General features: G+C 43.9%; 3 protein-coding genes across 7 annotated transcripts; 2 read left to right on the top strand and 1 right to left on the bottom strand.

Annotated features, from left to right (window-relative positions):
* The first annotated feature begins 30,284 nt into the window (after positions 1-30,284).
* Positions 30,285-79,650, top strand: LOC129823845 (small conductance calcium-activated potassium channel protein 2-like). 4 transcript variants are annotated; one of them, XM_055882879.1, is made up of 9 exons: positions 30,285-31,761; positions 52,373-52,822; positions 55,469-55,564; positions 56,102-56,520; positions 67,108-67,249; positions 67,513-67,623; positions 68,241-68,368; positions 71,759-71,828; positions 75,903-79,650. In XM_055882879.1, the coding sequence occupies exons 1-9, from the start codon at positions 30,496-30,498 to the stop codon at positions 76,215-76,217; spliced, it is 2,997 nt and encodes a 998-aa protein (XP_055738854.1). In that variant the 5' UTR covers positions 30,285-30,495; the 3' UTR covers positions 76,218-79,650. The 4 variants fall into 4 exon arrangements, with proteins under 4 accessions (XP_055738854.1, XP_055738855.1, XP_055738857.1 ...); XM_055882880.1 differs by lacking the exons at positions 30,285-31,761; positions 52,373-52,822; positions 55,469-55,564; positions 56,102-56,520 and adding an exon at positions 56,886-58,869; XM_055882882.1 differs by lacking the exons at positions 30,285-31,761; positions 52,373-52,822; positions 55,469-55,564; positions 56,102-56,520 and adding an exon at positions 56,893-58,051.
* Positions 79,651-82,896: 3,246 nt separating this feature from the next.
* LOC129824589 (uncharacterized) lies at positions 82,897-125,784 on the top strand. The gene is made up of 13 exons (XM_055884279.1): positions 82,897-83,287; positions 88,442-89,658; positions 92,428-92,636; positions 92,820-92,991; positions 93,289-93,339; positions 93,662-93,775; positions 96,864-97,616; positions 98,015-98,176; positions 113,157-113,311; positions 123,434-123,664; positions 123,932-124,103; positions 124,636-124,677; positions 124,946-125,784. The coding sequence occupies exons 2-13, from the start codon at positions 88,537-88,539 to the stop codon at positions 125,045-125,047; spliced, it is 3,285 nt and encodes a 1,094-aa protein (XP_055740254.1). The 5' UTR covers positions 82,897-83,287; positions 88,442-88,536; the 3' UTR covers positions 125,048-125,784.
* A 100-nt stretch (positions 125,785-125,884) lies between these two features.
* On the bottom strand, positions 125,885-143,817 carry LOC129823844 (nuclear receptor subfamily 2 group F member 6-like). 2 transcript variants are annotated; one of them, XM_055882877.1, is made up of 5 exons: positions 142,734-143,817; positions 141,642-142,421; positions 140,173-140,267; positions 135,495-136,073; positions 125,885-128,510 (listed from the first exon to the last, which is right to left on the bottom strand). In XM_055882877.1, the coding sequence occupies exons 2-5, from the start codon at positions 141,908-141,910 to the stop codon at positions 128,236-128,238; spliced, it is 1,218 nt and encodes a 405-aa protein (XP_055738852.1). In that variant the 5' UTR covers positions 141,911-142,421; positions 142,734-143,817; the 3' UTR covers positions 125,885-128,235. The 2 variants fall into 2 exon arrangements, with proteins under 2 accessions (XP_055738852.1, XP_055738853.1); XM_055882878.1 differs by having other exon boundaries at positions 135,495-136,070.
* Positions 143,818-144,179: the final 362 nt, after the last annotated feature.

Genomic DNA, 144,179 nt, shown 5'->3' with positions numbered 1-144,179 from the left:
TTATATATATTGTCAAAGAAGCTTGGATCATCATTATTCGGACCGTATAGGTTAATAAGCCATATATGTTTATTGTCCAATAACATATTTAAAATAATCCATCTACCTTGAGGATCTGTTTGGACAAGTTGCACATTTGGATCAAAGTTATTATTAATTAAAACCATCACCCCTTTTGAATTTCTTTGCCCATGGGAGAAATATATTTCGCCCCCCCAGTTCTTTTTCCACAAAACTTCATCTAAAACTGTCGAATGGGTTTCCTGTAAACAGTAGATATTATAATCCTTCTCTTTTAGCCAGGTAAATACTGATCGTCTTTTCTTATTATCTGCTAAGCCATTACAATTGTAACTGGCTATACTTATTTCACCACACCCCTTGAGACACACCTTTCAATTATTTTTATCAAAATATATGTTTGTAAACGTCCTATTAAAAAGTAACATAATGATTGAGTATCTATATAGTTGTACCATGACATTTGCATCTCCACTAAGCAAACCTCCAATTGGTCCCCACTATTCCACCCGCCAAAAGCCCCCATCTCGAGTTGGGTTGTCATCCCAATGCCCGGTAGACCACCCCCGACCCCCCGCATCACACAGCCCCGGACCGACTGGGATCCATCCTTTGAAAAGTCCACACAGCGCCATCCACCGACCCGAAGCAGATTCATTGCCAAATGCATTTCCATCACCCTCACCTCGATTTTTATTACATATTGCTGTGAATCATCCTCTATAGTCCCTAACATCTTTTACTTCTTCCTTCGCAACAGTTGTGGGATACACACATACACACATACACCCACACACATTCAGCCCTTACCCCCACACAACCATAAGCTCACCCTCTCAACAATTGCACCATCCCAGAGCCCAACTCAAGATGGGCCATGATTTACAAATGTACTTGCAGTTGCAGCTGCATGAGAAGGCCTGCAAGACCGCGCAAAAAATGAGCATAAATGTAGAGATTTATTTACCATTGTCACATCCTAGATGATGGAGGTCAAATGTACACCTTCTTCCTGAAACACCCACAATACGGTCATCCGTTTTGACCATGTTCCCAAGCATCTCCATGCAGTCCGACTTGATTTCGTGCCACCAGGGCCACAATAATATACCCCCTCTCTGAATGTCCGAGTGTGACCCCCTCCCCATGGGTTACTGCAGCTAGTGTTGCCAGCACTGCCACTGCCTGGGTGGGGGCACCCCACCGGAATCCCCACCGGCTAGGTACAAGGTCGTCAAGGTTCTCATTAGCAGCTTTGAGAATTTCCTTGTTTATTATGCTCTCCCTTTAGGGGGCTTTGGCTTTGCAGGACCAACCCTGCCAAGCAGGCTCAGAATCTTGAGGGGGCAGTGCTGCTCTTGGTCCCTGACCTCATTTTGGCTGCATACAGACCGCTTACAGCATGCACATAAAACAGTTAGGGACTTCTCCTTAGTATCTGGGCCATTCATGTGGGTGTCTAGGGTATAGGGCCATGGACCGTACCATTAAAATAGGATAATAAATAATTAGATATAATTTATTTTAAAAATGTAGTTCCCCATGATAGGACAATAAATAAATAAGACGTATAATTCATTATAAAAGTATATCCATCATCTGAACAACATTGAAAGCCCTCTCATACCCGGCTCACAGCAATACACTGGCTCTGGGATATGCAACTATTTCATTACTCACTCACTCAACTTTCCAAACATAACAAATAAAAATAAACACACACCACACCATCCACACATACTGTGCCTTCTGTTTACTTAGTTTCTATCTTCACTATGTAGAAATAGTGCTTGTGTTCAATTAGTTATATGTGAAGATTTATAGAAAAGCTATATTTTGTATTGTATTGTTACAATCAATAACCGGGCTTGAATTGTGTTTATTTTCCTCATCTATGAGAACTTTGTAATTTTTAAAATAACCATGGAGTAGTCTTTGTGTCTCTGAATAACTGGTTATCAATATATAGTTTATCAACGACGAGAGCTACTCGTTTCGCTTTTAATCTATTTTCTTTGAAAATTGGATACAGAACTTTGCGCCGTTCTGCAATTTATTTCGGAAACTGATCATTCATGCCAATTTTGGTCCCAGCAAGTCTATTACCCAGGCTTTTAACCATTATTTTATCTTTAAATGAAGCAAATTTGGCAACGATTGGGCGTTCGTACCTCTGCCCTCTCTGTCCGAGGCGGTGTACACGTTCAAGTTGGATCTTATCGATAACTTCGCGTGGAATCTGAAGCGCTGCAAAAAGGAACTCTCTAACTACAGATTCAGGAACCTCTCCTTCTTTCTCTTGGATATTTGTAAGTACCAAATTCTCTCTCATGGATCTAGTTTATATGTCCAGTAAGCATTCCTTCAGAACGGTGTTCTCCTTTTTAATTTCATTCATTTCGGTTTCAATCTTATTGACTGTCCCTTTTAGCGCGCGTGTTTCCTTCTCCAATGCCGCAGCTTTTTCATCACTCATCTCTAGGCTTGCCTTCAGCTCTTTTATATCTTTACTAACTAATTCAAGTATACCCAGTTTGTCATTTATTGATTTTAACAGATCGGTTTCGACCTTTACCATTGCCGGTGGTGAGAATATTAGATCGATCATCTGTGTCGGTTGAAGAGTCACGTTTTCGTTTTTGAATCGGTTCCCCTGTCTTACTCTCCGTCATGTTTGGGTGTTGCTTGTTTTCGTAATATTTGTCGATAAATGTCTCTAGTCTTAGGATTTGTTTTGTGTTATTATCCAGATTGAAGGTTATCACCCACCAGATTATTTAGTGCTAATATTTTAGTCTAATTTAGCAGATATTTCGAATATTATGTTTTATCTTGAGGTGCTCTACATAACTTTGTTCAGTCCGCCATTACCTTTACGTTACCTTTACGTATGCCGTTTACGTCCGCCGTCAGGGGTTTCCAGTACCTGGTTGACTGAGAGGGTTACGGCCCAGAGGAGAGGTGCTGGGTTCCCGTTAGAGACATCCTGGATCCAGCCCTCATCGCTGACTTCCACACCCCGGTCAACCAGGTATGCGCCCAGGTAGGACACCAGGTGGCGCCCCTAGAGGGGGGGGGGGGGTACTGTCACGCCCTGATCTGTTTCACCTGTCCTTGTGCTTGTCTCCACCCCCTCCAGGTCTCGCTCATCATCCCCGGTGTATATTCCCTGTGTTTTCTGTCTCTCTGAGCCAGTTCGTCTTGTTTGCCAAGTCAACCAGCGTTTAGCTCCTATTTTTCCCAGTCTGTTTTTCCTAGTCCTCCTGGTTTTGACCCTTGCCTGTCCTGACACCGAACCCGCCTGCCTGACCATTTTTCCTGCCCTGACCTCGAGCCTGCCTAACGCCTTGTCCTGTTTGGACTCTGACCTGGTTTATGAACTCTTGCCTGTACCCAACCTGCCTTTTGCCTATCGCTTGTGTTATAATAAATATCGGAGCTCAACCATCTGCCTCCTGCGTCTGCATATGGGTCTTGCCTTGTGCCCTTATACACATCCAGTATATTCTCTATGTATGGCCACATCCAGTATAATGTCCATGGGCTCTGGTCTGAGAGCTTTATCATTCAGCAGCCCCTTTGATATCCTTGTCAGTCTTATCGTCTCCTTCCACCTCAGCAGGAGCCTTTAAAACATGAGCAGTCCATTCAATACCTGCCATTTAACCAGCACCTCCTTGTGTAACTTTACCAGTTCAATGGCACAACAGCGCTGTGGGAGAGTTCAGAGACAGAATGCAGCTCCTTAAAAAATAAATAAGGATCGCCCCTTTAAGTGCTGCGTTAAATAATTTACAAGTTTAAGGTCTAAAGTTGCCCCCCCATCGTTAATGTACCGCCCCCTCATCCTCCTGCATGGGTGGGTGCTCTTTCTCTCTCGCTTGCTCGCTCCGGCTACTATGAATAATTAAGACTCCATTGGTGGTTCTCTCTCGCTCTCTCAATTCAGTTCAATTTAAGGGCTTTATTGGCATGGGAAACGTATGTTTACATTGCCAAAGCAAGTGAAATAGATAATATACAAAAGTGAAATAAACAATAGAAGGAAAAGAATATAGTAAACATTACACTCCCAAAAGAATAAAGACATTTTAAATGTCATATTATGTGTAAATAGTTAAAGTACAAAAGGGAAAATAAATAAACATGGATTGTATTTACAATGGTGTTTGTTCTTCACTGTTTGCCCTTTTCTTGTGGCAATAGGTCACACATCTTACTGCTGTGATGGCACACCGTGGTATTTCACCCAATAGATATGAGTTTATCAGAATTGGGTTTGTTTTCAAATTCTTTGTGTATCTGTGTAATCTGTAGGAAATATGTCTCTAATACATTTGGCAGCAGGTTATGAAGTGCAGCTCAGTTTCCACCTCATTTAGTGGGCAGTGTGCACATGGCCTGTCTACTTTTGAGATCCAGGTCTGCCTACGGTGGCCTTTCTCAATAGCAAGGCTATGTTCACTGAGTCTGTACATAGTCAAAGCTTTCCTTAAGTTTGGGTCAGTCACAGGGGTCAGGTATTGTGCCACTGTGTACTCTCTGTTAAGGACCAAATAGCATTCTAGTTTGCTCTGTAATTCTCTTTTTGTTTTCTCATGATTTGGTTGGGTCTAATTGTGTTGCTGTCCTTTATTTTATATTTTATTTAACCTTTATTTAAGTAGGCAAGTCAGTTAAGAACAAATTCTTATTTACAATGGCGCCTACCAAAAGGCAAAAGGCCCCCTGCGGGGATGGAGCTGGGATTAAAAATAAAAAAAATCTATAAAATATAGATATAGGACAAAACACACATCACGACAAGAGACAACACAACACTACATAAAGAGAGACCTAAGACAACAACATATCATGGTAGCAACACAACATGACAACATGGTAGCAACACAGCATGGTAGAAACACAACATGGAAGCAGCATAAAACATGGTACAAACATTATTGGTCACAGACAACAGCACAAAGGACAAGAAGATAGAGACAACAATGCATCACACAAAGCAGCAACAACTGTCAGTAAGTGTCCATGATTGAGTGTTTGAATGAAGAGATTGAGATACAATTTTCCAGTTTGAGTGTTTGTTGCAGCTCGTTTCAGTCGCTAGTGTGTGCTTTGTGGACCTTTAACAGAATGTGACTGGCAGAACAGAACGGGTGTTGTATGTGGAGGATGAGGGCAGCAGTAGATATCTCAGATAGGGGGAGTGAGGCCAAAGAGGGTTTTATAAATAAGCATCAACCAAGTGGGTCTTGCGACGGGTATACAGAGATGACCACTTTACAGAGGAGTATAGAGTGCAGTGATGTGTCCTATAAGGAGCATTGGTGGCAAATCTGATTGCCGAATGGTAAAGAACATCTAGCCGCTCGAGAGTACCCTTACCTGCCGATCTATAAATGATGTCTCCGTAATCTAGCATGGGTAAGATGGTCATCTGAATCAGGGTTAGTTTGGCAGCTGGGGTGAAAGAGGAGCAATTACGATAGAGGAAACCAAGTCTAGATTTAACTTTAGCCTGCAGCTTTGATATGTGCTGAGAGAATTACAGTGTACCGTCTAGCCATACTCCCAAGTACGTGTATGAGGTGACTACCTCAAGCTGTAAACCCTCAGAGGTAGTAATCACACCAGTGTGGAGAGGGGCATTAAGAACAAGGTTAAGGGTAGAGAAAGCTTGTTGGACACTAAGAAAGCTTTGTTGTAGAGCATTTAACACAAAATCCAGGGAGGGACCAGCTGAGTATAAGACTGTATCATCTGCATATAAATGGATGAGAGAGCTTCCCACTGCCTGAGCTATGTCCTGGGGCTCTGTGTGGGTCTGTTTGTGTTTGTGAACAGAGCCCCAGGACCAGCTTGCTTAGGGGACTCTTCTCCAGGTTCATCTCTCTGTAGGTGATGGCTTTGTAGTGGAATGTTTGGGAATCGCTTATTTTTAGGTGGTTGTAGAGTTTATCGGCTCTTTTCTGGATTTTGATAATTAGCGGGTATCGGCCTAATTCTGCTCTGCATGCATCATTTGGTGTTTTACGTTGTACACAGAGGATATTTTTTTACAGAATTCTGCGTACAGAGTCTCAATTTGTTTGTCCCATTTTTGAATTCTTGGTTGGTGAGCAGACAACAGACCTCACAACCATAAAGGGCAATGGGTTCTATAACTGATTCAAGTATTTTTAACCAGATCCTAATTGGTATGTCGAATTTTATGTTCCTTTTGATGGCATAGAAGGCCCTTTCTTTCTTTGTCTCTCAGCTTGTTCACAGCTTTGTGGAAGTTACCTGTGGCAAGCCGAGGTATGTATAGTTTTTTTGTGTGCTCTAGGGCAACGGTGTCTAGATGGAATTTGTATTTGTGGTTCTGGCAACTGGAACTTTTTTGGAACACCATTATTTTTGTCTTACTGAGATTTACTGTCAGGGCCCAGGTCTAACAGAATCTGTGTGGAAGATCTAGATGCTGCTGTAGGCCCTTCTTGGTTGGGGACAGACAACAGTAGACATTTAACTTCAGATTCTAGTAGGGTGAGGCTGGGTGCTGCAGACTCTTCTAGTGGCCTCGCCAATTCGTTGATATACAGTTGAAGTCGGAAGTATACATACACTTAGGTTGGAGTCATTAATTCAACCACTCCACACATTTCTTGTTAACAAACTATAGTTTTGGCAAGTCGGTTAGGACATCTACTTTGTGCATGACACAAGTAATTTTTCCAACAATTGTTTAAAGACAGATTATTTCACTTATAATTCCCTGTTCCAGTGGGTCAGAAGTTTACATACACTAAGTTGACTGTGCCTTTAAACAGCTTGGAAAATTCCAGAAAATGATGTCATGGCTTTAGAAGCTTCTGATAGGCTAATTGACATCATTTGAGTCAATTGGAGGTGTACCTGTGGATGCATTTCAAGGCCTACCTTCAAACTCAGTGCCTCTTTGCTTGACATCATGGCAAAATCAAAAGAAATCAGCCAAGTAAAAATTGTGGACCTCCACAAGTCTGGTTCATCCTTGGGAGCAATTTCCAAACGCCTGAAGGTACCACGTTCATCTGTACAGACAATAGTACGCAAGTATAAACACCATGGGACCACGCAGTCGTCATACCGCTCAGGAAGGAGATTCATTCTGTCTCCTAGAGATGAACGTACTTTGGTGCGAAAAGTGCACATCAATCCAAGAACAACAGTAAAGGACCTTGTGAAGATGCTGGAGGAAACCGGTACAAAAGTATCTATATCCACAGTAAAACGAGTCCTATAACGACATAACCTGAAAGGCCGCTCAGCAAAGAAGAAGCCACTGCTCCAAAACCGCCATAAAAAAATTGGGTCATTGTCCCGTCTGTGATTTATTTAGAATTCAAGGCACACTTAACCAGCATGGCTACCACAGCATTCTGCAGTGATACGCTATCCCATCAGCTTTGCGCTTAGTGGGACTATCATTTGTTTTTCAACAGGACAATGAACCAATACACCTCCTGGCTGTGTAATGGCTATTTGACCAAGAAGGAGAGTGATGGAGTGCTGCATCAGATGTCCTGGCCTTCACCATCCTCTGACCTCAACCAAATTGAGATGGTTTGGGATGAGTCGGACCGCAGAGTGAAGGAAAAGCAGCCAACAAGTGCTCAGCATATGTGGGAACTCCTTCAAGACTGTTGGAAAAGCATTCCAGGTGAAGCTGGTTGAGAGAATGCCAAGAGTGTGCAACGCTGTCATCAAGGCAAAGGGTGCCTACTTTGAAGAACCTCAAATCTAAAATATATTTTGATTTGTTTAACACTTTTTTTGGTTACTACATGATTCCATATGTGTTATTTCATAGTTTTGATGTCTTCACTATTATTCTACAATGTAGAAAATAGTAAAAATAAAGAAAACCCCTTAAATGAGTAGGTGTTCTAAAACTTTTGACTGGTAGTGTATGTTTTTTCCTAGCAAGCTTGGTAGCCTTAACCTAGCATTCAGTCCTCATAAAGTAAAATATAGCATTGTCATGTATTTTTCTTCTTGGCTTTAAAAGTATTTTCAGACTAAACATGACTCACTCGGTTCCAGGTTGGATGGTGTTTTCAGGTTACTGTTGTTTGTCTGCCAGATCGTTTGCTCTATAGCTTGGAAATAAGAATCTTTGGTAGTAGGAATCCTTCCAGGTCATTTTGTCCAACATCAGGTTGTAGGTTTGGAGTTTGGATTTGGAGGGAAGGTTATGTTGTGGAGAGTAGTATCCTGTATATGTCCTTGCCGAAAAATACAAGTTTATCTATCTTTTTGCAAAAACATGCTGAAAAATGCGGGAGCTCATTTGCTCATCTGCTCTCTCTCTCTCTTGCTCGCTCTGGCTGCTAGGAATAATTAAGACTCCAATGAGGGTACCCTCTCTACCTCTCTCTCTCTCAATTCAATTTAAATTCAATTCATTTTAAGGGCTTTATTGGCATGGGAAACACATGTCTACATTGCCAAAGCAAGTTAAATCGATAATAAACAAAAGTGAAATAAACAATAACAACATTAACAGTAAACATTACACTCACGAAAGTTCCAAAAGAATAAAGACATTTCAAATGTCATATTATGTGCAAATAGTTAAAGTTCAAAAGAGAAAATAAATAAACATAAATATAGGTTGTATTTACAATGGTGTTTGTTCTTCACTCGTTTCTTGTGGCAACAGGTCACAAATCTTGTTGCTGTTCTCTCTCTCTTTCTGCAGTGGTGGTGGATGCTGACGAGCGAGTGAGAAGCTGTAGGGTCTCTCCTCTCCCAGGCTTTGGTAGTAGAGACAGGCCTGCCTTGTTAAGGGAGCCCGTTAATATGTTAAATCACACACCCTGATACCACGGGGGCCTCTGGTTTCACTTAACACTGTCACCTTATCCAGCCGCACTCATCAATACACAATGCAGGAGGAGCTGCTGCTGTGGTGTCATAGTAGGAGCCAGGGTCTGGGTCTCTGTCTGGGGCCTGACACTATGCTAATGCATGCCTGCAGATAATGGGTGGCACGTATACTAAACGCAGGCTAGTGCAGCAAGGCCCAGCTTATCAGTTAATGCATTTCCCGCCTCTCTCAGCTAGCTCATTACCAGAAGCAGGTAATCTAATTAGCCAGCTGTCAGATCAAGGTAGTTAGTTTCAAGTTCCATTGATTTACTTGCTACTCCCTTTAGCTTTGTGGGAATACCATATATGTATATATATATATATTTTTTTTTACAATACAGTTTGACTGTAAGTATGATATAAAAAAAACGTATCTCTATTCACTGAGAAACTGTTAACATTAGTTCTGGTCATGCCTTGTCTATGTCCTACTACGTGAACCTATCATATGAATATCAATGGTCTATTAAAGGGATAGTTTGGTGCATTAAAGGGATAGTTCACCCCCAAATCAGAGTTTGGCAGAGGCTTTCATACCTTCACTGTGGTCTATGGGCAAGCTGAGTCCATACTCTGTGCCATCTGTTGTGTAGATTCTGCTAGCCTACATTATGCTAATTAGAAGGTGCCAATCTTTCCCATTATTTGGAAATGAGGACTGCAAATTTCTCCCTGTGCATTTAACGGAATCTACACAACAGATGGCGTGGAATATGGACTCAGTTGGACTTTTGAGGTACTGAAACGCCTGAAAAACTCTGTAACCCTGTAATGATAATGCAGTACAATGGATTGACATAGTGGAGATGAATACATTTCCCTACGACAAAGGGTCGCGCTCTTCTCATGGGGCAGAATGCTAACTTCAGTTAAACATGTATAACTCAAATTTCCCACAAACTTCCCACTGACATCATTGCAGGATTTATGGCTAAATCGGATTTACGCATGATGTGCTGAAAATAGGATTCTGCCCATGAAGACAAAACTTAAGGAATGGGAACACCCCACACAAGGCTTTTGCTCACTTTTCTACGTTTCTATTAAAGGTCTGGAGAGATGCTATTTGAGTACTTGCATGTCAAATGTATGCTCAGCATTTCTTTCCCGTCCTCTTTTAGACACACCCAAACACACACACACTCCGAATCTTTGATGCACAGCTTCCTTCTCTCGTCTCACAGAAGTACAATTGTAAGCCCTGAAATCCCTCTTTGCGGTCGAGACTTTGCAATACAATCCTGTGCAGTTCATGATGAGAAGGCAATTGCTGTTAAATCCAATGGGAGGTTTCATGGAGATACAGATGAATACATCTCTCTTTCAGCCACATGACAGCCACCCATCATGCAACACACGGTGAGGGAATACTTAACTGGCGGGGAATCTCTCTGTGGGCAGCACTTCACTGCTGAGTGTGCAACACCACCTGCCTTACTGCTTACTGCGGAGCCTCCCTCGGTTGAGGCTTTATCCGCTTCCTATGTAATATTTATTAGCTGCTGGGATATTCCTGACAACAAATCAATTTGATAGGCTAACAATACTCTGGGGATGGTTTGTGTGTATCTGACTGTGTGTGTGCATGCTTGGGTCTGAGCATGTGGCAGTTTTGATTTAAATGTATTTTTATTTGCATAAATTGCATGTAATAAATATCCCTCATCTTTAGGATTTACACTCAATGGGCATAATGTTGCTGATACCTTGAGCAGAACACTGAATACCAATAATGCTGTAAGTAACATACAGGCATACCATGAACCGTCGGTGTGGTGCCATACCATGAACCGTCGGTGTGGTGCCATACCATGAACCGTCGGTGTGGTGCCATACCATGAACCGTCGGTGTGGTGCCATACCATGAACCGTCGGTGTGGTGCCATACCATGAACCGTCGGTGTGGTGCCATACCATGAACCGTCGGTGTGGTGCCATACCATGAACCGTCGGTGTGGTGCCATACCATGAACCGTCGGTGTGGTGCCATACCATGAACCGTCGGTGTGGTGCCATACCATGAACCGTCGGTGTGGTGCCATACAATGAACCGTCGGTGTGGTGCCATACCATGAACCGTCGGTGTGGTGCCATACCATGAACCGTCGGTGTGGTGCCATACCATGAACCATCGGTGTGGTGCCATACCATGAACCATCGGTGTGGTGCCATACCATGAACCATCGGTGTGGTGCCATACCATGAACCGTCGGTGTCATTGCATGAACAGTATTGGAGCTTCTTTCCTAGAGACACAGTGATAGAGCACATGTCGTGACTGTGAGCAGGCATTTCATAACACCTCTTAGTGTGTGTATGTGAAAGATAGAGTCTGTGTGAGAGAGAGAGAGAGAGAGTGTGTGAGAGAGAGAGTATTATAGAGTGAGTGAGAGCGAGAGAGACAGAGAAGATAATGAGAGCGTATGAGAGAGAGAGAGAAAGTGTGAAAGAGAGTGTGAGAGAGAGAGTAATATAGAGTGGAGAGAGCGAGAGAGACAGAGAGAGAGAGAGTGAGAGTATGAGAGAGAGAAAGATAGTATGAGAAAGAGAGTGTGAGAGAGAGAGAGAGAGGTGACAGAGATGCTGGCAACCAGCGTAAATCGACAGGGGACTCCTTTCTCACTCACATTCCCACAGTCTGTCATCCACACACAATGAGAAAACTCCCTTCCTCTCTCCATCGCCCTCTCCCCCTCTCGCATCCATCACTGTCCATGCGGAATGGATAGTGAAACAAATTTCTTTCACATACATCACGATTAAGAAAAGACTGAGGAATGTCTTTTATACCGGGTTCGATTTTTATGTGGTGTTTCATAGTCACCCGTCATCGCGCGGAGCATCACCTTGTGCACTGTGACCCCTGACGAGAGGTTGTCATGGTGCGCCATCAATCAACCATCAGTTCGGCAACACCGGCAAACTCTCATGCCCTGCCCAATATGCCATGGTGGGCATGGGCTGGATTCCCCTCGTACCTCCCCTTTACCTCCACAGAGGTGATGCAGATGTAAACTGCCATCCGTCATTTGAATGGTGTTGTTTAAGTGTTGTTTACTCAGTCATTTGAATGGTGTTGTATACGTGTTGTTTACTCAGTCATTTGAATGGTGTTGTATAAGTGTTGTTTACTCAGTCATTTGAATGGTGTTGTTTAAGTGTTGTTTACTCAGTCATGTGAATGGTGTTGTATAAGTGTTGTTTACTCAGTCATGTGAATGGTGTTGTATAAGTGTTGTTTACTCAAAATGATCTCAATAAAAGATCATTAGAAAGAACCAAACTTCCCATCACTATTTGTGTACAGCTGGCTGGCTCGTCTTCACTCACCTTGGGTCAGAGCCATTAAGAAAACATAGGGTCACCTCCTATGATATGGTATGTGTAAACCCCTATTGTATTGATATGGTATGTGTAACCCCCTACTGTATTGATATGGTATGTGTAAAGCCCTACTGTATTGATATGGTATGTGTAAAGCCCTACTGTATTGATATGGTATGTGTAAACCCCTATTGTATTGATATGGTATGTGTAAAGCCCTACTGTATTGCTATGGTATGTGTAAAGCCCTACTGTATTGATATGGTATGTGTAAACTCCTACTGTATTGATATGGTATGTGTAAACCCCTACTGTATTGATATGGTATGTGTAAACCCCTACTGTATTGATATGGTATGTGTAAACCCCTACTGTATTGATATGGTATGTGTAAACCCCTACTGTATTGATATGGTATGTGTAAACCCCTACTGTATTGCTATGGTATGTGTAAACCCCTACTGTATACAACAGGGGGCACAATGCCATTTGGTCCCATACAAAGGAGATGATACTAAATTGCATTATAGAATATTAAAGGTGAAATAAAGGTGAAATAAAAAAAGTTTAAAAAAAAGGATGGTACAGTACAGGCTCTTTGCCGTATGGATATGTATTTTCGGCCACAAAGACAGAGGATATCGAAAGCTTATTTTACGAAACACTCTTGATGCTTGAATATTTTTAAAATGTAACTAGGCAAGTCAGTTAAGAACAAATTCTTATTTACAACAACGGCCTACCCCAGCCAAACCCAGACGACGCTGAGTCAACTGTGCGCCACCCTATGGGACTCCCAATCATGGCTGGATGTGATACAGTCTGGAATGGAACCAGGGACTGTAGTGATAGACACCTCTTGCACTGAGATGCAATGCTTTAGACCGCTGCACCACTCGGGAGCCCATTGACTCTTTCAGAGTCTAAATCTGAGTAGAAATAGGGTTAAAGGGATACTTCTGGACGTTGGTAGTTTTGCGAGCCAATGCTAACTAGCGTTAGCACAATGACTGGAAGTCTATGGATATCTGCTAGCATGCTAGCAGATACCCATAGACTTCTAGTCATTGCTCTAAAGCTAGTTAACAATTGCACTAGCACTAGTTAGCAACTTCCTTAAAAATGCTCGTGGAGACATCCGACTCTGGGGAAATAGATAAAGGGCCTCAATGCCAAAATCCAGAAGTATCCCTTTAAATGGACGCAAGAGGCAGTGGGAGCCTGTGCATGGTCGCTCAGGGTAGCGCTCGGTTAATCCTTTTTCTGCAAAAGTCAGGGGGATTATGATTTGAGAAACACTCCCTTTGCCCTTCACACTCGCAGGGAAAGTCACCAACGTCTACAATTAGGCCAGATCAACGCCCCTCCCACAGATCCCATCCACTTAATATCCTGTGAAATCATATGACTCCTCAGAGGAAAGGAGAGAAGAAAAAAACTGAAAATAAAATGACGCCTTCTAAAGAGAAACAGGGTTGTGAAGGGATAGAGGGTAAATAGAGGTGCTGTGGGTTGAGAGACAGCTGGACAGGTACATTTCTGTTGGCCCTCTTGGTTTTTTCCAATCCCATACAGTTATAAGTGTGATGTGACCATTAGAATAATCTTGAATAATGTAATTTTCATAATTTACAATTCCATTATATGTTATAGACAAATGTAACTGCTATAGTCAAACCTGTAGTGTGTTTTACAGTACTGTATACGTGATTGATCACCCATAATGACTTCTCCAACAAGAAGGCAAATGATGCCTCAGATGCTGTCAATCACTAGCCTGGCGTGACAAAGACCATAGGAGTTGACAAGACAACACAAATGGATTGTCCAGGCTAGTCAATCACCAATTTTGGGAACAAATGACTCCTTTGGTGTGACAAGACACATTTTCCACCAAAAAGTGCCTGCTTATTAGTTCAGAAAGCTCTGTAATCAGATTTCCCCAAACCCCCAATCGCTAATTACCACACCACCCCTTCTTCTTTAAAAGCAGAACATATAACTATAAACCTGTGGACAGAACAGCAAGCACCTCTGATTGCAGTGCTGTGGGGTAAGGACTGAAGCGCAGAGGAGCCCAGTCAGTTTCTTAGGCGAACAGGAGACTAAGAAGACTAAGGAGAAGAGTTAGCTAATCCTCCACTGTGATTACTCAGCCAACCCCGTCAGGAGGAGCACACAGCAGCCCTACAATCTCTGCTACCACAGGGAGAGGATAAAACCATCCAGGGGGCAGATAGGATCTGGGGTTTTTCATTAGGATGTAAGGCAGCATTATCGGCCACAACATCTGAATTTACCCCCCTCCTTTTCCACTTTCTATCGCTCTGCTCCCTCGTTTCTGATACAATCTGTTTTTCCCCCTCCCTCCTCAATATCAGGCTAACTCCTGTTTTTTATCTCTTACCTCATTGGACCTGTTCTTTCCCTCCCTCCATTTTCTTCTGTCCAAAAGTGTTTTCCAACTGCAGGATTGGACCTTCATTTGGGGCTTGTGGGGAGAAAAACACAAGGTTTATTTTGAATTTTGAGTCTCAACTCTGCTTACAGACACAGTGATCCTGAAACTTGACTAAATAAACTAAGGTCTCCTATCGAGTGAGGTTGTTAAAAAATGACATCTGTTTAATTTTAATTAAGGTGTCCCTTTCACATTCAAGATACGTTATCATTACTGATCAATTGAAATCTATAAAAATGTGTAAACAATTAATTATAATAGTTTTGCACTGCGAATAGCCAAGCATGAATTATCTAGCTTCAAACAGGATAAATTAAAATCTAGGTACAACCATTCATGAGTTAGGCTATAATTTGGAAGGAATAAGTCAATTCAGTGTAGGTGAAAGTGTTTGAATTTTAGAAGGAAGTGAAAATGGCTACTTCCATGCAATTTAAAGATGTTGTAGTCATCTCGTAGCCTACACATGCATATGTAATTCAATCATGATGTATTTCATCTAAGATGAGTCACACAAACAATAACAACAACATGTGGTTGAATATAAGGCGTCGAAACCACAGTGCAATAAAGATATAAACTGTATGGTGTGATGACAAATTGTCCTTGTTTGATTTTCTTGTTTTCTCTCACTTTATGGATGCCATCATTTTGGTTTCTTCATACCGCTGTTGTCTTGTCACGCACAATAAGGTCCCTAAAGCTGTCATTTGATTGAGTTACTTCCTGGGAGTTTGGCACACTTACGATTATGTGCCTGATTGAATAATGAAGTTGGGTACTTATCTCCCGCCTTTTATGATATGCTGAGGAGTCCCCTAGGGTCCTAACCCTGCATATAACAGGGAAATCTGCGATGAGTCTGGCCTGAAAGCCTCGCCGCCAACACAGCAGCTGAGCTAAAAATAATCTGCTGGTGAGATCACCTCTCTATAAACCCTTCTCGTTGTCTCTCTCACACAGACAGAAGCGCAGTTTTTATTTTTGCAATTGGCAAAGCGAGAGTAAATCCTAGCTAGTGTAGTTTAGTTGGTGAGGATTTTGAATATGTATTTGTGCACTGGTCTGGTGTAGTTTAGTTGGTGAGGATTTTGAATATGTATTTGTGCACTGGTCTGGTGTAGTTTAGTTGGTGAGGATTTTGAATATGTATTTCTGCACTGGTCTGGTGTACTTTGTTTTTGTCTGTCTTTTATTCCCCATGGCCATGTTGTCAAGACAGACCTGAGATGTGTCTTGTTTACCAGTGCACACAACCTTGAGAAGGAAGTGTGAGAAGTGATGCACTACCATGATGCTGGGTGGAATATTCAGATTTACAGTGGCCTAAATCAAATACAATTCATCTCGAGTAAGGACACACACACACACACAAACATTTAATACTGTTTATTCAATTGAAATTCTATTTTAGGCAACCCTCACTGCTAGTTTAGGTTAAGGTTATATCAATCTTCCTTCTACAATTTTACCTTCTTGCGAAAAAGAGGCATAGGCTATGCAAAGAAAACAAAACAATGGACAGCTATTATCAAAATACTGTCTAGGCTTAAATTGCATGCATTCCGACATTTCAATGACGACCAGATTTCAGAATTGTATCAAATGAATACCAGCAAAATGGCAACAACGTCAGCAGCCGAAAGAGGCAAAAGCTCTCTGTGGAGAAAATGACACTGCGCCCTTATCTGTTTTTCCATTCTGATCCAGTTGCCTGGTCACGACGATTCAAAGCCTCACGGTGGAGAGCTTTGTGTTCGAACAGCAGTTGGAGTCTGCCTGCATGGGAACCCCCGCGCCCCCTCCACTGCCAAGATCTAAAAATAGAACCAGGAATCCCCACATCAATTTAGAAGAGAAACGTCACAAGATCATAAAACCCTCGCCTCTCCAAATTGGGCAAAAACTGGTCGAATCAACGTTGTATATCAGCATGGATTGCTAAAATCAAAATTATACCGACCATGTAAATCACACTGAACGCCCCATATCATTCATTTCATGTCAGGATGGTGTAAATAAGCTTTTATAACGGACACACGCAAGCCCCACAATTAGGCAAATAAAAAAACATGTTTATGCTCTGGAAGCCTGTCCTTATCAAAGCACACACATCCCTGTGGACGTAGACATCATTTCAACTGCTAGTTGAGATTTTTGCTCGAGTTATCAAATAACGTGAATTCACCATAAAAATAAATAAAACTATTTCACATGTCATTGGATTTAGGTTCGAAGTTGGGTGATAAAAAAAAAAAAAAAGGAGGTTTAGCAAATCCAATTAATTTCCCACGTTGATTCAATATGAAATGAAGTGGAAACAACGTTGATTCAACCAGTTATTTGCCCAGTGTGATGCACGTGGCGCAACAATATGAGAGAAAAATGAACACCCATGGTCGGAATAATTAGACATAATAACGCTGCATTTCCAATGTTACAGTGAAACATACTTGGCAGCACTATTTAACCGGCTTCTTCCCCCAGAACTCATTAGCACAGGCGACAAGAGACCGTCAGTGGGAGAGCCTATTCACCCAAAGTGTCTAGCTGGGTAAGAGTATTGATTTTCTTCCTGTCGTTTATAAGCTCCGTTGATGTGTCTTCCTCCAGGAAAAGCCTGCACAACCCACAGACGAATCAGGTAGGATTTTTCTCTCACATTCTATTGAGAGAAATTATATTATTTTATATTATTTTAAGTAACAGTAAAGTGATTTGAAGAAAATGCATGATAAACTGATTCTGAATAGAGGAGAACATATGTGCGCAGTTACAAAGTACATTTATAGCCCTCAAGGCTTGGCATGTGATTTTGCATTAAGGGCTAAATTTGTAGCACTTAAGGCAGGAAGGCTGTTGTTTACTTTCAATGGCCAAGCTGATTATATGGGTCCATGGTTCTAAGTGCTTGCTTGCTGTGGTCAGTTCCCTCCTTTGTGTGTTGCTGTTGCTGCTGTGGCTCAGAAGGGATGAGAGGCTCGGGGTAAGTCTTTGAACCTCACATGAATGATGAGTTTCTCTTCTACCTCATCTCCATATTCCGCCCAGATAGTGTCTATCGCACACAGACCTCTCCACCAACACACACTTTGAAAGCAGTGTTGTGTACAGAGCTTGGTCATGGCCATCTCTGACATCACAAGCCTTAGACCCCCTTTAGAGTAAACTTCTCTTGCATTGTCCTTGTCCCATTTAACGTCTCCACTCTCCTGTCTTTGACTGTTCCTCCAATCTGCTTCCTCTGGGACCACAATTGGCTCAGTGGAGGGAATCTGATGATTCAGCCCAGTGGGGGAAAATCAAATCATAAGCAATGAGCATCAGGGAGCTTCTTCCTTTGTCGTTCACTGTACAGTTAGAGTACTGTACATTCTGGTTTGTTGACAGGAATCCCACTGCATTGCTTTATAACTATAATCCGCCCCTCATCCTCCCTTCATCCATTCATTCAAAACTTCATACCTCATATCAGCACAGGGGACACTGACCTCGCACCCCGTCCCTAACAAGAAGACATGATCACGATCAGGCAGCGTATTGGCAAGGATGCGATCCCTCGGCCATGGTGACTAATTGGTTATTGGTTCCTTATGCCGCATTCAAGACAACTCGGAACTCGGAAAACTCAGACATATTTTACTTGGAAACTTGTTGTAAAAAGATGAGTTTCCCACTTGGTATTAGAATCAACCAAAAGGAAGATCTAGGCAAAAACAAACGTTAATTTTAACTCGGAGGTTCCGAGTTTCCGAGTTGTCTTGAACACACCATTATCTTTGCACTGGCGTGTGACATCATCCTCGTCACTTACAGAGTAGGCTTCCTCTCTCACGACGCTGTCACATGTACCTGCCTCGCCCTGAATGATGGCGAGATGCTTAGTTATTTGAGTAGCCTTAGCAAATCTAACTGATGATCTAGCTGTCGGAGATCAATTATTTCCAACCATTGGGTGGTCGGCTGCCAGTGCTGCTGCCTGATGATATCTGCCTGGCCGACGATGCCTATGCCTGTCTCTCGCTCGCTCTCTCTCTCTCTTTCTCTCTGTCTCTTTCTTTGTCACTCTCACTCTTTCTCTCCTTCTCTCTTTTTCTCCTTCTCTCTTTTTCTCTTTCTCTCCTTCTCTCTTTTTCTCCTTCTCTCTTTTTCTCCTTCTCTCTTTCTCTCTGTCTCTCGCTCTCTCCACCGCTCTCTCTCTGTCTGTCTCTCTCTGTCTGTCTCTCTGTGTCTGTCTGTCTGTCTGTCTGTCTGTCTGTCTGTCTGTCTGTCTGTCTGTCTGTCTGTCTCTCTCTCTTTCTCTCTGTCCCTCTCTCTCACTAGAGGTGTGGTGTGTGACGGGCAGGCCTGTTTGAGTCACTGTCTCTTATCTCAGAGTCCAGGGGTCATTTATCATACTAATGACACCAATGCTCTACAAATGCATTACTTACATTGGATGTCACCTCGTCTGTGTGTCATAAAATTGTACCAAGGACCCTCACCCCCTCACTGCTCGTAACAATTACAGTTGTTAGTCATCGCACTCGAGTGAAGTCGTACAAATGGACCGAAGTCTATTTTAATCGGCAGAGAGCAATCCAAGATGGCCATCGCTCCTGTCCATAACATGATCGTTAGTTCTACAGCCCCGTCGATGTGAATGGGGGCGTTCTGTAGTCCACGATCATCTCCTTTGTCTTGCTGGCGTTAAGGGAGATGTTGTTTTCCTTGCACCACACTGCCAGGTCTCTGACCTTCTCCCTACAGGCTGTCTCATTGTAGTCGGTTATCAGGCCTATCACCAATGTGTTGTTGCCTACGCTCAACACCTGGGGGCAGCCCATCAGGAAGTCCAGGATCCAGTTGCAGAGGGAGGTGTTCAGTCCCAGGGTCCTCAGCTTAGTGATGAGCTTGGAAGGTATAGTGTTGAATGCTGAGCTGCAGTCAGTTAACAGCATTGTCACGTAGGTGTTCCTCTTGTCTAGGTGGAAGAGGGCAGTGTGGAGTGCAATAGAGATTGCGTCATCTGTGGATCTATTGGGGCAGTATGCGAATTGGAGTGGGTACAGGGTGCCTGGGATGATGGTGTTGATGTGAGCCATGACTAGCCTTTCAAAGCATTTCATGGCTACAAATGTGAGTGCTACTGGGCGATAGTCATTTCGACAGGTTACTTTGGTGTTTTTAGTCACAGGGACTATGGTGGTCTGCTTGAAACATGCAGGTATTACAAACTGGTTCAGGGAGAGTTTGAAAATGTCAGTGAAGTCACTTGCCAGCTGGTCAGCTCATGCTCTGAGTACGTGTCCTGGTAATCCGTCTGGCCCTGCAGCCTTGTGAATCTTAACCTGTTTAACCTCTCTTGGGTAGGGGGCAGTATTTTCACGTCCAGATGAAAAGCGTGCCTAAAGTAAACTGCCTGTTACTCCGGCTCAGAAGCTAGGGTATGCATATAATTCGTATATTTGTATAGAAAACACTCTAAAGTTTCTATTGTCTGTGATTATAACAGAACTGATATGGAAACCACGAGGACAAACCATCCCAAAGTTTTCTATTTCAGCCTACCACTATTTTCAATGGCTGTCACTTTTATTATAAGGCAAAATCCTCCCAGATTGCAGTTCCTAGGGCTTCCACTAGATGTCAAAAGTCTTTAGAAAGAGTTTCAGGCTGGTTTTTGGAATAATTTGCCAGAAATTGTAGTTTTTCTAAGTGGCTCCCATTTTGGCTGTAGTGTTTCCAAGCGCGTTAATGAGAGCGCGTTCTTTGGTATTTTCCTCCGATAAAGACAATAACGATTCTTCGTCTTAAATAGTATTGTTTATTTACGTATTAGGGTACCTAAGGTTTGATTATAAACGTTGTTTGACTTGTTTGGAAAAGTTTATTAGTAATGTTTGGGATTAATTTTGTACGCATTTTGATGAAGGGAAACTGGGTGGATTATTGACTGAAGCGCGCTAGCTAAACTGAGTTTTTATGGATATAAAGAAGGACATTATCGAACAAAAGGACCATTTGTGATGTAACTGGGACCTTTTGGAGTGCCAACAGAAGAAGATCATCAAAGGTAAGGTATTTATTATATCGCTATTTCTGACTTTCGTGTTGCACGTGTCTGGTTGAAATATATTTTTCATGGTTTTGTATGCGGGGCGCTGTCCTCAGATAATCGCATGGTGTGCTTTCGCCGTAAAGCCTTTTTGACACAGCGGCTGGATTAACAAGAAGTTAAGTTTTATTTTGATGTATTACACTTGTGGTTTTATGAAAGTTAAATATGTATAATTCTGTAGTTTGAATTTCGCGCTCTGCAATTTCACCGGATGTTGGCCAGGTGGGACGCTACCATCCCACCTGCCCATAAGAAGTTAAAGATCTTACTCATATCGGCTAGAGAGTGTGATCACAAAGTCGTCTGGAACAGCTGATGCTCTCATGCATGGTTCAGTGTTGCTTGCATAGAAGTTATTTAGCTCATATGGTAGGCTCACATCACTGGGCAGCTCAAGGCTGGGTTTCCCTTTGTAATCCATGATAGTTTGCAAGCCATGCCACATCCGATGAGCGCCGGTGTAGTTGGATTCGTTCTTAGTCCTGTATTGACATTTTGCCTGTTTGATGGCTCAGTGCGGATGTTGCCTGTAATCCATGGTATCTAGTTGGGATATGTGTGTACGGTCACTGCGGGGACGACATTGTCAATGCTCTTATGAAATGAAGTTGGAGACTGATGTGGTAAATTCCTCAATGTCATCGGATGAATCCCGGAACATATTCCAGTCTGTGTTAGCCAAACAGTCCTGTAGTTTAGCATCTGCTTCATCGGAGCACTTCCTTATTGAGCGCACCACTGGTACTTCCTGTTTGAGTTTTTGCTTGTAAGCAGGAATCAGGAGGATAGAGTTATGGTCAGATTTGCCAAATGGAGGGCGGGGGAGAGCTTTGTATGAGTCTGTGTGTGGAGTAAAGGGGATCTAGAGTTTTGTCACCTCTACTTGCACAGGTGACATGCTGGTAGAAATGAAGTAAAACGAATTTCAGTTTCCCTGCATTAAAGTCCCCGGCCACTAGGAGCACTGCCTCTGGATGAGCATTTTCTTGTTTGCTTATGGCTCTATACAGCTTGTTGAGTGCGGTGTTAGTGCCAGCATTAGTTTGTGGTGGTAAATAGACAGCTATGTCGGCTTCTCTTATATCGCCTCTTCCTTTTCCGAGTCTTGGGGATTAGGGCCTTGTCCGGGGTGAGCAGTATGTCCTGTGCCGCTGACTTGTTCATCCAAATCGAGGCTAGTGATCGCTGTTCTTAATGTCTTTTCGGTCATAGGAAAGGATGGCAGAAACATTATGCACAAAAAAAGTTACAACAATGGGCTGTAGTGGAGCGGGTCGAGAACTTCAGGTTCTTCGGAGTCCACACCACTAAGGATATATCATGGTCCACACACACCAACACAGTCGTGAAGAGGGCACGACAATGCCTCTTCCCCTTCAGGAAGCTGAAAAGATTTGTCATGGGCCATCAGATCCTCAAAAGTTCTACAGCTGCACCATTGAGAGCATCTTGACTGGCTGCATCACCGCTTGGTATGGCAACTGCTTGGCATTCAGCCACAAGGCTACAGAGGGTAGTGTGTATGGGCCAGAACATCACTGGCTCCAAGCTCCTTGATATCCAGGACCTCGATACGAGACTGTGAGAGGAAGGCCCTAAAAATTGTCAAAGACTCCAGCAACCCAAGTCATAGACTGTTCTCTCTGCAACTGCACGGCAAGCAGTACCGATGCACCAAGTCTGGAATCAACTGGACCATGAACAGCTTCTACCCCCAAGCCATAAGACTGCTAAATAGATAGTCCGGGTAGCTATTTGGTTAACTATTTAACTATCTACATTGACCCTTTTTGCACAATTTTTTTTGACTCATCACGTATGCTGCTGTTACTGTTTATTATCTATCCTGTTGCCTAGTCACGTTGCCTACCTCAATTATCTCTTACCCCTGCACATCGACTCGGTACTGGTACCCTGTGTATATAGCCAAGTTATCGTTAATCATGTATTTATTATTACTTTTATTATTACCTGTTTTACTTTACTATTATTTCTCTATTTTCTTTCTCTCTGCATTGTTGGGAAGAGTCCGTAAGTAAGCATTTCACTGTTAGTCTACACCTGTTGTTTACGAAGCATGTGACGAATAAAATTGTATTTGATGAATTTATCTGGGATCCTTTGGATGTCCCTACCCTAAACCCTAACCCTCAACCCTAACCCTCACCCCTACCCTAACCTTAACCTTAACCTTAACCCTTACCTAACCCTAAACCTTACCCTTACCTTAACCATTTGAAATTTCAACTTCAATGGGGTAGGGACGTCCCAAGGATTCTGGACAGCAAGAACTAAAAGTCTTCGAAAGCCAAGTTAATAAACAGATCACTGACCATTTCGAATCCTACCGTACCTTCTCCGCTGTGCAGCCGTTTTCCGAGCTGGTCACGGGTGCACCTCAGCCACACTCAAGGTATTAAACGATATCATAGCCGCCATCGATAAAAGACAGTACTGTGCAGCCGTCTTCATCGACCTGGCCAAGGCTTTCGGCTCTGTCAATCACCGTATTCTTATCGACAGACTCAATAGCCTTGGTTTCTCAAATGACTGCCTCGTCTGGTTCACCAACTACTTCTCAGATAGTGTTCAGTGTGCCAAATCGGAGTGCCTGTTGTCCAGACCTCTGGCAGTCTCTATGGGGGTACCACAGGGTTCAATTCTCGGGCCGACTCTTTTCTCTGTATATATCAACAATGTCGCTCTTGATTCCCTGATCCACCTCTACGCAGACGACACCATTCTGTATACATCTGGCCCTTCTTTGGACACTGTGTTAACAAACCTCCAAATGAGCTTCAATGCCATACAACACTCCTTCAGTGGCCTCCAACTGCTCTTAAACGCTAGTAAAACAAAATGCATGGTTTTCAACTGATCGCTGCCCGCACCCGCCCGCCTAGCATCACTACTCTGGACGGTTCTAACTTAGAATATGTGCACAACTACAAATACCTAGATGTCTGGCTAGACTGTAAACTCTCCTTCCAGACTCATATTAGACATCTCCAATCCAAAATTAAATCTAGAATCGGCTTCCTATTTCGCAACAAAACCTTCTTCACTCATGCCGCCAAACATACCCTTGTAAAACTGACTGTCCTACCGATCCTCGACTTCGGCGATGTCATTTACAAAATAGCCTCCAACACTCTACTCTAGCAAATTGGATGCAGTCTATCACAGTGCCATCCGTTTTGTGCCCAAAGCCCCATATACCACCCATCACTGCGACCTGTATGCTCTCGTCGGCTGGCCCTCGCTACGTATTCGTCGCCAGACCCACTGGCTCCAGGTCATCTATAAGTCTTTGCTAGGTAAAGCTCCGCCTTATCTCAGCTCACTGGTCACGATAACAACACCCACCCGTAGCACACGCTCCAGCAGGTATATCTCACTGGCCATCCCCAAAGCCAACACCTGCTTTGGCCGCCTTTCCTTCCAGTTCTCTGGTGCCAATGACTGGAACAAATTGCAAATATCTCTGAAGTTGGAGACTTATATATCCCTCACTAACTTTAAACATCAACTATCTGAGCAGCTTACCGATCGCTGCAGCTGTACACAACCCATCTGCAAACAGCCCATCCAATTTACCTACCTCATCCCCATATTGTTTTTATTTACTTTTTTTGCTCTTTTGCACACCAGTATTTCTACTTGCACATCATCATCAGCACATCTATCACTCCAGTGTTAATTTGCTAAATTGTAAGTACTTCGCTACAATGGCCTATTTATTACCTTACCTCCTCACGCCATTTTCACACACTGTATATAGACTTTTTTTTATACTGTGTTATTGACTGTATGTTTGTTTATTCCATGTGTAACTCTGTGTTGTTGTATGTGTCGAACTGCTGTGCTTTATCTTGGCCAGGTCGCAATTGTAAATGAGAACTTGTTCTCAACTGGCCTACCTGGTTAAATAAAGGTGAAATAAAGAAGAAAAAAACATGATAGCAAAACCTTGAAAGAAAACTCCCTTCCATTTAAGGTGATGAGCAGCGATATCTTTGAAACCTGGCGTCTCTTTAAAACCTCTAAAAGTCTAAGCCATTATTTGATATGGAATTTTAGGGCCCCGTTAGGTATAGCCCAGAGAAACACATTGAAATAAATGGCAAAACAGACAGTCAAAAATTCATCATAAGGAATAAGGTTTTAGGACTTTAACCCCTTGTTTTGTTGGCACAAAATTACCTCCCATACCTCCATTAATTTGTATTGGTTGCCTTCAGACGAGTTCCATGACTCGTAGAGAAACAACGGAAAACACCATCATGTTCATGAGAGTCTCCCCTTTCCACAGTGGGGTGATATTAGTTTGTAGCCCAAACGGTTCGGATACTTCAGACAGATGCTGTCACATCAGCGTTACCGACTTCAGATGAGTCCCGTGGGGTTTGTGGGGGTCATAGAGCAAAACGGAGAACCATTCGGGCGCTACAGACGTTTTCGTGAGAGACTGATTTTCGAGGTGTCTCATGGTTTGACAAACACTGCTGTAGCTCAACCACCTTCCACCGCAGATGCAGAAGGCTGACATAGGAGGATGCGGTGAATTGAGACGCAGCCCATGCAAAAAAAATATCTATACCTTAAACTGACGGATTTTAATGGGAATTGTTTTATAATGTTACGCACGGGTGCATCAATAGACTCTTAAGGATTATTTAAATGTAAAAAGCACAGCCTCTCAGCACAGCCCCTAATCTCTCTCCTCTTTGCTGTTTCCACAACAGCTCTCGGCTCCACCGTCTCACACAGTGAGTATAAAGAGAATACGAGGGAGAGGGCAACTCTCATTACACATGGATAGATTTACACAGAGTTTGTTGGACTCAGAGAACAGACAGGCACTGTTTAACAGAATCAAGTCATGATGCTACGCTGTTAGAAAAGAAGGTTCCAAAAGGATTCTGCGGCTGTCCCCATAAGAGAACCCTTTTTGGTTCCAGGTAGAACCGTTTTTGGTTCCCGGTAGAACTCTTGGGTTCCATGTAGAACCCTGTGTGGAAGGGTTCTACATGGAACCCCAAATGGTTCTACCTGGAACCAAAAGGAGTTATTCAAAGGCTTCTCATATGGGGACAGCAAAATAACCCTTTTTGTTTCTAGATAGAGAAAAAGGTGCTAAGATTGTACACATGCATAGGTATTGAGTCTGACGAGACATGGTGGGTTGTGGTTGGGGCGGGGGGTATACCTTTCACCTTCTTAAGCCCAGGTGATTCCTCCGCAACTCATATTGATTGTGAGATCCAGGCAGTGGATTTACATACTAAGTCAAAACTGTTTAGCTTTACCACAGGATTTGTTATTACACCCTTGTTCATGTGTAATTACATGTAGTAGAGATTCTACTGCTCTCCTCTCCTGATTCTACTACTCTCCTCTACAGATTCGAATACTCTCCTCTCCTGATTCTACTACTCTCCTGTAGTAGAGATTCTACTACTCTCCTCTCCTGATTCTACTACTCTCCTGTAGTAGAGATTCTACTACTCTCCTCTCCTGATTCTACTACTCTCCTGTAGTAGAGATTCTACTACTCTCCTCTCCTGATTCTACTACTCTCCTGTAGTAGAGATTCTGCTACTCTCCTCTCCTGATTCTACTACTCTCCTGTAGTAGAGATTCTACTACTCTCCTCTCCTGATTCTACTACTCTCCTGTAGTAGAGATTCTACTACTCTCCTCTCCTGATTCTACTACTCTCCTGTAGTAGAGATTCTACTACTCTCCTCTCCTGATTATACTACTCTCCTGTAGTAGATATTCTGCTACTCTCCTCTCCTGATTCTACTACTTTCCTGTAGTAGAGATTCTACTACTCTCCTCTCCTGATTCTACTACTCTCCTGTAGTAGAGATTCTACTACTCTCCTCTCCTGATTCTACTGCTCTCCTGTAGTAGAGATTCTACTACTCTCCTCTCCTGATTATACTACTCTCCTGTAGTAGAGATTCTACTACTCTCCTCTCCTGATTCTACTACTCTCCTGGTGCTCGTTGTTCTTTTAATAGTGCGATCTTACACAGGCAGGAGACCAAGTCTTAAGAGCACTCTGATCTCAAATGCAATCTTTATTACAGAATGCAATAGCATACCTACAGTACAGGTTATACACATATATGATGTTCTACCAGGAGTGTAGTGTAGTCTGGCCCAGGAGTGTGAAGGTGAACGGAAAGGCTCTGGAGCAACGAACCGCCCTTGCTGTCTCTGCCTGGCCGGTGCCCCTCTCTCCACTGGGATTCTCTGCCTCTAACCCTATTACAGGGGCTGAGTCACTGGCTTACTGGTGCTCTTTCATGCCGTCCCTGGGAGGGGTGCGTCACTTGAGTGGGTTGAGTTACTGACGTGATCTTCCTGTCTGGGTTGGCGCCCCCCCCTTGGTTTGTGCTGTGGTGGAGATCTTTGTTGGCTATACTCGGCCTTGTCTCAGGATTATAAGTTGGTGGTTGAAGATATCCCTCCAGTGGTGCGGGGGCTGTGCTTTGGCAAAGTGGGTGGGGTTATATCCTTCCTATTTGGCCCTGTCCGGGGGTATCTTCGGATGGGGCCACAGTGTCTCCTGACCGCTCCTGTCTCAGCCTCCAGTATTTATGCTGCAGTAGTTTGTGTCGGGGGGCTAGGGTCAGTTGGTTATACCTGGAGTACTTCTCCTGTCTTATCCAGTGTCCTGTGTGAATTTAAGTATGCTTTCTCTAATTCTCTCGTTCTCTCTTTCTTTCTCTCTCTCTGAGAACCTGAGCCCTAGGACCATACGTCAGGACTACCGGGCATGACGACTCCCTGCTGTCCCCAGTCCACCTGGCCTTGCTGCTATTCCAGTTTCAACTGTTCTGCCTGCGGTTACGGAACCCCTACCTGTCCCAGACCTGCTGTTTTCAACTCTTAATGATCGGCTATGAAAAGCCAACAGATTTATTCCTGATTATTATTTGACCATGCTTGTCATTTATGAACATTTTGAAAATCTTGGCTCTCTCTAATTTTCTCCTTCTCTCTTTCTTTCTCTTGGAGGACCTGAGCCCTGGGACCATACGTCGGGACTGCCGGGCGTGGTGGCTCCTTGCTGTCCCCAGTCCGCCTGGCCTTGCTGCTGTTCCGGTTTCAGCTGTTCTGCCTGCGGTTATGGAACCGCCACCTGTCCCAGACCTGTTGTTTTTCAACTCTTAATGATCGGCTATGAAAAGCCAACTGAAAATTATCCATGATTATTATTTGACCATGCTTGTCACTTATGAACATTTTTGAACATCTTGTCATAGTTCTGTTATAATCACCACCCGGCACAGCCAGAAGAGGACTGGCCACCCCTCATAGCCTGGTTCCTCTCTAGGTTTCTTCCTAGGTTTTGGCCTTTCTAGGGAGTTTTTCCTAGCCACCGTGCTTCTTCACCTGCATTCTAGCTGTTTGGGGTTTTAGGCTGGGTCTCTGTACAGCACTTCGAGATATTAGCTGATGTAGGAAGGGCTATATAAAATAAACTTGATTGATTGATTGATTGATGTGAATTGATAGATCAATACAACGTTAGTATTTCCTCTGTGTCCTTGTAGTCTTATCCTGTATCTTACATCATGAGGTGCTTCATTTTGTTGTCTTTGACCACATCACAAGATATTTTCTATCTCGCTACTGTTCAAAAGAATCTTTTATTTTTTGTTGTTGTATCTTACCCCCCTTTTTCTCCCCAATTTCATAATATTTTCTCTAACCTGCACCTGCTCTTATTACGTACAACGTCATCGCTCTCTCACGGAGAAATCTTTGTCGCTGCATTGCTCTGGCTTCGTCTTTCTTCTTCTTTCACTGTAATTACAGTCTTCTTATCTGCTTCCTGTGTTACATGTAATCCCTTCACTTCCCCTCATCCATGTTCTCTACACTACCATTTATGTGTTATTGGGCTTCTGCAGTATTTCTTACGGGATGTCACACAATATACTTCCTAACGCAAATGGCCAAGCTAAAAGGGATGGGTATCGGTATGTGGGCTCAATCCAAGAGGAATTAAATAGGCATGGCAATCTTTTGCTTTTGCTAGAGAGAGAGAGAGGGTGGGAGGAGTGGAGTGTGTGAGGGAGTGTGTGTGTGTGTGTGCGTGTTTGGGTATGCGCACGCTTCTGCTTGTGCTTGTGTGTGTGTGTGTGCTCATGTTCGTGGACGTTTGAGTTTGTGTAAGAGTTGTAAAGTTTGATTTCATTATTTATGTGGCACCAGTGACATTGCTTCCTAAACCAGCAAATGAAACTCCATCTTGCCAACGAACCCACACAGGTCACAACGACCAATTACTTAATGAGAATGGTCAGGTTTCTAATGTTCCTCCTGCCGGGACTACTCCGAATTCTTGCAGACTTTCACAGGAGCTATAAAACAGTGTACGCAAGCCTTCCCTCAACTATTGAAGGAAAGAGTCCACATCTGCAGTCTGAGCCCCATCAAAACTCAAAATGGTTGACACAGCTTGGGAAAGTTTAGCTTATTAAGTACTCCTAATGTATGATGGAAAAAGTTTTCTCCTTCTCTCTTGCCCACCCACTCAGCCTCTACATAAACTGTCAAAATGTCATTTTTCAGTATTATGAAAAGTTAGGCCTATAGGCTATGGTCAGTTTCTATTTTGAAATGTGTTTTTCCACTTCAAAATAGATAGTGAACAACAACCCCATCCTTTTCTATCGTATCACTGGTCATTCACAGACCATTTGGGGGTTCAGCCTCCCCCTTTCCACTCTCCTTGAGTGCTGTCCTTCAGCTAGTTGACACTGTCTATTTTTGTCGCTCGCTCATAGCTAACTCTCAGAACCCTGGACAGCGCTCCCCCTGTCTCTGCCCCGCCTCGCTCTCGCTCTTTCCCTCCCTCGGATCTATCAGCAGGTTGTCTCATAATGGTATACACAACACATCCTACCATGCTACCAGACAACAAAATGCTTTTATATCATTATGCTTTGTGTGTAACGCAATACGAAGGTGTTTTATAAAGCCGTTGTGACCACCTCTGGTTACAAATGTTGTTGTGTTCGACTATGCAGGCTGTGCGTGATAGATCATGACGAATCTTTCTGCCTGGTAATCCAAAACCATGTCTAGTCTTGATTAAATATTGAACACTGAACTGCAATTCTCAAGTATTATAACAAAGGAGGATTTTTGACGATTATTTAAAACAATTTCTCGAATGGACTACGTGGACCATGTGTAAACAAAGAGAATGGTGCGTAAAGTCGGTTAGGTGTCATGGGTTTTATTAGCGGCTATTATTAGGCCTTTCATTTCATGCTTATGTTGAATGATTGAATGTAGGGATTTATAGAAAACTCGTATTATAGACCTATAAACTATCGTAGTGATACAACCGAGTAAGTAGTAGTGGTACGATATTTAAGGGGCACATTTGGTAGAGACTGTTAAAGAAGATTCAATTGGAGAGAAAGTGATTGTCTGCATGGTTGTTGTGGCAACAGTGGAAAGTCAATAGTCAAGATCCAATGCGTTTATAAACGATTGGCCTTATACTGTGTAGATCACTTTCATCACTATTTCGCAATCGCATCAAATATGATAAATCTATTGCGCGTATAGGTTTTCGTTAAGAATATCCTCTAACCTGTGTGCATATTTGGTTACCAATATTCTAAAGAAGGCGGTGTTTTGTCCGTAAGGTGGCGTTTTAATGCAGGTCCTGGTCAAACCTACCAATGAGACGAGTCGGCTCTATTCTGCTGGGACTGATCGCAATGAACGGGTGTCGGAGCTATACAAGGCAAACGAGCAACCACAGCAAGACTCGGCTTTTAAGGGGATGCGGCATCGATACGCGGGAGCTGTCCATCAGCACCAAATCCCCGACGAAGAGCAAGGCAGCGCGCAGAGCCGAGACCCAAACCCAGTCTCTCCAGTTTTCAGTCTGCCGCCCCCTCCTCCGTCTTTCAGAGAGCGTTCAACTACCACCTCGCACTACCAGAACAACGAACTGCCTTGTCTGAGCCAACCCCCTCGGAGAGGTATCCATGCCTGTCAGTCGCAGCACGGCGAACCCCCACCTCTGACAAACTACGACATCGCCCAGCGACCGTCACACCGGGTCTGTGAACCCGACGGGCAGCCAGCGCACCTGAAGCAGAACCTTTGGGCCGCAGTCGGCTCGCAGCCGCAGTCGGAACAGCCTGTTAGTCAGAGCTGCCACTGCAGTTTTTCCGAGAAGGCGAACCTTTCTCACCCGCCGCAGCCCTCCCTATCTTTGCCGCTGCCGCCAACGTCTTCCTCTTTGCTGTTTTTGCAGGAATCTAATCGCGGGGAACATTTCCAAAGCAGTGCCAATTACCAACAGGCGAGCATCGTGGAACACTGCAGGGGAGGAGGAGGAGGCTACCGAGACCAGAAGCAGTTGTTGCAGCAACACAGTCAAAGACTCCGACACAGGGACCCCTCCCCTGAAGCAATCCGAGCAAACTCGCAGAAAGGGCGCACTGTAAATGTATGTGAGTCAATCGAGGCTAATCGGCGAGCATTCGAGTCCCAGGCTCAGGACCTGCAGCAGCTACAGCAACAGCCACTATTGCGAGCTCAACAACAGCTACTGGTGGGGAGCAGCTTGCCTATCAACTACTGCGCCAACGGCTCAGGAGAGGTATGTAGGAATAACCAGGCATCACTGCTGCAACAGCATCAGCAGCAGCAAGTCGCACTGGGGCTATGTCCCCAGCGTCCGCAGCACTGTGACCAAGACTGCAATAAGCCGGGGCGAACGAACCAAGCCAATCAGTCGCAACAACATTGCCGCGACTCCCGTGTAAACCCACCAACGCAGCCGTACGGGGGGAACTCGTCTGCGACTGGCAGTAGCAGCAAGAGCAGCCCTAACTACGGCTCCAGCTATCACCTGTGGCCGGAGAGCCCGCATAAGGGAGAAGAGCGGATACTAATCGATCATTATCAGGTACATTTCTAATTTGCTCATGCACCGTTGAGATTTAACAATTAGGGTCTGAGAAAGCTGTAACCTGTAAATTTACTTTAACCTATAACATTTCTAGTCCATGGCCACGCCTGCCACAGAGTTTATTATTTATATAACAGCGCTGTATGTGGGTTATTTGTATGGATGGAGCCAGTAGTTCTATGTTTCACAGGTAACGTTACTAAGGATCTATGTAACTGTGCTACTGCTTCTTCACAAATCACTCATATAACCTATGACACCCTCCGCACGAACAACGCGCGCACACAGACACACACACACCTGTTCCATGTTGCAGGAACAGCGAGTCTTTTTTTTTGCGTGTTGAAAAAATGTCATCTGTTCTCTCGCAGCCGGAGATAACTGTCTGTTGCATCTTCACAGTAGGCTTCTCTCTCCTGTTACACGGTTTGGCATTGTGCCACAGTTATGGCAACACGTATTGTGTTTAAGCACCTTACCATAGTCCCGTTTTTCATTGGATGCTTTGTACTGCAATGTACAAACTAATGAAACGTTTGGATACACATACAGTGAAAAAGCTAACCCATGACATAACATACATGTAGCCTAACAGTAAATTCAGGGTGGGAAATAAATGCCAAAATATCTTTGCATCAGAGATTGTGCTATTGTAAGTAATATAATTATTTTATTTAAATCTGGCTTTAAATCATTAAAGAAATGTCCCTCTTGTGAATTTATATAGCTTTTACATTCAACTATGGATTTTCATATTGTGCATGCATTCTCACTCATCATAAAATGACCAGAACCAAAATGATTACAACTATTTTTGAATGACTTACATTATACAATCGCATTAAAAGCTTTTCTAGTCTATCAGACATGTTAACAACTACTGCAACTATTCTGATAGACTCACATACTTATCTATTCATGTTTCCCTCGAGCTTCCTGCTTCAATCTTATTGACTTGCCCTTAATGAGGTTGGCTCCCCCGTTTTGAAATCCCTTAAACAAAACAATTGTGACAGCGTGAGACAGATAAAGTGTATACAATTACAGTATCCTGCAACTCACCCCGAAACTCAATAGCTGCTCCATATTGATGGCAGTCTGATATTGTGTCCAGCCTCAATAACATTGTTTTTTTGAAAGGTACCTTGCTGGTCCCATTGTGAGCCTTGTGTAAGTACTCTTTAAATCTTTCTACTTACTGGTACAGAGGTGTCCCCTTGGACAGGACAGTGGCTCCGGCTGCTGACTGGCTCCTGTTGCCAGCCTGTATACCTCTAAAGGGAAGATGGGGTCATCTGTGTCATCAGCAGGATGGGTGGAGAGATGAAGGAGAAAGCTATTACACTATTACAGTAAAGCCTTTGTACTTCTCCTGACAAACTGGTTATAATCACCCTATATGAGCTACAGGAGGTCAATACTGTATATATCACCGTGCCACTGCCAACAACTTGATACCGTGTGACATATTGCTTGTATTTATATCGAGGCTGTGCTGCTGTGTTTGCTCCCTTGTTGGCTTTCGCTTTTTGCTCAGTTTTTTTATGTGTTCTTTTCTAAAAAAAAAACAGAAGCTTATCAAGACTAGTTGTTTTCCAAGAGTTGTCTAATCAAGTCTATCACTATTAGTGCAGTATTTATGTTGGGTATGTGATTAAACTTAGTTAATACTATTGTGTGATTCAAGAGCCTGTCATGTCGACAGATCCCCTATTTTATTATGATTAGCGGTGCTGTTAAGGCTCCAACCTTTGCCAGAAGAAACGGATTTGTTGATTCCTCTATCGGTCATCACCAGGCCTCTTGTATCGGTCATCACCAGGCCTCTTGTATCGGTCATCACCAGGCCTCTTGTATCGGTCATCACCAGGCCTCTTGTATCGGTCATCACCAGGCCTCTTGTATCGGTCATCACCAGGCCTCTTGTATCGGTCATCACCAGGCCTCTTGTATCGGTCATCACCAGGCCTCTTGTATCGGTCATCACCAGGCCTCTTGTATCGGTCATCACCAGGCCTCTTGTATCGGTCATCACCAGGCCTCTTGTATCGGTCATCACCAGGCCTCTTGTATCGGTCATCACCAGGCCTCTTGTATCGGTCATCACCAGGCCTCTTGTACAAGGCCCTTTGTTTTAGCTCCATTAGGCGTGCAGTGTCGTGCATGTTTCCATTGGTTACCTTCCCGTCCTCAAGCTCAGCGCAGCCAACACCTTGTAAGTAAACACACACCAATGAACAAGCATCACCCTCCTTCATTAACAGGGGTGGAACCCAGGCCACATCCTGTATGCTGGGAGTGAATGGCACAATCTCTGATAACACATTCACATTGTATTGGGGAGGTGGATGGGAAACACCATTTTCCTGTGCGTCCGGCATGAAGGAGGGAGTGAGTACTAACCTAAAGGCCTTCGCTAATTTATTGTGGTTTTTCCCATTTTTTTGTTCTGCATTTAAGTGCTGCTACTCTACGCTCGCTCACTGAAATAGATTTGTGTTTCCATATTTGTTGCTATGGTGAGGAAAACCTGGCATTGTATATCTAGGCCTCTCTATGGCATTGCCTGCGTACAGAGAATGAAGGGAAAAATGCCCTCCAAGGTTTGACATACATTGTACACACATATTGCTCATACACACATTGCACACACGCGCACACACACACACACACACACACACACACACACACACACACACACACACACACACACACACACACACACACACACACTGGGCGACTGCTAGGGTCCTAATAGGAGGTGGCTTCTTATCCGCTCAACAGTTCACATGGCTCTGTTGCGTTTCATCTGAGTGATTTTGCACAAGAAGAGGTGTATTGAATTACGTGCAGAGTCCAGTTAGATACAAAGAGTGGGGGGTTTCCTCAATAGCCCAGAGCAGTACAGCCGTAGCCCACCATCACTCTATATGTAAGATAGTTTTGCTCTGGTTACCCAAGTGCAATTTGATCCGTGTATGTTTGACCTCTGCTGCTTGTTCCATGTATATTTGACCTCTGCTGCTTGTCTCGTGTATATTTGACCTCTGCTGCTTGTCTCATGCATATTTGACCTCTGATTCTTGTTTCCTGTTTTTAATACATGTTGTAACCTGACATTATTCTTTAGTTTCTATTTTGTATTTACATGTTTTACTGTGTCCACACAATCGCCATAGCACATTGCGTAACAAATGACCCAGGTTCATTTATGGTAATTTTTGTGAAATCGTAGCCAAGTTAAGTCAACCACATAATGTATCACAGCCATGCATATGCTTGGTGGCTAATTATGTAATTGATCTTGCCTACGTCCTGTGTTAGGGCCATGATCAGTGGTCAGGAACCGGGAGAGTATGAATAATGGCACTGCAATTTGATATTGATCATTCATCATGAGATAGAGACTGGAAAAACTTATCGCTGGGATGTGTTTCATTACATCTGCCATAGTGAAACCGTACCAGTTGGCAGGTGTTTCTGAAAAATTATTGTAACACTAGTTCATATTACAGCAAATTGCAATTCACTGTAATACACCGTAAGATTGAATGAGATAGCCCTTACAGCAGAGATAGGATACTGTATGTCTCATTTCATACTACTGTGCCTCTTACACTAAATCAACTCACGGTTCCTTGACTGCACTAAAATATGCGTGTCTGAAAGCATCTCTCACCGTTGTGAATTACATTTAGCCCAGTTAGTGCATGTGTACTGTAGCGTGTTGCCTTTGTGCGGCTACCCAGGCACCGTATTCCACCCCTTCGGTTTGAAGTCTTAACCCCGGCTAAGGTCCTGGGGCCCTAAGCTTTTGATTTGACTGGAGACGACTTCATTTTCTTCTGTATCAAACAGAAAGGTGCTGTTGTAAACCTCACCAAAAACCCTTGGGCAGATCAATACATATTTTGTGTAAAACAAAAGGTGCAGTCGAGTTTTCATGCTCAAACTGCCTTGAACCACTGTTTACAAAGGATAGGAATATGAGTTTGTAACATTTCCACAGAGACCTGTGGTAGTAGGAGGATATTTAAACCCCTTTCACACTGAAATATGCATATTAGCTGTTTCTGCCATGGACTTATTATACAGACTGGACATGGTGTGGTATTTATTAGAATTTATAGAAAGCAAGGAGAACTATTCAGAATGCAAAAATAGTTACATATGTGTACCCATCATAGAACAAATGTACAATACATGCCATTGTAATGAGTATCACAATGGTGAATCATTGTTTGCATAGTGTTAAAACCGTTGTTCTTACTTGCACATAATTCGAATGGGACTCTGTCGATCCACAGTCTCCGTTGATCTAATCACTGCAGTACAGTATGATTTCATTAGTGCCAGTATCTGTTTAGGAGATTGAATTGGATGGAGCATGGTGCTTGCAACGCCAGGATAGTGGGTTTGATTCCCGGGACCACCCGTATGTAAATAAAAAGTATGCACGCATGACTGTAAGTCGCTTTTGATAAAAGCGTCTGCTAAATGGAACATGTTATGTTACGTATATAAATGTGTTTGCATGCGCCTGTGTGTGCATGTGTGCATGCGAGATGGAGAAATGCAGAGAGAGAGAGACTGTGTAGGCTACTTATGTGTGCATGCGAGATGGAGAAATGCAGAGAGAGAGAGACTGTGTAGGCTACTTATGTGTGCATGCGAGATGGAGAAATGCAGAGAGAGAGAGAGAGACTGTGTAGGCTACTTATGTGTGCATGCGAGATGGAGAAATGCAGAGAGAGAGAGAGAGACTGTGTAGGCTACTTATGTGTGTGGGAGGGTGTTAGCAGAGGTGCAAGTGCCCCCTCAGATTTGTCCAGTCTTTTTATTTTTCAGATGTTGAATTAATTACTAAACTTCTTTTTTAGGCCCAGTTTTTATCATAATTATTTATGAAAAATATCTGTCAGTGATATTTTTTGGAGGGGGCACACTGACTGGACAAGTAAGTGCTTCCTTCCAAGGTGCACCACAGAGAAAAGATATGCTAGATAGGACACTAGATACTCTAGTGTGCGCAGACTGTATCGTCACAGATAGTACAATGGGACAGATAGTTTGGCCGACATTCTGAACATTATCTCATCAATGGAACATTTGTTCTTAATACAGTTTTCTGTTCCCACAACTAGAATTTGTTATGAGTGGACAGAGTTTTGTAGGCTTTACCCTTTGCTAAAAAAATAAAATTGCATTGCTTAGAAGGATTGCAAAGGCAAAATGAGTTATTGCACATGCTTACTTCACAGAGTAGGCGTTCTCAAACAGAAATATGTATGCTAGAACGTGCCAATAGGATCTCGCTAGCTCGTGCTTGGCTCTGCCCACCTCCTTGCTTGTTCTGGCCACTATTTGCTCCCATTGGAAACGACAGGCTGTGGTCAATCTTTGTTCTAAAAATCTTTGGTATCGTCAGTGGAGGAGGAGAGAAAGTGTCGAGCTACACACAGCGTTTGATTTGATTTTAGCTGCCAGTGATGGGCAGGCCTCACAGAAGGTATGTTTGTAAATTAAGCTATGTACCCTATGATTCCTTGTTGATGAATAAATAAAACACTCATAACTAGCTACTGAGCATTTTCAGGTTTCAATCAAGTTATAGTAGCTTGTCTAACTATCTTAGCTGGCATGCCTACTGGCAAGGTTGCTAGACTTTAGAAAATACAAATTGTCTTTCATTCTTGGGTTATGATAAAGTATAAACTGGGTGGTTCGAGCCCTGAATGCTGATTGTCTGACAGCCGTGGTATATCAGACCGTATACCACAGGTATGACAAAACATTTATATTTACAGCTCTAATTAAGTTGGTAACCAGTTTATAATAGCAATAAGGCACCTCAGGGGTTTGTGATATATGGCCAATATACCACAACTAAGAGCTGTATACAGGCATTCTGCATTGCGTCGCACTTAAGAACAGCCCTTAGCCGTGGTATATTGGCCATATCCCACATCCCCTCGGGCCTTATTGCTTAGCTATACCAGTGTGTCAGTTGTACTGAGACAAAAACATTTTCGACATAGAATTAGGCATAAAGATTATGGCTCTAGGTTGCAGGAAATAGCTGTTTCCAACCTCACGTACTTCATACGTGTTCTCAACTAGCCTACCTGGTAAAATAAAGGTGAAATAAATAAATAAATAAAATACATGGGTGCATGATGCCCCTGGGTGTTAGCATACCATTGTCATCTCCATGCCACGATCTTCCCTGAAAAGCGTTAAGGGCATATTGCTCCCTACCGTCTGTTGAAATGCCCGTTTCCTCCACAAAGATACTGGGATGCATTTCATTTGTCTTTGGGAAGATTCTCCCTCCGAGTTCTAACAACAATCTCCACATGCATCTCTGGCCATATTGTCACAAAGAAGAGGGATTTCCAACACGATTCCTCGTGGTGATGTTAATAGCTACAGTGGCTTGTGAAAGTATTCACCCCCTTGGCATTTTTCCTATTTTGTTGCCTTACAACCTGGAATTAAAATAGTTTTTTGGGGGGTTTGTATTATTTGACTTACACAACATGCCTACCACTTTGAAGATGCAACATTTTTTATTGTGAAACAAACAAGAAATAAGACAAAAAAACAGAACTTGAGCGCACATAACTATTCACCGCCCCAAAGTCAGTACTTTGTAGAGACACCTTTTGCAGCAATTACAGCTGCAAGTCTCTTGGGGTATGTCTCTATAAGTTTGGCACATCTAGCCACTGGGATTTTTGCCCATTCTTCAAGGAAAAACTGCTCCAGCTCCTTCAAGTTGGATGGGTTCCGCTGATGTACAGCAATATTTAAGTCATACCACAGATTCTCAATTGGATTGAGGTCTGGGCTTTGACAAGGCCATTCCAAGACATTTAAGCGCCGTCCATCATTCCTTCAATTCTGACCAGTTTCCCAGTCCCTGCCAATGAAACACATCCCCACAGCATGATGCTGCCACCACCATGCTTCACTGTGGGGATGGTGTTCTTGGGGTGATGTGAGGTGTTGTGTTTGCGCCAGATATAGCGTTTTCCTTGATGGCCAAAAAGCATAATTTTAGTCTTATCTGACCAGAGTAGCTTCTTCCATATGTTTGGGGAGTCTCCCACATGCCTTTTGGTGAACACCAAACGTGTTTACTTATTTTTTTTTTAAGCAATGGCTTTTTTCTGGCCACTCTTCCGTAAAGCCCAGCTCTGTGGAGTGTACGGTTTAAAGTCGTCCTATGGACAGATACTCCAGTCTCCGCTGTATTCTTAACCCCTTTAATAGACTCCCTCACGAGTCCTTTTGTCACTGTGCCAGCTTATTTTTTAACCCTTTCATGGCCAGTTCCGGGGGTGTCTATTTTCTAACCGCCTCCATCCTATTTCTCTCTTTTCTCTTCTCAAGTGAAAAACCTTTTAAAATAATAAATGTACACTAAAGGATCCCGAGGGCATTAAAAACAGCAGCAATTAATTGTATTACAATTAAAAACACATCATAGAAGCAAACTGTATCTGGGCACTGTGAGCACAATTCCCAGAACTTTGGAGAATGTCGGACGTAATAGCCGGGCATTGGGAGGATCCTATGGAGAATATAGGGATTCTATAATATTTGGGCCTCCCAAAATCAAAACAACACACGTTGTGTGAGTAGTATAGTGTGTTAGTGTACTGACTGTAATTGTCCGGGCAGGGGGGGGGGGGGGGGGGGGTTCTGCTGGGTGCTGCCGGAGTCACGTTTTATAACAAAGCCACGTTATGTCACATGCCGTCAGGGCTTTCTCTTAGAATAGACCTGAAGGACAGATATCTTGTTTTGTCTTGTGTGTTTCTGTCATTTTCCATCTGGATTCTGAGGTATAGCGGACATTGCCTGGGTAGGGTCTCGATGTACTGTGAAGGTGGTTACAGTTGCACCAGGAACAAGGTTCGCAGCTGTCTTTTCCCCAAGAGAATTTAACATAAAGGTGAAAAGGGTAGAACTAATGTTACAAGAAGGAATACAGCATTAGGGTAAAGCCTACCACAAAAACAGGTGTGAAGCACTTAGTACAACCTGGGTCTAATCTCCACGTTAATCCATTGCTCTTTGCATTGCTGTCTTTCTCTCTTTTTCTCGCTCTCTCTCTCTCTTTCCTTCTCCAAACTAAAACTATTTTTTTCTCATCCTTTTCATATCATATATCTAAGGCTGGACGTATCCACAGAGTTCTCCAGTCAATCTTTTCTGAGTTTGTTATGGTATTGATCCATCCTATGCTATAGGTTATGCTGGGCACTCCCTGCTATGGATGTTTCGGCCACTGTCGGAATTTAGTGGAGGCTCAAAATGGCCACTGAAGTTGGGTTCTGAGACAGTAAGTTCAGCACTGTGAGACAAAGTCGTGTGTAGGTTCCGGGTACTGTTTTATATACTGTTGAGCTAATATTCTGTTGAGCTAATATTCTGTTATATACTGTTGAGCTAATACTGTTGAGCTAATGTTGAGCTAATATTCTATAGGAGGAATAGGAGCTTAAGCAGTAGAACATTTGAGGTGCCGGTACTCAGCTCCGGTGAACTCCTGCCCAAGTCAAGCACTGACTGCACCAATGAAAGGGTATTTATTGCCTGTTTTAATAACCTCAGAGTAGAATTTATGACTGTTTGTCCCTGTGATGTCATGAATAGTCAAAGGCTGCATAATAGGATGATGTAGTCTAATGAGTTGGCAAATGTTGTACATTCGAAAACAGAGGGGCCTTTACTGGTTTAAAGTGTGTGTGTGTGTGTGTGTGTGTGTGTGTGTGTGTGTGTGTGTGTGTGTGTGTGTGTGTGTGTGTGTGTGTGTGTGTGTGTGTGTGTGTGTGTGTGTGTGTGTGTGTGTGTGTGTGTGTGTGTGTGTGTGTGTGTGTGTGTGTGTGGAGGGGGGCCGACTCCTACTGCGAAAACAGAGGGACACGCTGGGAGAGACTGTTAGTGTTCATGTGTGTGTATTAGTAGGGTATTCCACCTAATCTAGAATATATACAACAATCTAGCATCAATCAAGCAATCAAGCGTTAATTGGATTCAATGGAGGGGAATGGGCCAATAGCAAAGATTAGCAAAGAGGAACGTGCTAGAGAGGATAAGCAGAACATTAGAATGCTGGCCTCGTCGCATTTGCATATTCAACAGCAAGACTAAATTATACTAGGATTGGAGTCACACATCAATGTTTAGTTTGGTGAGAAAAGTCAGGATTTTTTTTTTTTTTTGTCACATTCTGTCACATTAAAATTCCACATTTGGTGAGGACCATTGCAAATCTGCCAGCCAGTCTAGAGCTGTGAAGCATTATGTACTAATACCCGGGTAGCACCCACAACTAATACCCGGGTAGCTCACACAACTAATACCTGGGTAGCACACACAACTAATACCCGGGTAGTACGCAAAACTAATACCCGGGTAGCACGCACAACTAATACCGTGTTAGCACGCACAACTAATACCGTGTTAGCACGCACAACTAATACCGTGTTAGCACGCACAACTAATACCGTGTTAGCATGCACAACTATTACCGTGTTAGCACGCACAACTAATACCGTGTTAGCACGCACAACTAATACCGTGTTAGCATGCACAACTATTACCGTGTTAGCACGCACAACTAATACCGTGTTAGCACCCACAACTAATACCATGTTAGCACGCACAACTAATACCGTGTTAGCACGCACAACACGCACAACTAATACCGTGTTAGCACGCACAACTAATACCGTGTTAGCAGCACAACTAATACCGTGTTAGCACGCACAACTAATACCCTGGTAGAACACACAACTAATATCCGGGTAGCACACACAACTAATACCCGGGTAGCACGCATGACTAATATCGGGTAGAACGCACAACTAATACCCGGGTAGCATGCACGACTAATACCCAGGTAGCACGCACGACTAATACCCGGGTAGCTCGCACGACTAATACCCAGGTAGCACGCACAACTAATACCATGTTAGCACGCACAACTAATATCCGGGTAGCACGCACAACTAATACCCGGGTAGCACACACAACTAATACCCAGGTAGAACACACAACTAATACCCGGGTAGCACCCACAACTAATACCCGGGTAGCACACACAACCAATACCTGGGTAGCACACACAACTAATACCCGGGTAGCACGCAAAACTAATACCCAGGTAGCACGCAAAACTAATTCCCGGGTAGCGCACAAGACTAATACCCGGGTAGCGCACACAGCTAATACCGTGTTAGCACGCACAACTAATACCGTGTTAGCACACACAACTAATATCCAGGTAGGACACACAACTAATACCCGGGTAGCACGCATGACTAATATCCGGGTAGACGCACAACTAATACCCGGGTAGCACGCATGACTAATACCCGGGTAGCTCGCACGACTAATACCCGGGTAGCTCGCACAACTAATACCGTGTTAGCATGCACAACTAATACCCGGGTAGCACACACAACTAATACCCGGGTAGCACGCACAACTAATACCCGGGTAGCACGCACAACTAATACCCGGGTGGCACCCACAACTAATACCAGGGTAGCACGCACGACTAATACCCGGGTAGCACGCACGACTAATGCCCGGGTAGCTCGCACGACTAATATCCGGGTAGCTCGCACGACTAATACCCGGGTAGCTCGCACAACTAATACCGTGTTAGCATGCACAACTAATACCCGGGTAGCACACACAACTAATACCCGGGTAGCACGCACAACTAATACCCGGGTAGCACGCACAACTAATACCCGGGTAGCACGCACAACTAATACCCGGGTGGCACCCACAACTAATACCCGGGTAGCACGCACGACTAATACCCGGGTAGCACGCACGACTAATGCCCGGGTAGCTCGCACGACTAATACCATGTTAGCACGCACAACTAATATCCGGGTAGCACCCACAACTAATACCCGGGTGGCACCCACAACTAATACCCGGGTGGCACCCACAACTAATACCCGGGTAGCACCCACAACTAATATCCGGGTAGAACGCACAACTAATACCCGGGTAGCATGCACGACTAATACCCGGGTAGCTCGCACGACTAATACCCGGGTAGCTCGCACAACTAATACCGTGTTAGCACGCACAACTAATACCCGGGTAGCACACACAACTAATACCCAGGTAGCTCGCACGACTAATACCCGGGTAGCTCGCACAACTAATATCGTGTTAGCATGCACAACTAATACCCGGGTAGCACACACAACTAATACCCAGGTAGAACGCACAACTAATACCCGGGTAGCACGCACAACTAATACCCAGGTAGCACGCACGACTAATACCCGGGTAGCACGCACGACTAATGCCCGGGTAGCTAGCACAACTAATATCCGGGTAGCTCGCACGACTAATACCCGGGTAGCTATCACGACTAATACCCGGGTAGCTTGCACGACTAATACCTGGTTAGCTCGCAAGTCCAATACCCAGGTAGCACCCACAACTAATACCGTGTTAGCACGCACAACTAATACCGAGTTAGCACGCACAACTAATACCCGGGTAGCACACACAACTAATACCCGGGTAGCACACACAACTAATACCGTGTTAGCACGCACAACTAATACCCGGGTAGCACACACAACTAATACCCGGGTGGCACGCACAACTAATACCCGGGTGGCACGCACAACTAATACCCGGGTGGCACGCACAACTAATACTGGGGTGGCACGCACAACTAATACCGTGTTAGCACGCACAACTAATACCGTGTTAGCACACACAACTAATATCCAGGTAGGACACACAACTAATACCCGGGTAGCACGCATGACTAATACCCGGGTAGCTCGCACGACTAATACCCGGGTAGCTCGCACAACTAATACCGTGTTAGCATGCACAACTAATACCCGGGTAGCACACACAACTAATACCCGGGTAGCACGCACAACTAATACCCGGGTAGCACGCACAACTAATACCCGGGTGGCACCCACAACTAATACCCGGGTAGCACGCACGACTAATACCCGGGTAGCACGCACGACTAATGCCCGGGTAGCTCGCACGACTAATATCCGGGTAGCTCGCACGACTAATACCCGGGTAGCTCGCACAACTAATACCGTGTTAGCATGCACAACTATACCCGGGTAGCACACACAACTAATACCCGGGTAGCACGCACAACTAATACCCGGGTAGCACGCACAACTAATACCCGGGTAGCACGCACAACTAATACCCGGGTGGCACCCACGACTAATACCCGGGTAGCACGCACGACTAATACCCGGGTAGCACGCACGACTAATGCCCGGGTAGCTCGCACGACTAATACCATGTTAGCACGCACAACTAATATCCGGGTAGCACCCACAACTAATACCCGGGTGGCACCCACAACTAATACCCGGGTGGCACCCACAACTAATACCCGGGTAGCACCCACAACTAATATCCGGGTAGAACGCACAACTAATACCCGGGTAGCATGCACGACTAATACCCGGGTAGCTCGCACGACTAATACCCGGGTAGCTCGCACAACTAATACCGTGTTAGCACGCACAACTAATACCCGGGTAGCACACACAACTAATACCCAGGTAGCTCGCACGGCTAATACCCGGGTAGCTCGCACAACTAATACCGTGTTAGCATGCACAACTAATACCCGGGTAGCACACACAACTAATACCCAGGTAGAACGCACAACTAATACCCAGGTAGCACGCACGACTAATACCCGGGTAGCACGCACGACTAATGCCCGGGTAGCTAGCACAACTAATATCCGGGTAGCTCGCACGACTAATACCCGGGTAGCTCTCACGACTAATACCCGGGTAGCTTGCACGACTAATACCTGGTTAGCTCGCAAGTCCAATACCCAGGTAGCACCCACAACTAATACCGTGTTAGCACGCACAACTAATACCGTGTTAGCACGCACAACTAATACCCGGGTAGCACACACAACTAATACCCGGGTAGCACACACAACTAATACCGTGTTAGCACGCACAACTAATACCCGGGTAGCACACACAACTAATACCCGGGTGGCACGCACAACTAATACCCGGGTGGCACGCACAACTAATACCCGGGTGGCACGCACAACTAATACTGGGGTGGCACGCACAACTAATACCGTGTTAGCACGCACAACTAATACCGTGTTAGCACACACAACTAATATCCAGGTAGGACACACAACTAATACCCGGGTAGCACGCATGACTAATACCCGGGTAGCTCGCACGACTAATACCCGGGTAGCTCGCACAACTAATACCGTGTTAGCATGCACAACTAATACCCGGGTAGCACACACAACTAATACCCGGGTAGCACGCACAACTAATACCCGGGTAGCACGCACAACTAATACCCGGGTGGCACCCACAACTAATACCCGGGTAGCACGCACGACTAATACCCGGGTAGCACGCACGACTAATGCCCGGGTAGCTCGCACGACTAATATCCGGGTAGCTCGCACGACTAATACCCGGGTAGCTCGCACAACTAATACCGTGTTAGCATGCACAACTATACCCGGGTAGCACACACAACTAATACCCGGGTAGCACGCACAACTAATACCCGGGTAGCACGCACAACTAATACCCGGGTAGCACGCACAACTAATACCCGGGTGGCACCCACGACTAATACCCGGGTAGCACGCACGACTAATACCCGGGTAGCACGCACGACTAATGCCCGGGTAGCTCGCACGACTAATACCATGTTAGCACGCACAACTAATATCCGGGTAGCACCCACAACTAATACCCGGGTGGCACCCACAACTAATACCCGGGTGGCACCCACAACTAATACCCGGGTAGCACCCACAACTAATATCCGGGTAGAACGCACAACTAATACCCGGGTAGCATGCACGACTAATACCCGGGTAGCTCGCACGACTAATACCCGGGTAGCTCGCACAACTAATACCGTGTTAGCACGCACAACTAATACCCGGGTAGCACACACAACTAATACCCAGGTAGCTCGCACGACTAATACCCGGGTAGCTCGCACAACTAATACCGTGTTAGCATGCACAACTAATACCCGGGTAGCACACACAACTAATACCCAGGTAGAACGCACAACTAATACCCAGGTAGCACGCACGACTAATACCCGGGTAGCACGCACGACTAATGCCCGGGTAGCTAGCACAACTAATATCCGGGTAGCTCGCACGACTAATACCCGGGTAGCTCTCACGACTAATACCCGGGTAGCTTGCACGACTAATACCTGGTTAGCTCGCAAGTCCAATACCCAGGTAGCACCCACAACTAATACCGTGTTAGCACGCACAACTAATACCGTGTTAGCACGCACAACTAATACCGTGTTAGCACGCACAACTAATACCCGGGTAGCACACACAACTAATACCCGGGTGGCACGCACAACTAATACCCGGGTGGCACGCACAACTAATACCCGGGTGGCACGCACAACTAATACTGGGGTGGCACGCACAACTAATACCGGAGTAGAATATTATCTCCATGCCACGATCTTCCCTGAAAAGCTTTAAGGGCATATTGCTCCCTACCGTCTGTTGAAATGCCCGTTTCCTCCACAAAGATACTGGGATGCATTTCATTTGTCTTTGGGAAGATTCTCCCTCCGAGTTCTAACAACAATCTCCATATGCATCTCTGGCCATATTGTCACAAAGAAGAGGGATTTCCAACACGATTCCTCGTGGTGATGTTAATAGCTACAGTGGCTTGTGAAAGTATTCACCCCCTTGGCATTTTTCCTATTTTGTTGCCTTACAACCTGGAATTAAAATAGATTTTTTCAGGGTTTGTATCATTTGATTTACACAACATGAAAACAACTTTGAAGATGCACGACTACTACCCGGGTATTGCTACGCACAACTAATACACGGGTAGTATACATGACTTCTAATACCCGGGCAGTATGCACAATACTACCTGGGTATTAGTATGCACAACTACTACCCTGATATTAGTACGCACAGCTACTACCCGGGTAGTGCATACGACTTCTAAAACCCGGGTATTACACACGACTTCTAATACCTGGGTAGTACGCATGATTTCTAATACCTGGGTACTATGCATTACTAATACCCGGGTAGAACACACGGCTAATACCGGGGCAGTATGCACGACTAATACCTGTGTATTAGTACGCACGACTAATACCCTGGTAGTACACATGACTAATTCCCAGGTAGTATGCACAACTACTAATATCCGGGTGTTGGTACCCACGACTAATACCCAGGTATTAGTACGCACGACTAGTACCCGGGTAGTACACATTACTAATTCCCGGGTAGTACGCACAACTACTAATACCCGGGTATTAGCACGCACAACTAATATCCGGGTATTAGTCTGCACGAGTAATACCCAGGTAGTACGCATGATTAATTCCCAGGTAGTACATACAACTACTAATACCCGGGTATTGGTAGTGCATACTAGCAATACCCGGGTACTAAACACTACTAATACCTGGGTAGTATGCACCAGCATTATCTATGTTTACATTTATCGTTGACTTGACTCCCTGAATGTGTTCAGCACATATGTCGTGATCAACGTATCAACAAATTCAGGGAGTCAAGTCAATGAAAACTTCCAGGAAATTCCGTAAAATTTCAATTCATGACTTCATGTGAACACCTCATAGATCTATGAACAATTTTAGAAAACGAGAACTGAATTCCAAATCATTCTCTGAATTGTCTGGAATTGATAAAGTAAGACATGCAACTAACGAGTTTCTACTGTATATTTCTCCCAAGAGTCCCACAGCCTTTAGTTTGAACACTCTGATCACTCTTCGAAGAAAGGGTTCTACCTGGAACCAAAAAGGTTCTTCAAAGGGTTCTCTTATGGGGACAACCGAAGAACCCTTTTAGGTTCTAGATACTGTAACACCTTTTTTTTCTAAGAGTGTGTGTCTCCTTTTGAGGGGACAGCTTTGTGTGTCCTAATTAGTGCACTATTGTGATGCTGCTGAACGCCCAGTGCATTATTAGCCCGAACAATGACCCTTCAACACGGGCAATATACCTGTCTTGTCGTCTCTGTTGTTTTTTTCCCTTTTTGTTTTGGACATAATTAATTTTTCTTTTCATCTGAGGAGACAAGGGGGATGATAATGCCGCTTCGGGAAGCCTGTAATTGTGCCTGTTATCAAACTGCAGTGATTTTAACCACAGGATTGGCTGAAAGGACGACCCATACTGAACTCCTACTGGGTTGTCTATTCTCCGGTGAAACGCTGACTGTTGTACATGGGGTTGTACCTTCTTAGAAAGACTACAAATATACTGACCTAAAATATAAACGCGGCATGCAACAATTTCAACTGTTTATCTGAGTTACAGTTCATACAAGGAAGACAGTCAATTGATTTCACATGACTGGGCTGGGGATTTCACATGACTGGGCTGGGGCGCAGCTATGGTGGGCCTGGGAGGCAATAGGCCCAACCGCTTGGGGAGCCAGGCCGACCCACTGGGGAGCCAGGCCCAGCCAATCAGAATGAGTTTTTCCCCACAAAAGGGCATCATTACAGACAAAAATACTCCTTGTAAGTATGGAACATTTCTGGGATCTTTTGTTTCAGCTCATGAAACATGGGACCAACACTGAACATGTTGTGTTTATATTTTTGTTCAGTATATATATATTAGTAAACCTTGAGGCTATGCTGTTTACCGTGTACACTGTACATACAGAGGATTCTATAAGCAATTGGTCGCACCGTTTACATTGAAACGTCATTGTTATACTATCTATCAAAGTACGTTTACACCTTTCCTTAGACCATTTTCAAGGCCACATAGACAGGCATAGTATGAATGGGTGGTGGTGTTTTACATGTTTACTAGTAAGACATACAGAGACCCTGGCTGGCCCTGTTGGTTGGGTAGGAAAGCCCAGCCCTGGTGCCTACTAGCCTGTCACAGAAATATGACAACATGACAAACCGTCAGCTATAGCCTATAGCTCTCCGTCTCAACAGGGGCAGGCTGAGGAGGTCCCCAGGGGTCTGTCCTCTCTTTATTTCCTTCGCTCTCTCCAACCCCCCCCGTGTCCCTCCATTTTCTCTGTATGAGTTGGCCCCCTCCACACATGTGCCACATGTCCGAATACACATATTATGCAGCCACACGCAGCAGGCAGGCACACACACACACGCACACACACTCCTGCCTCTTTCCCTCCCCACCATTGTCCAGTTGAGCTTTTCAGTTATCCCTGGCTACAGACAGTCTATCTCCAGGCCTTGTCCGATACTTGGCCAAGACACGCACATACACACACACACACACACACACACACACACACACACACACACACACACACACACACACACACACACACACACACACACACACACACACACACACACACACACACACACACACACACACACACACACATGCACGCACGCTTATGCACACACACACACACATACAAACCCACACACACACAGGTTGGCTGTACAGTGCACTTTTTCAATTTCACGGGTTTGTGTGTGCATTAAAAACGGTGGTGCAGTAGCTCCTTCACGTCCAAAAGGAGGAGGGTCTTCTATTAGATTGGAGCCGGTTAAAGGGACGAGTAAAGGAGGAAGGTCTTCTATTAGATTGGAGCCGGTTAAAAGGATGAGTAAAGGAGGGAGGTCTTCTATTAGATTGGAGCCGGTTAAAGGGACGAGTAAAGGAGGAAAGTCTTCTATTAGATTGGAGCCGGTTAAAGGGACGAGTAAAGGAGGAGGGTATTCTATTAGATTGGAGCCGGTTGAAGGGACGAGTAAAGGAGGAGGGTATTCTATTAGATTGGAGCCGGTTAAAGGGACGGGTAAAGGAGGAGGGTATTCTATTAGATTGGAGCCGGTTAAAGGAACGAGTAAAGGAGGAGGGTATTCTATTAGATTGGAGCCGGTTAAAGGGATGAGTAAAGGAGGAAGGTATTCTATTAGATTGGAGCCGGTTAAAGGGACGAGTAAAGGAGGAAGGTATTCTATTAGATTGAGCCGGTTAAAGGGACGAGTAAAGGAGGAGGGTATTCTATTAGATTGGAGCCGGTTAAAGGGACGGGTAAAGGAGGGAGGGAGGAAGGGAGAGAGAGGGAGTTAGAGGAGGAGAGAGTGGGGAAAGAGAAGACAGAGAGAGGGAGTTAGAGGAGGAGATAGGCAGAGAGTTGCAGTGCTTCATTTAAACTGTTCTGCACTGTGGCTTTTCAATTTGATTAGGAGGCTCCATTTCATATGGGATGGATGCTGTGTGCCATTCAGAATGAAATTGAAGCGTTCGCCGGGGCAGACAGCCATCCTGTGTCTCCTTCTGAAGGAGGATCAGCGGACAAGGTCAACCGCGTCCTGTTGTGCCCCTCATGGAACACTTTGTGTCCCAATGGCACCCTATTCCTCATTCAGTCCACTATACAGGGTATAGGGTGCCATTGGGACGCAGCATTATTGTCGGGGGTGAGAAACAGGAAAGAGCACACTCAGCAAGGCAAAGAGTGTGGTTTTACGTGGATATTATTAAATACATCATATGCTTTGTTTATTCTGTTTGGAAGTCAAATAGGATGAACTGAAATACATGACAATAGAGAATCAGTAGATAAGATGTAAACTGTATATTATGTGTTGTGAGTTGAGAGGAAGGTACAGTATGAGCTCTTTTGGGATATCCATGTGAGATTTGCCTGCAGAAAAAGGTTATGTATTACTGTACCTCCATCTTACCTTCTTGTATTTCTCTTGTGCTGTCTCCTAGACGATATGGACACCCCCATCTAGCAGTCAGTCAGTTAGTCAGTCAGTCAGTCAGTCAGTCAGTCAGTCAGTCAGCAGTCAGTGGTATATTTTCAACCACCAAGAGAGTCTGCAGCATAATGGTCAGGAATGGAGACCGAAGCCAAGGGCAGAAGCGCATTCTTCCATCTCTCATCTCTCTCTATCAATCCTGTTCATTATGTTATTGGAATAACCTGCCATGGCTGCTTTTAGTTGACTTCCCTTGGTCTGATACGGCAGTCAAGTCATGTCTATTTGCTTTGATCGATTAAATGACAATCTTTGTCATTGTGTTTTATTTTCATGAAATAAAACACATGAATGGTTATTTTATTGGGGGAAATAATGATGACAAATAGCCATCACCAGGGAACTGTAATTGTCCCATCTTTGTAAGCGAAAGGAGAGGTGCTATAATATCAAATGAAATTTAAGGTCTTTCAAGCGACCTTTATTGGTGCTGCGTTTATAGTAGGAATGCGCCCCTATCTGAGATATGTTTCATAGAGAGGGTCTTAATGGCTCCGATGATGAAGCTATTTAAAAGAGTAAAGGGGATTAGAACACTATGGTTCCCTCTAATCCTTAACCTTTAGTCTGGTCTGGTCTGCGTTAGCAGATAGCGTCAGTGGGCCGGACTTACTGTAGTACATTTCCATTATGGGGAATCAGAGTTTATTTCCGAACACATTTAGAGGCATTAGGGAGCTCACTCAAGCCAAATGAAAGGCAGTGTTGTCAAACACCCCCCGTTATTTCAGAAAATGCACTGTTCCATGTGAAGTTTAACAAGCCATTATGATAATCTAAGTGAAGTCCCAGAAGAGCTGTGTAGATGCCACTGGAATGCACACTCAACTACCATTGTACATTCCTCCACTTCCAAGGTCCGTGAAACTCCTCAGTTTCTCTGTTTTCCCACCAAATTTAATTTTCACCTCTCCTTGAGCCTGCGCTGCAATACAATCACACTCTGGATCAAGGATTTACATTTGAGTCATTTAGCAGATGCTCTAATCCAGAGTGATTTACAGTAGTGTGAGTGCATATATTTTCATACTTTCTCTTATAGGTCTCCCGTGGGAATCAAACCCACAATTCTGGAGTGGCAAATGTCATGCTTTACCAACTGAGCCACACAGGACGGCACAGTAAGGGCTGAGCAGGATCCCTCTTCAATTTAGATTCAGTTTTTGATATACAGAGAGGAGACGAAGACACATCTTTGAGTAAAGAATGTTCTTGTTTTCCTCTTGCAGAAACTCTTGATTCAGTTTTTCCAGCTTCTCTGATTATAGAAGCACCACTCACTCAGTCACTCAGTCTTTTTGGACACCCCATCTCTGGGCTCTGCAGGAAATAGTGTTTCTTTAACAGGAAACAAGGTCACGCAGCACATTAATCTTTCATGACTAAATTTGTGCTGCGCAAAGAGGACATTTTCTGCACTTTGTAGGGTCCACTATTAGTTATATGGCTTTATTTATACATTCATCTCCATTCATTATTCATGTGCTTTTGCCCTGCAGATGTGGATGCGCTTCTCTTGAGGGACAGCTGATATGAGTGCAATGTACAACAGAACACACAACACAGAGACTGCACTGATTTAGTGCAGGGCAGTGTTTCTGGTTCGTGCTTCTGGTTTGTGGACCGATCCGGTCCATGGGACATTAGTCAAATTGAAGTTATAAAGGAAAGGTGCTCTTCCCATTCTCTGACACCAGACTGATTGGTGGTTTGTTTCTCTAACAACCTCTTGTGTTTTTGTTGCCAGGCAACCACTGAGCAGGAGAAGCTGAGCCATGCTGGATCCAAGCCCTGCCTCTCCGAGAGCAGCGGCCGACTCCCTCAGATAGCCATGAACACCTGCAAGTACAATGGCGGCGTAGTGAGACCACTGGGCAGCCTGGCGTCGTCGCGGCGCAACCTAGCAGAGCTCGACTCTGAGACGCAGCCCCTCCAGACGTTGCACAGCTCCGGCCTGGAGGTGGTGGTATCCAAGGGCAACGGCGAGGACCCCAGCAAGGCGTCCAACGAGAGCCTGGTCAGGGACGGAAACGGTGCTCCTGTGAAGAAGAACAAGGACATTGGCTATAGGCTCGGCCACCGGAGGGCGCTCTTTGAGAAGCGGAAGAGACTCAGTGACTACGCCCTCATCTTTGGAATGTTCGGGATCGTCGTCATGGTGACTGAGACTGAACTGTCCTGGGGAGTTTACGGCAAGGTAATTAGTGTGGGTGGTCTTTTTGTTTGTTGAATACCTCCAATGCTGCAATTCTCTGAGTCGCTATACACAATTTCCCCACTGTGGGGGAAAATACGAGGGAGTTCTCATAGACCGGCAGCAAAAAATGCCTCATGTTGCTTATGAATGCATTTCACACTACTTTTGAATTATAATTGGATTGTAAGGCTCGTATGAATGTCCTGCTTAATATATTGTTTGTGTCATCCTCACAAATCAACTGCATTACACTTAAACACTTCAAATTCAACCAGTAAAATGTCAATGAGCATTAGCATTCTAGCTAACTGCTGCATCCAAAAATAGGATTTTTGCAACTATCACAGCCAAATGTAATCTTAGCAACTGTTCAAGCAATAATCAAAACAACATTGTAATCCTATGAGGGCTCCCCCTAAAATGATTTAGTCTTGAAGTTATAACTACGTAAATCTAGGCTATGTTTAATGGCTGCAGATGGCAAACGGCAATTGTTTTCCCCCATACTTGTTTATGACGTGAATAACGACTCGGAGTATGCTATGTTTAGATAGGAAGTCATGTTAAACATGGTGAACACATAGTGATCTTCAGAGATATTTGTGTAAGTAGAATGACAATGCTTGCGATTCAAAAAAAGGTCAGAGCTTGGCCAAAGGACTGTTTTCACTCGGCTGCTGCTGGTATTCTGAGAGTCACTTTGAAGCCTGCCCTGCAGGCAAACACAACGCTGCCCAATCAGAATAGAGAGAGCTGCTTCAAAGTGTCTGACATTATCTCTGACCAGCAAGTGGGAGTGTCAGGACAACCCAACATGGCGGCAGGCTGTTGTCATTTCAGGGTCGCCATGACCTGGTCACAACTCCCTGACCTGTCGTTAGCTCCATCAACCAATCAATTTGGATTTGAGCAGTGCTTTCTGTACCAAACATTTGTCACAGTGCACTTAGGGAAAGGTTTGGCCCCGATGTTTACAAGACTGCACTGTTGGCTAGCGTCACCACATAGTCAATGCAACGAGCCAGCACTGATTGGCCTAAGTAATAGCTGGAACGGCTACTGAATTTCTTTACAACTGCATGAGGTAAAGTAAGATTGAGCAGCAATGTTTTGGTTAAGTCCAGCCAATTCTACACATTTATTTGGATTGTTAAATTCAATATTGCATATAGGTGTCTGTAAGGTTTCTATTAACCAATTTTTGTAGTAAATTTAGATGAATTGTCGAGTTGGTCTGAGTTTAAGTTGAACTGATCCTATCCCTGAGTGACACAGCACTCCTACCATATAGAATGCGCTACAATAAGGAAGAGTCATTTTTCATCTTGCATGTCACATCACATGGACATGTGAGTCAGTCAAGATTTTTCCCAACCCTTAAAGAGGTGTGGTGGGGGGTTGATATGTTAAAGGGACTGAAACCCCTTCATACTTCTGTCAGGTGGATGAATTGGTTTTACTCAATGTTATTTCACTGGAGACTTCTCAAAACAATTTCAGACATTATAGGGTCTTGAGAGGTGCCAGAGACCTGAGAGGCAAAGCAATCTAGTTGATTGCTAAAAATACATTTGCTAATTTTCTCCCCGCCTGTTATTATATCTTGGGGCTGCATGATCAGTGTAATGGCTCATATTCTAATGCATGCTTACTTGACCCCACCCCAAGAGAGCATATCAATATCCATTTATAACGACTTGGTCGTCCGCGGGCCTTGACAACATAGCAATGGGCAGCTTTTACAATCGCCCCTGACGATTATTTACAATGATTCCTATTGTTGTTTTTGTCGCTGTTGTCAGGATTGTGATTACAACCCCCCCCCCCCCCCCATCATTATATAACATGTTTTATTCCCCACCATTATTACAGCTGATTCATCAAATCACTTTTTACCCACAGAGGGAAGTCTAGTAGTGCAGGTCCTTATTCCAAAGATCTATGACCCCTTTATAGGCGTTGCAGCTCTAGCATCCAAACTATCAATTCATCACATGCACCGCTCACGGTGGGTCGCTTCCTGCTAACGCTACTGTAGAAGATGCACAACATAACTGCTCTGTTTCTGCATCTAGGCTACTATTAGATTGAAAATATCCAGTGGTGGGTTTGATGAATAAATCGTTTGTGTACTGTTTAGAGCCAATGTTTGACCTTTACTTCCTGCTGCTGTCATGTTTTGAGACAACACTTTGTGGTGCTGTTGTTTTTAGTTCAAACCCCTTTCCTCAGCTCTCTTGTTTTAAGCTAATAATATGTGGTGTTTTCAGTGTCAGTGTTCCTCTCCCTACTACTAGCTACGTTCACTCCAGAGGGAAACCTTTTTGGAAGATAGAAGATAGATGGATTTATTTTGCTCTTGTTCGCTCCATCCAACAATATTTCTAAAATCAACATGTTTTGGCCCACCATGGAGACTGCCTAAATTATTTCACACAACAAAAACATCTAAGTTGAAGATTTCTTTTTACATTTACAGTTCTGAGGTGAAGCCCAGGTATGACTACTCCTCTGAAAGTCAACATAGGTTGCACATGCTATGTAATCGTCAATAAATATTCATAATTTATTTCATATATTTATATTTCTCCTCAATATCACTGTATCTCTAAACTATATGTATTGTGTGTCTGTCTCTCACTACAGGAATCTTCGTACTCATTTGCACTGAAATGCCTTATCAGCCTTTCCACTGTTATATTGCTTGGTCTTATAATAATGTACCATGCCCGGGAAATCCAGGTGAGTCGAAATAATGCAACAATTTGGCAGGAAATACCATTTCATTGTTAGAATTTATGGTCTGGTGTGGTGATTGCCTGAATTGCTTGAAAATTGAGTTTGATTATTGAGTGTGATGATGCCTAATATTGAGGATTTTTTAAAAAGTATTCAACATTTAAACAGGTCGACTTAATTGGGTATGTTAGATACTTTACAGTCCTAATTCAGCTGATTTATAATATGATATTTACAGAAAATGACTGAAATAACTGGTACTTTTTTTAAGGCTCTTTAAAATGTAAAGAGTGGCATCTATTAAAGCTGTAATCCACAGCGGTGAAACTGCCACGTCTGTTTGCAAAATTACAACAACAAAGAGGTCTCTCTGACATCTTGAACATCATTACACACGAGATAGAACAGCAGAGTATGTACTACGGACTGTAAAATAAAGTATTTAACTACTGTAAAATAAAGTATTTAAAGACTGAAAAATAAAGTAGGTGAAGTCTGTAAAATAACGCATAACTAAACTACTTTTTGCTTTTCCCGCAGCTGTTTATGGTGGACAATGGGGCGGACGACTGGAGGATAGCCATGACGTACGAGCGCATCTTCTTCATCGTTCTGGAGCTGCTGGTGTGCGCCATCCACCCCATCCCGGGCCATTACCGCTTCACTTGGACGGCGCGGATCGCCTTCACCTACACTCCGTCGACGGCCAACGCCGACGTGGACATCATCCTCTCCATACCCATGTTCCTCAGGCTCTACCTGATCGGCCGTGTCATGCTGCTGCACAGCAAGCTTTTCACAGACGCCTCGTCGCGCAGCATCGGCGCCCTCAACAAGATCAACTTCAACACACGCTTCGTCATGAAGACCCTCATGACCATCTGCCCCGGCACCGTGCTGCTGGTCTTCAGCATCTCCTCCTGGATCATCGCCGCCTGGACGGTGCGAGTCTGCGAGAGGTAAACGGCTAGGGAGTTCCCTAAAGAGGGAAAAACCCAGCCAATCGCCACAGAAACGCACGCCCCCATCGTTGTGCACTGTGTGTGTCGGCACTCCCCCTTCTCTCTCTCTCTCCCTCCTTCCCCCCTTCTCTCTCTCTCCCTCCTTCCCCCCTTCTCTCTCTCTCCCTCCTTCCCCCCTTCTCTCTCTCTCTCCCTCCTTCCCCCCTTCTCTCTCTCTCTCCCTCCTTCCCCCCTTCTCTCTCTCTCCCTCCTTCCCCCCTTCTCTCTCTCTCCCTCCTTCCCCCCTTCTCTCTCTCTCTCCCTCCTTCCCCCCTTCTCTCTCTCTCCCTCCTTCCCCCCTTCTCTCTCTCTTCCTCCTTCCCCCCTTCTCTCTCTCTCCCTCCTTCCCCCTTCTCTCTCTCTCCCTCCTTCCCCCTTCTCTTTCTCTCCTTCCTTCCCCCTTCTCGCTCTCCCTCCTTCCCCCTTCTCTCTCTCCCTGCTTCTCTCTCTCTCCATCCTTCCCCCTTCTCTCTCTCTCCCTCCTTCTCTCTCTCTCCCTCATTCTCTCTCTCCCTCCTTCTCTCTCTCTCCCTCCCCCACTTTTCTCTCTCTCTCTCCCTCCTTCCCCCTTTTCTCTCTCTCCCTCCTTCCCCCTTCTCTCTCTCTCCCTCCTTCCCCCCTTCTCTCTCTCTCCCTCCTTCCCCCCTTCTCTCTCTCTCACCTCTCTCTCTCCCACTTCTCTCACACCTCTCTCCCCCACTTCTCTCTCTTTCCCCCTCCGTACCCCCCTTTCTCTCTCTCTCTCTCTCTCCCTCCTTTCTCTCTCCCTCCCCCACTTCTCTCTTTCCCCCTCCGTACCCCCTTTCTCTCTCTCTCTCTCCCTCCCCCACTTCTCTCTCTCTCCCTCACTACTCTCTCTCTCCCCCTCCGTACCCCCCTTTCTCTTTCTCCCTCCCTCCCCCACTTCTGTCTCTCTCCTGCCCTCTTCTCTCCCTCTCACTCCTTCCCGCTTTCTGTTCTCTGTGTCCAGTTGTGTTGTCGTGTTCTGTTCATGCTCACTAGCCCAAAGTAATGTATTGATGTGTCGTACCCCCACACACACCAATGCCTGGGTAACAAAAAAAAAGAGGGTTTCATTAGCTCAGCGATCACTCCACGAGTCCCTACTCCTTGTTTTAACGCTATTTTAGCAACTTTTCCATAATTCATGAGTGTCTAATTGTTTGTTTGCTGAATGGTTTGTTTTGGTAATGCTGAGCAGCCCCAAGGATCCCCGTTCACATCAGGCTTTTTCTCAAGGGGGCGGTGGGGATTCTCACAGATCTCAGAGTAAAGGGAGGAGGCAGGGAACAGCACGCTTTTTCAGACCAATTAGAAGTTTATCATTACTTTGATGTTAAGTTGTCTTCTTTGGTGTGTAGGGGCTGAGGGAGGTGGGATGGGTTGACGTCAGCTCCTGTAATACTTCGTTATGACAAAAGGGCTGTAAGTCAAACAGTCAAATCAGTCAACAGGAACGCTCGCTGCCAATCTTTCAGTCAGTCAGACGGTGAGTTGCTCTCCTACGTTTTGCTTGCTTTTTATTTCCTCCCTTTCCATCCCATACTTCCTTGCTCTCTTAACCGCTCACTAACCACTTCCCCCTGCACCCTGGAGCCACGTAAGGACCAGCAGAGAAAACAGTGTTTGACCTTTGGCTCCACCTCCACATGAAATGGAAAAGATGTAGCGTGAGGTGCAACTCGAATCCAACTTCACCAAATAGTTTGTTGGCACACATTCAAAAGAACACTCTGTTCATCAAGTCTACAGGAATGAATAGTGTATTGCTGAAGGTACTTGCATAAAGCCTTAAAGAGATACCGTCACAAGGATGGACACACTGTTTTTTTCCTGTCTTAGATTTAACCATGAAAGATACAGGTGTTGCCAAATACTGTGAAAAGCATGAATAGAACGTATGGATGACATTGTTGATGGTGTTGTATCTGTCTGGTAATCTTTCAACATTACAAAGGAAAACCATAGAACCACAGGGAAATGTAACCAAGCTCTACAGTCGGATGTCTATGGTACTTGGACGCAACATGCGGCTGGAGTCAACACCATGAAATATCTCGAGTGGCTAATGGGGTCAGGATAGATGATATGCCCACCACACGCTCCGTGCCAAACTAGTCCGCAGCAGTGCATGCAATATAAGGCAGTCCAGTTATGGTTTCAATTTGAAAATAACATGTTTCCGTGTGTTTGGGTAAGTGTTTGTGTGTCTTGTGTGTGAGTGAGTGTGAGTGTGTGTGTGTGAGTGTCTATAATGTTATGTTGTACTTTCTATTTCCCCACTATGCTGCTCCATAGGGATACCATGTGAGTCCTCGCTCTCTAGCCGTGGAAAACCTATCATTTTGCACCGAGCTGGCGCCACTGCTGCCCTGAGTGGGTGAGGGATGGGGGTGGGATTGGGCGAGGGGCAGCCCCCCCCAAAAAACTGCTATCCTTTCCAAACAGAGTAAGGCAAAGGGGGACTAGGTATTCCCCCCTTAGTTGGCATTAATGTGGCACCCATACTCAAAACCCCAAAAATATGTCAACAAAGAAAAATACATTCAGTGGCTATGAGCATAGGCGAAACCTATGATTTGAGCAGCACTTTGAACCAAGCGTCTCTTTCTAAACTGTTTTGTGGTAGCAAAAAGGAGGAGGAGGAGGAGGAGGAGGAGGAGGAGGAGGGAGATTGTGCTAAAATGGAGCAGCTCCTTCAAGTCACCTTCACCAGCAAGCCTGAGGGCAATTGTCTTTTTTCATTCCTCTTCCTTATGTAATTGTTATAGATCCATATGGTGCCCACTCTTTTCAGCATCTACTTCCAAGATTTGCTGAGGAACAAAAGCTTTTTAGTCCTTTGTGTTCTCGCACATTACCATTCCATTATGTGTCTCCCCTCGAATAATTGATTGAATGATGTCGTAATCGTTAGGTATTCTACAGGCTTTTGTCACTTCTGCCAGCTGATTCAGTTTGCTCAAGACGTGGCAAAGGAATTTAATCTGAGATACATATTCATACAAAACATCCGTGCTTATTTGAGGAGAAAACAAATATCAAGCCATTTGTCTGGTACAAAGTCGTTAATGTGGACTTAAGCTCGATTTAGATTTTTTTTAAACCAAATTTCTAACATTTAACCATATTATAATAACCCCATTAACCCGGAAGTGTTTCACGAAAAGCTCTTCAGCTAGGATGATGAATAGTGAGGGTGTTGCTATCTGTTCTAGCACAGTTTCCAAAATTGAGTCATGAGGAGTTTGTTTCTTCAAGGCAAATGCAGTGGCTCCAGTTTGAAGTTTCATAACATGGATTGAGTTCTCACCCGTGGTAAACAATGAAACAGCATGGGAGTCTTCATGTTTACTGCTCTCGATCCCATCACTCCAACCCACTCAAAAAAAGAGGCGCTTGTTTTCCAAAGTGCTGTGCGTGAGTTTGGAAATGAATCTGCTGATGCACTGTTACATTGACCACGCTCCTGAGCCAAAGGGCAGAACGGTGTGAGATTGGACGAGCACGGAGTCTGTCTGGAATAGTCTGCCGAATGAAAGACACATGGTGGGTGGAGGGGACAGGAGGGGTGGTTGGCTGAGTGGCGGAGTTGGCAGAAACCGTGATGGTACAGTAGAGGGAAGCAATGCGGGTCTCTGCCCCCCTTGATACAGCTCCAGAGCTCCCCTACTTTATTTAAGACCCTCAGTCTCTTGGCGTTCTTATCAAACTCTTCCTCTTTGGCATCATGATCCTTTGCAGATTTCCTACTACTGTACCCATCTAACGTGGCATGCTTGCAGTTTTTCCTCATCCCCTCCCCCACGTATTTATCTTTCCTTATTCATAAACCAGCAGCCCTAAACCAGTCAGAACTCAGATACACTTGCATGCCTTGCCTGTCCCCCCTCCGGTCCTATCTCCTCTCTCTAACTCTCTCTCTCGCTCTGAAACTAAACACTTTTTTTCTCCGAGGTTACATGAGACAGTCGTTTCTCACCCCGGTCTTCCTGGGGACCTCTGGCCATTTAACAAGCTTTGGAAAGTTAAGAGACTTTCCCTCACCACAGATTAACAGGGCTAAGTTACTGGCCGGTTACAGACCGATATCATGTGTGTGTTGTCACTTGCCCGGAAGACACAGTACACAGCTCCATGTAGAGCGGAATCCTAACCAGAGATACTTGTGCACTTCAACTTTCACCACAAATCAAAGTTTTGTGTAAATCCCACATTAGTGTCCGTGTGAAAGGTCATGTTCTGTGGGCTTTTCTCAGGTTGGGATTTGGCTGTTAATGAACTGCAGGCCATATCGTGACTTGAGAGTTGTGTGTAAAACCTTGAAATTCCTCAGAAGGATTATATGAAGGAATGAATTGCCTAGACATTCATAAACTTGCAAAATAATCTTTCTCATTATGTTGTGATATAGAATGATCTGTACACACACTAACTGTACACACGGAATGTTGTGTGACAGATAGTCCAGGTAGACCTTCAAGCAGAGTTTGAGTTGTATTTTGTGTACCATTGGAGTATACCTCCACACTCTGTTCTTCATGCCTGTTGATATTCCATGCAGGAGTTATTATTGACAATGGACAAGCATGACCTAACAAAGTTCCGGAACACGATGATGTTGACGTTCATCAAAGAAAGCTTTTGAGGCTGGCTATAAGGCTATACGAAAGAGTTTTAGCTTTGGTCTTAAGTCCACAATGGCTGTTTGAAGGAGATATCCTGTAGGGAAGTTCTGTGTTGTTATGTCTTCTGCCATCTGATCATTTTACTTTTGCTATTTTTTGTTGCGTTGGCTGTGCTACGGCATGTATCGCTTGCGTCATATTGTGAGACTTAGTTTCAAATACATTTTATTACCATTTTGTTCAGTAAATGATAATGAAAAGATAGACTTTCATCTTGACTCGACATGTTTGCTAGAATCCATTTGGAGTGCTTGCTTTGCATTTTGGCTGGATGATGCGAGCACAATTAGGCCTGCAGTTTTTTTAATTAGGTCATCCCCAGTTGAGTTTAATCCTATTTGTATGTTTACCGCCTCTGACACCCTCCCCTCTTACATTTCAACAAATTTGTCCCAAAATAATCTCTGCCACTGCTCAAATTCTCATTTAAATCAAGGAGACTACTTAAAATTATTTTAATGTGCTACGATGAGTTTGCTTGATATGATGAATTCCTGTAGAGAAGACTGTTGTTAGTACACGGACAAGCTAAGGCATATAAAAGTCCCCTTTTAATGTTCTTTCCACTGCAGTGGCTTATGTTAGGAGCAAATTAGCCTGTCCAACAATTTGCCTGCTCAGGGTAATACTAATGAAAATACTGCTTGCTGCTCAATATACAGTATTGCGTTCTCAATAACTGGTTAAACCAGTTTTTCTCAATTTCAGGTTTAATCAGACTTGCATGCAGCATGCCATAGAAGGAACAAAGAATAATTGATTTGGCAGTATTGTCTACTCCTGTATAATGTTGTCTTTATAGCTAACAGTTATTGAGATCTCTAACAATTCTTTCCAACCAATGTTTTTGGCAAATGTTTCTATGTTACTTTTTAGTACCACAACTGACAACAGGGTTTGGAAGATTCAGAATACTCATGTCATTTTGATTTCATTCCTCAAATAGCTTAGATCAGGGTTTCCCAAGCTCGGTCCTTCCCAAAATCTAAAGCTCTAGCTTCAACCTATAATATACAGCATAGACCAGGGTATTCAAATCTGTGTAGTGCTAGGGCAAAAAAACAAAACATGTACCCAGGGGGGCCCCATGACCGAGTTTGGGAAACCCTGGCTTAGAAGACACATAGTCAGGCATTGCCGCTGTATGTCCTTGGGACAAACCATCTGTTTCTTGCATGAGCTCATCCACATACGGTGAGAGACGGAGATAAAGAATTCTGGGTAAGATGGCCAGGGTTAAAACACCAGTTAACATGAAGAGATGGCCAGGGTTAAAAGACCAGATGACATGAAGGGATGGCCAGGGTTAAAATACCAGATGACATGAAGAGATGGCTAGGGTTAAAAAAACAGATGACATGAAGAGATGGCCAGGGTTAAAAGACCAGATGACATGAAGAGATGGCCAGGGTTAAAATATCAGATGACATGAAGAGATGGCCAGGGTTAAAATACCAAATGACATGAACAGATGGCCAGGGTTAAAATACCAGATGACATGAAGGGATGGCCAGGGTTAAAATACCAGATGACATGAAGAGATGGCCAGAGTTAAAATACCAGATGACATGAAGAGATGGCCAGGGTTAAAATACCAAATGACATGAACAGATGGCCAGGGTTAAAATACCAGATGACATGAAGGGATGGCCAGGGTTAAAATACCAGATGACATGAAGGGATGGCCAGGGTTAAAATACCAGATAACATGAAGGGATGGCCAGGGTTAAAATACCAAATGACATGAAGGGATGGCCAGGGTTAAAATAGCAGAGGACATGAAGGGATGGCCAGGGTTAAAATACCAGATGACATGAAGGGATGGCCACGGTTAAAATACCAGATGACATGAAGGGATGGCCAGGGTTTAATGAAGAGGAAAAAGCATCACTGCATCCATTTGAACCAATTCCCGTGAATTTTAGTCATTTAGCAGATGCTTTTATCCAGAGTGACTTACAGTAGTGCGTGCATATATTTTCATACTTTTTTCTTGTGCTGGTCCTCCATGGGAATCAAACCCACAACCTTGGCTTTGCAAGCAACATGCTCTATCAACTGAGCCACACGGGACATACAGGGGTGAGTTGTGTACTTCAATACCACCCAGAACAGTGACTTGTTTATGATGTTGACATTCTTCAATGGTCTCTCTTGTGTTGGCTGACGCAGTAGATATATTGCAATGTGTCACCGGTTAGGTTGTTTTCAACACTGTGAATCAAGTGGTATTCCTGTAGTCTAACACACATTAAAGCCCTTTCTGGAAGGAGTCATTCAGGTCTAGTGCTTTCATCTGTGCGTACTTGCAAATAGAGTTGCTGACAAAGTAAGGGAACACAGAGTTTTTTGAGGGAGCGATCTTACAAACAATGACATGTCTACAACACAAAGCCTACTTCTATGGGATGTTTTGCAAGGGTGGGAGACAATTTATTTCAGACCTCTGGTCTCACACTAGGTCGAAAGTGGTGCCAGCTCTTGTCCATGCTATGCCAACACTCTACACAGTATATTGAGAGCTTCAAAATGCCATCGACTGGCTCCGCATCCGTAGCTTCTAGTGCCCATATCACTGTAGTCTATGGACATTTGTCTGAGTCCTCTTCAAGATTCAATGATTTGGGGGAAAACCTATCTACAGTTTTGTACCCATCTAAAAACAAAAATGTTACACCATTGCGGAAATGGAAAACAAACCTCTAGCATTGTCGTGCTCTAATCGCTTGCACCAGCCTAGAATAATTTGGACACTACGGCACTTAAAGTACTCCTCCTACAAAGGCGTAATTGGTGCCGTCAAGAGCATCCATGCAATTTGAGACAGTCCCAGTGTGTAAACCAGATATTTACCCAACCCTGATGAAGCCAGTGATTGAGTGGAACTCATCACGATACAATAAGCAATTAACACCACTGTAGAAGCAAATAACTTTCAGGACATATTTCACCTCTTTCTTTACAACTTAAGTTCACATGAATCACATGAATCACATGAATCAGGGGATAAAATAAGAAGCAGTGTAATATGTTGACAGACACGACTTCCACCAGGTTCTGTCACAGAGTTAGTGATCTGGAATGACTCATGTATTTGCCTGTTTTAGTCACAGATTGTCTAAAATTAGCGAATTAGTCACTATAGTGTTGTCCCCCTTGCTCTAAGCCTTGTCAGAGAGAATGCTATTGAAGGCTAACGGTGCTGGATTCAATGCGTATCGCAGAAGTGTCACATTATAGCTCGATTGAAATGTAAAGGCAATGTTCCCTCCCTCGTGGAGACTGCATTCATGGTAAACACATTTACATTTTAACACTAATTTTCCGCCATACTTCCACGATACGGATTGAATCCAGCCCTAACAATCCAGGTGAAAGAGACAGGGAAGTCAAAAACATTGAGCTTCTTAATGCGTTTTTACTGGTTTCCAGCGTACAGATAAGAGACTGGCTATATAAATATTCAACCCCCATGCACTTGACAATATTGTGATATTTGTCATGATGGTTTTCACTTTGTCGTTCCTCTCTTTGCTCTCAATATACTGGCTTTTCAGCATGCAGGATGCAAACATCTTTTTAATGCCTGCATGGTATTGTATCGACGTGCTTTTCTGCATGCCATACAGTCGCTTGAACCCACACTATTGACTCTGAGGAAAAAAGGATCATGTGGTTTTTCCTGACATTGAGCATGAAAGCAGAGTTGACGTAAAGGAAAAATCCACTCAAAAACCATCTTTCTGTATTTCTATCATTAGTCCACTGTTGATACAGTCCCAAAATGTTCTGCATGTCAACAGTCATGTTTTCAAGATGCTGGAATTTCAGGAAGCAAAGTGTCACCGGTCACATCATCATATAATGCATTTTGGATCGTCGTGATTGGGGCGGCAGGGAGCCTAATGGTTAGAGCGTTGGACTTGTAACTGAAAGGTTGCAAGATCGAAGCCCTGAGCTGACAAGGTAAAAATGTGTTGTTCTGAACAAGGCAGTTAACCCACTGTTCCTAGACTGTCATTGAAAATAAGAATTTGTTCTTAACTGACTTGCCTAGTTAAATAAAGGTACAAACTAATGATATGTCTGGTGACACACTGTATGTTGAGCTTCTTGAAAGTCCAGCACCTTGAAAACTTGACTGTTGACATGCAAAACATTTTGCGACTGTATCATCAGTGGACTAATGATAGAAATACCAAAAGATAGTTTTTGAATGGAGTTTTCTTTTAAGGAGATCAGAGTTCAGCAACAACTGCTGAATGCATGGTTAGTTCCTTAATGAAAGTGAACTGTCTAGGAGGAGATTTTCAAGAATTTTCAAGAGTTCCAAACTTGGTTTATCTGCCCCAGGTGTTACAAACTGTATTTCTGCATTGATTAGATTAAATTGTTCCGGCCATTTTAATTCCACATGCTGGGTCACTGCTGGATAATCAAGTTATTAGGAGATCCCTTTGGAAGACAATCTCTGGGAGCAGAAATGTCATCCTCTTTATCCTTAACAGTCATCCTGTGTACTTTTGAGAGCTGTTAGTAACCAGGTGAACAATGAGCCTCAGTATTATGACTCCTCCTAGACAGCACCTTAGCCAATCAGGGATGTAGTATGTAAAGAAAGGTAGGGTTGGGCTGGATGGGTTAATTTTGGGACTTTATCCCACAATGCAAAGGGGATGGTAATGTCATCATCAATGTTGACATTTGAGGTGGTGTTTTTTATCTATCTGCTGTGGTTTTAGGGTTAGTGCTATCATGGATCCTTGGGATGTCCCTACCCTAAACCCTAACCTTAACCATAACCCTTACCTAACCCTAACCTTAACCCTTACGTTAACCGTTTTAAATGTCAACTTCAGTTGGGACGTCCCAAGGGTCCCGTTTAGACGGTGTGTTTTAAGGGGCATTAGCTATCGCATGGTTTTCTGCCATTTTCAGCAAACAGAATGATGAAATGAAGTGACACATTTTGAAGGGATGATGTTCATAACCAAACCTTTGTTGGGGCAGTTCAAACTTACAGATCCAAAGTAGTTTTTCCCCCATTGTGTTGTAAGAAATGAGAATTGACACTCTCCTTTCTTTAAACAAAATGATGTCGATGGTCAAATATATTTTCCTCTCTTGTAGAGCAAATGATTTGGGTGATTTAGAATTTGTTGGGGATGAGTGCTGATGAAAGTGGTTAGTTTGGATTCAAATCCTGTAAGACTCAAACTTAAAAGATCAATTGCCTGCGGTTCTCATAACGCTTAAATGCATAGCTGCATAACTTAATGTATGTCACTTTCTTTATTCCAATCATCTTCCATAATATTTTAATTTCTATGCTAATGAGTAGCAGATGTATGCCTGGATTCATGTCTATTTTTAAATGCTTCTCAATTGATATCATCCATCGTCTCAAGTTGTTTTATAGACACTGATACATACAGTAAATGTTCAGTGTTTTGCTGTGGAGAATTCTCAAACCGCCATCAGCATTTAATTAGATTCTTTAAAAGGATTATTGAAATCAATTTTGTTTTCCCTTCCATATCATTTTAATTTGGCTACTCATTGAATGATTGAATGTGTATCTTAATTTACCACAGAGCATTGACTGAACAGCTACAGTATATTGGAATGTGACGGCACAACTTCATAACGTTTCACCATTTTGTTTCCAACATGGATTGGGTGCTTTTTAGATGTGTAGTGCAGGCATGACGAAAGGTGAAACACTATGCACATGTCATTTCTTGCTTCTTCAACCACCTCTGTTAGTTCACGACCTCTCCAGCATGCTCAGGTTTCCTTTACAGTATTGGGTGTCACTGATGGGTATCTTCCTCTGTTTCTCTCTTCCTTACTTTAGGTATCATGACACACAGGAAGTGACCAGTAACTTCCTGGGAGCCATGTGGCTGATCTCTATTACCTTCCTCTCGATTGGCTACGGAGACATGGTACCTAACACGTACTGTGGGAAAGGCGTATGTCTGCTTACAGGGATCATGGTATGTTACTTGTCATTGGAAATTCATATTTTTTGTGTGTGTTTCATGCAGTATTGCATGACTAACAGACATATTATTCCCACGAAACAGCCATGTTTTTAATCTGACATTATGTATTTCTTCAACTTGTTACTTTATTCTAGAGCAGTTCAACATCTTGAAATGTTTCCCTCCAAGCAGTCACCTCACTATTAATACAATAACTCAACAGTCACCCTTCACATTATTTCATTTCTGGGCCTGACTATGTTTCTGACCAATAGGGAGCTGGCTGCACTGCGCTGGTGGTCGCCGTGGTAGCCAGGAAGTTGGAGTTGACCAAGGCTGAGAAGCATGTCCACAACTTCATGATGGACACACAACTCTGCAAACGAGTGAGTCACTCACGCTCTCATTCTAGTGGCATCTTTGATCTTCCACCACTGAGCACTACTGTAAATGTCACATCCCTTACTATACGGGAGGTTATATTACAATAATACAATAACTGTCGTTTATAGTTTCTAATGGAACAGGGTAAAACAAATTTATGTCCCTGGTAAGAAGTTTTTTTTCATTGGTTTACCATTCTCAATTCCCTACAAGTTTACCTTTCTCAATTCAGTTTACCTTTCCCAATTAAGTTTACCTTTCCCAATTCAGTTTACCTTTCTCAATTCAGTTTACCTTTCTCAATTAAGTTTACCTTTCCCAATTCAGTTTACCTTTCTCAATTCAGTTTACCTTTCTCAATTCAGTTTACCTTTCCCAATTAAGTTTACCTTTCCCAATTCAGTTTACCTTTCTCAATTCAGTTTACCTTTCTCAATTAAGTTTACCTTTCCCAATTCAGTTTACCTTTCTCAATTCAGTTTACCTTTCTCAATTCAGTTTACCTTTCTCAATTCCCTAAAAGTAAATCCACATAGACTATTATGTTATGAACAGGCAGTTGTTCGGGACACCCTGCTTTTGCCCGAGGGTTCACATGCGTTTCCTCATTGGTCGGCAGGTAAAGAACACAGCTGCCAATGTACTCAGGGAAACATGGCTCATCTACAAACACACTAAATTGGTCAAGAAGATCGATCATGCCAAGGTGCGGAAACACCAGCGCAAGTTTCTACAGGCTATCCATCAGTAAGTGTTGTTTCCCAAAGATCATGACTCCATCGTAAGCATGTCTGAAGCCTACGTGGACACATACAGTTGTTTTTACCACCTGTTGTTAAGTTGTTAAATACATGTTATTGTCTTTATTGCTCTTTGTTGTAGAGCTAGTAACAGTAGTAGTGGTTTTAGTTGCACTGCTAACTGTATTTTTGTGTAGATGTGCATCAGTGGAGGCTGCTGAGGGGAGGACAGCTCATAATAACGGCTGGAATGGAGTCAATGGAATGGTATCAACCGCATGGAAACCATGTGATTGATGTGTTTGATACCATTCCATTGACTCTATTCCAGACATTATTATGAGCCGTACTCCCCTCAGCAGCCTCCACTCTTGTGTTTTCTTAATTAACAGCACTCTTAGTCAGCGGCGTCACTGGTGGTCTTTGTTATAATGTCCTTCCTTTCCTACTCTCAACCATTTCCTGTGACAATATTCTGTGTGTTCGGTTAGCTAGATGTGTTATTTAGTTGTGTACTAAAACACGAACACACACACACACTGGATACCGCACCTAACAAATGCTATGTACACACACACACACCCTGTAATGTAATGGTCCTCCTCCCCCTGCCCTTCCCCTCCTCAACCCTTACCCTGTGCTTACAGTGAGAAGTGTAATGGTTCACTTGTTTCGTGGATGTTGTGGGGTTTAAAACTTTGTACTGTGTTCTGTCTTTGTTTTGCTCTATCACTGCAGAGCTCAGAAGTAAGTCTTCTATGTTCCTCCTGTTTCCTCTACATTCTCTCTCTCCATGTCTGCGTTTTGACATGCATGAACCTTCAAAATGCTGGATGCCGGTTGTTTTGGTTTTATTTTAATGTTCCATTTACCCCCATCCTTTGAATGGAATGACAAAAAGCATCAACATTACCACTGATGATGACATGGTAGTGGGGTGTCTGAAGAAAGTCAGAGGCATCTGGCAGTATGAGCTTGTTGGGGCTTGTTGGCTTGGCCGGAGTCCATTCATCAATGAAGTCGCCATCTATGATGTTACCATGATTAATATAGATACAATATGTAGGCTATATTAACCTGCATTGGCAGACCCATCCTTGCTCCTGACTTTGTGGTTAACACTTATCTCAAGGGTTTGAAAAGTCTGTTTTTGTTTTGAGGATTTTTTTTTTATTGCCATAAACACTCAAGACATATCAGACACTCACAATAAAGAACACAACTGCAGTGGCCTAGTATCTTAACTCACCCTAGCAGAAAGTACCCTGGAAACCAGCTTTAGAGTCATTTTTGTACCCAACTCAGATGCCTTTCCTTCACAGACGCTAGATAGGAAAGAACGGGCCTTGCTGGTAGCCTCTTTAGTTAGATGAAGCTGAAAACAGAGCCTTTGCTGTGATCTCCTCATTTGCACATCGATGAATGCCCTTGCCTCAGAATTAGCACTTTGGGGAACTTTCTGCCTGCCTCAAGTCACCAGGATGTCGATCCATTTTTATTTCACCTTTATTTAACCAGGTAGGCTAGTTGAGAACAAGTTCTCATTTACAAGATAAAGCAAAGCAGTTCGACACATACAACAACACAGAGTTAGACATGGAATAAACAAACATACAGTCAATAATACAGTAGAGAAAAAAAGTAAATATACAGTGTGTGCAAATGAGGTAAGATAAGGGAGATAAAATAGGCCATAGTGGCGAGGTAATTACGATATAGCAATTAAACACTGGAGTGATAGATGTGCAGAAGATGAATGTGCAAGTAGAGATACTGGGGTGCAAAGGAGCAAAATAAATAAATAAATACAGTATGGGGATGAGGTAGTTGGATGGGCTATTTACAGATGGGCTATGTACAGGTGCAATGATCTGTGAGCTGCTCTGACCCATTTGATTGACTGGTGTGATGTCATCACTGACGTCATTACTTTAAACCAATGCACAAATATCCTCCCAAGGTATTTAAATATTCATTGAAAGTGATAAAAAAAATCTTGAACCTTTATTTACCTAATCCGATATAAGTAATCACTTTTCCAAAGGCGACCAGATCAAGAATGCAGATGCGGTGTTTAGGAAGTGTAGTACAGTACATAAATATCATAAATCAGTCATTTAAAGTAATCACTTTTTTTCAGTGTTTTATCAGCCATTGTCATAGAAAAGTGCCACTGGTATAGATACTGTAAGACACATTCACAGGGTATGGCACTTCCCTCACATACACCCTCCACACCATAAGTGCACGTCACTCTCAAGTCACTGCAAGCTCACCCAATGACTGACGTTTCCCTGACAGCCTGCCACTGAGCTAGCTGTAAGGGTGTGACAGCTGGGAGCACACATAAAGGCATGTCACCTTTATGAAAGGCTCTATTTTTGATAATATTTACATTTATTGTATTTTTTATTGGGGGGGGGGTGTATTTTGTTTGGACTTTTATTTGACTCATAGATTTTTTTTGCGTTTTTGCATGTATTGGTTTGGCGATGATCAGGATTGGGAATGCTTGTATATGCATGCAGGCTGCTCTCTCTCCTCAATATCCTACCAGAGAGAGTTCTTCTGAAAAACATGTGTTGCTCTTCCCCCCCTCCACCCACCTACCACCCCCCTGCCTCTGCCCCCTATCCGCACTCGCTACCTCCTCTGCCCCCTATCCCAACCCTCTATCCTCTCCACCCCCCCGCCTCTGCCCCCTATCCCCACTCTCTACCCTCTCCACCTCCTATCCCCACTCTCTACCTTCTTCACCCCCCCTGCCTCTGCCCCCTATCCTCACTCTCTACACTCTCTCCCCTCTCCACCCCCCCTGCCTCTGCTCCCTATCCCCACTCTCTCCCCTCTCCACCCCCCCTGCCTCTGCCCCCTATCCCCACTCTCTACACTCTCTCCCCTCTCTACCTCCCCTGCCTCTATCCCCACTCTCTACCCTCTTCACCCCCCCTGCCTCTGCTCCCTCTCCCCACTCTCTCCCCTCTCCACCCCCTGCCTCTGCCTCCTATCCCCACTCTCTACACTCTCTCCCCTCTCCACCCCCCCCTGCCTCTGCCCCCTATCCCCACTCTCTACCCTCTTCACCCCCCCTGCCTCTGCTCCCTATCCCCACTCTCTCCCCTCCCCACCTCCCCTGCCTCTGCCTCCTATCCCCACTCTCTCCCCTCTCCACCCCCTGCCTCTGCCTCCTATCCCAACTCTCTCCCCTCTCTACCTCCCCTGCCTCTGCCCCCTATCCCCACTCTCTCCCCTCTCTACCTCCCCTGCCTCTGCCCCTATCCCCACTCTCTACCCTCTCCACCCCCCCTGCCTCTGCTCCCTATCACAACTCTACCTCCCCTGCCTCTGCCCCCTATCCCCACTCTCTACCCTCTTCACCCCCCCTGCCTCTGCCCAGACTGCGCAGTGTGAAGATGGAGCAGAGGAAACTCAATGATCAGGCCAACACGCTAGTGGACCTGGCTAAGGTAAGAAGACCCAGATCCAGGCCACTGCCCTGGCTTATAAAGGCCATGCGGCAGGGTTTTTCAAAGGTTCGCAGCTGGACGTCGGCCGCAGCATTGATGTGTGTGGCATTTGCACTCCAGGTTTCTATTTTAAAATGTTCAGAAGCTGGTGCTTTAATGTGTGTTTGCACTGCCAGACCCCCACCGGTCTCTCTTCACCTGCAGTCAAAGCAGCCTGTCTTGGCTTAGGGAATAGAGCATTGGATAGCCATGTAAATAACACCTAAACTCTTTTATGTTCGTTAGTAGATTATCCCCTCAGTTTATGACTCAGCTAATGACAGCTAATGACAGATGATGAAAAATGACCAATTAGCTCAGAGAAATGCATTCTCTTAACTTAATTGAGGGGCTAGAGTCCTGTGGTATTAGTCAACATCCTGACAAGACATCCTTGATCCTGAATTGTCCTGCTATTATGACCGGTGGAATATAAGGAGGTAGAACACTGCCAAAACACAAACTGTATTATTGTGGTGGCGACAGCTCCTAACAGTATATGCATTGGTTGAAGCCCAATGTTAAATTCAAATCTCCCTACCATAATATCTATGCCAATATGACATCGAAGTCGATGAACATTCACATATCAATTTGACTGGAGGGACACAACACAACTCTTGTCATGAGCCGCACGAGAACCACATACCATATTTTTAAAAGACAATTTCTTGCCCCGAACGACAGCGTCCATAAAGTGACCATTAGACTTTCCAGCATTTGGACAAAACAAGTTTGTAGGGTAAACAGTTTATATTAAATGTATAATTTATCACTCTCACATTCTCATTTATGTCCATTAACAACCAACGATGTTTCTACTCTTTTCTAGCATTTCTGACTATGCTAACATCTTTTCAGCCAAATGTCAGTTCTAAAATAGGGCCAAAGCACTTAGGTTGCGCAGCAACAGCGCTAGCAGCTAGCTAACACCATTCGGATGAGGCAAGCTACAAGGAAAGGAAGCTAGCTAGCTATATTTTTCTATCGAAAGTTTTTCACATGGCTTAAGCCATCTGTGCAAACTGTTGGCCTTGGCACTTGCATGCAATCACAGCACAAACAAATAAGCACAATTTAGATAGCTGCCATTGCCAGTTAGCTAGCCAACTACCAATAGCCAGTAACGTTAGTTAGCTAGCTACAAGCCAACAAGGCTGTAACTTTAGCTGTTTGGACAGTTAGCGAAGCACCGGCACAACAATATCTCCCACATTCTTCCACAAAGCACAGCTAGCTAGCTTAGTAAAGTTCATAGTCAACACTAAACTTTGGGAAACTGCCATGCTGCTAATGTATAATACATGCAATGAATAACGTAAACTCGTACATCGCCTTGGTCCGTACAATTGCCCTTATTTTAGCGCCCCAAAAACGTAATACTTCCAGATCAACTGTAATGTCAATACCATTGTAAAGCACAATTTCTCCCCTTTCCAACAAAATGAGTTACATGACCTAAACACTGCCCGTTTCTGCATAATTCAAGGAGGCAATGAGCCCCGTCTGGTCTTTTTAAAAATGGCAGGTGGGGAAGCTAAACTAATGCGTGATAGTGAGGACAGATGTCGTGTGTGGAAATTGCTTTTTTCACTCGATCTGTCCAACTGGCTTATCACCTTATCGCCTCTAAAATGTAAATAAAACACTATAAAGAGTTTATATAATGTGTCACCATATACCTATTTGAAGGTTTGTGTCGAACTTGAATCGGGTTTTTAGGGCGGTGCGAAAGTGATCTTAGAAGTAAACAGCGGCTTTGAGAATGATGATCGCATTCAATGATGATGAAAAAAATTACTAGGTATCCCCCATACCCCTGTCACTGTTCATTTCTTGTTTTTAAACGATGAGAGAAGTGCTACACCTGGTGGAGAGAGATTGTAAGACAGAAATAGTTGCTTTATGCCTGCTGTACGTTACGACAAGTCAATGACATGTCAAGATGTAATGGAGGGTCAGTTTTTTCAACTTTTCTCCAATACTATAGAGCCATTACCATGTCGATCAACGCTTGAATAGAAACCTAGTTCACACCCCCGATTTTGAAGTCAACACAGTCGCTACAGTCCCATTAGTTTTCTTTGTAGCCGCGTTTGAATGTCACAGTCACGCACATTTGTACGGAATGGGGTGAGTTTACGTTATTGCTCATCTAATGTTAACGTTAGCTAACGTTACTCCATACACCAGTCAACCTGGCTTGCTCAGCTAGCTAACGTTACAGCCCTTACTTTATGCCTTTATTCAGTACACTCCCTCCTCTGTCAATGCAATTTTCTTATTGTCATTATAATCCAAATTTGCGCAGACTGACTAACACAGTGTCAAGTTACTTTTCAATGTATTCCCAAAAACCTGAAGTCGCCATCCATATAAAAAGTAGCCATGGGGGTGCGGTGCAGCCAAGTTAAACAACACTAACATACTGTAATTGCTTGCTTGCATGACCTTTGGGCAGTCCAAAGAAAATGCCATGCTTGTTAACTTGGTTAGCTATGTGACTGTTTTCAACACATCAACTGTTTTAGATTATTTTTTTAACCAAGCAAGACAAATAAATGTTCAATCAGTACTGACTGAATGAACAACAACAAAAGCTTCCTGTCATCCCCAGACTGTCCATTTAAATAGTGTTAAGATAATGTGTTCATGACAGGGTTCGTAGAATAAGCGTTAACGTCACCGCCATGGGATCTGAAGGTCCCGGGCCACGCACGCACAGTGTTAGGTGGCTCTTAAAAGAGCATCGTTGAGTGGCAATGGCCAGGGACAGTGGTGTGTGTATTACTGCGCACGTCTTGACAATAGTGTGTTAATACGGCTCGCAATTCAGGGCGTTGTGAGCATGTGAGCATCTGCAGGAACATCTCCCCCGTGTGTGACACTTTTGATATTCTGGATTTCCCTTGATTGTCTATCCGATTTAAAATGTGGGTCAAAAGAAAAGGGAAACAAAACTATTATCTGAGTTTTTCGGGGGCGAAGCACACTGTCTACCGGTGTCCTAACTAGCTAGCTACCGGTGTTGCCCCCACCCCCCACCTGCTGTGTAACAGAGTCCCCCTAGCTAGCTAACTAGCTAGCACACAGTGGGGCAACAGGCGGGGGCGAAGTACACGGTCTACCGGTGTGTTAGCTAGCTACCCATCCCGCCTGCTGACTACCGGAGTCCTAATTGGCTAGCTAACTAGCTAGCTAGCACCCAGTGTCCTTCTCTAACGCTTGCCAGAACACCTGCCTTCACTGTCATTAACAGAACTGCGGAAACAGTGCCGACAGTCGGGGGTGGGGGGGGTGAAAGACACTGTCTACCGTTGTCCCTAGGTAGCTACCGGCATTGTCACCCCAGCCTCTTCTTCTGTGGAGTTTATCGGCGGTTAGCATCCAACATAATTTTTATCATATCCATATTGGCTTAAATGGGTTTATGGTTTTTCGCTTCCCTCTGGAAAATCTGCTGCTAATATTAAATAAATAATCATAACTACATTATTTATGTTGCCATTTGTCATTTTTGTGTATTACTGTGTATTACTTTACTTGTATTGCTGTGTTATGCTGTATAATAATGTTGCATAATCACCTCCCAGTATAAAAAACAAAAAATACAGTTTAATTTATTGACTGTTCAAAAGCTGTGGTGATATTGATAAGAAAAGATCCCTACCAAATAGTTTTTTCCCTAGTTGCTACCCATTCTAACCCAGATAGTTCTCTTTCCTGTCAACTCTCATATTGACATCCATAGATTCTGATTCCAGTTAGTTGTTTACTCTAGCATGATTTATTTATTTATTACCTTGTTCATTATTATTACCTCTTAAGGGGTCATTTGCAACTGATGTGAGTTCAAAGCTACCAGTCTAATATGCACCATATAGTGATAATGATACCATACAGAATTGACATGCATATGCTTTGAGAGCAATTTATGGCAAGTGTCAAACGACTACATTTCATATACACAATAAATACATTTAGCATATACCATAATAGATCCATCACCTCGTCTCTCTCCTCCTCCTCCTGCAGACCCAGAACGTGATGTATGACCTGGTGTCGGAACTGCAGGAGCGTAGCGAGGAACTGGACAAGCGGATCGGCATGCTGGAGGAAAAGCTGGACTCGGTGACGGGCAGCCTACAGGCTCTGCCCTGCCTCATCTCCCAAGCCATAAACCAGCAGCAGCAGGAATTCCTGGACGGCTTCCTGCACCGCTTCCGGCCCACCTCACTGGGCTCAGAGCGCTCGGAACGTTCCGAACGTTCCGAGCGTTCCTGGACCTCCACAGCCCGCCGGCGTCGCTCGCCCTCAACGGCACCGCACACCTCCTCTGACAGCGGCTAGCCCCCGCCCTCGGAATCGCCCAAAACGACCCTAAACCGCACTACCCCCGATGACGACCCATAACATTCCCCTAACCCCCCTAAGCCCCCCTCTACGTCACATCCAAAAACCAACACCATTATGACTGAACTTCCAGCGTGGGACTGAAATAGAAACTGCTCCAATGCAAACCATTAAAAACTTTGACACATCCACTAAACAACAACCTAAACGACTTAAACCGAGACAAGTAGAGATATGGTTTATGTTTTAGCCATTGTATGGCTGTTCAAGTTAGCTTTTTTTGTAAAAGCCCTTGTATAGTTAAACTGACTGAGTTCAGGGTTGCTGGGGTGAGAGCTGGCTATCACACCGGAGCGTCCTTAACCCAGTGAGGAGTGGGGGTGGGGGGGTATAGGGGTTGTCCGTCCGTGTAGGGTCTGCCTGGACTTGCCTGGCCTGGTCAGATCAGTCTACGGGGTCTGAGGAGGTTAGATGACACCTTTGTCCACACGGAGAGACACTTCAAACTGGTGGACTTCCCTTTTACAAGACAGGTGTCATGGTTTTTCCCTGTAAGCCAAGGTGATGGTGTAAGAGGGCCTCTGAAAGCTCTGACGTCAGTTCATTGTTGAATCGCACTTAAGGTGGGGGGGGGGTCACACAAAAGGAGAGCAAGGGGAATGCACATGACATTACTACTGAGTAGGAAAATGTACACGAATGCCAATTTCGAAGTTTCCGTTTCCTTGTTCTTACCAAGGGAAAGCTGAGAGCGACTATCTTTTTTAGTTACATATTGACATGTGATTTTTCAGTGCCTGAATGTACAAATAGTAGAGGGTTATTTAATTACTAATTTCAGAGCAAGTTTTTTACGATGTTAACACTGAATACAAGCATTGCATTCCTTTTTCAGATACATTCCTCTTCAAAAACTCATAGAAATTGTCTTAATGTAATGCATAACATTGCCTCCATTACACAATATCTCTTAATGTTTGGAAAATGTTTTTTTAAAAACTTATGCTAACGGAATAGGTCAGAAAGAGAGAGAGTGAGAGAGAGAAAAAAAGAGAGAATGTGTTTGAGGGAGAGAGTTCACTTCCAGCTCGATGCTGCGCACTCATACTCACACAAAACCATGAAATGTAGTCTACCTTTTCAATATACTCTTACAAAAAAGGGTTTCAAAAGGGTTCTACAGCTGTCCCCATTGGATAACCCTTTTTGCTCCCAGGTAGAACCCTTTTGGGTTCCATGTAGAACCCTCTGTGGAAAGGGTTCTACATAAAATCCAAAAGGGTTCTACCTGGAGCCAAAAAGGGTTTATCAAAGGGTTCTTCTATGGGGACAGCCGAAGAACCCTTTTAGGTTCTAGATAGCACCTTTTTTTCTAAGAGTGTACAAATCAGAGCTTCCACAGGTATTCAGATAATGGCATGGCTTGAAGTCTGCTGTGAAACGGTGACCGGCACACAATACCGACCGAACTGAGAAAAACCAACCCTGTCCCTTGCATGGTTCTGTGCAAAAATGACGATGGAGCAAAACCTTTTGGATGGCTTGACGATTTGCATTTAGATTTATGTTACTTTTGTTGTTGTTACTTCCATTTATTTTTGGGGGGGACCTAGGATTTCTAGAGTTGAAAATCTAGAGAGTTGCAGTAATGTGTTACAATATAACAAATGCATTCCCTGTCTGAAATTGGCGTGAAGAAAAATCTCTATAAAAGAAAAATCCTGAAAGTACTAAAGTACTTAGCTACTTGGATGGCTAGAGACAGTAAATTAGTTCACAGTACCACAAGGTGTCCAAATTACTTATTACCTTGACCTCCTTCAAAAGGGTAATGGATCTCCCATTTAAAAAATAACAAGTGAACATTATCAATCAAGAAAACACAGCATTACGATATGACTTTAGTAAGGAGAACAAACCTTATCAGAAAGTCAGTTAGACATGTTGTAGTCTGTCGTCCACCAAACAGTCGACCAAGTCTGTACCGGTAAGCATCCACTAATGGTCAGGCTGTCCAGAGAGAGAGCTCTTGGTTTAATAACATGTTCAGCTTGCTGTGAAAGGGACTTAATCAAGCATGACTCTTCACTGCCCCTCTACACACTAACCATCCACTCCAACTGAGGGATATCACTCTATTACTGTATAGTCAGGGGCGGACTGGGACCAGAAATCGTCTCTGACATTTCTAACACAACGGCCCTTGAGGCCCCCATTATAGCCAGATAATTGTCATTTTGCACAAAAAACGAAGTTGGACAGGCCCATTGTGCTACAAATGGACCAGTCCACCTGGCAAGTCCGCCACTGCTTATAGTCTCTCTTTAAAATCAGCTTTTACACCTTTGAGTTGATTGGAGGGTTACTCGATTGTGCTCTCACCTGTTCCAGGCATACCAGCGTTAACCTCTTCATATGTTTGAGATTTAACTCCTTCATCTGTCATCACCAAAAACAAAAGCTCCATACCCAATTATATGTTTTACTATATTTTTGTTCCAACAACCATTTTGATGGTAGGAAAATTTGGTCAAAAGATGGGGGAACCCCCTTGTCCCTCTTCAGATTGCATTTAGTGCATGATACTTAGTATAGCACCAGTAAACAGACATCACAGGTGCTTGAATGTCCTCTCCAGAGAGTAGAGTTACTTCAGCTGGTAGAGAGGAAGCAAAGAAAGAGAGAGAGAGCGAGAGAGAAAGAGATTAGAGCCATACCTCATTTACTGACAGATGTCCGTTTTGCCCCATGGGGTTTAGAAGCAGCAAGAGTGGGTGTCCCGTGAATATGACCTCATTGTGGATGTCACATAACAAATGGGACAAATGTAATAACGAAGGGGCAGATGCAGCGAGGCGCAACTTTCAGGACATTACAGAAATATAAATAGAAAAGTAATGTATAGAGAGGGTATTGCTCTCTGTATTTCACATTATGATAGAGAATTTCAGTTGTAGACATCATATTTCTTTATGACATGCCCCAGGGTTTTTCTAAACGTTAACTGCCCAAACATCATTCCAATAGCTGTTACAGCAAAATAGAGTCCTCGTTTTCTGAAAATAGTCCTTGCCAAAAATGCCACAATTTTTCAAAGAGAGAGGGAAATTCATATCAATATGCTGATAATATCTGGTGAGGAAAATAATCTGAATACAATCATTCTTACTTCTATCTAAAAGAACAGGCAAAGCTGGCATCTGATTGTGTTTAGACTAGATAAAATAGGATGAAAACTAAGTAATGTATACCATTGTTATGTGTACACTGCCACAGAATGCATTTGTAGTAGCGGAATAAACCAATTTTAATGGCTGGCATTCAGTGATGGTATGTTCTCTGTATGTGTTGTTATTTCTTTTGCAGGTGACAGTTGTACCAAAAAGAGGAGAACGAACGTCTGGTCATTAAATACTATCTTCAGCTATGATTTCGCTCTCCATTTTTTGTCATCAATGGGATAACTAATATTTTGACTTTAAGTACTGTAAATACCTGTAGGTTAAACAAGTAGGTGTAACTGATCACCCTCACTTCCTCTGCAACCACACCTACAGTAGAGCCTACATACAGTACCTCAGATTCCTTTTTGACTGTATAGATAGAATAAGGTATCATAACACAATTTCATGTGGTAAATGTAACTGAGTGTGATTTTGGCATCAGTTCTGAGTAATAATGGCATGTCTTGAAGTTTGCTGGGAGACGGCGACTGGCACACGATAACGACCAAACTGAGAAACCAACCCTGTCCCTTGCATGGTTCTGTGCAAAAATGAAGATGGAGCAAAACCTTTTGGATGGCTTGACGATTTGCATTTAGATTTATGTCACTTTAGTTGTTGTTTTTTTACTTCTATTTCTTTTTTATTAGGAACCTGTGTAAATCCTACTATAGTATTTTACAGTTTCCACAACTTTTCGTGAGCAATTTTGTTTTTGAGGGGAGCCTCCAGGAGCAGAGAAACTGGAACATACTGTGCCAAGTGCCGACAGAAAGACAGAATGGTCCCGTGTAAGCCACAGACAACTTGCCCTACTCCCGTAAATAAACACTGTGGAAGGGAACGTCCTAAAACATGTTCACAAAGTCCTTATTGATAGAAACATAAAAACAGTGTTCTGGGGGACATCCGACATCTTAGGCCTGGTTCCAAGGTTAACTATGAGCTGTCGTCACAAATACAAGGCTACGGGGCCACACCCAATAATGTACGGGCCCGGCTTAACGAGGCTATTTATGTCGACATGTATAAAATGATCCTTCAACGCTAATTATACAGAGTGGCCGATGGGAGAAATTATGACACACCTCTTTTCCAATAAGTGTCACCCCTCTGTATGATGTAACCCTCACCGAGAACATGGAGTGTGAAAAGGTCCCTATGGGACGTCAGCGCTGGCAGAGGGAGGCATTTATTCAATGATGTTCCCACTGCCTCTCCCTGTTTGCCCCGAAGGTTACTACAAGCTGCAATATGCTAATGCTGCTCCAATCACTTTTGACTAATGTGGTTGGGCACACACTTGGGGATATCAAAGAGGATAGGAATTGATCCACATTTTCAGTCTTTTTTTTGATGGACAGTGGTGAGGAAAAGAGGGAGGAGTATAGGGGCTTTCTGTGGAGATGTTTCTTGGAATGAGCATCTCCAATTTCTGCATCCATCATCCTGCTCACCCGGAGAAGGTCTGAGGGAAACAGGATGAAATGTTACAAATTAGCTTGTCTGTCTGTGGCAGGCTGCCATGGCTTCTCTGCTTAATTTAGCTGTGAAGAGAGAGACGCCCATTCAGGCACCATGCGTCAGGACCTGATCCGTGAAGCAGTGTGTGCCTATATGTGTGTGTTGAACATATCCTCCATCTCACACGACCACTTCAACCAAGGCTATAAATTCAGATCTATGATCATATCTCACTTCTCGTTCAGAAAGCCTCGCATAAAATGTTTTCAATTTTGCAAATTGGTTTTCAGAACATGTCCATCTACGGTAATACCGAACACTGACGTCACTCGGCAACACTCTGACATCCCATAATACATCAACCTCTATTCAGTGATCAAAGTCACCGAAACCAATAAATGACATTTAATAAACAGGAAATTCACTTAGAATAAAAACAATATTTGTAACGAAGAAACGTAATGTATTAAACAGATCAGATCAGCAAAGAGTTCCCTTCTGTTCATTCTCTATCTATGTTACATTTCTATCTGCAGTGCTCTGGACATTGTTCTCAACTGAACAAGTGGCCTTCACCTTCCACAAGAACATAAAATCAACACAACAGCAGCTGAATAGAGGAATATTGTACAGTACACACTTCAGATGTCCTTGCCTTGAGGTTTCTCCCCATATCAATGTGCACACATGTACAATACTGTTGACTGTGGAGGAAAAGCTAGCTGGATGATTAAACAATGTCATTGCACAGTGCACTCTCCTACCCACACTCATGATAGTGCCAGTTGGAATGTTAGTGAGTTCCACAGAATTGAATTGCTCTAAGTGCAAAGTTGAGAGAAGACAGGAATGATATCTTGATATCATTAGGTTTTGAAATCTTATTTCACACGGAAATGGTGTGGAATGTAGCATGAACCTCTGTGAGTGGTGTAAGATTGAGTCAAATTGATTGACTGATGGCTGGATGGCTGCATCAAGTCAATACAGGTAGCGCTGGCCATTGTTTTGACTAATGTTACAGTCGCGGCAGATTCTGAAGAAAATGCACACAAAGAGACAAGCATAAGGCACCAATGTCATACCTTACACTCTATAGCAGCTCTATATCAATGCAGGGAAGTGAGCTCTAGTTAGCTCAGTGTCAGCAGCTCCTAGATCATTCTAACCCTGGAGGGAAACACCTCACTACAGGTGAGGTGTTACTAGCTGCCGGTTTGATTCAGGGCCTGCATCGTTCCACTGAACCTGACGAAGCTGAGAGTCAGTAAAGACAGCCCTGTTATCCATGCCCAAAGCAGGTGGGGAGGAATCAGGCCCAAAGCAGGTGGGGAGGAATCAGGCCCAAAGCAGGTGGGGAGGAATCAGGCCCAAAGCAGGTGGGGAGGAATCAGGCCCAAAGCAGGTGGGGAGGAATCAGGCCCAAAGCCTTTTTACACATGACTGAGAAAACACGGTCATGAGAGGCAAGAACATCGCTGCTGGGGTTGTGCTCTCTGTTCAATTGGGGATAAGAGTGGGAATGAGAAATGGAGAGAGTGGAGAAAGAAAGGGAGAGAGAGAAGCTTAATAACTGGAGTATGCTGGCCTCTAGTGCCAGACTTAGGCTATGTTTACGGTTATGAGAATATAATTGAATTATAGATAATGGGATAAGCTATTTTGCAGATCTTAGATAGTGGTTGTAATATGATTAATAGGGTAGGATTGATATCAAACTGGAGAGATGCCCCTGATGAATTCACAGAATAGATTTGGTATTACAGGAAGTAACCTTTTTCAGAATAAACATCATTCTTTAATAGGGAAGTATTTTCTTTTCCAAAACACATTCAAAACACCTGTTGAGGTAAATTACTATTCTCTTCCAAAACACATTCAAAACACCTGTTGAGGTAAATTACTATTCTCTTCCAAAACACATTCAAAACACCTGTTGAGGTAAATTACTATTCTCTTCCAAAACACATTCAAAACACCTGTTGAGGTCAAATACTATTCTCTTCCAAAACATATTCAAAATACCTGCCGAGGTCAAATACACTGAGCGTCAGAGAAGTTTGAGCAGTGTTCTCTCAGAGTTGTCACTATCTAGGTTTTGGATGTAAATATTTATAGCCGTTCTCCCACAGAGATTAGCCTAGCGGTGCCAGCCACCCGGCAGCACCAACACAAGGGCTGTTCAGGTTTCATATTTAAGCTCTGCTTCCCTCTCAGCTCGACCGCCTGCGATAACACAGAGTCACCTGAGAGGAGCTGGCTGGACCTGCTGTAGGGGCAGCCATTTTGAGAACAGTTTCTGCATCACATCATTTTGAGAACAGTTTCTGCATCACAGTTGTGCTACTCAGTGTGGAACTTGTCCTTAGCAACAACAAGGTAAGCTGCCTACATTTTAAAGGAAGTTTCTAACTTCCACATCAGATATAAAACTAACTTTCCATGTAAAGAAAATCATAGCGGGATTTAATTAGGACTTTATTTGAAGTTATAGTTTGATAATTTGTGTAGACGTTAAGCCTACGTGTCAGTTTATTGTGAGCCAAAGGTACGTTTTAAGCCTTATTTGTCTTGTGAGTTGTAGCAGGTAGAAATGTAGAAATGCACGGTTTAAACCAGAAAGCAATTTTGTTTTCTCCTTTCTTGAGTTGGAAGCGAGGAGCTGGAAACAGCATGCTCCCGCTGAGAACCTGAACTGTTTCTGACATTGACTGCACAATGTGATAAATGAGTTTTCCTCAGACTCCTGTGAGGGAGAGGCTATTGTATGTGCTGTAAAGAAAAAAAGTGTTTCATAAACATTCCGCCACAGTAATTTTCTTTCTCAAGATCAAACATTCTTGTGAAGCTCTATTTTTAGCTGACCTATAGTAACATATCTGTTCCACATCATTATAATAAAGGGGGGTGAGTAGAAAATGATGTCATATAGGGAAAAATAAGAGATAAAAAACAATTAACACCCATTTTCTTGCACTAACACTCTCTCACTCACACTTTTTTCTACACTTTAAGCAAAGGGTTCAAAAGGGTTCTTCGGTTGGCCCCATAGTAGAACCCTTTTTGGTTCCAGGTAGAGCTCTTTTGGGGTCTTTGTAGAGCCCTCTTTGTAAGGGGTTGTACATAGAACTCAAAAGGATTCTACCTGGAACCAAAAAGGGTTCTTCAAAGGGTTCTCCTATAGTCCCAGTTAGTATTAAATAGAATGTTGCAGCCCCGCCTGCCTGTGGGGAAAACAAGCTGTGGTTACCTAGGTTACCCCATTGGCTCACAGCAAAAACTTGACCTTTTTCAGGCACTATTTTCTTGTTGTCTGCTTGTTTTAGTCAATTACAAAGCTACGTTTAAGAAAAGTACATCTAAAGATGACTTTTCAACATTGCCTGTTCTCAAGTGTTCTCTTAAAAAAAACGAAATCTTGTAGGGCTTCCCTCATGACCCTTTTCATGATGGTGCTAGCAGCCACGTGAGTGATAACTATCTACCGACTGGAACATTAACCTAGCTAAGACCAACAACACAAACAAATGGACTACACAGCCAAGCAAAAATGATTTAAAGTAATACTTAAGTAGTTTTTTGGGGTATCTGTATTTTACTTTACTATTTATATATATTTTATACTTTTGCTTCTCTACATTCTTAAAGAAAATAGTGTACTTTTTACTCCATACATTTTCCCTGACACCCAAAAGTACTCGTTACATTTTAAATGCTTAGCAGTACAGGAAAATTGTCCAACTCATACACTTATCAAGAGAACATCCCTGGTCATCTCTACTGCCTCTGATCTGGCAGACTCACTAAACACAAATGCTTAATTTGTAAATGATGTCTGAGTGTTGGAGTGTGCACCTGGTTAGCCATAAATAAAAACTAAAATTGTGTCTTCTGGTTTGCTTAATATAAGGAATTTTGCATTTACATTTACATTTAAGTCATTTAGCAGACGCTCTTATCCAGAGCGACTTACAAATTGGTGCATTCACCTTATGACATCCAGTGGAACAGCCACTTTACAATAGTGCATCTAAATCTTTTAAGAGGGGGGGGGGGGGGGGGTCAGAAGGATTGCTTTATCCTATCCTAGGTATTCCTTAAAGAGGTGGGGTTTCAGGTGTCTCTGGAAGGTGGTGATTGACTCCGCTGTCCTGGCGTCGTGAGGGAGTTTGTTCCACCATTGGCGTGCCAGAGCAGCGAACAGTTTTGACTGGGCTGAGCGGGAACTGTACTTCCTCAGTGGTAGGGAGGCGAGCAGGCCAGAGGTGGATGAACGCAGTGCCCTTGTTTGGGTGTAGGGCCTGATCAGAGCCTGAAGGTACTGAGGTGCCGTTCCCCTCACAGCTCCGTAGGCAAGCACCATGGTCTTGTAGCGGATGCGAGCTTCAACTGGAAGCCAGTGGAGAGAGCGGAGGAGCGGGGTGACGTGAGAGAACTTGGGAAGGTTGAACACCAGACGGGCTGCGGCGTTCTGGATGAGTTGTAGGGGTTTAATGGCACAGGCAGGGAGCCCAGCCAACAGCGAGTTGCAGTAATCCAGACGGGAGATGACAAGTGCCTGGATTAGGACCTGCGCCGCTTCCTGTGTGAGGCAGGGTCGTACTCTGCGGATGTTGTAGAGCATGAACCTACAGGAACGGGCCACCGCCTTGATGTTAGTTGAGAACGACAGGGTGTTGTCCAGGATCACGCCAAGGTTCTTAGCGCTCTGGGAGGAGGACACAATGGAGTTGTCAACCGTGATGGCGAGATCATGGAACGGGCAGTCCTTCCCCGGGAGGAAGAGCAGCTCCGTCTTGCCGAGGTTCAGCTTGAGGTGGTGATCCGTCATCCACACTGATATGTCTGCCAGACATGCAGAGATGCGATTCGCCACCTGGTCATCAGAAGGGGGAAAGGAGAAGATTAATTGTGTGTCGTCTGCATAGCAATGATAGGAGAGACCATGTGAGGTTATGACAGAGCCAAGTGACTTGGTGTATAGCGAGAATAGGAGAGGGCCTAGAACAGAGCCCTGGGGGACACCAGTGGTGAGAGCGCGTGGTGAGGAGACAGATTCTCGCCACGCCACCTGGTAGGAGCGACCTGTCAGGTAGGACGCAATCCAAGCGTGGGCCGCGCCGGAGATGCCCAACTCGGAGAGGGTGGAGAGGAGGATCTGATGGTTCACAGTATCGAAGGCAGCCGATAGGTCTAGAAGGATGAGAGCAGAGGAGAGAGAGTTAGCTTTAGCAGTGCGGAGCGCCTCCGTGATACAGAGAAGAGCAGTCTCAGTTGAATGACTAGTCTTGAAACCTGACTGATTTGGATCAAGAAGGTCATTCTGAGAGAGATAGCAGGAGAGCTGGCCAAGGACGGCACGTTCAAGAGTTTTGGAGAGAAAAGAAAGAAGGGATACTGGTCTGTAGTTGTTGACATCGGAGGGATCGAGTGTAGGTTTTTTCAGAAGGGGTGCAACTCTCGCTCTCTTGAAGATGGAAGGGACGTAGCCAGCGGTCAAGGATGAGTTGATGAGCGAGGTGAGGTAAGGGAGAAGGTCTCCGGAAATGGTCTGGAGAAGAGAGGAGGGGATAGGGTCAAGCGGGCAGGTTGTTGGGCGGCCGGCCGTCACAAGACGCGAGATTTCATCTGGAGAGAGAGGGGAGAAAGAGGTCAGAGCACAGGGTAGGGCAGTGTGAGCAGAACCAGCGGTGTCGTTTGACTTAGCAAACGAGGATCGGATGTCGTCGACCTTCTTTTCAAAATGGTTGACGAAGTCATCTGCAGAGAGGGAGGGGGGGGGGGGATTCAGGAGGGAGGAGAAGGTGGCAAAGAGCTTCCTAGGGTTAGAGGCAGATGCTTGGAATTTAGAGTGGTAGAAAGTGGCTTTAGCAGCAGAGACAGAAGAGGAAAATGTAGAGAGGAGGGAGTGAAAGGATGCCAGGTCCGCAGGGAGGCGAGTTTTCCTCCATTTCCGCTCGGCTGCCCGGAGCCCTGTTCTGTGAGCTCGCAATGAGTCGTCGAGCCACGGAGCGGGAGGGGAGGACCGAGCCGGCCTGGAGGATAGGGGACATAGAGAGTCAAAGGATGCAGAAAGGGAGGAGAGGAGGGTTGAGGAGGCAGAATCAGGAGATAGGTTGGAGAATGTTTGAGCAGAGGGAAGAGATGATAGGATGGAAGAGGAGAGAGTAGCGGGGGAGAGAGAGCGAAGGTTGGGACGTCGCGATACCATCCGAGTAGGGGCAGTGTGGGAAGTGTAGGATGAGAGCGAGAGGGAAAAGGATACAAGGTAGTGGTCGGAGACTTGGAGGGGAGTTGCAATGAGGTTAGTGGAAGAACAGCATCTAGTAAAGATGAGGTCAAGCGTATTGCCTGCCTTGTGAGTAGGGGGGGAAGGTGAGAGGGTGAGGTCAAAAGAGGAGAGGAGTGGAAAGAAGGAGGCAGAGAGGAATGAGTCAAAGGTAGACGTGGGGAGGTTAAAGTCACCCAGAACTGTGAGAGGTGAGCCGTCCTCAGGAAAGGAGCTTATCAAGGCATCAAGCTCATTGATGAACTCTCCAAGGGAACCTGGAGGGCGATAAATGATAAATGATATTTTAAATGATTTTAATTTTACTTTTGATACTTAAATATATTTGAGCAATTACATTTACTTTTGAAACTTACGTATATATTTTACTTTACTTACAGCAAGTAGTATTTTACTGGGTGACTTTTACTTGAGTAATTTTCTATTAAGGTAACTTTACTTTTACTCAAGTATGACAATTGGGTACTTTCCCACCACTGTATACAGTTGCAACTAATGATTGGAGTTACAAACAGACTATACTAAACAAGTTAAATGTCTTACCTGTGATGAAATGTTTTCCACACACACAGCTACGTGTAGCCTACTTGGACACTAGGTCCCCACATTTACCACGCCAAATAGCCTGAAGCCACAGGGCTCTTCTCGCAATATCTATTTCCCTATGTGGGAGCATTGCGAACCGTAGGTCGATATTTTTGACCTGGTTACATTGAACAACACAGCAGCTTTTCGACATGTTTTGTTATTTCTGTAAAACAAAAACATTACAACGAAGTTGGCTCTTTTACAATAGCGGTCAATGGGAAATAATGTTTGTTTTCCCCATTTTTTTGGTCGTGGTCGAGGGGAATTCCTTCTTAGGCCATGAATATCAACTTGGACTATGGGGACACCTGAATAACTATTTTAGCTTCTATATAGCACCTTTTTTTCGAAGAGTGTCACACTGCTTTGCTGATAGCTACTTTGAGGAAAAATATACTGACTATGACTTTGATAGGTGGTTGTCTCACCTAGCTATCTTAAGATGAATGCACTAACTGTAAATCACTCCGGACAAGAGCATCTACAAAATGATTAAAATTAAAATGTAAATATAGGATTAATTGGTCAAAATGTTAGTTAACATCAACAATTATTACAAGTGAAATAATACACAGCATACATATTCAAAAATGCTAAATCCCTATTACAGTAGGCCTAAGCCTGTTTTGTTTTTTGTTCCTTTTTGATTCACACAGTTCCTCTACGACAAGAAAATGAACTTCAACTTTCTTCATCTTTCTTCTATCCTCAATGATTAAATAAGCCCACTTACTGTATATCAGCCCATAGCATGAAAAACTGGAGTAAGATATTCAAGAGCGGAGACCCTGAGAGTGTGGATGGGAACTCCTCTTCGAAGAGGATCTCCTCGAACAATGGCCCAGCAGAGCTAACACCTCAGAGAACCTTTGAGGATAACCTTTCACATGATGCAAACTCCACTGCCCACTCATCCATCACTCCTCCACATGTACAAGGAGTGGGTGATGGTGGGGACGAGGGGACTCTAAAGGACAGGTTGAGAACCCTCCTCCCCCAATCATGGGGCAGTATTCTCCACAAATTGGGGAAAGGTGATGCAGACTCTGATCTGAGCTCCAATGGGGTCAAGATTGTGCCCAATGGCACCAGGGTGAGTCCACCTGTCAGCCCAATAATAGAGAGGAGGTACTGGGACACTCAGGACTCACTGGGGACCTCCAGCAAGAGTTCCCGTAGGCCCTTGTTGAGGGACAGTCCCATAGACAATGACCAACTACATTATCTTCCAGAGGAATCAGAGTTGACCAGTATCCATCCAGCTGAGTACTATGCGGAGAAGGTGGAAGTCTACAAACTTAAGTACTCCTATATGAAATCCTGGCCTGGGTTATTGAGACTCCTGGCTGGGTTTGAACTTCTCTTTGGGGGTATGGTCCTTGCCTGTGTCTGTGCCTACATCTATAAGGACAGTGAGTGGTCGAACGCCAATGGACTGTATAACAATAGTCATGGCATGTCGGGGTACTCCTATAATGGACCCATGACTCCATTCGTGATGGCGGTGGTTGGGGTGACGTGGATTGTAACCATTCTCCTACTGGTGATAGGGCTGACCATGTACTACCGTACTATTCTTCTGGACTCCCCCTGGTGGCCGCTCACAGAAGGCATCATCAACGTCGCCCTGTTCCTCCTCTACATGGCGGCTGGTATCGTGTACCTGAATGACCTCAAACGTGGGGGGTTGTGTTACATGACCATTGGTATTAACCCCATAATGTCCAGCCTGTGTCGGGTTGACGGAGGACAGATGGCTGGCACGGCTTTCATCTTCATCAACATGCTGATGTACCTCATCAGCTTCCTGGTGTGTCTGAAAATGTGGAGGCATGAGGCCACCCGCAGGGAGATGGAGTTCTTTGAGAACCAGGTAGGTGGTTGACTAATGGCATTTCTATTGCCCATTGGCAATAGAATGGGCAATAGAATGGGCACTCTTGAGAGGCACATTGGTTTAAGGCACTGCATCTCAGTGCTAGAGGTGTCACTACAGACCCTGGTTCGATTCCAGGCTGTATCACAACCATCCGTGATTGAGAGTTCCATAGGGCGGCGCACAATTGCCCCAGCGTCGTCCTTTTTAGGGTTTTGCCGGGGTAGGCAGTCATTGTAAATAAGAATTTGTTCATAATTAACTGACTTCCCTTGTTAAACAAAAAAATGTAATAAAAAAAATTGCCATCTGGAAGTTGTTTTGGGAATGGTGTCAGATCAAGCAGATCTTAGAGGAATGAGTAAAAAATGACATAGATCTCAAAACAACAGCAGGAGGAGTAGCCAATGTAGCCAAATAAGCTTAGTTTTTCAATTGAAGACAACATATAGGAAAATTATGATTCTCTACCATATGTGTTTCATCTCTGTAGGAAGACGAAATACATATGATTGATAAAGTTGAACAATACAGTTAAATATGTACAGTACCAGTCAAAAGTTTGGACACACCTACTCATTCAAGGGTTTTTCTTTATTTTTACTATTTTCTACATTGTAGAATAATAGTGAAGACATCAAAACTATAAAATAACACATATGGAATCATGTAGTAACCTAAATATATTTTAGATTTTAGATTCTTCAAAGTAGCCACCCTTTTCCTTGATGACAGCTTTGCCTTAATGACAGCTTTGCACACTCTTGGCATTCTCTCAACCAGCTTCACCTGGAATGCTTTTCAAACGATCTTGAAGGAGTTCCTACATATGCTGAGCACTTGTTGGCTGCTTTTACTTCACTCTGCGGTCCAACGCATCCCAAACCATCTCAATTGGTTTGAGGTCGGGTGATTATGGAGGCCAGGTCATCTGATGCAGCATTCCATCACTCTCCTTCTTGGTCAAATTGCCCTTAAACAGCCTGGAGGCGTGTTGGTTCATTGTCCTGTTGAAAAACAAATGGGCCAAATAAATCACAGTCTCACTGATCGCAAAACAGATGGGATGGCGTATCGCTACAGAATGCTGTGGTAGTCATGCTGGTTAAGTGTGCCTTGAATTCTAAATAAATCACGACAGTGTCACCAGCAAAGCAACCCCACACCATCACCCCTCCTCCATGCTTCACGGTGGGAACCACACCTGCAGAGATCATCCGTTCACCTACTCTGCGTCTCACAAAGACACGGCGGTTGGAACCAAAAGTCTCAAATTTGGACTCATCAGACCAAAGGACAGATTTCCACCAGTCTAATGTCCATTGCTCATGTTTCTTGGCCCAAGCAAGTCTCTTTTTCTTATTGGTGTCCTTCAGTAGATGTTTAATTGCAGCAATTCGACCATGAAGGCCTGATTCACGCAGTCTCCTCTGAACAGTTGATGTTGAGATGTGTCTGTTACTTGAACTCTGTGAGGTGCAATCTGAGGTGCAGTTAATTGCTGATTTCTGAGGCTGGTAACTCTAAGAAACGTTTATTTTTTTGTTTTAACCCGTATTTTACACGTAAGTTGACTGAGAACACATTCTCATTTACAGCAACAGCATGGGGAATAGTTACAGGGGAGAGGAGGGGGATGAATGAGCCAATTGTAAACTGGGGATGATTAGGTGGCCATGATGGTATGAGGGCCAGATTGGGAATTTTGCCAGGACACCGGGGTTAACACCCCTACCCTTATGATAAGTGCCATGGGGTCTTTAGTGACCACAGAGAGTCAGGACACATGTTTAACGTCCCACCCGAAAGACGGCAATGTCCCCAATCACTGCCCTGGGGCATTGGGATATTTTATTTAGACCAGAGGAAAGGGTGCCTCCTACTGGCTCTCCAACACCACTTCCAGCAGCATCTGGTCTCCCATCCAGGGACCAACCAGGGACCAACCAGGACCAACCCTGCTTAGCTTCAGAAACAAGCCAGCAGAGGGATGCAGGGTGGTATGCTGCTGCTGGCTAGCTTGTCCTCTGCACCAGAGGTAACTCTGGGTCTTCAATTCCTGTGGCGGTCCTCATGAGAGCCAGTTTCATCATAGCGCTTGATGGTTTTTGCGACTGCACTTGAAGAAACTTTCAAAGTTCTTGAAATGTTCCGCATTGACTGACCTTCATGTCTTAAAGTAATGATGGAATGTCGTTTCTCTTTGCTTATTTGAGCTGTTCTTGCCATAATATGGACTTGGTCTTTTACCAAATAGGGCTATCTTCTGTATACCACCCTTACCTTGTCACAACACAACTGATTGGCTCAAACTCATTAATAAGAAGTAAGGAAATTCCACAAATTAACTTTTAACAAGACACACCTGTTAATTGAAATGCATTCCAGGTGATTACCTCATGAAGCTGTTTGAGAGAATGCCATCAAGCAAAGGGTGGCTACTTTGACAAATCTCAAATATGAAACATATTTTGATTTGTTTAATTTTGGTTACTACATGATTCCATATGTGTTATTTCATAGTTATAACGTCTTCACTATTATTATACAATGTAGAAAATAGTAAAAATAAAGAAAAACCCTGGAATGAGCAGGTGTGTTCAAACTTTTGACTGGTTCTGTACATAACTTCACACAGTTGCAATCATCATATGAGGCAGGTTGTTTTCACCATTTCAGCACAGTGTACATGTGTCATTGGATGCTTTGGTATCTAATATACTTTGAGTTGTTGCATGATACATAATTCTTCAACTTTGGCTTCAGGAGCATCTGAGGTCCATCTCTGTTGCCCAGACCAAACTTCCTAATCGCCAGACCAAGAGGATTGTGTTTGAGGATGAGATGGACAGCTCAGTAAGGGCGACCAAACGCCTGCACATCACAGATTTCCATCAGGAGGAGCCAGGCAGCCGGAACAGAGCCAACCACACAGGGTATGCCCAGAAGCACAGAGTCATCGCAGACTATATAATGTGAGTGAGAGGATTTGCCTAATATCCTGACACTGATTTTGGGTAAGGATGTGAGGCTCTCGTGCTGAGGTACACATGGAGCAACAGGAAGTGCTCATATTTGGTTAAATTGTACTAGGTGTAATAATGATATGTAATAAGACATTATCTAACATAGCCTTGTGTCTTACCCTATCCCTTCAGTAAATATCCAGAAATCTTCTCTATGGAAGAAAGGGAAAAATACAAAGCTGTTTTTAACGACCAGTATCAGGAGTACAAGGACCTTCACAAAGACATCAGTACCACCTTCATGAAGTTCAGAGAGCTGGATGCCATGATGGGCAAACTCCTCAAAGATGGCAATAGTCATGAGGTGAGTGATTTCATCTAACTCTGCAAATCTGGGCATCGATGGTGTTTTCGATCTCACTATGATATGATACCCCTTTCCTTTTTTCTGGAAGTGTAACTACGCTTGAACTCAATATATTTTTGTTATCTTATTGTCACTGTCACTGAGCAATGAGAGGTACAATCCATTCCATTCATTGCACAAAGGCTTCCACTAAAAATAGCATGTGACATCTGCATAATATTATTTTTAAACATGAATATCTTTCTTTCCTTTTAACCAATTTAATTGTGGGTGTTTGTTCTGTCCATTATGTAGGAGCAGAAGAGAATCCAGCGGATTTTGAAGAAGTATGAGCAAAACAAACGTGTATGTGGTGAATGGAGACCCCTAACATTCCTCTCACGTTTCCTCACTCACGCTGAAACAATTCCAAAAATCATTCAGCAATCATTTTAACGTTCAACTGAGATGTAGTAGAATTGTTACTGTTGTGTAAACACCCAGGTAATATTTGCTTTTTCAATAAAGCTGCCCATTCATGTGAATAATATTGCTGCTACTTTGAAACGGGGCCTCTAGATTTCTCATTTAACACCGCTTACATTACAAAAAGAATCAGGCTGTGGAGAAAGATGAGAAGTGATGGAGCTGCAGTCAACATGACGTGTGTTTCTTTTTGACTTCACAGGACCCTGCCTTCCTGGAGAAGAAGGGACGCTGTGACTATCTGAAAGCTAAATTAGGCCACATCAAGAACAGGATCCGCAATTTCGACGAGGACAGCTTGGCAAAGGGTCGGACCTGAAGAAATAGCATACAGAGGGAACAAAAGGACCATCATTATTCTGTTTCTGTCACGCCTTTGATTGTTTTGTTATTAGAGCACCATTTGTTTTTTTGGTGTGTTGTTTATTTAGATTTCAGTAAATGTCTGTACAAATCAGTAACTGTGTGTTGTTCCATTATAGCCTACAGCATGTTTTGTGCTACTGTAAAGATTACTTGCCCAGAAATATTGTGAGTGAGTTTCAGTCATGGAGTGAATGAACTCGTAAACCAAGCCAGAGCGCAATTGTGTACCTTTGGACTTTTGTGGACAATGCTAACAGGGTCAATTCACATTTCATTGACTAGCATTGCATTTGCAGGGCTTTACATATACACTACATAACGTGGAGAGTTTTATTGTATTTTCTTTATATGAATTGTTAAATATGAAACGTTAAAAGGGCAGTAGGGAACCAACAATCCACTTGAATCTATAACACAGTAATGACATATGCAATATTTCCATTTTTTAAAGAATCCATAAGAATAAAAAAATAAAAAATGTTTTTGTAACTTGTATATATATTTTTATAAAAATCTATTCCTGTCAATAGTTTTGCAGGTAAGCCTATACAGCAGATGCACATTCTTCCAGATGTGTTGTATCTCCTCCACCTTTATATTACTGATCTGGAAAAACGTGATAAGCGACATGCAATTTAAGGTAGGCTCTCTCTCCAGTCTCCACATTTTGAAGGAGAGCGCGATAGTTTCTGAAAAGTCTACTGTGTTGAGACCATAGACTGGTTGAGATACTTGCGCACCGCCATGCGCATTGGAGCAGCCAAGAGAACAGGCAGTGCACGCACACGTTTTAATAGTTTCAGGAGATGTAGCCTACATGCGTGAAAAAGCTTCGAAAACTAGGCCTATATTCGAAGTGATAATAGCTGTAATGTTAAACTTTTTTTTTGCACAATGACCGTTTTTCAATAACATTAGCCTACAGACGTTTCAGGTAAGTGAACGTTATCAGTTGGTACTACAATTATGTTTGACAGGCTGTGTTGGTGACACGGAATTTGGAATGTAATGTAATGACTCCATCTGATAAACCGTGGAAAATTAAAGTAGCAAATAGGATACAATTCTTTGTTTTTTGTTTGTGTGAGCAGAAAAGCTGCTAAACGTTTAAGGGTTGCATTTTTTTAGTCTTTCTCTTGTTAATTTATATTATTTCACCGTTATTTATACAGGTAAGTAAATTAAGAACAAATTGTTATTTATTTACAATGACGACTGTCTAACACATTAATAAATAACACATCAACAAACAACAATTGCACAACATATCTATTACACATCATTTACACAGTACATGAAAAGCAAAAACAAAAAGAAACACAATCATATAAAACGAACACATTCTTCAGTAAAAAGGCCCTCTAACATCAGCCCGAATCGCTCTAGAGTAGGGATGGGCGATTTATGTAGGCCCGCATATCCTTTCCCCCAAAAAATAAAATACATTGTTTTAGTTTTGTAGAAATTGCACCTTGTGTATTCTACTATTCAACTCTCAACAGTCTCAACTGTACAATACACAAGGTGCAATTTCGATTTTTTTTATGTGCATCAGCAGTTTCTCTTGTTATGTCAGTCACTGACTGCACTTAATTAGCCTATGTCAGCTGACTTTAAAAATATACATATTTGTAAAATATTTTTTATTCTTTATTTTGTACTTTTTACCACTTTTTCGTGATATCCAATTGGTAGTTATTCTTATCCCATTACTGAAATGGTGGCCCCCACATCCATCAGTAGTTGAGCATCCCTGTCCTAAAGGCACCAAATCCACCAACTTTAAGGCCTTTTGGAGATCATGCCACACAAGAGGCGCAAAAAAACTAGACCTTCATGTTTATATTTATAGGCCTGCATGTTTGTTGGTTGGGCACATATTCTTGTGCTTTTACTGTGGCGTGCAGGCCTATTTTTAGAATTGTATGCAAAAGCATGTTAAATTAGTTTTCACCATTAGTAATAATCATTTCATACAGGATATGGACTGTGGCCAGTGAATATAGCAGTATCGTGTATTTTGTATGACTGAAGCCTTGAACTTGCTTGCTTTGATGCCTGTCAGCCTTTCATGAGTTCAGCTCTTGAATTATTTACTGTATCCTGCCTATCAGAGACCACAGATGTGTGTTCTAACTTTACTATCCTTTTGAGTTCCAAAAGTTCTCACAAGGATAGTAAAACAAGGAACATTTGACAAGTGGAGACATTTCACTGTCCCCAAAAGGAAAAATGCTATTTTAGGCCTAGGGGTTAGGTTTAGGGTTAGGGTTAGAATTAGGAGTTAGGATTAGGTTTATGGTTAGGGTTAGGGGTTTGGGTTTAAGGTTAGGGTTAAGGTTAGGGAAAATAGTAATTTGAATGGGAATAAATGTTTTGGTCCCCACTTGGATAGTAAAACCAACGCGCGTGTGTGTGTGTGTGTGTGTGTGTGTGTGTGTGTGTGTGTGTGTGTGTGTGTGTGTGTGTGTGTGTGTGTGTGTGTGTGTGTGTGTGTGTGTGTGTGTGTGTGTGTGGACCTAAACATAGCTCAGGTTAGAGTGGTGACAGTCAGATGTAACCGTGAGGGCATAGTCACTATCATCATTACATGGCTTATATTGTGCCCTTCCCTTGTATATTCATCACATGCGGACAGGACACATGACACCTGGACTTAAGCAGCTGAGAGGTAGAGAGCACAGTGGAAAACACCACGCATCACTGCACACACTGCTGCTGCTGGCTGTCTAAATTATTGAGGTCCACTGGGTTGAGTTGCAGTGGACTGATGAGTTGTGCTGTTCACTGAGGGAGAGGGAGTGTTGTTGGCAACAAAACTAATGAGAATACCGTCGGTTGGGCAAACACACAGAGAGAAGAGAGACACTCCAGATCTATCCAATGTGTCAGTCCAATGGGATGTAATAGCACGTGATGTCATTTGATATCATGATATCATTTATATAATTTGCGATAAGATGTGATTTGTTATGATAGTACATTAGTGTGACATAATAAAATGTATGTCTTGTTTTGCAGGCCTCCCTTCTCTCTGAATCATGTATGAGCCGCGGCACTACGACAAACCACCCATCTATAGTCCTCCCTACACTGCTACCTCCAATGGATTCTACACCCACAGAAGTGTGCACTCCCCAAGGAGCAACTTTGACCCCTACCCTCCTCCCCCTGACTCATTCTATATGGAAGATAGGCCTCAACACTTCTACAAATGGTTCTCTGCTCCTGGGTTTGTCAAAACAATGGAAGGAGCAACAGTCATCTTGTGTTTCCTCATTTTTGTCTGTGTAGCCTCCACGTTGGTCTGGGACATGCACGGAGCAGGAATAGGAACGGGGGGCTATGGAACGGGGTCTATGGGGGTTGGCAGTGGCACTGGTGGCTATTACGGAGGCAGCTATGGCTATTCCAGCTCCTACATGACCCCGTATTCGGCCAAGTCAGCCATGATATCCATGGCGGCCATTAACTTCCTGGTTTCTCTGGGCTTCCTTGTGGGGAGTTTTTCTCGGTCGCCTGCTATGCGCGGTCGGAGGTTTTACCTGACAGTGTTAGTCTGTGACGTCGTACTGGCGGTGCTGCAGGGCATCATTGACATTGTGTTTGTGATCGGTGTCAACCCCATGTCGCAGAGCTCTCAGAGCATGCTCTATAACCCCATGCTTATGATGTGCCAGAACATGCAGGGAAGCCCCAGTCTGAGTGGGAGTGTGGGAGCGGGGTTCCCTGGGGGTTTCCCCATGTACAACCAGTATCTCCAACACTACTGCTACATGGACCCTGAAGAGGTGGGTCAAAGCTTTATTTCAATGCCACTCGTATTTATTGGAACAGTGAAGCATTTTTTCTTCTTATGGCTCTATACTCTAAAAGTTTGGATTTGAAATCAAACAATGACCATGAGGTTAATGTGCAGACTGAAGAAAAAATGCTTCACTGTCCCAATAATTACGGAGAGCACTGTACATCTTTCCTTTATAAACCTTAACAGTTTACTACTACAGTACATGCTTTGAAATACTTTTGACACCTTTTTGTTTTCTCAGTTGGATAGCTGTTGTAATAAATGGCAATCATTGTGGCTAATCATATTACATTTAATTATAGATATTCTTTCATTCACCTAAAGAAATTAATCATACTGTATGTAGTGATGAGGACACATCTAATTTACCCTCCGTTTCAGGCTGTGGCGTTGGTGCTTGGGTTCTTAGTAGTGGTGGCGCTGTGTGTAGCTGCATACTACGCCTACAAAACCCGCAGTAAGATCTGGCGCCACGGCAAACCCAACATTATCTGGGACCGACCTCTGCTCAGACCACCTGAACGAAATGATGTACAGGACTGGGTAAGTGGAAAATTTGATTTCTTGCGGTACAAAAATGGCCAGAAATTCACTGCAGTAGTCCTATCCTACTCACGTTGGCCAAGAACATCCATAATGTGGTTGGTTACATCACAAACAGCCCACATGTTTGACCAAGTGCGTTACAATTAATTCCTTTGTGTCCCAACCTGTCACCTGGATAACTAGAGCAATAGCAAAGCTCTCAAGAAAGTGGTTGGAAGAGTAAACATTGCATGGTGGTGATATTTAAGCAATAAGGCCCGAGGAGGTGTTGCGTCGTGCCTATGAACAGCCCTTAGCCGTGGTATATTGGCCATATACCACAAACCCCCGAGATGCCTTATTGCTATTATAAACTGGTTACCAACATAATTAGGTCAGTAAAAATAACGGTTTTGTCATACCTGTGGTATACGGTCTGAATTACCACGGCTGTCAGCCAATCAGCATTCAGGGCTCAAACCACCCAGTTTATAAAAGCTCTCAACATAGTGGTTGGAAGAATAAACATGGCATTGTGGTGTGATCATTAAGTGGCTGTGGTCACAGATTATCCATTATATTGACCAAATACTCAAGTGGCCTCTCTAACAATGAAAACAAATGTCTTAAAAAATGGAAGGCAGTTGGGAGGAGGCAAGGTCAGGTTGGACCATTCTAGCCAATGAGAGGGGGTATATGCGTGTAAACACCAGGCACAACACTAAAAATGAAGTGCTTTGTAACACTAAAACTAGTGGCAACTGAGCTGCTACCACCTTAAAGGAGATGAAACGTTAACTTTGCTGGAGTATTGAAACACATGGTTCTGAGTGTATTGAGACAGATTTAAGGTGGACTGAAACATTCATCCTGAGGTGTTCTGAAACATGACGGTGTGATGTAACACCACATAATCAAGAGTTGTGCAACACCTTGCCAGAGATTGGGAGCGCTAACTAGACCCCTGCACAGCCATGAATTTTACGCCTGAGTCCTACCCATGCCTGTGACGTTCAGGCTCAACCCTACCCAGGCCCGATTGCTTCTGCCAAATTTAAGGCCCTGTCCGAAAACCTGAAATCCGCTTTGTCTGTCACTCTATCCCTCCCTGCGCGCAGGCAGCTCGCTCTGCATGCATTCTGCTCATGGCGGTTCTGTGTATACATAGCAATGGCTCCACTTGGGCTGCTCTGCCAGAGATATTAGAGAAAGGAGGAGATAGGAATTCCATTAGGCAAGAAATAGAGGAATGTATAACGCCAAGCAGACCGTCGGAAAATTGCGTTCACGTTGTCATAATCCCTTCTCAAAGTTAGGGTATGAGTCGAGAAACATGCCTATTTTCCTTTAACGTACCTCAATCTCACGATGCCAAAGCTAGACAATATTACAGATAGCAAGTTAATTATCTCACATCATGGAAAATATTTGTAATGTTGTACTTTTTGTTGACGAAACTCATGCTAATGTTGGGTTTTTGAGCTAGCGTCCAATTGACTCTCATTCAAATAAAATTAAATCAAATCAAATGTAATTTATCACATGCGCCCAAATACTGTGAAATGATTAGCTATACGCCCTTAACCAACAATGTAGTTCACTCCTTGAAGGAGCGCTCTCCTATTCCAGAATGCACCTTGCGGCCCATTGACGTAGCATGGGCAACGTACACAATGGGCGTTAATACGATTACAATGGAGTTTCCCATCTCCTCAAAAGTATTTCTGGCTCTGCTCAATGAAGGAAGAGACGTGAGAGTCCAGTTAGCTGTTAGCTACTTTTGATCAGTCTAAACTCTAAACTCAAAGGAACATCTCTCCTGTTTTATATTTGACAAGTTCTAATCACTTCTGACACCATGAACTTAGTCAGATATGACTGTACTGCTCAGCAGAGTACAGTGGGGCAAAAAAGTATTTAGTCAGCCACCAATTGTGCAAGTTCTCCCACTTAAAAAGATGAGAGACGCCTGTAATTTTCATCATAGGATACACTTCAACTATGACAGACAAAATGAGAAAAACAAAATCCAGAAAATCACATTGTAGGATTTTTAATGAATTTCTTTGCAAATTATGGTGGTCAAAAACAAAAGTTTCTAAATACTTACGTCTGAATGTAACCCATACAAACGTATGGATGTATGGAGGTAGTTTTGTGCCAACAAAAATAAGGGGTTAAATATGTGTCCACAAAAAAAAAAAAATAGAGTTTTCTTATATCTCCTTGATATAGGACAGACACTTCAAAACCTTATTCCTTATGATTTATTTTTTGACTGTCTTTTTTGGCATTTAGGAATGCGTTATTCAGTGCATTTCTAGGGGCTAGTAGTAAAGGCCAAATTCAATCGTTTCAAATTATTATTTTTATACCTAAAGGGGTCCTAACATTCAAAATCGAATAGCTAAATGAACGATGGTATGACCATCTTAAAACAATTCCATATGTACTTTTAAAGGTTAAATCCACTTAAATCAGTATAGATGAAGGGGAGGAGACAGGTTAAAGAATAATTTTTAAGATGAGACATAGATTGTGTATGTGTGCGATTCAGAGGGTGTAGTAGAGGTAGAATGGCACCTACTACCACCTACTACCATTCTACTACAAAGGTAGTATAATGGTAGTAGGTGCCAGGCGCACCGGTTTCTGTTAAGAACTGCAACGCTGCTGGGTTTTTCACACTCAACAGTTTGCCGTATGTATCAAGAATGGTCCACCACCCTTAAGACATCCAACCAACTTGACAGATGTAGGATCTTAATTTCAGCATTTTTGTTGCTGAGAATTTTCCTGCACAGCAGAAAAAGCTAACTTCTACTGTATTCTATGTTTAAAAAGGCTTCTAAAGTTTGTATTTTACACTTTAAAATGTCAGACTTGATTTGCCCTAATGAAAAATGTATCAAACTCTACAAAAAAATCCACAAAATAATTCACATTTGCTGTTGCTGCAGGATTATTTTCCTGCTGTAGCAAACAGGCTCAAATTAAGATCCTACACCTGTAGAGTCCATTCCCCGATGAAATGAGGACGTTCTGGAGGGCATAAAGCACTTGTAAAAAAACTTCAGCCCAGGGCTAAATGCGATCCACCAGTCATCCATTATGCTAATGTCCTGACCTGAGTCTTTAAATTCAGATGATGGTACATGGAAGGTTGTTCAGATTAATTGAGTCACAGTACAGTTGAGTTAGATGATATGATTGACAGTTGACAGTTCAGCTGGCATTAGTCTTTGATGCTGGTCTTGATTGGCCAGCCGGTGGGTAACGTTGTGTGTATACAGTATATTGGCATATATACATATATACAGTATATATGTATATCTATATATGTGTGTGTATGATTTTCTGCAGGGAGACAGAAATAGCAAAAAATTACAAGCCATAATGATAGTGCATGAATGTAAAATGAGGTTATCAAATGCTATAATATTAATAAATTGCAATATGAATACAATTATTAAACATAATAACATGTAAAAAGCAAATACTTGATTAAGCTATGCAAATATAGCAACAAGATAACAATATGAATGTCAAAAGTGGGCTTCAATCGCAGTGGCTGTTAAGTGTAGCATATAGCATGTGGGGTATACATCAAACAGTAGATAAAACTCATAAAGCTAGTAGGCAAACAAGCCAGCAGTATTATCTCAAAAGCTGGCCTTCATTTGCGTATAAAACAAGTGCATGAACGGTGCAAACAATGACGTGTCAATTAACTACATGTAGCATCAAGAAAACTGATCAATGAAACAAAATGGCTGTTTTACTTGGACAATTAGCATCCAAAATGCTACACAAAATTAATGTTCTTATTTGCGCTCACCTGTCGGAGTTTGTGAAGGACCCAAATACAGGGATGGTGCCTGCAAACTTGCCTGTTTTTATACTGGACCATAGAGTTTTGAATGCCCTCCCTCCACCGCTATGCTTCAGACTGGGGGAATTCTGAACACTACAGAAGCACAATGTTTAAGTTCACATTTTGCCTTTAATCTAAACATTCATCTTCTGATATGAAGATATGAAAAAATAAAGGTGGAATTTCACCAAAAAACATTCTCCTTAGGCCCTATTCAGACTTGAGATAAGTTGATTTAATGTGCACTTTAAAAAATGGGACTTCGGTAAATGTTTTATTGAGTCCATGTTAAGCCTGAATCAGGCCCCATGTGATCAGTGTAACAAAGGTGGTTGAGCACAACAGCTTCCTTCTGAAGACTGGCTGAGTGGCCAAAGGCAGTGTTTTGACAAGCAGGGAACCTGGGTTCACATCCACTTTCTCACATGATTACCAGCAATGAAGGCTCACTCTATACATGTTATGTTACTTTTAAATGTGTGTATTGTTAGATATTACTGCACTATTGGAGCTAGGAACACAAGCATTTTGCTACACCCGCAATAACATCTGCTAAATATGTGTATGCAACCAATAACATTTTATTTGACCTTGTTACTTCCGGTATAACTTACATAGCCCTAAACATTTTGATTGTACAATTATTTATAATCTCACAAAGTTCCCTGGCAACTGTAGCCTATAATCAGTGCCAAAGTCTACCCTAGGAAAAGTATTCAATTCCCAGTGTCTTCTTTAAGTGTTTTATTAAAATATTGACATAAAATTCTATCAAAATGTATAATCAATCAATATTTATGCTATAAACCATTTGCAATTTAAAAACATTGTATTATATGCCAAAACATTTACATGCATTGAAACACCAACAATTGTTTTCAAAACACAATTATTCATACTGAAGAACCACTTGGGTGGCTCCGAGTACTTGTTTTGAAATACAGTACATTTAGAAAGTATTCAGACCCCTTCACTTTTTCCACATATTGGTAGGTCACAGCCTTATTCTAAAATTGATTAAATAGTCCCCCCCCATCCCCCTCATCAATCTACACACAATGACGCATAATGACAAAGCAAAAGCAGGTTTAGATTTTTTTAGGAAATTTATCGAAATAAAAAATATGAAAAATATGTAGTATTCAGACCCTTTACTCAGTACTTTGTTAAAGCACCTTTGGCTGCAATTACAGCCTTGAGTCTTCTTGGGTATGATGCTACAAGCTTGACACACCTGTATTTAGGGAGTTTCTCCCATTCTTCTCTGCAGGTCCTCTCAACCGCTGTCAGGTTGGATGGAGAGCATCGCTGCACAGCTATTTTCAGGACTCTCCAGAGATGTTCGATCGGGTTCAAGTCTGGGCTCTAGCTGGGCCACTCAAGGACATTCAGAGATTTGTCCCAAAGCCACTCCTGCGTTGTCTTGGCTGTGTGTTTAGGGTCGGTGTCCTATTGGAAGTTGAACCTTCGCCCCAGTCTGAGGTCCTGAGCACTCTGGAGCAGGTTTTCATCTAGGATCTGTTCTTTGCTCCGTTCATATTTCCTTTGATCCTGACTAGTCTCCCAGTCCCTGAGACTGAAAAACATCCCCACTGCATGATGCTGCCACCACCATGCTTCACCGTAGGGATGGTGACAGATTTTTTCCAGACGTGACGCTTGGGATTCAGCGGGCTGTCATGTGCCTTTTACTGAGGAGTGGCTTCTGTCTGGCCACTCTACCATAAAGGCCTGATTAGTGGAGTGCTGCAGATATGGTTGTCCTTCTGGAAGGTTCTCCCATCTCCACAGAGGAACTCTGGAGCTCTGTCAGAGTGACCATCAGGGTCTTGATCACCTCCCTGACCAAGTACCTTCTCCCCTGATTGCTCAGTTTGGCCGGGCAGCCAGCTCTAGGAAGAGTCTTGGTGGTTCCAAACTTCTTCCATTTAAGAATGATGGAGGCCAATGTGTTCTTGGGGACCTTCAATCAATGCTGCAGAAATGTTTTGGTACCCTTCCCCAGATTTGTGCCTCGACACAATCCTGTCTCAGAGCTCTACGGACAATTCCTTCGACCTCATGGCTTGGTTTTTGCTCTGACATGCACTGTCAACTGTGGAACTTTATATAGACAGGGGAGTGCCTTTCCAAATCATGTCCAATCAATTGAATTTACCACAGATTTACCACAGGACTCCAATCAAGTTGTAGAACCAGCTCAAGGATGATCAATGGAAACAGGATGCACCTGCGCTCAATTTCGAGTCTTATAGCAAAGGGTCTGAATATTTATGTAAATAAGGAATTTCTGGGTTTTTATTTGTAATAAATTTGCAAAAAGTCTAAAACCTGTTTTTGCTTTGTCTTTCTGGGGTATTGTGTTTAGATTGGGGAGGAAAACAAATAATTTAATCCGTTTTAGAATAAGGCTGTAACGTAACAAAATGTGAAAAAGTGAATGGGTTTACATTCAAACTGTCACACCCTGATCTCTTTCACCTGTCCCTGTGATTGTCTCCACCCCCTCCAGGTGTCGCTTATTTTCCCTGGTGCATTTATCCCTGTATTTCCTGTCTGTGCCAGTTCGTCGTGTAATTCTTTCAAGTCAACCAGCGTGTTTTTCCGTACTCCTGCTTCTATTCTCTTTTTGCTAGTCCTCCCGGTTTTGACCGGTGCCTGTTTGACCATTTTGCCTGCTCTGACCTCGAGCCTGCCTGCCACTCTGTATCTCCTGGACTCTGAACTGGTTTTGACCTTTTGCCTGTCTACGACCATTCTCTTGCCTACCTCTTTTGGATTGATTAATAAATATCAAAGACAAACCATCTGCCTCCCGTGTCTGCATCTGGGTCTCGCCTTGTGCCCTTATACAAACACCAGATCTCACCTTAGGTGCACTACTTTTCATGGTTTTACTGTACAATGATGGTGTTTTGAGTATTTCTATTTTAACTGAATGGTTTCCACTAGTTGCCACAAAGGGGGTTTTCTCTTTGCCGCTGTGGTAACTAATGATGACCAGGCACAACGCAGATATAAAGTGTTTTTTCTCAAAATTGCTGGGATGTCACGTGTACTACTTATATCAGGTCATTCGTAACAACCTAATCATTAAGACATTTTTATTTGATCAAAAAAGCCATTCAATGTTTTGTTTACCAAATCTGACACTCATTGACCTCCATAAAAAACCTCCACCCGCTGGAGAACACTGATTTGGGGCCCAGTTATCTGCTTCGCCACTTCCTCTCTGCTGTAGTTTATAGAGTAACATTACCTCTTCTCACTGGCTGTCAGGTGCTTGTTTATGGCACACCTGGTTTCACTCAGACTGATCATTAACCAGCCAGGTGATAACAGGCATTGTGAGGACTCATATAAGGTAATGGTGTCCTATTATCGTGACTGTGTATTTACTCAAAATGGTTTCGGCCAATCCAGGCCCTGAGTTGTTTAAGCAGGTATAAGGCACACATTGGCCATTTGGACATGTTTTTCTAGTTTATCACAAAAAACATTACATTGAAAGAGCAATTAGACAGCTTGTAAAACATGAATCCAAAAATAAATATGATTTAGCAAATAAATATATTTGTATTCCCTTGTTCAGAAATTATATTTCCTAGCACAAACAATTCACTAAAATATTATAACCTCGAAATAGAGCATACAGTAGTATTGGCTTCCTGTGAGGAGCTGGTTTCATACATGACCTGTCTGGGTCCCTGGAGAGTTCACTACTTTGAGTTATTATAGACAGTGAGAATATCAGTGCGATCAGAGCACTGATAGTGATGGACTCTTCACTCTGGTACCCACATGTATAGCAGTAATTAATTTACTCCGTAGTAGCCCCACTTCCTCCATTTTCTCTGGTGGAATGTATTACATCCTGTGCTATAGATCTCAAACTGTTAGAAAATGTATTCGCAATCAATTATTCTACAGTGGCCTATATCTTATCCCAAGTATCTGGCAGCTTCTTGTGTGGTGCTAACCCGATGCACCCTCATTGCAATGAGCTGCTTGCCTTGCAGGGAAGCATATATAATGCAAATGTCATGTATAATGTATTAAAGCATTGAGTTGCCTTGGTGTTGCTGCAAACCTCTACAGTATACTCTTCTTAATCAGTCTGTCTGCAAGGCGCAATAGTACCGCTTCATTTCACAGAAATGGTGTCGGTGAAAATAAGCTTATTTTTTTGTTCATTTTAGTTTTAAAAATGAATTAGCCCCCATATTGAAAGAACCATGTGGTTATATTAAAATAAACCATATTAATTCAAAAAATAAAAAAATGTATTTCGCTAGACAGTGCCTTTGAGGTATTACACGTATTCCAGCTGGGAACAGTAATGGCGCGCAGCCCATCTGATCCATGTCACAGACTTCTAGTCTCGACAGACTGTTCAGTCTATCTGCTCCTAATGATGTTGTAGATCATTGTTGGAAGTGCTTGATGTTGGGTTATGCCATCCGAGGACAACTATGGTGTATATTATGAATACATTTGCAGCCTTTATGAATGCATTAAAGGTTTTCTATATAAGAGCCTTGACCATCAGCTGTTATGACTGCTTATAACAATTCTTAGATGGCACTGTCTATAATGCATGATACACTGGTGGTTCAAAAAAGTGTTCCCAGAAAGTCCTGTTGTATTTGTTAGCTAGTCTTTTTGGGGCTCACACAAAACATGAAACATGACACAATACAGATCATTAATAGACAAGAACAGCTCAAGGACAGAACTACATCAATTGAATAAACACTACATGACCAAAAGTATGTGGACACCTGTTCGTCGTAAATCTAATTCCAAGATTATGGGCATTAATATGGAGTTGGTCCCACCTTTGCTGCTATAACAGCCTACACTCTTCTGGGAAGTCTTTCCTATAGATGTTGGAACATTGCTGCAGGGACTTGCTTCCATTCAGCCACAAGAGCATTAGTGATGTCGGGCACTGATGTTGGGAGATTTCCCTTCACTGGAACTAAGGGGCCCGAACCATGAAAAACAGCCCCAGACCACTATTCCTCCCTCACCAAACTTTACAGTTGGCACTATGCATTCGGGCAGGTAGCATTCTACTGGCATCTGCCAAACCCAGATTTTTCTGTTGGACTGCCAGATGGTGAAGCATGATTCATCACTCTAGAGAATGTGTTTCCACTGTTCCAGAGTCCAATGGCGGCAAGTTTTACACCACTCACATCTCCATAGACAAACATTGGCAGTAGAATGGCTTTGCTGAAGCACTCAGTGACATTCAACGTGGCACGTTCGTAGGATGCCACCTTTCCAACGAGTCAGTTCTTCAAATTTATGCTCTGCTAGACCTGCCCCGGGTCAACTGTAAGTGCTGCAATTGTGAAGTTGAACAGTCTAGGAGCAACAACGTCTCAGCCGCCCGCGAACTAGTAGGTCACACAAGCTCACAGAACGGGACCGCCTAGTGCTGAAGTGCGTAGGGCGTAAAAATCGTCTGTCCTCAGTTGCAACACTCACTACCGACTTTCAAACTGCCTCTGGAAGCAACGTCAGCACAATAATAATTCGTTGGGAGCTTCATGAAATGGGTTTCCATGGCAGAACAGCCGCACACAAGCCTAAGATCACCATACACGATGCCAAGTGTCGTGCAGATCAGGATTGGTTTATAAAAAAATATCAGAAACTTTGAACATCCCACGGAGTACCATTAAATCCAATATTAAAAATGGAAGAATATGGCACCACAAAAATCCTGCCAAGAGAGGGCCGCCCACCAAAACTCACAGACCAGGGAAGGAGTGCATTGATCAGAGAGGCAACAAAGAGACCAAAGATAACCCTGAAGGAGCTGTAAAGCTTCACAGTGGAGATTGGAGTATCTGTCCATAGGACCAGTTTAAGCCGTACACTCCACAGAGCTGGGCTTTATGGAAGAGTGGCCAGAAAAAAGCCATTGCTTAAAGAAAAAATGCATGTGGGATGTGGGAGACTCCCCAAACGTATGGAAGAAGGTACTCTGGTCAGATTAGACTAAAATGTAGCTTTTTGGCCATCAAGGAAAACGCTATGTCTGGCACAAACCCAACACCTCTCATCACCCGGAGAACACCATCCATGTTTTTCATCGGCAGGGACTGGGAAACTGGTCAGAATTGAAGGAATGATGGGTGGCGCTAAATACAGGGAAATTCTTGAGGGAAACCTGTTTCAGTCTTCCAGAGATTTGAGAGTGGGACGGAGGTTCACCTTCCAGCAGGACAATGACCCTAAGAATACTGCTGAAGCAACATTTGAGGGGTTTAATGGGAAACATTTAAATGGCCTAGTCAAAGCCCAGACCTTAATCCAATTGAGAATATGTGGTATGACTTAAAGATTGCAGTACACCAGCAGAACCCTTCCAACTTGAAGGAGCTGGAGCAGTTTTGCCTTGAAGAATGGGCAAAATCACAGTGGCTAGATGTGCCAAGCTTATAGAGACATACCCCAAGAGACTTGCAGCTGTAATTGCTTCAAAAGGTGGATCTACAAAGTATTGACTTTGGGGGAGTGAATAGTTATGCACGCTCAAGTTCTGGTTTTTGTCTTATTTCTTGTTTGTTTCACAAGAAAAAATATTTTGCATCTTCAAAGTGGTAGGCATGTTGTGTAAATCAAATGATACAACCCCCCAAAAATCTATTTTAATTCTAGGTTGTAAGGCAACAAAATAGGAAAAATACCAAGGGGGGTGAACACTTTCGCAAGCCACTGTATATCAAATCAAATCACATTTATTTGTCACATACACATGGTTAGCGTGTGTTAATGCAAGTGTAGCGAAATGCTTGTGTGTCACGATCTTCTTGAGGATAATGAGTGGACCAAGGCGCAGCGTGTGAAAAATACATCTCTTTTATTTGAGACGAGAGAAACACGAAACGAACACTTATAACAAAACGAAAACAAAACAACAAACGACCGTGAAGCTACAAACGTAAGTGCAATACAAAAGCTACAAACGTTCTACATAGACAATTACCCACAAAACTCAATGCCTATGGCTGCCTTAAATATGGCTCTCAATCAGAGACATTGAAAGAGAACCAATCTAGGCAGCCATAGACATACAAAACCCCTAGACAAGACACTGACCGATTTAACCTACAAACCCATAGACAATCCAAAAACACATAGATTCCCCATGTCACACCCTGACCTAACTAAAATAATAAAGAAAACAAAGAATACTAAGGCCAGGGCGTGACAGTACCCCCCCCCCCCCAAAGGTGCGGACTCTGGCCGCAAAACCTAACACAGAAGGGGAGGGTCCGGGGTGGGCCTTCCTATGGCGGCGGCTCGGGTGCGGGACGTGACCCCACTCCACCATTGTCAATACCAGCTTTGGTGTCTCTGGTAGATCCTGGCTGACTGGCGGCTCTGGCTGCTCATGGCTGGCGGTAGGCTCTGGCTGCTCATGGCTGGCTGGCGACTCTGGCTGCTCATGGCTGGCTGGCGACTCTGGCTGCTCATGGCTGGCTGGCGACTGGCTGCTCATGGCTGGCTGGCGACTCTGGCTGCTCATGGCTGGCTGGCGACTCTGGCTGCTCATGGCTGGCTGGCGACTCTGGCAGATCCTGGCTGACTGGCGACTCTGGCAGATCCTGGCTGACTGGCGGCTCTGGCAGATCCTGGCTGACTGGCGGCTCTGGCAGATCCTGGCTGACTGGCGGCTCTGGCAGATCCTGGCTGACTGGCGGCTCTGGTAGATCCTGGCTGACTGGCGGCTCTGGAAGATCCTGGCTGACTGGCGGCTCTGGCTGATCCTGGCTGACTGGCGGCTCTAGCGGCTCAGGACAGACGTGCGGCTCTAACGGCTCGGGACAGACGGATGGCTCAGACGGCGCTGGGCAGACGGATGGCTCAGATGACGCTGGGCAGACGGATTGCTCAGATGGTGCTGGGCAGACGGATGGCTCAGATGGCGCTCGGCAGACGGATGGCTCAGATGGCGCTGGGCAGGCATATGGCTCAGACGGCGCTGGGCAGGCAGATGGCTCAGACGGCGCTGGGCAGGCAGATGGCTCAGACGGAGCTGGGCAGACGAGCAGTGCAGGCGGCGTTGGGCAGACGGCCAACTCTGACCTGCTGAGGCGCACAGTAGGCCTGGTGCGTGGTGCCGGAACTGGTGGTACCGGACTGGAGACACGCACCTCAAGGCTAGCGCGGGGAGCAGGAACAGGGCACACTGAATTCTCGAGGCGCACTATAGGCCTGGTGCGTGGTACCGGAACTGGTGGTACCGGGCTGAGGGCACGCACCTGAAGGCTAGTGCGGGGAGAAGGAACAGTGCGTACTGGACCCTGGAGACGCACATTAGGACTAGTGCGTGGTGCCGGCACTGGTGGTACCGGGCTGGGGACACGCATCTCAGGGCTAGTGCGGGGAGCAGCAACAGGACGCACAGGACTCTGGAGACGCACAGGAGGCTTGGTGCGTGGTGTAGGCACTGGTGGTAATAGGCTGGAGACACGCACCACAGGGCTAGTGCGTGGAGGAGGAACAGGGCTCTGGAGACGCACAGGAAGCCTGGTGCGTGGTGTAGGCACTGGTGGTACTGGGCTGGGGCGGGGTGGTGGCGCCGGAAATACCGGACCGTGCAGGCGTACTGGCTCCCTTGAGCACTGAGATTGCCCAACCTTACCTGGTTGTATGCTCCCCGTAGCCCGACCAGTGCGGGGAGGTGGAATAACCCGCACTGGGCTATGTAGGCGGTGGAATAACCCGCACTGGGCTGTGTAGGCCCGAGGAGACGCTCTGGAGACCAGACGCGTTGAGCCGGCTTCATGGCACCTGGCTCAATGCCCAATCTAGCCCTGCCAGTGCAGGGAGGTGGAATAACCCACACCGGGCTATGCACACGTACAGGAGACACCGTGCGCTCTACCGCATAACATGGTGTCTGCCCGTACTTTCGCGCTCCACAGTAAGCTCGGGGAGTTGGCACAGGTCTCCTACCTGACTTCACCACACTCCCTTGTAGCCCCCCCCCCCCCCCTCAAGAAATGTTTTGGGCTGACTCACAGGCTTCCTACCGCGTCGTCGTGCTGCCTCCATTCGCCGGTATCCCTCCTCGCCCTGGGTCGATCGCCCACCTGTCGATCTCTTCCCACGTAGTATAGTCCAGATCCTGCTCCCATTGCCATAAATCCTGTGTATGTTCCTGCTGCCTCTTGACGCGCTGCTTGGTCCCTTTCTGGTGGTTAATTCTGTCACGATCGTCTTGAGGATAATGAGTGGACCAAGGCGCAGCGTGTAAAAAATACATCTCTTTTATTTGAGACGAGAGAAACACAAAACGAACACTTATAACAAAACGAAAACAAAACAAACGACCGTGAAGCTACAAACGTAAGTGCAGTACAAAAGCTACAAACGTTCTACATAGACAATTACCCACAAAACCCAATGCCTATGGCTGCCTTAAATATGGCTCTCAATCAGAGACAATGAACCACAGCTGCCTCTAATTGAGAACCAATCTAGGCAGCCATAGACATACAAAACCCCTAGACAAGACACTGACCCATTTAACCTACAAACCCCTAGACAATCCAAAAACACATAGATTCCCCATGTCACACCCTGACCTAACTAAAATAATAAAGAAAACAAAGAATACTAAGGCCAGGGCGTGACATTGTGCTTTTAGTTCCGACCATGCAGTAATATCTAACAAGTAATATAACCTAACAATTTCACAACAACTACCTTATACACACAAGTGTAAAGGAATGAATATGAATATGTACATAAAAATATATAAATGAGTGATGGCCGAACGGTATAGGCAAGATGCAGTAGATGGTATAGAGTACAGTATATACATATGAGATGAGTAATGTAGGGTATGAAAACATTATATGGCATTATGTGGCATTGTTTAAAGTGGCTAGTGATACATTACATCAAGATGGCAAGATGCAGTAGATGGTATAGCGTACAGTATATACATATGAGATGAGATGAGTAATGTAGGGTAAGTAAATATTATATAATATAAAGTGGCTAGTGATAAATTGATTACATCAATTCTTCCATTATTAAAGTAGCTGGAGTTGAGTCAGTATGTTGGCAGCAGCCACTCAATGTTAGTGATGGCTGTTTAACAGTCTGATGGCCTTGAGATAGAAGCTGTTTTTCAGTCTCTCGGTCCCAGCTTTGATGCACCTGTACTGACCTCGCCTTCTGGATGATAGCGGGGTGAACAGGCAGTGGTTCGCGTGGTTGTTGTCCTTGATTATCTTTTTGGCCTTCCTGTGACATCGGGTGGTGTAGGTGTCCTGGAGGGCAGGTAGTTTGCGCCCGGTAATGCGTTGTGCAGACCTCACTACCCTCTGGAGAGCCTTACGGTTGTGGGCGGAGCTGTTGCCGTACCAGGCGGTGATACAGCCCGACAGGATGCTCTCGATTGTGCATCTGTAAAAGTTTGTGAGTGTTTTTGGTGACAAGCCAAATTTCTTCAGCCTCCTGAGGTTGAAGAGGCGCTGCTGCGTCTTCTTCACCACGCTGTCTGTGTGGGTGGACCATTTCATTTTGTCCGTGATGTGTACGCCGAGGAACTTAAAACTCTCCACCCTCTCCACTACTGTCCCGTCAATGTAGATAGGGGGCTGCTCCCTCTGCTGTTTCCTGAAGTCCACAATCATCTCCTTTGTTTTGTTGACATTGAGTGTGAGGTTATTTTCCTGACACCACACTCCGAGGGCCCTCACCTCCTCCCTGTAGGCCGTCTCGTCGTTGTTGGTAATCAAGCCCTGTAGTGTCGTATGCAAACTTGATGATTGAGTTGGAGGCGTGCATGGCCACGCAGTCGTGGGTGAACAGGGAGTACAGGAGAGGGCTGAGAACGCACCCTTGTGGGGCCCCAGTGTTGAGGATCAGCGGGGTGGAGATGTTGTTATAGTGTAGGGAGTATAAGTGGTCTACAGGGTAAGACCGGTATAATTATGAGAATGTCCTTGACATTCTGGTTAAGATGCATGAGACTTTCTGGTTCATAGCGTTCGAGGCAGGACACAGCAAAACACCCTCAAAAGCTCTATCATACCAATATCAATATGAAATATTTAGGCTAATAGCAATGTTGTTACATTGTTTCAGGTGGACTATGTTGCAGAGGGGCAGAGCACTCAGCGGGCCCCTACTGTGATCTTATCAGAGAAGACCGTCCCTGACCTCAGGACAGAGAACAGTGTTGTCTCAGAAGGAGCCGGAACAGTCAGCATCTACAGTGAGGAGACCTACAATGGCAATATGTGAGTCATTGTAACGTTCCTGACCTGTTTTATGTTGTTTTTGTATGTGTATATGGTCAGGGCGTGTGTTTTGGGTGGGCAGTCTATGTTTTCTGTTTCTATGTTGGTTTTGGGTTGCCTGGTATGGCTCTTAATTAGAGGCAGGTGTTTTGCGTTTTCCTCTAATTGAGAGTCATATTTAGGTAGGGTGTTCTCACTGTTTGTTTGTGGGTGATTGTCTTCCGTATCTGTGTTATGTTTTGCACCATACGGGACTGTTCGGTTGTTCGTTCGTTTATTTTGATGTAGTCTGTTTCCTGTCCGTAAGTGTTACGTTTAGTTATGTAAGTTTATGTTCAGGTTTCGTCTACTTCGTTTTCTTGTTTTGTATTTTTGAAAGTGTTTTGTTTTTCGTGTTGCCATCGTCGTTACAAATAAAGAGATGGCTTATTTCCCTAATGCTGCATTTTGGTCTGATGATCCTTCTCTCCTCTCCTCATCCGAGGATGAGGAGAACGACAGCCCTTACAGAATCAACCACCAAACTAGGACCAAGCGGCAAGGGAGTGCTCAACAGAGCAACAAGGACTCCTGGACTTGGGAGGAGATCCTGGACGGGAGAGGACCCTGGGCTCAGCCAGGGGAATATCGCCGTCCCAAGGAGGAGTTGGAAGCAGCGAAGGCTGAGAGGCGCTGGTATGAGGAGGCAGCGCGGCGACGCGGTTGGGAGCCCGTGAGTCAGACCCAAAAATTTCTTGGGAGGGGGCACACGAGGAGTGTGGCAAAGCCGGGTAGGATACCCGAGCCAACTCCCCGTGCTTACCGTGGAGGTAGAAGGCGTCGTACTGGTAAGACACCGTGTTATGCGGTAAAGCGCACGGTGTCCCCAGTACGCGTGCTTAGCCCAGTGCGGGCTATTCCACCTTGCCGCACTGGGAGGGCTAAGTTGGGCATCGAGCTGGATGTCATGAAGCCGGCCCAACGTATCTGGCCTCCAGTACGTCTCCTCGGGCCGGCGTACATGGCACCAGCCTTACAGGTGGTGTCCCCGGTTCGCCTGCATAGCCCAGTGCGGGCTATTCCACCTCGCCGCACTGGCAGGGCTACGGGGACCATTCAACCTGGTAGGGTTGGGGAGGCTCGGTGCTCAAGAGCACGTGTCCTCCTTCACGGTCCGGTAGACCCGGTGCCACCTCCATGTACCAGTCCTCCGGTGGCAGCCCCCCGTACCAGGCTGTCTCTCTGGGTTCTCTCTCCAGCTGTTTCCTCCTCTCCAGCGCAGCCAGTGCCTAGACCACGCACCAGGCTGTCTCTCCTTCTCCTCCCTACAGAGCCGTCCTGCCATGACCAGCCAGAGCCGTCCTGCCATGACCAGCCAGAGCCGTCCTGCCATGACCAGCCAGAGCCGTCCTGCCATGACCTGCCAGAGCCGTCCTGCTATGACCTGCCAGAGCCGTCCTGCTATGACCTGCCAGAGCCGTCCAGCCAGGACCTGCCAGAGCCGTCCAGCCAGGACCTGCCAGAGCCGTCCAGCCAGGGCCTGCCAGAGCCGTCCAGCCAGGACCTGCCAGAGCCGTCCAGCCAGGACCTGCCAGAGCCGTCCAGCCAGGACCTGCCAGAGTCCCTCAGCCAGGACCTGCCAGAGTCCCTCAGCCAGGACCTGCCAGAGTCCCTCAGCCAGGACCTGCCAGAGTCCCTCAGCCAGGACCTGCCAGAGTCCCTCAGCCAGGACCTGCCAGAGTCCCTCAGCCAGGATCTGCCAGAGTCCCTCAGCCAGGATCTGCCAGAGTATCTCAGCCGGGACCTGCCCCTTGTCCCGGTGCTGCCCCTTATCCCGGTGCTGCCCCTTATCCCGGTGCTGGTCCTTATCCCGGTGCTGGTCCTTATCCCGGTGCTGGTCCTTATCCCGGTGCTGCCCCTTGTCCCGGTGCTGCCCCTTGTCCCGGTGCTGCCCCTTGTCCCGGTGCTGCCCCTTGTCCCGGTGCTGCCCCTTGTCCCGGTGCTGGCCGTTCATTTAGGGGATGTTAGTTTTAGGGTGGTCATTGGGAGGGGAAGACAGAAGCGGGGAGTGACTATGGTGGTGTGGGGACAGCGTCCAGAGCCGGAGCCACCACCGTGGTCAACTGCCCACCCAGACCCTCCCCTGGACTTTGTGCTGGTGCGCCCGGCGTTCGCACCTTGAGGGGGGGTTCTGTAACGTTCCTGACCTGTTTTATGTTGTTTTTGTATGTGTATATGGTCAGGGCGTGTGTTTTGGGTGGGCAGTCTATGTTTTCTGTTTCTATGTTGGTTTTGGGTTGCCTGGTATGGCTCTTAATTAGAGGCAGGTGTTTTGCGTTTCCTCTAATTGAGAGTCATATTTAGGTAGGGTGTTCTCACTGTTTGTTTGTGGGTGATTGTCTTCCGTATCTGTGTTATGTTTTGCACCATACGGGACTGTTCGGTTGTTCGTTCGTTTATTTTGATGTAGTCTGTTTCCTGTCCGTAAGTGTTACGTTTAGTTATGTAAGTTTATGTTCAGGTTTCGTCTACTTCGTTTTCTTGTTTTGTATTTTTGAAAGTGTTTTGTTTTTCGTGTTGCCATCGTCGTTACAAATAAAGAGATGGCTTATTTCCCTAATGCTGCATTTTGGTCTGATGATCCTTCTCTCCTCTCCTCATCCGAGGATGAGGAGAACGACAGCCCTTACAGAATCAACCACCAAACTAGGACCAAGCGGCAAGGGAGTGCTCAACAGAGCAACAAGGGCTCCTGGACTTGGGAGGAGATCCTGGACGGGAGAGGACCCTGGGCTCAGCCAGGGGAATATCGCCGTCCCAAGGAGGAGTTGGAAGCAGCGAAGGCTGAGAGGCGCTGGTATGAGGAGGCAGCGTGGCGACGCGGTTGGGAGCCCGTGAGTCAGACCCAAAAATTTCTTGGGGGGGGGCACACGAGGAGTGTGGCAAAGCCAGGTAGGATACCCGAGCCAACTCCCCGTGCTTACCGTGGAGGTAGAAGGCGTCGTACTGGTAAGACACCGTGTTATGCGGTAAAGCGCACGGTGTCCCCAGTACGCGTGCTTAGCCCAGTGCGGGCTATTCCACCTTGCCGCACTGGGAGGGCTAAGTTGGGCATCGAGCTGGATGTCATGAAGCCGGCCCAACGTATCTGGCCTCCAGTACGTCTCCTCGGGCCGGCGTACATGGCACCAGCCTTACAGGTGGTGTCCCCGGTTCGCCTGCATAGCCCAGTGCGGGCTATTCCACCTCGCCGCACTGGCAGGGCTACGGGGACCATTCAACCTGGTAGGGTTGGGGAGGCTCGGTGCTCAAGAGCACGTGTCCTCCTTCACGGTCCGGTAGACCCGGTGCCACCTCCATGTACCAGTCCTCCGGTGGCAGCCCCCCGTACCAGGCTGTCTCTCCGGGTTCTCTCTCCAGCTGTTTCCTCCTCTCCAGCGCAGCCAGTGCCTAGACCACGCACCAGGCTGTCTCTCCTTCTCCTCCCTACAGAGCCGTCCTGCCATGACCAGCCAGAGCCGTCCTGCCATGACCAGCCAGAGCCGTCCTGCCATGACCAGCCAGAGCCGTCCTGCCATGACCTGCCAGAGCCGTCCTGCTATGACCTGCCAGAGCCGTCCAGCCAGGACCTGCCAGAGCCGTCCAGCCAGGACCTGCCAGAGCCGTCCAGCCAGGGCCTGCCAGAGCCGTCCAGCCAGGACCTGCCAGAGCCGTCCAGCCAGGACCTGCCAGAGCCGTCCAGCCAGGACCTGCCAGAGCCGTCCAGCCAGGACCTGCCAGAGTCCCTCAGCCAGGACCTGCCAGAGTCCCTCAGCCAGGACCTGCCAGAGTCCCTCAGCCAGGACCTGCCAGAGTCCCTCAGCCAGGACCTGCCAGAGTCCCTCAGCCAGGACCTGCCAGAGTCCCTCAGCCAGGACCTGCCAGAGTCCCTCAGCCAGGATCTGCCAGAGTCCCTCAGCCAGGATCTGCCAGAGTATCTCAGCCGGGACCTGCCCCTTGTCCCGGTGCTGCCCCTTGTCCCGGTGCTGCCCCTTATCCCGGTGCTGGTCCTTATCCCGGTGCTGCCCCTTATCCCGGTGCTGCCCCTTGTCCCGGTGCTGCCCCTTGTCCCGGTGCTGCCCCTTGTCCCGGTGCTGCCCCTTGTCCCGGTGCTGCCCCTTGTCCCGGTGCTGCCCCTTGTCCCGGTGCTGCCCCTTGTCCCGGTGCTGCCCCTTGTCCCGGTGCTGGCCGTTCATTTAGGGGATGTTAGTTTTAGGGTGGTCATTGGGAGGGGAAGACAGAAGCGGGGAGTGACTATGGTGGTGTGGGGACAGCGTCCAGAGCCGGAGCCACCACCGTGGTCAACTGCCCACCCAGACCCTCCCCTGGACTTTGTGCTGGTGCGCCCGGCGTTCGCACCTTGAGGGGGGGTTCTGTAACGTTCCTGACCTGTTTTATGTTGTTTTTGTATGTGTATATGGTCAGGGCGTGTGTTTTGGGTGGGCAGTCTATGTTTTCTGTTTCTATGTTGGTTTTGGGTTGCCTGGTATGGCTCTTAATTAGAGGCAGGTGTTTTGCGTTTTCCTCTAATTGAGAGTCATATTTAGGTAGGGTGTTCTCACTGTTTGTTTGTGGGTGATTGTCTTCCGTATCTGTGTTATGTTTTGCACCATACGGGACTGTTCCGTTGTTCGTTCGTTTATTTTGATGTAATCTGTTTCCTGTCCGTAAGTGTTACGTTTAGTTATGTAAGTTTATGTTCAGGTTTCGTCTACTTCGTTTTCTTGTTTTGTATTTTTGAAAGTGTTTTGTTTTTCGTGTTGCCATCGTCGTTACAAATAAAGAGATGGCTTATTTCCCTAATGCTGCATTTTGGTCTGATGATCCTTCTCTCCTCTCCTCATCCGAGGATGAGGAGAACGACAGCCCTTACAGTCATGGGGTTTGATATTGTCTAAAAGTTTGGACATACCTACTCATTCAAGGGTTTTTCTTTATTTTTACTATTTTCTACATTGTAGAATAATAGTGAAGACATAACTATAAAATAACACATATGGAATCATGTGGTAACCAAAAAAGTGTTAAACAAATCAAAATAAATGTTATATTATAGATTCTTCAAAGTAGCCACCCTTTGCCTTGATGACAGCTTTGCACACTCTTGGCATTCTCTCAACCAGCTTCATGAGGAATGCTTTTCCAACTGTCTTGAAGGAGTTCCCACATATGCTGAGCACTTGTTGGCTGCTTTTACTTCACTCTGCGGTCCAATGCATCCCAAACCATCTCAATTGGCTTGAGGTCGGGTGATTGTGGAGGCCAGGTCATCTAATGCAGCACTCCATCACTCTCCTTCTTGGTCAAATAGCCCTTACACAGCCTGGACGTGTGTTTAGGTCATTGTCCTGTTAAAAAAACAAATGCTAGTCTCACTAAGCACAAACCAGATGGGATGGCATATCACTGCAGAATGCTGTGGTAGTCATGCTGGTTAAGTATGCATTGAATTCTAAATAAATCACAGACAGTGTCACCAGCAAAGCACTCACACACCATCACACATCCTCCTCCGTGCTTCACTGTGGGAACCACACATGTGGAGATCATCCGTTCACCTACTCTGCGTCTCACAAAGACACAGTGGTTGGAATCGAAAATCTCAAATTTGGACTCATCAGACCAAAGGACAGATTTCCACCTGTCTAATGTCCATTGCTCGTGTTTCTTGGCCCAAGCAAGTCTCTTCTTATTATTGGTGTCCTTGAGTAGTGGTTTCTTTGCATCAATTTGACAATGAAGACCTGATTTACGTAGTCTCCTCTGAACAGTTGATGTTGAGATGTGTCTTTTACTTGAACTCTGTGAAGCATTTATTTGGGCTGTAATTTCTGAGGCTGGTAACTGTCATGGCCTGATCTGTTTCACCTGTCTTTGTGCTTGTCTCCACACCCTCCAGGTGTCACCCATCTTCCCCATTATCCCCTGTGTATTTATACCTGTGTTCTCTGTTTATCTGTTGCCAGTTCGTTTTGTTCATTGAACCTACCACTATTTTGTTTCCCTGCTCCCACCTTTTTCTTGCCCCTGTTTACGAGTTTTCTTGTTGACCGTTCTGCCTGACCGTTCTGCCTGACCTGAGCCTGCCTGCTGTCCTGTACCTTTACACCCTCTCTGGATTATTGACCCCTTCCTGGCTTGACCTGTCATTTGCCTGCCCCTGTTGTAATAAACTTTGTTACTTCGACACAGTCTGCATCTGGGTCTTACCTTCAAGCGTGATAGTAACTCTAATGAACTTATCCTCTGCAACAGAGGTAACTCTGGGTCTTCCATTCCTGTGGCGGTCCTCATGAGAGCCAGTTTCATTAAAGCGCTTGATGGTTTTTGTGACTGCACTTGAAGAAACTTTCAAAGTTCTTGAAATTTTCCAGATTGACTGACCTTAATTTCTTAAAGTAATGATGGACTGTCATTTCTCTTTGCTTATTTAAGCTGTTTGAGCCAAACAACTGATTGGCTCAAACTCATTAAGAAGTAAGGAAATTCCACAAAGTAACTTTTAACAAGGCACACCTGTTAATTGACATGCATTCCAGGCCAAGAGTGTGCAAAGCTGTCATCAAGGCAAAGGGTGGCTACTTTGAAGAATTGCAAATATTAAATATATTTTGATTTGTTTAACACTTTTTTGTGACTACATGATTCCATATGTGTTATTTCATAGTTTTTATGTCTTCACTATTATTCCTCAATGTAGTAAATAGTAAAAATAAAGAAAAACCCTTGAATGAGTAGGTGTGTCTTTTGACTGGTACTGTAAATGTAATAGTCCAGTCTAGGTAAATAGGCCAGTCTGGGGAGGATTGTCTCAGCCTGGAGTGGAGAGCCTTAACTCATAGTGAGTTCCCATAGTCTCTGCCTGGAGTGAATAGTCTCGACCTAGAATGAATAGTCTCGACCTAGAGTGAATAGTCTCGACCTAGAATGAATAGTCTCGACCTAGAGTGAATAGTCTCGACCTAGAATGAATAGTCTCGACCTAGAATGAATAGTCTCGACCTAGAGTGAATAGTCTCGACCTAGAGTGAATAGTCTCGACCTAGAGTGAATAGTCTCGACCTAGAGTGAATAGTCTCGACCTAGAGTGAATAGTCTCGACCTAGAGTGAATAGTCTCGACCTAGAGTGAATAGTCTCGACCTAGAGTGAATAGTCTAGAGTGAATAGTCTCGACCTAGAGTGAATAGTCTCGACCTAGAGTGAATAGTCTCGACCTAGAGTGAATAGTTTCGACCTAGAGTGAATAGTCTCAACCTAGAGTGAATAGTCTCGACCTAGAGTGAATAGTCTCGACCTAGAGTGAATAGTCTCGACCTAGAGTGAATAGTCTCGACCTAGAGTGAATAGTTTTGACCTAGAGTGAATAGTCTCGACCTAGAGTGAATAGTCTCGACCTAGAGTGAATAGTCTCGACCTAGAGTGAATAGTCTCGACCTAGAGTGAATAGTCTCGACCTAGAGTGAATAGTCTTGATGTAGAGTGAATAGTCTTGACCTAGAGTGAATAGTCTCGACCTAGAGTGAATAGTCTCGACCTAGAGTGAATAGTCTTGACGTAGAGTGAATAGTCTCGACCTAGAGTGAATAGTCTTGATGTAGAGTGAATAGTCTCGACCTAGAGTGAATAGTCTTGATGTAGAATGAATAGTCTTGATGTAGAGTGAATAGTCTTGATGTAGAGTGAATAGTCTTGATGTAGAGTGAATAGTCTTGATGTAGAGTGAATAGTCTCGACCTAGAGTGAATAGTCTTGATGTAGAGTGAATAGTCTTGATGTAGAGTGAATAGTTTTGATGTAGAGTGAATCGTCTCGACCTAGAGGGAATAGTCTTGATGTAGAGTGAATAGTTTTGACCTAGAGTGAATAGTCTTGATGTAGAGTGATTAGTCTCGACCTAGAATGAATAGTCTTGACGTAGAGTGAATAGTCTCGACCTAGAGTGAATAGTCTCGACCTAGAGTGAATAGTCTTGATGTAGAGTGAATAGTCTCGACCTAGAGTGAATAGTCTTGATGTAGAGTGAATAGTCTTGATGTAGAGTGAATAGTCTTGATGTAGAGTGAATAGTCTTGATGTAGAGTGAATAGTCTTGATGTAGAGGGAATAGTCTCAACCTAGAGTGAATAGTCTTGATGTAGAGTGAATAGTCTTGATGTAGAGTGAATAGTCTTGATGTAGAGTGAATAGTCTAGACCTAGAGTGAATAGTCTTGATGTAGAGTGAATAGTCTTGATGTAGAGTGAATAGTCTCGACCTAGAGTGAATAGTCTTGACGTAGAGTGAATCGTCTCGACCTAGAGTGAATAGTCTTGATGTAGAGTGAATAGTATCGACCTAGAGTGAATAGTCTTGATGTAGAGTGAATAGTCTTGATGTAGAGTGAATAGTCTTGATGTAGAGTGAATAGTCTTGATGTAGAGGGAATAGTCTCGACCTAGAGTGAATAGTCTTGATGTAGAGTGAATAGTCTTGATGTAGAGTGAATAGTCTTGATGTAGAGTGAATTGTCTCGACCTAGAGTGAATAGTCTTGATGTAGAATGAATAGTCTTGATGTAGAGTGAATAGTCTTGATGTAGAGTGAATAGTCTTGATGTAGAGTGAATAGTCTTGATGTAGAGTGAATCGTCTCGACCTAGAGGGAATAGTCTTGATGTAGAGTGAATAGTCTCGACCTAGAGTGAATAGTCTTGATGTAGAGTGAATAGTCTTGATGTAGAGTGAATAGTCTTGATGTAGAGTGAATAGTCTTGATGTAGAGTGAATAGTCTTGATGTAGAGTGAATAGTCTCGACCTAGAGTGAATAGTCTTGATGTAGAGTGAATAGTCTTGATGTAGAGTGAATAGTCTTGACCTAGAGGGAATAGTCTTTATGTAGAGTGAATTGTCTCGACCTAGAGTGAATAGTCTTGATGTAGAGTGAATAGTTTTGATGTAGAGTGAATAGTCTCGACCTAGAGTGAATAGTCTTGATGTAGAGTGAATAGTTTTGACCTAGAGTGAATAGTCTTAGGACTCTATTCAATCAGATCCGCTTTAGCCAACATCTGCATAGCGGTTGTTTTGGCGGCGTCGGAGGTGGAACTGTGTTAGAGCTGTCAAACCCACAAGCGGCTCCTGGCATTATACCTAAAGTGGGCATTGCCATTGGCTGCACGGAGTGCATTAAGAGAAATCCCATGCAGCCTTGTTAATACGTTCGAGCACTGGAATGTGAGATATAATCTATACCTCGATTAGGCTAACAAAATCCTCATTATTTTCTTTAATTATTTTACATTTTAGCGTAATTATGTCTATATAGCCTACACTTTCTCGTTCTGAACTTCTAACATGAGTGGGATGGGTGTGGCTTCGTGACAATGATCAAGAGCAGCTGCTGACTGATTTGATGACTTCAACGCAGTTCTGCGTTTATTTTTTATTTTTTTGCTTAACCTTCATTTATCTAGGCAAGTCAGTTAAGAACAAATTCTTAATTACAATAACGGCCTACCCTGGCCAAACCCTAACCTGGACGACGCTGGGCCAATTGTGTGCCGCTCTATGGGACTCCCAATCACGGCTGGTTGTGATACAGCCTGGAATTGAATCAGGGTCTGCAGTGACGCCTCTAGCACTGAGGTGCAGTGCATTAGACCGCTGTGCCACTCGGGGCATCCGTCACCGCCAAAACAACCGCTATGTGGGTGTTGGCTATCGCCGGTTAAAGTTTGATCTGATTTAATCCAGGCCTTGTCCTAGCCGGATAGACCAAAGTTGTATAATAAATAGTCACAGTATTGTTATTGGTAACAATAATATTACCAGAACCCTACTACTCACCCCCGGCTGTAAAGCCTGGTTAGACACAGGAAAACGATACAAAAATTGTTCATGACAGTTTGAAAATGAATAAATACTTTTTTATTAAAATTAGATTTTCTCTGCCTGCTGGTTATCAATTTGCCACCTTCCACTTCTGCTTTGCTGTCAATACAGATAAATTATTTTCCCAGTGTTCATGCAGTATTGACTGAATGGTCCAAAGAATAACACCATAATGTAATCATGTAGTTATAAAGGTGAACTAGCTTTATTGACAGTTTGATATTATCTCCAGTTACTATGACAACACCAATGGGCGTGTGCCTGAGCCCCTGTACCGGCACACCAGGGTCAGATCCAGCCCCTCTGTGGAGGCAGAGAGCCTGAAGAAGTACCCCATTCACAGGGAAAAGGAACGGGATCCCACCCCCCCTTCCCAGGAGGAGACCCAGTGTGAGACCGGCTACACCACTGGTGGGGATACTGGTAACGAACTGGACCAAGACCAAAGTGACCACATGCATAGGTGGGCTGTATTTGTTGAGAAGATGGATTGATGGCTGAATGGATGGAACGAGGGATGGCGTGATAGATTAAACATTAAAACAAACAGACAGTATCCAACCGTTATCTGCTGTGTGTGCTGTGTCAGATATGCTAGTGGAAAAGCATGACAGAAAGCCATTTTGTTCCAAAGCTCTCTACATTCAAGAAAGCGTTCAAGAAAATTGCAGCATTGATCTAAATGGAATGACCTGTGTCTCCTTTATTCCTGTGTAATGTGTCTCTTCAGCATGTACCCTGAGATAACATCAGACAGCCAACGACGACAGTATAAGAAAGAGTTTGACTCCGACCTGGCGAGCTACAAAAGCCTGTGTGCCGAGATCGATGACATCAGTGAACAGATGCACAAGCTGAGCCGAGAGCTGGATACCCTGGAGGAGGGCACTGCCAAGTACCAGGTAAAGAAAACATATGCTGTTACATTTTCTGGCAAAAAATAATATGGCTATGTTTTCTTTACGGTCTAATATTCTCCTGATATTTCGCATAGAAATGTATACTTGGCAACTACATCGTTATCTCCTAATTTAAGTTTTGCTAATTCATTGAAACAAGCACCATTACAGCACACACACACACAAAAGCTTACTTTAAATAAATACATTTATAACTACTTTTTAAAAACAAAATCAGATGAAGGGGAAGACTCGGCTCTCCCAGTAAAAGGAGTCAAGCATTCGGTAATTTCACCTCAAATCTGTACTACTAAGGAGTAAGTGGTATTTTAACCTTTGCTCTGTAGTTGAATGAATCAGTTAAATGATACGCAAATAATACAAATAAGTTTAGATGGAATGCGCCAGAAACTGGCCTTATGAGTTGGAAAAGGAATTTGTGTGTCGTTTGCCTCATCGTTGCGCATAAACTGACTTTAATGAATAACCCCCCGTTGAGCAGTAATGTTTTTGAGAGTTATCCTTTATATCTTAGGGAGTGGCTGATGAATACAACCTTCTCAAGGGCCTGAAGCGGGTGAGTTATAATCGCTCAACTTACTGTTCATCAATAATTACTCACTCCCTATACGTCTCCTTTCTCCATTTTTTTTAGGAACAATTATTTAATTTTGGGAGGTATTAACTTTATAATATTATGTAATTTATAAATATATTATAATTGAGTATATTATATAATGTGTATTATGTAATGATATTATTCACTGACTGTATCTTGACCAATTGATATATAATTGTAAATGTTTGATATCTAAGGTCTGTAGTGTTGCATTTCTCCTCTGCAGACAGCAGACTATCATGCTAAGAAGCAGCGAAGCAAAGACCTGAGACAGAACCTATTCCACATCAAGCGCCTAGTGAAGAACTATGACAATGGCCTTTGTTGAAGCAGCCTGGGTCTGCTGTACCATCCACAACTACTCCATACAGCAGACTATATGGTACCAGTCCAGCAGTTCTCGACAAAAGACACCAACACATGCTCTTATGGGATATTGTTTGATGGTGAACAATAGTAACTTTGACTGTTGCCGCTTCACACAGGTTCAAAAGGCAACAGTTGAATGGACTTACAATAGGTAGATGTAGATTATGAGGTTGAAACAACCACATTGAACGTGTATGTTAAGGGAAACCTTTGACTTGAGGTGAATGTTTGTTGTAGGGCATGATTGAGACATTTTCGTGATTCATTCTGTTACATTTTTACTATGGATTCTTATGCTTTGAAAGAGATGTAATATTCCTGTGTAATTTTTTTCTGTTTTGTTGTTTTATAATTGTTATACTGATCTGTTCTTGTCTCTTTTGTCTGATCTGTGTAACATTGCAAAAGTATGTTTTCACCGATTATTAACTACAAAAAAGTATGCATTCTAATATTCTAACTTTAATGTATTTAATGAAGAATAACAACTTACATATTTTAGAATTAAATATACAATTATTGTAGAATATTATGTCTTGCAATGTGATCATGCAGTACATTAGTAGTTTTTCTTTGAAGAGAGTCTGATGCAAATTCAACGGGTTTGTTGATCAATTAGTCTTCCCATGGTTTATACATTGTTTTCAGACATTAATAAATGATGTAATGCAATGTATTACATCTCTTAAGGGTGTACTTTACAGTAGTAATTTCTGAGTACAAAAATATTGCCCACGTCTAACTGACATTCTTATGGATGTAACTGACTAGGGAAAGAAACCACAGACTCACCATGTCATTTTGGCCTTTTAATAATGCTTTCATACACAAACAATTCCAAAACATAAGAACTCAGCAACAACAGTAAAAGATAGTAAAACATTAATAATAGTACATTTATCTTTTGTCATTTTTCTGGGTGATATGGTGTTTGAGTGAGTCAGTGGGTGAGTAAGGATATGCCACATCTTTTTGAAAGGCATGAGGTAATTCCTAGTCACCTATAGGCTATTGGACCTATTCTCAGTCTCTCACAGGTAGTGTGATGTTTTGGGATCGTAGCCTCCAAGCGCAGTCCCATTGCCATACAGCCATGACAATAAACTCCCATATCACCTAAGTGTTGTACAGTTAGCTCCTAGGATGCATTGCTTTGTGATCGGAACAGAATTGGCTCAGGAGTAGCCTCTTGTTCTGCACCAGTGTCATTTTCACCACCATGGAGAGACACGTCTTTTTTAACACATCTCAAAGGATGGTAGAGGTATTTTTACATCAAATATTAAGGTTTTTAAAAAAGAACCTGTGAACTCAACATTAAAAAAAATAACTTTACTATCCAATCCCATTTGGTAGAGATGAAAAACCTCAAAAAAGCAAAAGCAACATTGTGACATGCAGCAAGACAACATGGCCTAAAAAAAAAAAAATTATACCATCAACACCATTTAAGCCTTTGGTTCCCTACATTTACAATATGTACACTTCTTATAGCTTGTAAAGTAAAATAGGTTTTGATGTGATTTATTTTTAAAGTACCAACAGCATTTGCTCTTTGTTTTCAGTATGGTCATAGGTCATAGGTGAACCATTTGGCCACAACCTTTTTGATTACATACTTTTTTGTTTCAACAATCAGCCTGTCACTCATATCAGCTGCATTCGTCATCTGTTGTAGTTAAAATATCAGTCCGTATTGAAAAAACAGTGTTGATTTGAAAGAATATGTCCAGATGAATGATCTACTCTTACTGCAGTGTCCTAATTCATACTGAATATTGAAAAAGCAGTCATTGAAAAGAAGGCGGTTTGTGGTGAACAACAATGACAGAGAGGTTGCCTTAAGAAGAAATCAATCAATAGCATTCTGTTGTCTTGTGCGGTATCAATCCATATTCATTTAACTGTGGCTTTTTAAAAGTTGCCCAATGCAACAATTAAGATCCCTATGAGTGATACGTGGAAACAGTCATTGAGTCCATCTGTAAGTATCTCCACTTCATCTGCCTGGCTGATCTACTAGTTCAAATATGAAATCTTTAACCTCTTCAAGGACAATGACGTTTTTGGTGAAATTTCTGTGGATGATAAAGATTTTAGTGTAATTTCTTGTTCAAGGTTCATTTCATCCCCTAGCACCTTCCCGTTTCCTCCTATCAAGTTTGTGTTCGCATATCTGAAGGGATAGGAGTGAGAAATATGGTGGAGGACCATCTAAGTTAGGAGAAGACCCTTCAGTGAAGAGGCTTGTTTATAGTCCTTCTATCGACATGTCTGTAGAAAGTTGTCGCAGGGACATCATGAGCATTCAATTGTCGTCCAACATCAAACTTGTCATTGTCGACCACGTCTTAACTTTAGCAAATTTGCATTAATCATTACAGGAAAATAAACTCAACAAGATGATTATTTACAAGGTAATTGAAAGCTAGCTAGCTAATTAAAGAAAATAGCTTATGGTTGTGAGCGTGATGAAATAAAAGCAGGGCATTCTACCAAAGAATTGGAGAACTTGTGCACTGTCTTGTTACTGTCTCAGTCAGGTAACCATGACAACGGATGCTGCGACAGGGTCAACGTTGAACTTTAATGCGTCACGACAAAGAAACCAACAGCCGCAGTAACAGGTCTATACACCCGAGTATAAATGAAATGTTGTTTTGACCAGAGACACTTGTTGCGTTCTATTTGTCTATAGACATGTCGTTAGACCAAGTATAAACCAGCCTTAAGAATCAGAATGGAACAGTCTAATAGCTCCATAATACAGGTTTTCTACCAGAATTCCAATGTCTGATGTAGACGTCGACAGTCATTGCACCGAAGGCAATGAGATGTGGAAAATGAGACAAGGTTCCAGTGACCTCTATTGGCAGGACAGTAATGTCTGTATGTAAGGTGTCCCTAGTCACTATGGCATGCGGATGGCATGGCTGACTCAGGTCGCCATAACGGGGCACAGCAGGTGTGCTGGCAATAGACCCAGCTGGCACTAGGCTGGTATGGAGAGCTCAGTACATGGAGACAGTACAGTATGTATGATGTCCAGCTGGCGCTAGCATAGGATCACACAGATGGATCATGATGATTCAGAGGAACCTGCGGTCCTTGTCGTCACTGCACAGAAGGAGACCTAATTTTGGGGGTTTACTGACCAGGGACGTAGGGCCAGCTGATGGAGCTTCCGGAGAGCTGCATGTCGCGGATGAGCGTCTCAATGGGTGTCTTTCCCACCAGACGCATGAAGAAGAGCTGGGAGATGAGGTTGGCAGGCACCGCGCGGAGGGCGGGCAGGCGGAGGAGCAAGCGGCCGAAGCGCTGCGGCTGACCTGGGTACTGCATCCGCTCATATTCTGTCAGAGCCACCTGGGCCTTCTCCTGCAGAGACTCCACGTGGACCGGGTCTGTCAGCCCACACGCATCTGAGAGGGAAGGAAGGAGTGACAAAGACTTGAGGTGAGTAGAGTGGGAGGGAGCAGTACTTAACTGAGACGGGAACCTACATACAGAATTCTGTTTGGCACCAACAAATAAAATAAAAAAACTCTGCACTTGTACTGTCATGCCAGGAGAGGGTGCCACTCTCCTCAAATCTACCAGTACACCCGTGTTCAGGTTTTGTCATTTGACCAGCAGGTGCTTTGGTATCCTTAGATAACATCAAGAGAAACACTGAGTGAACAAAACATTAGGATAATAATATTGAGTTGCACCCCGTTTTGTCCAGCCTCAATTCGTTGGGGCATGGACTACAAGGTATCAAAAGCGTTCCACAGGGACGCTGGCCCATGTTGACCCCAATTGTGTCAAGTTGGCTGGATGTCCTTTGGGTGGTGGACCATTTTTGATACAGTGTGAAAACCTCAGCAGCGGTGGGCCTGGAACCTACTACCATACCCCGTTCAAAGGCACTTCAATCTTTTGTCTAGTCCATTTACCCTCTGAATGACACACACACAATCCATGTCTCAGTTGTCTCAAGGCTTGAAAATCCTTCTTTAACCTGTCTCCTCCCGTTCATCTACACGGTTTGAAGTGGATTTAACAAGTGACATCAATAAGGGATCATAGCTTTCACCTGGATTCACCTGGTTAGTCTATGCCATGGAAAGAGCAGGTGTTCCTAATGTTTTGTACACTCAGTGTCTATTTTCCCATTAGAAATGTTAAAGTCTCAGTATGTTAGTAAAAAAATAAGAAAAGTATTTATGTAGGGTTGCATAGCTAATGTAAATTTAACTAACTTTGGTAATTAACAGGTAATCTATGGTAATTTAGGTAATTTATACTTTGAATAACTGTTACAAAAATTAATACTACATACGAATACATTTTGTATGTGTCAATTTGGTGCATGAGTTTGTAGTGGATAGACAATATGGTTCAAGAGAAAATAGCCTAATTAATGAAAATAAATCAACAATGGCATTATTCAATGGCATTAACTCCAATAACGTTTCACAACCGTTTTCACAAGTTTACCAGTTTGGTAGCCTTGCCGATGTGACCCACTTGACTCACAGCGCAGGGAGAGCTGTGACCAAACTGGTCTGGAAAGGAGGCCGTTTATTAATGCAATATTTGCTCCTGTAATATATTAGCACACTGAGGCACGGATGAGGGTAGGAGAACAATCTTTATCAGAGGTCATGGGTCAAGTGCAAGTACAGATGATCACATGTACTAATTAGTAACACCGCCACCCTCAGGCATTCCAGGTACGTACATTTTCTTTACTCTAGGAGAGCTATGTAAGGATCTCCATTGCTGTCTCATGCTTTTTTCAACAGGTTCTTCACAGTCTGAACTGCTGTCTCAGCTTGGCCGTTTGACTATGGAAATCTAGGCCTCAACGTGACATGTTTGAACTCCCTGTTGGTAGAAAACTTTGACATTTCTTGACTCACCAACTGTCTTCCATTGTCGGAGTACAAAACGTTGGGCAACCCAGATCGACTTTAGTGCTGTAATGATGTGTTTACTTGTTGTCCCACTGAGCTTGGAGATTTAGTAGTAATAGTAGAAATAGTAGATATTCTGTGTCGTTGTAATGGAAGAGGTCCACTCCAACTTTGGCCCAAGCTCTCTCTGGAACTGATTGAGACATGAGTGGCTCTCTTTGGTTGTTTTTGTGTGCGTTGCAGACTGCACATTTTGTTACAACATCTTCAATCTGTTTAGACATGCCTGGCCAGAACAGAACATCCTTGCTCGTTCCTTACATTTGACGACTCCCATGTGTGCTCCAGGAATTTGAATTTCTTCTCTCATTTTCTGAGGAACGACACGTTTTGAACTTCTGAACAGCAGTCCATCTGAGTATGTCAAGTCCTCTCTGAAGTTCCAGTAGTGCTGTATTGTATTTTCTTTGCAACTTTGCCCCTCGTCTGGCCATCCCTTTTTAACTGTTTATGTGACCAGTCTTAACTCTTCATCTTCTGCTGTTGCTGTTTTGAATTGCTGCAGTTTCTCTTCTGAAACAGGAAGTTGATGAGCAATGTAGTTAACATCCAGCTCACCATCCAGCAATTTCTTTATCTGTTCCTTCAGGTATGCTCGTCTCAGTGCATCTCCTTTCCTGGTTTGTCTGTCACATGTAGACTGTATCTCTGTAGTGTCATCAGCATTCTCTGCAGTCTGCCTGATGCTTTCTGGAGCGACTTCTTGAAGATTGTTTCCAAGGGCTTGTGATCCGACTCCACCTGGATCTGGTTTCCATACAGGTGTTGATGAAACTTCTCGCAGCCATACACTAATCGCCAGTAGCTCTTTTTCAATTGGAGCGTATCTCTTTTGACAGTCTGAGGGATCTTGACCCGTATGCAATTGGCTGACCATCTTGCAGGATCACAGCTCCCAAGCCTTATGAACTTGCATCCACAGATAGTGTCACTGTGTTTTTTACATTGTAGTGCTTTAACACTGACGCATTACTGACAAGTTTTTTCAAGCTTTTCAAGCTCTGTTTCTGTGAAGACTCCCAGTGCCACTGAACTTGTTCCTGTGAAGACTCCCAGTGCCACTGAACTTGTTCCTGTGAAGACTCCCAGTGCCACTGAACTTGTTCCTGTGAAGACTCCCAGTGCCACTGAACTTGTTCCTGTGAAGACTCCCAGTGCCACTGAACTTGTTCCTGTGAAGACTCCCAGTGCCACTGAACTTGTTCCTGTGAAGACTCCCAGTGCCACTGAACGTCTCCTTCCAGCAGTTGTCTCAGCTGACATCAGAGAGATTTGGGATGAACTTTGCGAGATACTTCAACATTCCCATGAACCTCTGAAGCACTGCTTTGTCCTCTGGCTCTGGCATTTCTTGTATTGCTCTGTCCTTTTTGGAGTCTGGTTTCAGGCCTTCTTTGCTTAACACATGTCCAATGTAGTGAATTTCTGTCATTCTGATTTTGCACTTGTCCTTATTCAGTTTCAAGTTGATGCTTCTCTAGTCTGTCTAGTAGCTATCTCAGTCTGTCTAGTAGCTATCTCAGTCTCCGGGCATGCTGCTCTGTGTCATCACCCCAGACAAGAATATCATCCATGACGTTTACAACACCTTCCATAAAAATGCTGGGCGAGGCACCTCTGGAGACGACACGATTCCAAACGGCAGTCTCTTGAATGAATACCTCCCAAACGGCGTATTGAACGTGTGGAGTCGGGAGCTCTCTTCCACCAGATTTGCCAGAATCCTTGGTTTGCACCAACTACTGAAAATACCTTGGCGATAGGCATTTCAGCAACTACCTCTTCAATGGTACGTAAAGGATCATGTTCTCTCTTGATGGCTTTGTTTAGATCCTGTGGGTCCATGCATACCCGTATTTTGTTTGGCCTCACGATTGTCACCAAGCTGTTTACCCATTCAGGAGGCTCAGTTTGACTGACGACGACATCCATGTTTTCCACGCGGTTCTGTGCTACAGCTACTTTTCTGGATGAGTTAACCACTGGTGTGACTTCTGCGTCTATTTGTATGTGATGAACTCATGGAACACATCCGAGACCTGTGAATACATCTTCATTTGCAAATGATCCATCTCTGTCCTTTGTTCAAGCTTGAATATTCTCTGTATTAAGCCCATTTGCAGACAAGCTGATTTTCCAAGTATTGCAGGTGCATCTTGTTCTATCACTTGACATTCCAGTTCAAACACTTTCTCTTTGTATTGACATTTGAGTGTATTCTTGCTTTTGGCTCCGTCTGGTGGCCAGAATACGTCACTAGCTTGCAGTTGGATTTTTGCATGGAAACGTCCTTCACTTTCAGCGTTTTCAAGTCTCACGGACAGACGTTACACTCAGCTCCTGTATCCAGCTTAACAGTAAGCTTATGGTTGTTAATTTATAGTGTTTCTGTTCACTGCTCTTTCTCAGTATTTTTCTCATTGATATTCACTAGCTGAGCAACAAATTGTACTTCACTCAATTGTCCCAATGAATATGTCCTAATTTCCTGCTGTCATCTCCTTGTAAATCCCGTGAATCCTCCGTTTTTTTGTCTGTGTGCGTGAGGAGCACATTTTGGCGTAATGGATTTTTTCTGTGATATGCTTTGCATATCTGACCTTATGCTGGACACTTTTTTTGGTTCATATTTGTACCCTCGACGTGAGCATTGTCCCTGCAACCTCTCTTTTACTAGCTGGGCATTTTAAGAACGGGCACCTCGACTTCATCATGAAGCATTTTCAGCTGGCTCTGGCTCACTTCACTAGCACGGCAAGTAATATGCCTCGCACTTGGCCATTTGTGATTCCACACACAATTCTGTCCCGTATCAGTGACTCGGTAAATTGTTGAAAAGTTGTTTTTTTAGATGAGTCAGTAAGCATCAATTGACTCTGTTTGTCCTTGCGCTCTCGTGAAAAGATATGCATCAGGTACGTCAGATTTGTTCTTGGCTCACAGTACTTTCGGAAAAGCGCTTTTAATACATCCAAGTCATCTACATCATCGTCAAAATCAAAAGTATTGTAATGAAACAGGCAGGGAGCAGGTCTTGAACCCTCAACCTTCTAGCCCGAAGTCCAGCACGCTATCGACTGTGCCTCAAAAGCATGCTCAAGCGGCAGAGTCGATATCCGTGCTTATAAAGCCAGGGCCGTTACACTACTCCCTCCTTTCAAAGAGCGCGTCCGCGCGCTAGCTTGCAACTCTACGTCTTATAGGAACGCGCTCATTGGTCAAGCCCACGCACTGTCGTGGATGCAAGGTCCGATCACTTCTGACACCAATGTAATGAAACAGCAGGGAGCAGGTCTCGAACCCTCAACCTTCTAGCCCGAAGTCCGGCGCGCTATCGACTGTGCCCCAAAAGCATGCTCAAGCGGCAGAGTCGATATCCACACTTATAAACCCAGGGTCGTTACAGTATTGAATACCTTGATTGCATCATCTCTGGCTATGTGCAGGAATGTGGCACATTTCACTATTTCAGATTTCTCGGAAATGCCACTGGCGATTATATAAAGGTTGAATTAAAGGCTGGATCCACACGCTCCAATTTTCAGGTAGATTTCCCTCTAGGTTCAGAGTAGTTTGTGGTCTCATGTGTTCCATGTTTCAGAATGTTAAGCTTTCCTTTTAACAGCACTGAGGCAGGGATGAGGGTAGAAGAACAATCTTTATCAGAGGTCATGGGTCAAGTGCAAGTACTGATGATCACATGTACTAATTAGTAACAGAGCCACCCTCAGACACGGCATGTTTTTTTTATTTAACCTTTTATTTAACTAAGCAAGTCAGTTAAGAACAAATTCTTATTTACAATGATGGCCTACCCCAGCCAAACCCTAACCCGGACACACTGGGTCAATTGTGCGCCGCCTTATGGGACTCCCAATCACGGCCAGTTGTGATACAGCCTGGAATCCAACCAGTGTCTGTAGTGACGCCTCTCACTGAGATGCAGTGCCTTAGACCGCTGCGCCACTCTGGAGCCACATGTACGTACATACATGACAGCTCCGGAATTGTGCATCGGGCTTAATTGGTTCTCTTGATTGAGACCTCTTTCCTTGTTTGGATTTGAAAGTTATTTATTTTGGGGAAGATTGTATTGTATATATTGTACATATTTTTAAATAATACACATACAAACGACAGTATACAGACCCACACAAACCTTAGCTACATCACACCTGCCTAGATCCACATCTCCAGCGCCCGCATCACTCTCCGCCACATGGCCTCAAACTGGACCATTTTGTTTCTCTCAGTCTCCCACGCACTTTCAACAGTTAGTTAATAAAGCATTTAACCTTCCCATTGTGTTAAAGATGGAGGATTGGTTGATTTCCAGTTTAAGTATACGTTTTTTTCAAGATGATTGACAAGAAATGTATCGTCCAACCCATCTGGTATCTCACTGAACCCTCATACGCCATGCCATGAAGTATGCAGACAGACGGATTAAATGTACATTTACATTGTAATAGTTCTGACAGACAACTTTCTTTTTAAGTCTTGATTCCAATAGTTGATCTATTTTTCTGAGATTGTCCGTTGGATAGGCTCCCTGTAAGGTTATGTATATCTTACCTATCATATCAGTAAAATATCTCAGTTGGTCAGTCCAAATTTGAATTCTGCCTTTTGAAATAAATGTATTTCAGATTACCAAGTCATTTACGGTTTCTCTGCCTTTAGTTTTCATGGATTTAAATCCAACGATTGTAATGGAAAGGGGCGGCTCTCGGGGCTGTACATGTGGGTGTTTGACTGAGAAAGACACAGAGACGAGACAACCAGTAAAAGCACAGCCCCCTTGACTATCAACGCATTGTGCCAACAACATCAAAGAGGAATTTAGTGTTAGCCAGACTACCAGTTTGGCGCCAAAACATTTACAACAAAGAGATATTGACATGGTCAAATAAGTGTGTACAAATATATATAAAGGATATGTCATTCTGAAACCCTCATATTAAACACCAATGGTATTTATAAAGTTGATGGTTTATATTTTGGATAATGTTTTACCGCTTTGTCAATCTATTTTTTTGTTATTCTATTTTGTATTAGATATTATTTGATTATGTTATATATTTTACATGCGAAAAGGCCACACAGAGGGCCAGAAATAATCTGAATTACCCAAAAGGCCACTCATTGTCATCTGATAAAATTACAAAGAACTTTGAGTTTCCAGTAATATACCCTCCCCTTGCAACCCTATACGCAAGTCAAACGTCCCATCATGCAAATCAAATGTTTGAATTTCTAAGTATGCCCAGTAGCCAAAAGTCTCAACATGTAGCAGGTCAAAAAGTCAGGAATGTAGGCTGAAAAGTCAGGAATGTAGGCTGAAAGTCTGACATGCATGTTGTAAAGTCTCAGCGTGTCCCCCCAAAAATCTAAAACTAAATTATCTCAATCCACATAGTGAGAATAAAATAAAAAATAACTCACCTGGTGAGAAGAGGACGATGGCCTTGAGGCAGCTGTACTCAGCCGAGTCCACCTGGAGCCGGGTCAACTTGTCCACCTGGTTCTGGAACACCCTCACCTGGTCCATGAAGGACACCACTCGCTCGGCCGACATGGGCGAGGAGTGGAAGCCCGCCGCGGCCAGCAGCGGGGCCATGTGGAGGGGCAGGGCGGACTGGGCTGCGTTCAGAATGAACAACTCGCTCCAACTCAACCTGAGCAGAGCCACCTGCTCTGACACAGGCAGCTCTGGGAAGTAGGGGATGTTCCTGGCCCACTCGATGGTGCTGAAGAGCAGTCTGGCTGCCAGCTCGCAGATGTTGTCAATGCCCATAACGGCCCCGCCTGCGCCGGTGGCCTGGCCCTGTTGGTTGTACTGGTGGCCGTAGCGGCTGCTGGGGTAGGGCTCGGCACGCAGCAGCTGGGAGATGAGCTCCGACACGGGCTGCCCGCCGTTGTTGTTGTAAAACTCTGCCACTCCGACGCCGCTACCACCACCTACTGGGGTGCCCGTGGGGCTGAGGCTGGAGTGTGAGGGGGGGATACGTCCGCGCTGAACTGCTGGGGTGGGGATGGAGGCACAAAGGGGGAGGGGTATGGGTTGGGGTTGGAGTTAAGAAGGTGCAGGGAGATGGGGAGGACGGAAGTGATTAGGATTTGGGGTGAAAAGTAGGGAGGGCAGGGGGGAGAAGTTGAAAATGAGTCAGGCATGCTCTCTTGCAGTAGGAGGTCTGGCAGATTATCAACAGACGGTCTTGACCAGATTAACACCATATAATTCCAGATTAAAGTGGCCACCATGGGGCACAGACAGATACCTAAATAACAATGGGCGAAACAGAGGACTCGCATTATTTGAGAATTCTCCAAGTGAATGTTAACTCGAGAAATAACACAAACACAGCAGAATTCTACATTAAAATATATTTTCCTCAAAGATGAATATTCCTCAGGAGGTGTTCATCTTTTACTATGCAAATATTTGTATTACCAAAAGTGGGATAAAAGATGACTCTGGCCTTTGTGTTCATATTTATTGCTCTTAGAAAGAAAATTAACTAATTTCCCCTCATTGAGAGGATGAGAGGGTGGCTGTATCAAATACTGCTATGATGCTTCCAGCCATAGTTAACCTCCTAAATGCTTCCAGCCATAGTTAAGGTATTAAATGCTTCCAGCCATAGTTAAGTTAAGGTATTAAATGCTTCCAGCCATAGTTAAGTTAAGGTATTAAATATTCCCAGCCATAGTTAAGGTATTAAATGCTTCCAGCCATAGTTAACCTATTAAATTTTCCCAGCCATAGTTAACCTATTAAATGTTTCCAGCCATAGTTAAGGTATAAAATGCTTCCAGCCATAGTTAAGGTATTAAATAATCCCAACTATACAGTTGAAGTCGGAAGTTTACATACACTTAGGTTGGAGTCATTAAAACTTGTTTTTCAACCACTCCACAGATTTCTTGTTAACAAACTATAGTTTTGGCAAGTCGGTTAGGACATCTACTTTGTGCATGACAAGTCATTTTTCCAACAATTGTTTACAGACAGATTATTTCACTTATAATTCACTGTATCACAATTCCAGTGGGTCAGAAGTTTACATACACTAAATTGACTGTGCCTTTAAACAGCTTGAAATATTGCAGAAAATGATGTCATGGCTTTAGAAGCTTCTGATTAACTAATTGATATCATTTTAGTCAATTGGAGGTGTACCTGTGGATGTATTTCAAGGCCTACCTTCAAACCCATTGCCTCTTTGCTTAACATCATGGGGAAATCTAAAGAAATCTCAGAAAAAAAGACCTCAGAAATGAAATTGTAGACCTCCACAAGTCTGGTTAATCCTTGGGAGCAATTTCCAAACACCTGAAGGTACCACGTTCATCTGTACAAACAATAGTACGCAAGTATAAACACCATGGGACCAAACAGCCTTCATACCGCTCAGGAAGGAGATGCGTTCTGTCTCCTAGAGATGAACATACTTTGGTGTGAAAAGTGCAAATCAATCCCAGAACAACAGCAAAGGACCTTGTGAAGATGCTGGAGGAGACAGGTACAAAAGTATCTATATCCACAGTAAAACGAGTCCTATATCGACATAACCTGAAAGGCCGCTCAGCAAGGAAGAAGCCACTGCTCCAAAACCGCCATTAAAAAACCAGACTAGGCTTTGCAACATGTGGACAAAGATCGTACTTTTTGGAGAAGTGTCCTCTGGTCTGATGAAACAAAAATAGAACTGTTTGGCCATAATGACCATCATTATGTTTGGAGGAAAAATGGGGCGGCTTGCAAGCCGAAGAACACCATCCCAACCGTGAAGCACAGGGGTGGCAGCATCATATTGTGGGGGTGCTTTGCTGCAGGAGGGACTGGTGCACTTCACAAAAGGAAGGAAAATTATGAGGAAGGAAAATTATGTGGATATATAGATGCAACATCTCAAGACATCAGTCTGGAACTTAAAGCTTGGTTGCAAAAATGGGTCTTCCAAATGGACAATGACCCCAAGTACACTTCCAAAGTTATGGCAAAATGACTCAAGGACAACAAAGTTAAGGTATTGGAGTGGCCATCACAAAGCCCTGACATCAATCCCATAGAAAGTGTGGGCAGAACTGAAAAAGCGTGTGCAAGGAAGGAGGCCTACAAACCTGACTCAGTTACACCAGCTCTGTGAGGAGGAATGGGCCAAAATTCACCCAACTTATTGTGGGAAGCATGTGGAAGGCTACCCGAAACGTTTGACGCAAGGTAAAAAAAATTAAGGCAATGCTACCAAATACTAATTGAGTGTATGTAAACTTCTGACCCACTGGGAATGTGATTAAAGAAATAAAAGCTGAAATAAATAATTCTCTCTACTATTATTGTCACGTTCGTTGATGGAATGAGGAGACCAAGGTGCAGCGTGGTAGGCGAACATCTTACTTTTATTTAAAATGAACACCGAAAACCAACAAAATACAAAAACGACCGTAAAGTTCTGCAGGCTACACAGCAACTATACAAAATCAATACAAACTCAAGATCCCACAATCTAAGGTGGGAAAAAGGGCTGCCTAAGTATGATCCCCAATCAGAGACAATGATAAACAGCTGCCTCTGATTGGAAACCATACTAGGCCAACAAAGAAATAGAAACATAGATTTGCCCACACAAGTCACACCCTGACCTAACCAAATAGAGAATAAAAAAGGCTCTCTAAGGTCAGGGCTTGACAATTATTCTGACATTTCACATTCTTAAAATAAAGTGGTGATCCAAACTGACCTAAGATAGGGAATTTTTACATGGATTAAATGTCAGGAGTTTTGAAAAACTGAGTTTAAATGTATTTGGCTAAGGTGTATGTAAACTTCCCACTTCAACTGTAGTTAACGTATTAAGCCATCGGGTGAGTAATTTGACCTTGAAAGGGAAAGAGTCATCAATATTAGACTGAAGAGGCAGCATTCAGAGTTCCTCTAGTTTTCTGCAACCGCCCAAATAAGTCATTGTGGGCTATACTCATTGTGGAACTTCAGGCTACAGCCTCTTTATCATACAATAATGCCTCATATCAATGGCATAGGGATACTATATTTTACTTAGGGCTTCAATAGGCCTACAGTGTTAGATGACATGGCAATCAGGGTAACGGTGGAACCACTACCATACAGATGGTATGTAACATTTCTAATCAAAGGCCTATGGAAAAACAACTAACCAACCACTGCATATACAGGGCTTCATCACCTGGGACTTCAGACAACAGTTGAGGTATAGACAGAGATGTGTGTGAAAGACTGGTGCACAGGGCCGCAGGTGGCTTGTTCCTTGTATCCCAGTCGCTCACGCAGGCACTAGATTAGATGACAAAGGACACGGCATGGAGCCTGCATGGATGGCAAGCCATGATACGGCCAGTGTAGTTGTATGTGACAACACTATGGGTCAATGTAATGGTAAAAAAAAAAGACAATTTTAAAACAATTGTTTTTTTTTTAGAACATACATTTGGCTATGGACACAGTCTATTGACTGGAGTTCATGTCTTTGAACATCCATGTTAAAATAACCTGATATTCTGCATTGAATACATACAAAAATAACAAAAGGAAGGTCTTACTGTATGTGGACAGGATAAGTGCATAACAAAAGGAAGGTCCTACTGTATGTGAACAGGATAAGTACATAGATAAAGGAAGGTCCTACTGTATGTGGACAGGATAAGTGCATAACAAAAGGAAAATCCTACTGTATGTGAACAGGATAAGTACATAGATAAAGGAAGGTCCTACTGTATGTGGACAGGATAAGTACATAGATAAAGGAAGGTCCTACTGTATGTGAACAGGATAAGTACATAGATAAAGGAAGGTCCTACTGTATGTGGACAGGATAAGTACATAGATAAAGGAAGGTCCTACTGTATGTGGACAGGATAAGTACATAGATAAAGGAAGGTCCTACTGTATGTGGACAGGATAAGTACATAGATAAAGGAAGGTCCTACTGTATGTGGACAGGATAAGTACATAGATAAAGGAAGGTCCTACTGTATGTGGACAGGATAAGTACATAGATAAAGGAAGGTCCTACTGTATGTGGACAGGATAAGTACATAGATAAAGGAAGGTCCTACTGTATGTGGACAGGATAAGTACCTTCTTTGCGCATGCCAACGCGAAAACACTTCTCAAGGCGGCAGTACTGGCACTGGTTGCGGTGATGTTGGTCGATCTGGCACTCTCGATTCGACCTGAAATATAGATCATAACATGTCATGCCAATCCACACAGCAATGATAATGACATTTAGCTTTGCTGACACTTGTTACAGCTACAAACCCTTGGCAAAATCTATAGTAGCGCGTGTGTACTGCTATCACTTTAATGGAGAAAGGTCACCTTAATATGATAGAAAACATTTGCAGGCAGTTGTGAGTTACCAGACTGTATGGTTGCATAACGTATCTAGAGGGTAGATGTAGAAAGTTGAAGCATAAAACATGATGTGAGACAAAATAAGCTTTTATTTAAATATATTATAGGTATCTGCTGATTTACAGAACCCGATTATATAAGTGTGTATGGCCCAATCACTGTCTTTCCTTAGATGATCCATGGCATTAATATTGTATCATGCTCATGGATTTTTTAATATGGGCAGAGTGGCTGATGTAGGGATGACTAGACCACAGTGGGGAAACCCAATTATCTCACTTCGAGGATAGTTTTGTACAAAAAAACGTATGCATTTGTATGACATCTTCTTGGACATGGAGGAAACAATGTAAATCAATAAATATCACACCGCAATACAATACAAAATATCACAATGCAGAGTTGAACAATACAATGAAATACAATATAGGTGTCTATTCAACCCCATATTGTTGTCTACTAATAATATTGACAATCAAGATGTCTGCCAATAAGCAATGATGGAGTGTCATACAATTTTTAAGTCAGCTATTCTCTTCAGATACCTTTTATATCATATAAGGCACACAGTTAAAGAAAAAATCCACTCAAAAACTATGTTTTGGTTTAAAAAAAAATCACTGTTAATACAGTCACAAAATGTTTTGCAGTCAAGTTGTCAAGATACTGGACTTTCAAGAAGCAAAGTGTCACCGGCCACATCATGATGATGACGCACAATGCATTATATGATGATGTGACCGGTGACACTTTGCTTCCTGAAATTCCAGCATCTTGAAAACATGACTGTTGACATGCAGAACATTTTGGGACTGTATCAACAGTGGACTAATGAAAGAAATACAGAAAGATGTTTTTTTGGTGTATTTTTCCTTTAAGTGAGTGATGAGTCACATCCAGTAAACACACTGCTGTGGGGATTGTAACAGCTCTGCACAGAGTCAACTATGTATTAATGCATGACTCACTCTAGCTATTTGCATCCATTTGCCTGTACAGATGGGATATTGATAACAGACAAACTAAGGAATCAGAAATAAAGGCTATTCATAAGAATTACCCAGACGGGTGTTACAGTTTGGTGGAGGAAGAGGTGAATTCCGACGTTACAATGTAAATAGCTTATTATAATTATCCATCCATTTTGAGAATCCATCACATCATCATCACAATTATCCATTGAGTCTCACCTGCAGGTATAGTTGAGGTTGCGGCGGATGCTCCTCTTGAAGAAGCTCTTGCAGCCCTCGCAGGTGAACACACCGTAGTGCTTCCCGCTGGACTTGTCCCCACACACCACACAGTCCACCACACACGCCTTGTCCTCGTCCCCGACCTCCATGTCGCTGCCCCCGGCCTGGGGCGAACCGTCCTCCTCCTCTCCCCTCAGATAGCCCTTCTCCCCCAGCCCGTTGGTGCCCCCGTTGGGATCTCCCCAGCCCCCACTCACCATGGCCATCGCTTGGTTAGCAGACCACAGAAGGAATGGGAGACAGCCAACGATTTTGTTTGCTGCTGTCTAAACTTTTTGATTTCCTTTGTGCACCTCTGTTCAGAGTTCAAGATTTGGAGATTCTCTGCCTTTTCATAAAATGTTCTCTTTTGGCTTTTTGGTCCTCAAAGTGGGTCAGAAACTAAATAGTCAACGGTAGAACATTATCCACACCCTCTTTTAATGTAGAGTATAAATGGGTTTAAAAATTGTATGGTGTAGAATGTTTGTTCCAAAAAAAACACTAGAGCTGCTTTGTCTCCTCCCCTTCCACTATGACCTGGAAATTGTTTCGCCTTTCACTCTAGAAACTTTTGTTTTGCCCCATGCCCAGTTTTCTTCTTTCTCCTTATTCAATTATCCACTCTTTTTGTGTTTTTTGTTATGTATTTATTTGGCCCCAAGTCCTTCGACGGCTGTCTTTTAGAGGACCTTGATGTTCAGTCGAATGGTTTACACTTCAGCCAAGACACAGAACCTTTCACAGGAAACAATTAATCAAACACACATTTTCAAAAAGAGACCAAAACACAACACAACTCGCACTTTGCACATGATTACAGAGGGAAATCCTCTCTCACTCGATTCTCTCTCTGCCTGCTCTCTCTAGCAACAATAATGGCTGAAAAAGGACCTCGCTAGCGCTGGAGCAGCGGCCACCCCTCGTAAAACTGTCATGCAGTTTACCTTCATTATAGTGTATGTGGAGTCCTGCTGCCTTTCTGCAATATCTTACTTATATCCTGGCATTAGAGAGAAATAATACAAAAGCCTTGTATTGTATGCTTACCGTTGCAAGTATATTCATATAATATGTCAACGTCTTCTTTTAGCTAGATCACCCTTACAGCCATGGAGAGGGAGGGTAAAGACAGAGTGAGGCAAGAGACAGGTTTTCCAGCAATCCTCTGAGCACCAGCAACATTCTGGTTGACAAAAAGAGCTCTTCCAGGTCACCACTAGCAAAACAACTTGATGTTTCACAGCACACTGTATGGCTATATCGTCAAGACACACAAAGAACTACTATCAAGTCTTGACCGTGGCTACGGTCTCTGTTTTACAAAATCAACCAGTCTTTCTGGCTCTCTTTAAAATGATCTTCAACTCAAGGAAGTGCCCTCTCTTCCTTGTGTGTTGTTCAAGAGACAGGCTGTAGCAATATCCTCTGTGGTAGTGGCTAGACCAGTCTCTGAGACAGGCTGTAGCAATATCCTCTGTGGTAGTGGCTAGACCAGTCTCTGAGACAGGCTGTAGCAATATCCTCTGTGGTAGTGGCTAGACCAGTCTCTGAGACAGGCTGTAGCAATATCCTCTGTGGTAGTGGCTAGACCAGTCTCTGAGACAGGCTGTAGAAATATCCTCTGTGGTAGTGGCTAGACCAGTCTCTGAGACAGGCTGTAGCAATATCCTCTGTGGTAGTGGCTAGACCAGTCTCTGTTTCAGTCCCTCCAAAAATAGACAGCACAGATTAGGTTAGAAATCCTAAAAGCGTCCTTTCCACCCTTCAGAAGTCAGAGAAGCTGCTTTCTAAGCATCCGTGTTAGCCTCTCCCTCCAGTCTTTTGTCAGTGCTTGCCCACCGAGCACTAACGACTTGCGGCCTAGCCCTGTGCTCCGACCGTGTGGGTGCTTCCCGTGGCTGAGGCAGGCGAGGGGGAAGGGACGGGGCTTTCTCTCTTCAGAGTCCACAAAATTGAATTGAGATTTAAAAAGAAGACTAGGCTCTAGACAGATTGGCTTTTGTAAGGCACCACACAGACCGTCCTCTCTCTCTGTGTCTATGGGTTTCTCCCTCCGTTTTCCTCAGCTTGTGTGTGTGTGTGTGAGCTAGCAGAGCAAGAGAGCAAGCAAGAGAGAGAGAGAGATAGAGAGAGAGGGAGGGAGTGTGCAGGGAGGGGGATGGGGGCATGTGTGTGCTCAGGGATTTGACACTGCTATTCAAGCCCTGTGGTTGCCATGGCACCAGCTGCCTTATATGGACATTGAAGTCAAAGAGCAAAGAGTGGGCTGTGGGGCTTATCACACACAGAGAAAAAGAATGTGGAGGTTCGCTCCCCTCGGAGAGAGGCATGACCCCAAGGCCTGACTCTAAGCACACGGCCAGAGCTACCCCCGACCATGGCAAACAACTCAAAGCCCTCCAGGAAATGCACAAGACATGGTTCTGTCTCAGCTCCCAACACATTGGGTGGGCTTTCTATGGCAAATTGTCAAGTTACTTGTTTATTTACTCT

This window comes from Salvelinus fontinalis, chromosome 26, assembly GCF_029448725.1.
Source record: "Salvelinus fontinalis isolate EN_2023a chromosome 26, ASM2944872v1, whole genome shotgun sequence".
Taxonomy (NCBI): Eukaryota; Metazoa; Chordata; class Actinopteri; order Salmoniformes; family Salmonidae; genus Salvelinus; species Salvelinus fontinalis.
This window is presented reverse-complemented; position numbering and strand designations above follow the sequence as displayed.

Excerpts from the sequence above, each read along its gene's own strand:
- LOC129823845 (XM_055882879.1), top strand. The coding sequence starts at position 30,496 with ATGCAGGTCCTGGTCAAACCTACCAATGAGACGAGTCGGCTCTATTCT. Across the intron at positions 31,762-52,372 it reads TACTAATCGATCATTATCAG|GCAACCACTGAGCAGGAGAA; the intron begins GTACATTTCTAA and ends TTTTGTTGCCAG. Across the intron at positions 67,624-68,240 it reads ACACACAACTCTGCAAACGA|GTAAAGAACACAGCTGCCAA; the intron begins GTGAGTCACTCA and ends ATTGGTCGGCAG.
- LOC129824589 (XM_055884279.1), top strand. The coding sequence starts at position 88,537 with ATGAAAAACTGGAGTAAGATATTCAAGAGCGGAGACCCTGAGAGTGTG. Across the intron at positions 89,659-92,427 it reads TGGAGTTCTTTGAGAACCAG|GAGCATCTGAGGTCCATCTC; the intron begins GTAGGTGGTTGA and ends CTTTGGCTTCAG. Across the intron at positions 124,104-124,635 it reads AGGGCACTGCCAAGTACCAG|GGAGTGGCTGATGAATACAA; the intron begins GTAAAGAAAACA and ends TTTATATCTTAG.
- LOC129823844 (XM_055882877.1), bottom strand. The coding sequence starts at position 141,910 with ATGGCCATGGTGAGTGGGGGCTGGGGAGATCCCAACGGGGGCACCAAC. Across the intron at positions 140,268-141,641 it reads AACCTCAACTATACCTGCAG|GTCGAATCGAGAGTGCCAGA; the intron begins GTGAGACTCAAT and ends TCTATATTTCAG. Across the intron at positions 136,074-140,172 it reads CGTTGGCATGCGCAAAGAAG|CAGTTCAGCGCGGACGTATC; the intron begins GTACTTATCCTG and ends TCCCCACCCCAG.